This window comes from Abramis brama (assembly GCF_963993115.1).
Source record: "Abramis brama genome assembly, chromosome: 14".
Classification (NCBI taxonomy): domain Eukaryota; kingdom Metazoa; phylum Chordata; class Actinopteri; order Cypriniformes; family Leuciscidae; genus Abramis; species Abramis brama.
Window position 1 is genome coordinate 27,119,294 of NC_139976.1, and position 114,320 is coordinate 27,233,613.

The 114,320-nt window shown below is 37.9% G+C and overlaps 2 protein-coding genes across 5 annotated transcripts; one reads left to right on the forward strand and one right to left on the reverse strand.

The window, feature by feature from the left end:
- Positions 1–727: 727 nt before the first annotated feature.
- LOC311095893 (alanine aminotransferase 2-like) lies at positions 728–35,321 on the reverse strand. 2 transcript variants are annotated; one of them, XM_084134743.1, is made up of 12 exons: positions 35,192–35,321; positions 32,050–32,229; positions 15,324–15,413; positions 15,127–15,235; positions 10,315–10,448; positions 7,973–8,216; positions 7,269–7,348; positions 7,044–7,180; positions 6,360–6,534; positions 6,119–6,274; positions 5,067–5,179; positions 728–1,580 (listed from the first exon to the last, which is right to left on the reverse strand). In XM_084134743.1, exons 2-12 carry the CDS (start codon positions 32,185–32,187, stop codon positions 1,490–1,492), a joined length of 1,467 nt encoding a protein of 488 aa, XP_083990869.1. In that variant the 5' UTR covers positions 32,188–32,229; positions 35,192–35,321; the 3' UTR covers positions 728–1,489. The 2 variants fall into 2 exon arrangements, with proteins under 2 accessions (XP_083990869.1, XP_083990870.1); XM_084134744.1 differs by lacking the exons at positions 15,127–15,235; positions 15,324–15,413 and adding an exon at positions 29,598–29,631 and having other exon boundaries at positions 994–1,580.
- Positions 35,322–46,001: 10,680 nt separating this feature from the next.
- aclyb (ATP citrate lyase b) lies at positions 46,002–112,799 on the forward strand. 3 transcript variants are annotated; one of them, XM_084135946.1, is made up of 29 exons: positions 46,002–46,104; positions 50,677–50,853; positions 50,933–51,055; positions 59,920–59,982; positions 65,057–65,247; positions 66,203–66,282; positions 75,632–75,762; positions 75,857–75,975; positions 76,972–77,108; positions 79,172–79,233; positions 79,330–79,447; positions 82,992–83,146; positions 85,888–85,981; positions 87,777–87,833; positions 88,817–88,958; positions 89,113–89,281; positions 93,868–93,972; positions 94,481–94,677; positions 95,556–95,637; positions 97,311–97,421; positions 97,730–97,857; positions 104,115–104,208; positions 104,853–105,007; positions 105,134–105,284; positions 105,589–105,732; positions 108,278–108,391; positions 108,488–108,570; positions 111,099–111,175; positions 111,998–112,799. In XM_084135946.1, the coding sequence occupies exons 2-29, from the start codon at positions 50,695–50,697 to the stop codon at positions 112,090–112,092; spliced, it is 3,336 nt and encodes a 1,111-aa protein (XP_083992072.1). In that variant the 5' UTR covers positions 46,002–46,104; positions 50,677–50,694; the 3' UTR covers positions 112,093–112,799. The 3 variants fall into 3 exon arrangements, with proteins under 3 accessions (XP_083992072.1, XP_083992073.1, XP_083992074.1); XM_084135948.1 differs by having other exon boundaries at positions 46,011–46,104; positions 50,933–51,071; XM_084135947.1 differs by lacking the exon at positions 87,777–87,833.
- The last annotated feature ends 1,521 nt before the right edge of the window (positions 112,800–114,320 follow it).

The following is a 114,320-nucleotide window of genomic DNA, read 5'->3' on the forward strand; positions in this document are numbered from 1 at the left end:
TTGGCCAAATGGTCTATAAATAAACCCCACTAAACTTTTTGTTCTAAGAGTGTGGCAGAACTGCTGGCAATGACAATGCGTGATGTGATTGTACCACTGTTCACAAGCTCAATAATGTTATTTGAAAAGTATTTAATGAATTCCTCATATTTAATAAATTTTTATCATATATATACAGTGCAATGCATAAGTGAATACACCCATGCTAAAGTTGACTAAAAAGAGGAATAAAAAATCGTATTTTGGAAATTGAACTTAATGCCTTAATTTAATAAATTAGGAAAAATCCAACCTTTAAGGACACCAATTTTCTTTGTGAATGAATAATGTATCGTAAATAAATAAATGTTCTTCCTTAAAATACATGGTGCATAAGTGAGTACACCCCTATGTTAAATTCCCATAGAGGCAGGCAGATTTTTATTTTTAAGTATTTTTTTTAATTTTTTTTTAGGATACTATGCATCCTGATAAAGTTCCCTTGGCCTTTGGAATTAAAATAGCCCCACATCATCACATAGCCTTCACCATACCTAGAGATTGGCATGATTTTATTTCAGTTAGCCTAAAAGCTAGTTTGATTTGCATTGAGAGATGATCTTATGGAAAGTACCCCATGCCAATCTCTAGGTATGGTGAAGGATATGTGATGATGTGGGGCTATTTTAATTCCAAAGGCCAAGGGAACTTTATCAGGATGCATAGTATCCTAAATTTTTTTTTTTTTAAATACTTAAAAATAAAAATCTGCCTGCCTCTATGGGAATTTAACATAGGGGTGTACTCACTTATGCACCATGTATTTTAAGGAAGAACATTTATTTATTTACGATACATTATTCATTCACAAAGAAAATTGGTGTCCTTAAAGGTTGGATTTTTCCTAATTTTTTTAATTAAGGCATTAAGTTCAATTTCCAAAATATGATTTTTTATTCCTCTTTTTAGTCAACTTTAGCATGGGTGTATTCACTTATGCATTGCACTGTATATATCATATGCAGGCATATGCAGTTATTAACCAACTGCACAATCATATTTTGTAAAAAAAAATGATGTTAACAGGCTGTCTTTTACAAGTTCACAATGTTTTGGTTTTTTTGGGCACAGCAAGAATGAACTACAGTATACAGTAAACAAACAAACAGACATTAAATAAACAAATAGAACCAATCTTAATAGAAATTAATAATTATGTGTTAAAATATTACTAGTAAAATAGCATTAATATTTTAATTGCTCACCACAAATGTAAGTTAGTTTTTTGTCCCCCAAAAACATTTGACATTGCTATTTATAGAAGAGCCGGGGTGGATACAATACTGTCCTCTCAGCATGGCTCATGTTCACCTCACATTTTTCATCCTGTTAGATAGGACTTAATTTGCATTGCAGGTATTTACCCATAAAACACATCTCAAAAGTGCAGTAGCTTTATGTGTGAAATTGAGGATTTGGTTAAGTCTGTCAGAAAATGAGATGGCAAGGGTTAAGAGTATTGGTCCGTGAAATGCTGGTGAAACTCCTTAATCTTGGCCAACACTATCTTCAGTTTCTCTTTTGAAGGAAGGATGGTCATTCTGTAGGAGAAGAATGCAAAAAGCAGGTACAGTTAATCAACAAATGGATTAAAAGACTGAGGATGCCAGGAAAAAAACGGATGCTGCTTAATTACGTAAAATATTTTTGCCACATTAAACAGAAAAAAATTTAGCGCATGTGTTAACGTCATAAATGCGTTTCAAGTTATGCAGAGTTAGACAGACTTGTCACCAATTCACCTTTTCAGTTCCTCCGGGACCAAAACAACGAGCTTATGCTGAATTCACACCATAACTACTGTAATTTTGAAGAGATGGAAATCCCTGACGTTCATGACTCGAATATATGCATTACAGGTCAGTGCTCTATAAGTTGTTTATGTGCATTATGATTGTAATGTTATGTGCTTTGAGACGAAGTAGTTTAACACCATCTCTTGTGGCGCTTTTATTTGCTTCCTTCTGTACGCGTTCATGGGCTTTGGAGGAGGCATGGCTTTGGGAGCTGGCTGAAGGGAGGGTGGGATCTTATGCTTTCAAAGCTAGCTTGCTATTGCTAGCCTCTCTGAAAATTGCCTAACATACCTTTAAGCAACAGTTTGGTACAACAAGGCCAGCTCAGGGCATAACTATTGTCTTTAGCTCAGGGGCATAATTATTTCCCCCTCCCTTCACATTAATCAACATGCCTTGTTCTCAGTCACATGGTTCCGAATTTTCCCGCTCTTGCAGAGTATAATTTAGACATCATTTCTGTAATGGGAAAACTTTAGACAGACTTTATTAACTTGAACTTATCATTCACACACGTAGGCCCACATACTGTAAAGCATATTGTAATGCCTTAATGGGTGGTTGACCTGCAGACTTAAACAACAGCTGGTCCAGAATGCAGCATCTAGTGTTATCTACATCAATTACAGTCTCAAAATTCTGGCCAGTTGATAACACCTAGAATGTCAAAATCGTCTGTATATCCAGACCAGGTGGTGGACCTGCACCCTGAGATGACCACAACACAGCCCTGAATGAGGATGCCATGGCAACTAGACAGACAAATGAGGATAGGAGCAGGCTTCACTCAATTTTAATAATACACTTTTCAGAGTGCTGGCCTAAAAATATAATACATAAAAATAGGACAGAGGCCGCACTATGCATAAACGTTTTTTATTCGTTGCACAAACGCGTTTCGGCGTGTGCCTTCTTCAGTGTGCACACTGAAGAAGGCACACGCCGAAACTAGACAGACAAGCCTTAGAGACAGATCACCAGCGAAGACCTCATTGACTAGACCACTCTGGGCAAAGATCCTCAGCAAAGACAACGAGAAACAGTCAAGTCCCCTGCACAGAACCTATGGTGTGATGTATCCCGACACTATACGGACACTGCCTACGGGACATGCCTAAAGAGGAACGGTACAGGGTATTATGAGCAAACTCAAACCCAGATAAGTCGAGAGCTCCAAGTGAATTGGTTGTCAGTGACCAGATACCTCAGTGGCAGTGTGGCAGCTTGGACTTTACTGAAAAATTAGAGGAGGTCCGTGTATTCTGGGGTGGCTCGGGAGGGCGAGGTGGGGACTTGGTAGTGACAGGTTCCATCCTGGGAATGGCCATGATCTCCGTGAACGGGGCTTTGAGCATTAAGATGGAGTTGTTCTTAGGGTTGTCTTGCAAGAGTTCTTGGAAAGTCTTAATTAGCTCAGAGGGACAGCAGAAAGCAGTATTCGAGATCTGGCAGTTGGTTCCCCACTCTCTGACACTCTCTGTCCCTTTTCGGGACCCGTCAATATGTGGGTTGTGAGCAGTCAACCATGGGAAACCAAGGATTATAGAAAATTTATTAAGAAAAACTGTATCCATTCCTAGTGGTCCCCCACCTGTAGCTGAAGAGGCGGGTGATCAGACCTGACCCCAGCGGGCTGCCGTCGACTTCTGTAATGTACGTAAGGGGGTTTGGGAGAATCAGAGGGGGAATAGCGAGACTCTGAGCCATCTTAAAGTCCATGAAACTCCCGGAGGCCCCTGAGTCAACAAAGGCACATATTTGATGGTGTCGCTGGCCCTGGGCCCAAGGTCACAGAGCAGGGGATAGTTCCTAGTCTCACCCCGGCCTTCCTACTCTGGATCACCAGGGGGAGGAGACAGTTTAACAGGACTTACTTGAGGACTGGTAGCCTCAAGTAAGCTGGTCTCCCACTGTCACTCCAGCTGGCATTCTCTGAGACGATGGTCGACCCGGATGGCCACGTCAATGAGGGACTCAAGATCAGGAGCAGGGTCTCGGAATGCTAAATTGTCCTTGAGCTCAGGGGACAAAACATGGTGAAAGGTCGCTCTTAGGGCTCATTCATCCCATCCACCCTTGGTCGTGAGAGTATGAAACTTCATTGTCAACTCAGGAGCGCTCCGGGTCCCTTGAGAGAGATTCAGCAGGCGGTGATCCACGTTTCCCCAACTGGCTGGATTTTTAAAAATTCGTTCATATTTCCAATGAAATGTTGACTGTTCGTGGTGATAATAATGGTAATAATGGGTAATAATGTAGGCCACCTTACTGCTCTCAGTGGGAAAAATGCTGGGTTGAATTGGAAGGCCAGAGTGAACTGGGTAATAAATCCCCATAAAGATGTCTGGTTAGGCCAGTGTGCACATGACCATGGACAGGAGTCGTCCCATATTCGATTTCAATTTAAGTCATTCAACTGAGCTCTCAGAGTTAATTATATTTATTAAGAGTCATCAAGTCATCTCCCACCACATGTGTAATCCACGTTTTTAGAGTTGAGCTACAAGTTATCGCGCTAAATCGTGTCTGCCTGCTGATCACTGATTGGCTGCGTGATCGTCGGCGACGTCAACACCAACGCCAGCTGACTCTGCATGGGCGTGTGTTTAATGTCATGATGACTGATTTTATGGACTACATGCACACTTTAGTTTGGTTTATTAACCAATCAGACTTTAAAATGCAGATGTTTGAAAACCGTCAAACTGACCCCAAACCAGCCCAAATTTTGTCCACCCGCCCAAACCCTTTTTTACCCGCACAATCTGGCAACACTGGTCTCCACCTGTTTCTTGTTTAGCTCCTTGCTTTATTACATATGCCTCCGTCTCATCTGTTCTTCGTCTGTTCCTGGTCTTGTGTTTTACTGAGCTGTAGCATTTGCAGTTTCGTGTGGATTGCATTCTTCCTGGATTATCCTGGATTACCTCCTTGCAGAAGAACCAACCTCAAAGATTGATCGTGAAGCCATTCAACTTCCTTCCACTTCCCTGACCTGAACTATTGAAGTCAGTTTCAAGTGGCAATGTTTGTGTTGTGCTTGAGTGTTGTTTGTGTTGTGTATAGCTTTGTCTTTATTTGTGTTTGACATGTGCTCCGCTTGCCTTCCCTATATATTGTTCCCTATGTATGGCCTTTCATTTCAGATGTTAATTCACTGTTAAATATAACCAAACACAAACAAATCAATGGTTGAATTTATTAATCTGGATTGTTTAAAGGGAGAGTAACCTGAAATGGTAGGTGCCATCTCGCTGTCCAAAGCCGCTGCCAGGAACCAAACAGATGCCTGTTTCTTCCAGAAGCTTCATACAGTAGAACATATCTGGAGATTGTCCCTTCTCCTAAATTTGAGGGGATGGAGGATTTCAGTTAGCGTTTTATGATAAAGTTTAATTCAACCAGATAAAAAAATAATAATAATGATTTAACAAAGAAAATATTGTTTTCATTTACTTTAACTCATTGTCATCTATCTTTCTAAGTCTTTAAGATGTTAAGTCTTAATGCAAACATCTCAAATTCTCAATATATATCAATATATTTCTCACTTTCAGAACCTGATTCTAACATTATACTGACATGAGAATATTGTTCTATTTGAGTAGAATCCTTGGCATGTATCATACTGATAAAGCCTAAAAAATGGATTTGTGCAGTGTTACAGGCAGCAAAAAGTGTGTAGACCATTTCTCTCACACACACATTGGTATTTATAAATAATAAACATCCACACAATCCTAACTATGTACATTAGTGGCCAAAAGTCATGTCCGGCCTAGGAAATTATTCAAATATGATTAAAAAGGTGTTAAAGATTTAGTAAGCATATTGCATAGTTGTGCTTGGAGTCAATACCCAGCGAAGCTTCTTTGCCATCTGACGGTGCGGTGTGAATTGGCCTTTAGGGATAGTGTTGGGTTAATGAGTCATGGTATCTTAAAACTGGAATATGCCCCATGAATCCCAAACAAGTCACTACAAAGGTTAGTTACGGTGCAGTCACATTAGCACTTTAGCAAAAAAGGTCCATTGTCAATGGTGTAGAGATGTATGAAGCACAGCTCACACAATCACTTTCAAACCAGGCAGCTGTTTGTTAGTCAACATGGCAAATTCACATTGCCAACAGACTCAATGCAAAATCTGCAGGGGGAAATCTTTTGAAATGATTGGATTTTTCCCATGAAAATTTGCAGAACAGCAGTAAATGTAACCACACCTTTAGAGATGTCCATAAAAAGAACAGATATTAGATTTAACTGAGTACAGGCCGATTCTACCTTGGCCTCCAGGATAGCTTTTGGTGGGAGGTGGATACGTGGGAAAGTGTACATTGCACCCTGCACTGGGTTACATTTTATTCCTGGGACTTGATTCAAGATCTCTTGCGTCATGTTGGCTTTCTCTGCCAGTGTGGCCAACGTTTCTGCGCGTTCCTGAAGACAATGGAGAAAAGGTTTGATTACTTTCTTCTTAACTGGTACAGATCAACAAGGAAACAATCAACGGGACATTATATACCTTGATGAATGTGTCATATGAGGGTTCATCTGGTTGAGGTGGATTGACCACCACATCTAAAAGGGCCTGACCAGGCACCGGAGGACACAGCCGCACAGACACCAGCTTAGTGAGCTGAACTTTCACCTCCGGGTCTAGATTTACCACCTCCATATAACCACCACGAAAACCACACCTTCAAGAAGCAAAACAGACAGGTTTAGAGCTTAACTATTTACTTGACCTATTTTAGGGCACTACTATTTGGTCAAACCAAATAGACAATACACAACATACACAATATACTTTAAAAAAATAAAAATTCTGGTGGGGAAAGAGTTAAATGTGATTAAAAGTCTAAATTAATCTGTTCAACATATTAAGCGATCAAGTCTCTTTAAGCATCTTGAACCTTTTGAAGTGTCACATTTTGATGTTATGGCTTTAGCTTTCAATGGAAAGACAGAAATCTCAGGTTTCAAAATATCTTCATTTGCGTATCAAAGATAAACTAAAGTCTAATAGATTTGGAACGACATGAGGGTGAGTAAATAATGACAGAATTTTTATTTTTAGGTGAGCTTAACCTTTAAGAACAAATAGTTATTAGGAGGAGTCAGATTCATTAAATTCTATAATATTATCAACAGAATACTTCCAAAAAACCTGCAGATAATTTGCACTTCTCTTGTTTTGAACACTCACTCTCCCATGTAGCACTTTGACGTTGAGTGAAATGAAGCTAGTTCCACTTTCTCAGAGTATTCTGGACCCATTTCAAACAGCACTTTCTTAAAGGAGTGAAACTTACACCCGTCTGCATAAACATTGTCCTGATAGACCTGGATAAAGCAGGGCATATTGAAAACATTATCATTGTGTGTTTTATATATTTAAAAACCCTATGTATAGGCCTATCATACAAATCACCTCGTCAGACATGAGGAAAAGGTTTTCTGTCGCAGCAAATCGGATCACATCTTCAATGCACTGCCGACTTTGCACTTGACCTGTCGAGTAAAGGTAGGCAGCGTTGCCAGATTATTTTCATGTTTTCCAGTCCAATGATTGTTCATAGCTTTCACCACTGCAACAACAATTTTTAAGCAAATAAGCACATACACTTTTATTTACCCACTCTTCTTATTTACATACTCAGCCAGGGTGCTTCTCATATCTTAAATCGTGCGTCATTTCCTTTCCTTGCTTCAAAAAATGCAAGGGAGGGATGCAAGGAATAGAAACAAGGAATCAAAGGTGTGTTTGTTATTTAGAATTTTTCTGAATTTGCCTCCAATTTCAGGCATTTGTGTTTCGACAAAAAGAGACTATTTCCTCACTTCTCATCTCTGCATGGCCCATTTAGACAACTGATACATCCTTCATCGTGGTGATCTGTTTCCGGGTCGTCGACTCGAACATGAAGGAGTGAGGAAAGAGGATGGACAATTTGAAGGGAATGAGAAGCACCCACAGTAATAAAGGAATATACAGTTGTGGCCAAAAGTGATGTCCGGATGGGATATTTGTTTTTAATGATCCTATAAGATGAGGTAAAATATATATATCAAGTAACTTATATTGCAAACCCAAACTGGCCACCACAATAAAAGCAGACAGATTTGTCATAACACCTGTGGGGTTTCCAGGATTGATAATGCACAGTGCTCGAGGGCTGCAGTGCTTCTTTGCTTCCTGCAGGGCGCGCCGTAACTCATTGATGTCCAAACTCCAGCAGTTGTCTTCTTCCAAATAGTAACTGATTTGCACAGCACCCAATTCAGCCAGAGCAGCGGAGTACAGTGGGTACTGAGGGATTGATATCATCACTCCCGTACGAGACATTCCTTCCCCTGACACTAGTAACTTAAGCATAGTCTGGCACAGACAAACACAGGCATTTAAATTTCTCATTAATTCTCTAATGCAACAATCAAAAATATGGATGATAAGAAAAGTGAATAAATATGAATAAAACTTTGCATAGATTTCAGCATAAAGTTGCCTACTTTTTTTTAAAGGTAGCTTATGCACAAACAAAGTTTTCATAAAGTTATTTGTACACCAGAATTTATGCAATTTATGCACTGTTCATGGACATGCGTATACACATTAGCCTTATGCCCCACACTGTCTGGTGGTTACACTACGAAATAGCCATACATACAGAGCTGACAATGCCTTTTTTTATATCCATGGCATAATTTGCATATAACTACCATATGTACAGTGAGGAAAATAAGTATTTGAACACCCTGCTATTTTGCAAGTTCTCCCACTTAGAAATCATGGAGGGGTCTGAAATTGTCATCGTAGGTGCATGTCCACTGTGAGAGACATAATCTAAAAAAAAAATCCAGAAATCACAATGTATGATTTTTTAACTATTTATTTGTATGATACAGCTGCAAATAAGTATTTGAACACCTGTCTATCAGCTAGAATTCTGACCCTCAAAGACCTGTTAGTCTGCCTTTAAAATGTCCACCTCCACTCCATTTATTATCCTAAATTAGATGCACCTGTTTGAGGTCGTTAGCTGCATAAAGACACCTGTCCACCCCATACAATCAGTAAGAATCCAACTACTAACATGGCCAAGACCAAAGAGCTGTCCAAAGACACTAGAGACAAAACTGTACACCTCCACAAGGCTGGAAAGGGCTACGGGGAAATTGCCAAGCAGCTTGGTGAAAAAAGGTCCACTGTTGGAGCAATCATTAGAAAATGGAAGAAGTTAAAGATGACTGTCAATCTCCCTCGGACTGGGGCTCCATGCAAGATCTCACCTCGTGGGGTCTCAATGATCCTAAGAAAGGTGAGAAATCAGCCCAGAACTACACGGGAGGAGCTGGTCAATGACCTGAAAAGAGCTGGGACCACCGTTTCCAAGGTTACTGTTGGTAATACACTAAGACGTCATGGTTTGAAATCATGCATGGCACGGAAGGTTCCCCTGGTTAAACCAGCACATGTCAAGGCCCGTCTTAAGTTTGCCAATGACCATTTGGATGATCCAGAGGAGTCATGGGAGAAAGTCATGTGGTCAGATAACTTGGTCATAGAACTTTTTGGTCATAATTCCACTAAACGTGTTTGGAGGAAGAAGAATGATGAGTACCATCCCAAGAACACCATCCCTACTGTGAAGCATGGGGGTGGTAGCATCATGCTTTGGGGGTGTTTTTCTGCACATGGGACAGGGCGACTGCACTGTATTAAGGAGAGGATGACCGGGGAGCTCTCCCTCCAAAGACCCTAACCCATGTATTGCGAGATTTTGGGGAACAACCTCCTTCCCTCAGTTAGAGCATTGAAGATGGGTCGAGGCTGGGTCTTCCAACATGACAATGACCCGAAGCACACAGCCAGGATAACCAAGGAGTGGCTCTGTAAGAAGCATATCAAGGTTTTGGCGTGGCCTAGCCAGTCTCCAGACCTAAACCCAATAGAGAATCTTTGGAGGGAGCTCAAACTCCGTGTTTCTCAGCGACAGCCCAGAAACCTGACTGATCTAGAGAAGATCTGTGTGGAGGAGTGGGCCAAAATCCCTCCTGCAGTGTGTGCAAACCTGGTGAAAAACTACAGGAAACGTTTGACCTCTGTAATTGCAAACAAAGGCTACTGTACCAAATATTAACATTGATTTTCTCAGGTGTTCAAATACTTATTTGCAGCTGTATCATACAAATAAATAGTTAAAAAATCATACATTGTGATTTCTGGAATTTTTTTTTTAGATTATGTCTCTCACAGTGGACATGCACCTACGATGACAATTTCAGACCCCTCCATGATTTCTAAGTGGGAGAACTTGCAAAACAGCAGGGTGTTCAAATACTTATTTTCCTCACTGTATATTGCCATGCAGATATTTAAACAAGATATATTGTCTGTGTCTATTTTTAAATGAATGTTACATTTAGCTTTGTTTTGTCTTCACATTTCTTGTTGTCTGTTTGTAGTATCTGCTTACCACGATCGCATCACTGGCTCCTATTGAGAGGTAAATGTTGTCAGGGTCACATGGGATTCCTCCATCTCGCCGTTCAATATAGCGAGCGACGTCCTGCCGAATTATTTCAATTCCCTGACTAGTACTGTAAGCCCCTGAAAGATCCAAAAAGCCAAATTACAAACACTTGATCAATTGCATAACACACAGTGTTTATTAAAAGTATTCTCTTAGTAACCTAATAGTTACTGCGTTTATTTAACAAAACGTGTTACAGTATTTATTGACCTTTGTTAAAGTTAGTTAAAATAAATGCAGCTGTTCATTGTTAGTTCATGTTAGCTCGGGTCCATTAAAAAAATATTAACAACTTTTGATTTTTTAATTATGCATCAGTAAATGTTGAAATGAACATGACCTAACATTTATATATACTTCAGAAGTATTTTTCATTGTTAGTTTATGTTAACAAGTGTAATAAATGCCACCTTATTGTAAAGTGTTACCGTTCTATTAAAGTATTCATGACCTGTGTTTCAACCATAACAAAGTATTGTGGATGTGCCATGGAACAGTGACAGTCTCAAATGCAATGCAACAATTTGTAATGTCTCAAAATCTTTTTTTTAAGCATGTTAATCTCTAGAAAGGTGCTCTTCTGCTTTTCAATACTGTACTTTGGAGTAGTTCACACAGTTACAGTAACTGATGTTCAAATTCCTCAGTATAGATAGACTGCTTAGATACTTGCACTGCAAAAAAAAAACTTCCTTTCTTTTAGGCACCATCAAATTCTTGTAAAATTATTATTTTTTGAGTCAAATAAGCAAATGCAAATATTGCATTTTTGTGGGTACATTTAAAATATTGCTGCCTTTACATGAAGATGAATATGATGGGATTATTTAATTGTACCAAAATCTGTATTTTGTCATCATGCACACACATAATATGATATTAAAGTTAACAGGCTAAAATGTTGGACTTCCCAGCATTGTTTATGAATCACACTTTGCCAGTTTAAGTCAAGACTGAAGATTCATCTCTTTAACCAAGCATGCTCATTCATCACCAAAACAGTTAGGTCGAATGGAACCAAAAACATAACATAAATCTTTATTATTTTATGAATCAGGCCAGAAGTTTCACTCAACACTACTTGTTACTTTCCATCTACATGCACCTTAGCAGACAATGAAGAATGGACCTTTGAAGGACTTATTCAATCAGTTTGATTAATATCTGTCTGTTGTACATGATTCCTACCAAATATACTGTATCTTACCAAGCTAATATACAACATACTGTATGTATACTATATATTATATCCTGTATACTAACCTTGCGAACTGTCCATGTTTTCTGTCCTTGTTCTACTATCCTGTTCTCACTAGCCATAAGAGCCTGGCTTCTCCAAAAGGTTCTTTCTCATTTATGGCGTTTATTTGTTCCTTACCAGTCATTATTGATCAAATGCTTGGTAAACAATGCTGGTGTCATGATGGTCTCAGACACTGAGATGAACACTGCTGAAGACACACCTCTTCCTCAAGCACTTGACTAACCATAAACAAAAGCACTTACTAGGGGTGTAATGATACATCGTTATATCGAGATATCATGATAAAAAATGTGACGATATGTATCGTTGACACAAACGATGTGATTCGCGATACATAGATTTAGTTTTATCTGAAGCTCAGCTTATTGTATTTATAAGGTATAATTCACCCAAAAATGGAAATTCTTTCATCATGTACTCACCCTCATATTGTTTCAAACCTATAAGATTTTCGTTCATCTACCAGAAAGTTTTTATGAAACCTGAGAGATTTATGTCCCTCCATTTAAAGTCCATTCCTCACAAATTTAAAAGATCCCAAAAATGTCATAAAGGCTTTGTAAAATAATCAATAGAGTGGTCTAATCCAAATCCATGCCTTCTGACGAGACATGATGACTTTATATGATAAACAACAGATTTACAATGCACATATACTGAAGTAAACATTCAAATACTTGTGTTTCCCATTGCTTTTTTTTAAGTAATTAAACTCACAGCGTCATGGTTAGTAAAGACACAGCACAGATGCAGGTAATTCACACATGCACATACATCTCTCTCCCTTTTTTAACTTTTGAGTTTTTTGATTATTGCTAAAGTACTCTGTAGACCCTTCACAACAAACACAAATATTCACCACAAATGTCCTGCACCAGAAACAGTTTGAATAATGTAGCTGCAAGCAGCAATTACCGGGGCCAAGCAGAATAAGACGACAAGACATGCCAACATTGCTGAAAGTGTCAGACCAACTGCAACAATCAGCAATTAAAGACATTTAAAGAGGATTTTAGGCGAAATGGCTGAAAAATCATAGAAACAGTAATTAAAAAATATGATTTAATGGATTATCACTTTTGACCAATAGGTGGCGAGGTCACAAAACTGATGTGATGTGGTCAGAGTGAAGTGACAATGAGACAAACAAAGTTTGGTGTCAATATGTCAAGGCATTGCAGAGATAAAGCCTGAATAGTCCTTTTGGCATCATGCCTCAACTTTGCTGCTGCGGTATACGAATACGGTTTCGCCAATCAACACGAAATCCATAACTTTTAGTCGGCACGGTCTGGAGATGATACGATTCGATTTTGGTGAAAATCGGACAAACGGTCTAGGAGGAGTTCGAAAAAGTAGGTTTTGAATGAAAATCAAGATGGCGGACAGGAAGTTTGGCCAAATAAGGTAAACTTGGTATCTATGTTCTCAGCTTGACCCAAGGAATCTATTAAGACCAGTTGCATTACAATAGGCCAATTTATTCAAAAGTTATTAGCAGTTTTGTAAATTTTGTTTTTACTTTTGAACACTAGGTGGCGCTGTCTTGAAATATTTTGGGTACCTTCAGGGGATGGTGCTGATGGCACATTCTGAGTTTCGTAATATTACACCAATGCATTTGTGTAGTATAGCATTTTATTTCACAAAACTGTATTGAAGTCAATGAGAATTTCATGTTTTGTTCTATTATAGCGCCACCAAGAGGCTGAGTCGCACCATTTTTTTTATGTGTCCTTAGAGTGAGCCCATACATATGTGTGTCGATTTTGGTGAAAATATCTCAATTCGCTTCGAAGTTATAGACATTTATATGAAAAAACACGTAAAAAATGACTGACACATGACTTTGATTGGAATTTACTACCCCTAAACATCAATATTTTCGCATTTGGGCATTGGTGTTTAACTATCGACCTATGTTTCCAAACTTCTGACGGTGGTTTCGTCTCGATCGGACAAACGGTTTCAAAGATATAGCCAAATGTTTTTTAAGAGCTAAATCACAACGCTACACAAACCATAAGGCGAAACCTAACATGTTTGGTATCGTTGGACTCGGCAACGATTCAGGAGTCTAAAGAGATGAGTCTTGTGAAAATAAGTTGACGACACCCAAAGTTATAAACATTTGGAAACATTTGGGGAAAAAAATTCACCACTAGATGGCACTGTTTCGAAACTTCTCAGGCTCCTTCAGGACATCATGCTGATGACCCATACCGAGTTTCGTAACGATACGTTCATGCATTCCTAAAATACAGCATTTTAGCACATAATTCAAAATGGCCGACAACCACAATGGCTGATCTGGTAAATTTTGTCGACTCGGCATGTTGCCCTGAATCTAACGAGACCAATTTTATGATTTTTGGACAAAGTGTTCAGAAGTTATTAGCAAAAATAGCCATTTTTCATATCTCCGGACCAGTAGGTGGCGCTGTGCCGAAACGCAGCATGTAGCCTCAGGTCATGCTTGCGTCTGTTTTCGCAAGCGCTACGTAAAATTTGTTTGCGCGGTATTCGAGAACGGTTTGACGATTCAACTAGAATTCCATAACTTTTTGTCGGCATGGTCTGGAGATGATCCGGTTAAATTTTCGTGAAAATCGGAGCAACGGCCTAGGAGGAGTTCGAAAAAGTAGGTTTTTCGGATAATTCAAAATGGCGGAAAAATTTTCATGCAATCGAATCGACTTGAGTCAAGGAATCAGAGGAAAAAAGAATTTTGTTTCTAGCCCTTGTGGTTCAAAAGTTATTAGCATAAACATGAGTGAAACTTTGGACAGTTGGTGGCGCTAGAGGGATTGAGTTGAAGACTCCACATTTGCTATGGTGACAGGTCAGACTGTCCTCTATCAGTGTGCCAAATTGCACAACTTTCCCGCAAGCGGTTCTATGGGCTGCCATAGAAGCCCAGTCGGAAAAATGAATAATAATAATAATAAGAACGGGAACAGATACAATAGGTGCCTCCGCACCTTCGGTGCTTGGCCCCTAATAAGCAATGGATTCCTATGGAGCTTCACATATAATCATATATACAGAATATGCATATTTGTAGTGCTGTCTGAGGGGAGGGCTCCGAGCTCGGAATTTGGCTCGAACCCAGAGTACCCTGCCTACCATCACACCATCCCTGGCCGGGATAAAAATAATTAAGAGTTTGGGTGGAGGAGGGATGCTGGAAAACTGTTGTGGAATAGAAATAAGTCGGCTATATATAAACATGCATCCTCTTGTGCTGACTGGGTAGATTATCTGAACGTACTCCTCTTGAACTTATGAAACATCATCATGTGTAAGCACTATGGTGAAGAGGAATAAAAGGAAGAACATTTAGCAATAACCTGTCCATGTAATGTCAGTCAAAAAGGAAAATCAGAGGCTTAGCAAGATACTATGTTTTGGCAATAGGTAAATAGTTTGTTAAATTTGGTTTCATGTTTATTTAAAGTATGTAATATCTAATTGAAAGGATTTTCCAGTACCGAGACTTCCTCCACCACAAGCTTGGAGAATGCGGCGTGCTCTACTTTTGGCATCTTCTGGAAATTTGCTGTCTTCAAGAAGATCTGGATAAGAGCACAATGCCAAGACCTGACAAATAAATGGAGCATACGTACAGTATGTACAAAAACTACTGCTCAGAATACAGCATGACAAGCACAATATCTCGTAAACACACCTGTCTGAAGAAGGTGATGGGTTTCTGGCCCATAGCGTGGCAGTCACCGATGTTGGCTTTAATGACCTCTGTGAATGGCTTATTTACACCCTACATTGATGGAGTAGTTAATGGGAAAGGTAGGAAAACAAAGAGAATGAAAGAAAGAGAGACAGGAAAAAGTACAGAAGATTTACAACTGTGGGTTTCTTAGAGAATTTGCATCCAATTCTTTGCGTTCTCTTAAAAACAAAGCTATGTGGTATACATTGCACATGTTATTGTATTATATATATATAGTTGTAAAAAATGTGTTGTTTCAGAATGCCCAAAGTAAAGATACAGTGTCAATTTAATAACTTAGAAACACAACGTAAACTAAATTTCTGGATGTCTACGTGATGTCCACAGAATAATATAGGTTTTGTAGGTAATTGGAGAAGATTTTGGGGCAGACTTGACCTTTTAAAAATAGAAGGTCTCCATCCTGAGGTGATGCATCACTTTTTTCTAGAAATCTGGTACATAGTCTTGGTATTAATACTTCACTAACTGGGGTCCAGGTCAGGAAGCATTATAGTGTAAATGATACATTAGTGCAAATGTAACATTAGTGTAAATTATTATTTTTTTTAGACATTTGTTCAGGCTTCTGTATACAGGCCACCAGGGCACCACACAGACTTCAGATCAAAGAATAAAATAATTTTCTAGTTAGTACTGAACTACTCTTCTTCTTCATAACCTCTGCAATTCAGTCTGGCAAGCTGGATGTCAGCTTCTGGGCCAAATCCTGACTGATGGCAATCCATTCTTTCCTTATTTGTGCTCAGATTTTGAGGATTGACCACAGGTACTATATTGGATTAAGATCTGGGGAGTTGCCTGAGTCACAGATCCAAAATTTCAATATAATGATCTCAGATATAAAGTCCACTCCCTTGGATGAAAAGCAACCTCACAATGGATGGTCTCAGGATGCTTCACTGTTGGCACGACACAGGACTCATGATAGCGTTCACCTTTTCTTCTCAATCAATTTACCAGATCTCCCAAACAGCTGGAAGGGGACTTCATCAGAGACAATAACTTCTCTGCTGCCCTTCTTGACACCAGGCCGTCTTTGCCTCACTATGCATGCAGATGCTACCAATGTTGAGCAAAATCTGCACTGGTAGTTCTGTACTGGACAATCTGGGTCATACCGAAGCCCTCTTCACTGCAGTTGAACCTCTCTCCTTGAAGTTCTTGATGATCCGGTAAATGGTTCTTTCAGGTCCAATATTCTGAACAACACTTTCCTTGCATGTTAGGGCATTTTGATGCGAAGCGATAATGGCCGCACATCTATTGCTGACACAAACACAATGATTGGAAGCACTTCTTCCCTCATTTTATAGCAATCAATATGCTCTTTTAATCTGATTAGAATAATAGAGTGATTTCACCAGTCTAGTACTTGTTCACACTAATCCATGTGCTGGTGATATGATTAGTGAAATGATGTATTTTGTTCCAGAGCCAAAAACAGTGAAATTTGTTTTTTTGTGTGTTCATTTTCTTTTTCTTTTTTTCTGGCCAATTAAGCTTTTTGCAATTATTTAAAATGCATCTGATGAGTCTGCACAATAATCTAGAAACAACGTGAATCAACACCACAACAACTAAAGCAGCGAACTTCGCAAAACACAGCATACTCAATTTAACCAAGGCTCCAAAATCTTCCTGAATTGTCTCTACTCCTCAACATATAAGATAACTTAGAAGAACTCGATGTTGTAACAGAAACTATGGAGAGCTCTCTCTTTTCTAGCACTTTAAACACAGTAGCTAAATTAACAAGAAAAAAATCAACAGTTTCAGACATTTCCCAGCAGCACAGCATTAATGACTTGATGAATTGCTTTACTTACAAAACTGACACTATCAGAGAGATAATTATGCAACAATCTGCTATCACATCAGACAGTGCACTATAGACCCCCTGAGAAACAATTCAATAGAAGAAGAATTGCCTAAACTTCTAAAATCATCTAAATAAACAACCAGTGTTGGCAGTAACACGTTACAAAAGTAATGCATTACAGTAACATCCCAGCTAACACACGACGTAATAGTTACGTAATGTATTCGTACTTTTTGGTCACGTCATGACTTTACTAATTGACAACGTAACTACAACGTCGCATGCTCGTAATTTAATTATCATCATATTACCAACCCACAACGTCGTCAGTACGTCCTCCTAAGGTTATAAGATAACCAACAACGTTCCAGATATACTTTTTGCTGTAACGCAGTAGTGTAAGGCATTACTAATCAATTTTCAGTAATATTTTACTCAGTACATGTTCAGTAACGCTTGCGTTACAGCACACTTTTAGCCCAAAATGTAATTGTTCAAAAAAAAAAAAAAAACAGAGAAAAAAAACAGCAAGACAAAAAAAAAAAAAAAAACAGCAAGTTATTATCTGTTCGTGGTCAGTAAATAGCCGCGTGTGGTGTCCAAATTTGTAAATAAAGACTAAATGACAGCTTCTGATATATTTGTATAGCGATTTATTTCATTCATCTCCCTCTTGCTGGTGTACCTTTGTATTGTGGACATAGTCCAGTGAAGGCGTGTTTAGGGCGGGTTTTACAGGAGTGCCACGAGGCATGAATTCGGCCTCTGTGCCTGCGCTGGCCAGTGGAAAAGTGGCTAATAGGTGAAGATGGCAGAAGAAGACTTAGGCTATGTTTTTAGTCTATATGTGTCACGGTTGGTAGATCCACTGTCTCATTCTAGTCTTGTGTGTTTGTGTTTGTGTGTGTGTGTTAATTGTCGTTACACTGATTGTTTTATGTGGGCGTTACCGCTGATTATCAGTGATCAGTGGCAGCTGTATGTCATCTCACCAGCCCTCCTGCTGTCTGTGTTCCGGATCTGACCCTGGGCTTGGATTTATCTTCATCTGCTCATCTTCATTCTTTGTGATACTTCTACTTGTTTTTGTGGTGTTTTGAGTGAACTTTCAGTTCAGTAAACCTTTTTGCACTTGCAATTGCTTCCATCCTTTTTATCATTACAGAACGATCTGACCAACTATGGAAGCAGCCAGCTCAACCTCGCTGACATATTTCATCAACCACAGCGTTTCCTGGATGGATCAGCAGCAGGAGAGCATTACCAACACTGGACGCGCAATTCAAGCGCTCGTGACGCAGGTGTCCGAGCTCACCCAGCAGATCCAACAACTAAGCATTTCCACTGCGCCGCCCACACCGTCTGTTCCCCTCGCCGTACCAGAGACGAGTCATCGACCGGAACCACGCCTACCTGTTCCAGAGAGTTATGCCGGTGAGCCAAACTTCTGTAGAGCATTCCTTACCAGATGTTCGATGCATTTCTCGCTGCAGCCCAGAATATTCGAGATGGAGGAGTCCAAAGTGGCCTTCGTTCTCACGCTACTTTCGGGACGTGCAGCCTTGTGGGGAACGACGGTGTGGGAGAACAAGGACCAATGCTGCGCCTCGTTCCACGCACTAGCCGCCGAAATGAGGAGGGTCTTTGATCGGGCTGTAGCCGGCAAGGAGGCTGCGAGAAGACTCGCGGATCTCAAACAGGGTGACTGTTCGGTTGCTGACTACTCGATTGAGTTCCGCACGCTGGCGGCAGAGTGCAAGTGGAACGATGAGGCGCAGTGGGATATGTTCCTGCATGGGTTGGCTGACCGTGTTCAAAAGGAAATATACATGCTGGACCTACCTCCTAGACTCAACGGACTCATTGACTTGGCTCTACGGGTTGATGCCCGCATCAGTCGGATGGAGCAACACGCTCGACCCACGCGCACTCCCGGAAGAGTTGGGGTTCGAGGCAGCAGTGAGGAGAACACGGTCGGTCGCGTCGTCGATCATGAGCCCATGCAGGTGGGGAGAACTCGGCTTTCCCGTGAGGAGAGAGAAAGGCGAAGGTCCCATGGACTCTGCCTCTACTGCGGGAACTCTGGACATTTTCTACGCTCTTGTCCGGTAAAAGAGCAAGCCCGATAGTAAAGTTGAGGCTACTATCGGGTGGGATCTCCGCCGGGAAGTCCTCACCATCCACTCTCCTTCCGGTAAGACTGAGATGGGACAACAGCACATACACCTGTCAAGCACTTCTGGATTCTGGAGCGGAGGGTAATTTCATGGACTTACATCTCGCACACGAATTACACCTTCCCATCACGTCTCTCTCTCACCAGATCTCCGTCTGTGCTCTAAATGGTCAAGAACTCCCTAACATCTCACTCACTACTGGTCCCATAACCCTCGTCACCCCCGGAAACCACACTGAGACCATCCCTTTCCTCCTTATGGACTCCCCTGTCGCACCCATTGTGTTGGGCCACCCATGGCTGGTTAAGCACAATCCTCGGGTGGATTGGGGCTCTAACTCCATTTCCATGTGGAGCGAGTCCTGCCACGAGTCCTGTCTTGTTTCTGCTTGTCCATCTGTGTCTGTTTCTGTGTTTCAGGAGAAGGCAGCGGATCTGTCAAACGTGCCCACGGAGTATCTGGACCTGAAGGAAGTGTTCAGTAAGTCTCGCGCTGCTTCTCTCCAGGGGTTCTTTTTTGTTGGTAAGAAGGATGGTTCTCTGCGACCTTGTATTGATTACCGAGAGCTGAACAACATCACGGTAAAGAATACTTATCCTTTGCCGTTGATGTCTTCAGCCTTCGAGAGGTTGCAGGGAGCATCCATTTTTCACAAAATTGGATTTACGTAACGTCTATCATTTGGTTCGCATTAGGAAGGGGGATGAATGGAAAACCGCGTTCAACACCCCCAGGGGGCATTTTGAATATTTGGTTATGCCATTCGGTCTTTCCAACTCCCCAGCGGTTTTCCAGGCACTCGTCAATGACGTGTTGAGAGACATGGTAGATCAGTTCATATATGTTTACCTGGATGACATATTGATTTTTTCTTCGTCTCTCCAGGAACATGTTCAACACGTCAGATGAGTGCTTCAACAGTTGCTAGAGAATGGGCTTTTTGTCAAGGCGGAGAAATGCGTTTTTCATGCACAGTCTGTTTCTATCCTAGGATACATCGTCTCTTCTGAGGGAATGCGTATGGATCCTGACAAGGTTAAGGCTGTGATAGATTGGCCAAGTCCGGATTCCCGTAAGGCCCTACAGCGGTTTCTGGGGTTTTTATCGGCGTTTCATTCGCAACTTCAGCCAACTAGCCGCGCCTTTGACCGCCTTGACCTCCCCCAGAACGACGTTCAGGTGGTCCGGTACAGCCGAGGCTGTATTTACCAACCTTAAGAGCCGCTTCGTTTCGGCTCCCATCTTAGTCGCCCCTGATCCCACACGTCAGTTCGTGGTGGAGGTCGACGCGTCAGAGGTGGGGGTAGGTGCAGTTCCTTCCCAACGCGCTTCCTCAGACGACAAGATGCATCCTTGCGCGTTTTTCTCCCATCGTTTAGCACCTGCTGAACGTAACTATGACATTGGTAACAGAGAGTTGTTGGCTGTCAAGTTAGCATTGGAGGAGTTGCGTCATTGGTTAGAAGGGTCGGGGGTACCTTTTATCGTTTGGACCGATCATAAGAACCTTGAATATATTAGATCTGCTAAAAGACTCAACTCCAGGCATGCTCGGTGGGCACTTTTTTTCGGACGTTTTGATTTTTCTCCTCGTACCGCCCGGGTTCCAAGAACATCAAACCCGATTCCTTATCTCGTATTTTTGATCCATCTGAACGCCCGGTTACTCCCGAGTGCATTTTACCCGAGAAAGTAGCTATCTCCACACTCATATGGGAGGTCGAATCGAAGGTCAAGACGGCCTTAGAAGGGGTAACGCCTCCGCCCGGTTGCCCACGGAATCGATTGTTTGTTCCGGAGGGGTTACGGTCCGACATTGTTCGATGGGGTCATTGCTCCAATGTGGCTTGTCATCCAGGAGTAAATCGCACTAGCTGTTTAGTAAAGCAACGATTCTGGTGGCCATTAATGGCTTGCGATATTCACGATTTTGTTTTGGCTTGCTCGGTTTGTGCCAGTGGTAAGACGTCTAACCGACCTCCTGATGGGTTACTCCGACCGCTGTCTGTCCCTTCGAGACCTTGGTCCCACATTGCGCTAGATTTTGTCACCGCCCTCCCGCCCTCTAATGGCATGACGGTTGTTTTAACTGTAGTGGACCGGTTCTCGAAGGCGGCACATTTCATTCCCTTGCCCAAATTACCCTCAGCCAAGGAAACAGCGGTTACTGTAATTGATCACGTCTTTCGGTTACATGGCCTCCCGATGGACGTGGTTTCTGACAGGGGTTCCCAATTTGTGTCCAAATTCTGGCAAGAGTTTTGTAGGTTATTGGGAGCTACGGTCAGATTGTCTTCGGGTTATCATCCCCAGAGCAATGGTCAGTCTGAGCGAGTCAACCAAGATTTGGAGAGAATGTTGCGATGTTTGGTATCCAAGAATCCTTCATCCTGGAGCCAACAACTTTCTATGGTTGAGTACGCTCATAACTTGTTACCAGTGTCATCGTTTGAATGTAGTTTAGGATACCAGCCACCAATTTTTCCGAGTCTGGAATCCGAGGTCGTGGTCCCCTCTGCTCACGCCTTCGTCCAGAGGTGCCACCGCACATGGACCAGAGCCCGTGAGACTCTACTCCAGGTGGGGGCGCGCACTAAAGCTAAGGCCGATCGCCACCGGTCAAGGCCTCCCGTATACATCGTGGGTCAAAAAGTGTTGCTTTCTACCAAGAACATTCCGCTCCGTTCCGTTTCCAACAAGTTAGCTCCCAAATTTATTGGCCCGTTCCCTGTCACCAAGATTATTAGTCCGGTGACAGTCCGACTCAAACTTCCTCCGGCGTACAGGAGAATTCATCCCGCCTTTCATGTGTCAAAGATCAAACCCGTGTTTTACTCTCGCATTAATCCGCCGACCCCGGTTCCCCCCCCCACCGTGACTCGTAGATGGGGAACCTACATATTCGGTAAATCGTATTCTGGACTCGAGACGGAGGGGACGCGGATTCCAGTATTTGGTGGACTGGGAAGGTTACGGTCCGGAGGAGAGAAGTTGGGTACCTGCTAGAGACATCCTGGATCACTCCCTTATCGATGATTACAATCGACAGGTAGGTTCGTCGGGGAACGCCAGGAGGCGTTCCTAGGGGGGAGGGTACTGTCACGGTTGGTAGATCCACTGTCTCATTCTAGTCTTGTGTGTTTGTGTGTGTGTGTTAATTGTCGTTACACTGATTGTTTTATGTGGGCTTTACCGCTGATTATCAGTGATCAGTGGCAGCTGTATGTCATCTCACCAGCCTATTTAATGCCCTGTCTTTCGTCTCATGTTTGTCAGATCGTTGTTGAAGCTTCCCGTGTTCGTGCCTGTTCCCGTCAGATTCCCGTCTGTTCCGGATCTGACCCTGGGCTTGGATTTATCTTCATCTGCTCATCTTCATTCTTCGTGATTCTTCTACTTGTTTTTGTGGTGTTTTGAGTGAACTTTCAGTTCAATAAACCTTTTTGCACTTGCAATTGCTTCCGTCCTGTTTATCATTACAATATGTTAATTTGTATGGACTAAAATGACCGAGGCTGAGGGTTGGTCCTCCAATTGCACTTTATACTTCCTGAGAAAGCATAAGCTATGCTCATTAGAGGTCGACCGATAGTGGATTTTACCGATAACGATAGCTAGGTTGGGCCACACTTGCCGATAACCGATTAATCAACCGATAGTTTTAAAAATTGATACTGGATAAAAACAAACATAACACTCCAAGTAAAACAGTGCTGAACTTTATTATAAAAATAATAAAACTGTGTTGAACCATGAAAACATGCTAAATGAAATAAATATATAATATGAATAAATATTGAAGTCAATAAAAGACATTCATTCAAACTGAAACAAAAAGTAATACTCTAAATAACAAATAAAACCAGTTACATTCAAAATGTAACTGTTAAACTGTTCTTTTTCAAGCCAACTTAATGAATAAAAAAGTAACAAAATTTGATCGGTATAATATTTGAGCAATACAATTGCACCTTGATCATTCATGTTAGTTTGATAGTGCATTAACTATGGTTAACAAATAAAAACCTTAATTTAAAAATGTATTAGTACATGTTAATTAACAAATAATGAACAATCCTTATACAGAAGTTATTAACCTTAGTTAATGTTACATATGGAATTTTATTGTAAGTGTTATTTCATATAAATCCAAACAGTCATGCTTAAATATCTACAACGCCAGAGCATTGAAATGACATAAATATTAAATGTATAGTCTCACACTTTTGCTTCTATTTTATAAACACTTGATGCTTATCTAATCAAAATAACAAAACATGTATTAAAGTGATGATGAAAAAATAACCGAAATCGAATGCTTTTCTGATTTGTTTATATGTTTCTGTCAGCTGTATGAACATATCAGTTTGCTATCTTACGTCTCTAGCTTTAAATATGCAACTTCTCTGCATATTAAATGCATAAAAGTGACCAGCTGGATATAAACTAATGCAAATAGAGGTAACAATTGTGACATTAAACATTCGGGTCGGACTTACGTTTATTTTTGTCAGTGTTTTAACCACTTGAGGTACTACTAATGTTAGCGTCCTCTCAGCCTTGAAGGCAAACAAACATACTGTTGTGCTGTTCTTTCTCTACTAATGCAGCATTTAGTCAACAAATTAATCACTTTATAATGATATGACAAAATGTACTGTATACATAGGCTACCTTTTAGCTGTCGGTAAACGCGCATCTGATGTCAGCGCTCTCCACGCAGCGTGTGCTCTCAGTGCAGCATGCAGAATCACGTGTCGAAATAAACAACACGAGGCATCAGCGATAGTTTTTATTACACCTCTAGAGGCCGCTCTTGTACTGCATGATGCCAGCAGACCCTTCTCAGCTCTCTCTTACGCCGGTTTCACGCCGGTTTCACACTGCACGCGTTGGCAGAGCGTAAGCAGCACAGGAGCAGTGCGTATGGTGAGCAGGAGCAGGACACGCGCGTTTTGCTTTCACACTGGAACCGTTTGTCACGCGCGGCTGAACCGAGGCGTGTGTACAGACAGAGTACTCTATAATGGATAAGTTGGCATTGCTTTATTTCGTTTTCAAATACATTTAAGAGAAATGACTTGTCAAGAAGCTTATTTTATTAATCATTTCATTTATATAACTTTTGGTTCATCTTTGTTTTTATTGTTCTGGCAACAAGTTTGTTTTTGGACATTTGTTTTCTTTTTAAATTGCTGTTGGTCATTTGATAGACTGTTTAAAACACAATAGATATCATCAATGCGCTTTTTGGGTAACTGCGGTGTATTTTGGCCATGATCAAAGCATTGTCACTTGGCGCCGAAACGATCGCGGCACTGCTGCTCCTGCTCTGCTCCTGCTACGCGCTACCGCGCCGCCTCTGCGTGCGGTGTGAATGCACTCATTGAATAACATGGACGCCGAAAAAAATACGCGCTGCTCACGCGCCGCTGACGCTTGCGGTGTGAAACCGGCGTCACACCGCAAGCGTCAGCGGCGCGTGAGCAGCGCGTATTTTTTTCCATTTTTTCGCCGAGTCTATTTTTGCTGCGCCGCTTACGCTGAATTAAAGTGACAATGCTTTGATCATGGCCAAAATACACCGCAGTTTTACCCAAAAAGCGCATTGATATCTATTGTGTTTTAAACAGTCACTCAAATGACCAACAGCAATTTAAAAAGAAAACAAATGTCCAAAAACAAACTTGTTGCCCGAACAATAAAAACAAAGACGAACCAAAAGTTATATAAATGAAATGATTAATAAAATAAGCTTCTTGACAAGTCTTTTCTCTTAAATGTATTTGAAAACGAAATAAAGCAATGCCAACTTACCCTGATTATAGAGTAGCCTACTCTGTCTATACACACGCTGCGGTTCAGCCGCTGCTGCTAATGCGTGCAGTGTGAAACCGGCGTTACTGTGTAATGAATGACAGCGCGCGCTTCTCAGCCGCTCCAGCAACGGACGCAACCAGGAAAAACTATCGGTATGTATTTTTGCCGATAACGATAGTTCCACCAATCAACTATCGGTGCCGATTAATCGGCAAAACCGATGAATCGGTCGACCTCTAATGCTCATCATGTGCACTTTGTGCATGACAGTTTTGTGTTGTGAACCTCTTGAATTCAAAGAGAATAAAATGATGGCAACAATAAGAAAAGAACAAATGTGCATCTTATCATGGCATTAGAGTTTACATACAGTTCTGTTGTGTCTAATATGAATAGACCCAAGCTATTCTCAGATATTGCCAGATAATCACTTTACCTCTACCATTATTTTAACAGACTTGGATCGTTTGTGATTCTGTCTGTCATCCTATCTTGCATTGTCTTGAGCCTTCACTTTGCCAATTATATGCTATATTGTTAGTAGCTATATTGTTACTACATCATATCGCCTTCTACTGGATGTAAAATGCTCTGTAGTACATTTTGTCATTTTAGAATGTTAAGTTCTACTTCTGTAGTTATTTTGGTGAAAGTAACTCAAAAGTACAGGGGTAATGTAATGCATTACAATTCTGAGACAGTAATATTGTAAGGTAAAGAATTACTTTTAAATAACAGTAACAAGTAATCTATAACGTATTACAGTTATGCATGTTAGACCCAATACCTACCAAGCAAATGAAAGAGATGCTTCTGGAAGTCGTAGATCAGATTTTTAATATCATTAATTTATAATTATCATAAGGATATGTCCCAAAATCTTTCAAGCTGGTTGTCATTAAAACCATAACTTAATCCTAGAGAATTAGTCAACAACAGACCAATATCGAATCTCCCTTTTATGTCAAAAATATGATGCCAAATATATAAAAATATTATGTCAATATTCTGAATGATATAAATCCACAATCTGACTTGTGATGCAGCATAACATCATAATCACACCATGTTCGTTCATTTGGCCAGAGGAGGAATGGTCCCCCGACTGAGCCTGGTTTCTCCCAAGGTTTTTGTCACCTGATGTAGTTTAGATTCCTTGACACTGTCACCTTTGGCTCGCTTTGTTAGGGACACTTAATATTCAGCAATATTGTTGACTTGACTGCACTGACACTATTGGATGAAAGGTAAACAAACTAAATAGTGTTAAATGATGACACTGTTTTCTGCAGAGCTGCTTTATAGCTGTATTAAACTCATTTCATAATTGATTAACTTTATAAAGTTCTTGAACCAAACTGGCACAATCTGACATATTGACTATCGTAACGGACAAAACTATTGTGTAGTCTGAACCAGGCAAAAAGCGATACAAAACAACACATTGTTCCAAGAACAGTAAACAAAGCAGCATATAATGATATTCCATTGTTTTTGTTTTGGTTCTTGTTCTAAACTTTGCAAGCAATGACATATCTGCTACTTTTCTTCTTCTATCATTCCGAGCGAATGACCTCTAAATGACACGACTCAGTGCTACCTTCTGTCATATTGTAGAGTAAAGAAAAGCAATTGTACTGCGCATGTGTCAAACTCGTCCATCCGCGCTCATTCAAGCTGTGCAGACATGCCTGTGCACGAGACGGAGCAGAATGCGGGAAATGTATACCCTAGCCCAGGGTTTCTCAAACTCGGTCCTGGAGGGCCACTGTCCTGCACAGTTTAGCTCCAACTCTGATCAAACACACCTAGCTGTGAGTTTCTAGTGATCCTGAAGACATTGATTAGCTTGCTCAGGTGTGTTTGATCAGGGTTGGAGCTAAACTGTGCAGGACAGTGGCCCTCCAGGACCGAATTTGAGAAACCCTGCCCTAGCCTTTACGCTGTCTCGTTCTAATTTAATAGACTGCTGGCAAACTGGGCTTTCAATACAACATTTTAATATCTGTGCTACCTGACTTGAGAACACTGTTGTCTTCCCTTTTTCCAAATAGGTAGGAAAACTTTGACACCCATAATGCACTGGGCAGTGGTGTAGTCTTTAAAAAAATTACTATTACCCAGTCGTACCCCCCAAATACTTTAACCATAAAATGTGATGTGTATCAAGGCATTATGATTGTTCCATATCTTTCATAAAATATATTAGTAAAATATTAACTTAATATTAAGCACAGATAAGTTATTTAAAACAAATATATATAATATGTAAGAAGCAGGAGGAGTCATGCATAGAACATGTGCTTGCAGCAGATAAGAGATTGTCATTTGTGAGAAACTGTCTGACAGCAGACAGCCAACAAACAAAGATAAACTACCATTTGCTTTCTAGAACACTGCAGGGATATTACACAAATGTCTAGCTTTCTAAGCAATGTAATATATAACGTAAACATAAAAACATATAGTATGCTGCCATAAGCAATGAGATCAAATATATAACGTAAACATAAAAACATATAGTAGGTATGCTGCCATTACCATTTTAAATCGTCATGAACTTAATTTTCCATAACCCATTGCCTGGACTCATTATGTTGTTATTAGGTTCAGTTGTGTGTCATTAGCTTGTTAAGCCCTGACTATATAAGCACAGTGTTTTCAATCTTTCTTTATGATGTCTTCTGCCTGTTTCCTGGATTTCCCTGTTTGACTGTGTTTTCTGCCTGGTTGTTTATTTGGATTATCTGCCCTGTGTTTTGACCATTTGCCTGTTTTTGGATTAGGATTCTAGACTACCCTATAAAGCTGCATGTGGATCCTCAACCGTGTCAGAGCAGTTTGTGACACTTCTAGTGTCATTTTTAATACTTGTATGCAGGGCTTAAAATTAACACTTGCAAATTGCCAAATTTGAGAAAAAATCGACGTGGGCGAGTATATTAACTGGTATCACTCGCCAGTTGGCCGGTAACATTTTTATTAATTCTAACAATGCATGAACTTGAACAAACGTAAACGAGGCTCAGGACATTTTACGGGCAAGCTCTGCATCTTCACAAAAGTTTAAGCCTCGGCAATTTAAATATTACTTCTGGTATTTTTTTCAAAATAATAAAACGTAGTCAATAAAATCCTTAATTTCTGTATTTTTCATGTTATAAATTAAAATTTGATCTTGAAGCCCTTGGTATAACCTATCATTTACAGCAATAAACACAAATTACTTATTTTTGTAATTTTTATGGCTATGACTATTTTGACTCTCTTAATCTCATAATTAGATTATGCGACTTTAGCCGGATAGGTTAGGTTTCTCAGGCGGGGTCACATATTCTTCTTGTTATTTCCCTATAGCGGCTAATAAATCAGAAGTCTCGCACATTCACAGGAAACACCTTACTTCCACGTTGAAAAATAAGGTGGATTGCTAACCAATCACAAGAGACTGGGCCATCTGGCCAATCAGAGCAGAGTAGGCTCTCGGAAAGGAGGGTTTAAGAGCAGGGGTTTTCAACCAATGCGCCCCCCTACGTTTATCTAATTTCACTCACAAACCCCACCCCCCAACCAATGCGAACATCATTGAAATATTACTTGATGCATTCGAACATCATTGCAATATTACTTAATATGCTGCATAGTATGCAAAACTGTGTCAAAACCGGACGCAACCATTGACGAGTCGCACCGCAACAGCTTGAGGATGTCTACACTGGACGCAAAGTATATATTACAAATATTTGGAGTATGTCAGAAACAGAACAAGGCATCAGTTTATTGTGTGTTGCATCACAACACTTGTGTGTAGTGACAAATTGGGTCCCGTCCCAAAAATTAATGATGTTCAGTTATTCACTTGATAGGCTATTAATATTATTATTTATTACTTAAAGGGGTCATATGCCATTTTCACAAGATGTAAAATAAGTCTCCGATGTCCCCAGAGTGTGTATGTTAAGTTCTAGCTCAAAATACCCCACAGATAATTTTTTATAGCATGTTAAAATTGTCACTTTTTGTGGGTGAGAAAAAATTCACAGTTTTTGTGTGTGTCCCTTAAATGCAAATGAGCTGCTACTCCTGGCATAGAGGGTGGAGCTTCAAGAGTGTGTGTATTAGCAGCTCCGATTACAATTTCGAAAACTTTTAGCCTTTTATATTCAAACCGGAGTTGGACAAAGATGGAGAGACTCAAGAAGAAGTGACAACATGTAGAATGCAATAGGATATTTCTGAATGGTTAGTTGATTAATTTATGTAGCTGATTAGTCATTGATTAGCATATTCTGTCATGATAATCTATAAATCACGTTCCCGGAGTCAGGTTTTATGTAAATTTTAGGGTTAGTGATGTCACTAACCCGTGAAGAAGCTCATTGTAGTACCTACCAGCCATTTGTTGTAGTCCTTTAAAAAGTGATTTCTGTAAAATAAAAGATCTCCCTTTGCTTTGAACATTGAACGTCATAACTTTGCAGATGTTGTTTATGCTCAAACAGCAACATACACAACTAAAGTTAAATAGTGACCACCCCTTTAACAGTTAATCAAGTGTAAGAAATTGCGTTCAATTGGTTTTATTATGCACTAATGTGTTTTCGTACGCATTAGTAAGCTGTGTATTTTAAATTAATAGCATTCATATAGATAATCTTTAACTGACTGTTTGGGGAGACCCGATTTAGAGAAGGAACCGATTTGTCATAACACCGGTGTAGACAGGGTATTAGTTAATGTTTCACTTTAACTAATAGGTATTAGAAACATAAAAAGTAACAGTTTTATTTAGTGACTACAAATCTTATTTCTCAATAGTCATTAGTAAGAAATGTATTTATTTATTTCATATGATCATTCAGGCTGCATTTTATTCTTTCAGGATGTTCTCGGATTCAGACATGCTTAGGCTACTGTTAACACTAATCCAAAATTGGTTTAAAGGCACACTGTGAAACTTTTCAACCTTCATAATATATTTCCAAGACCCTTGTGATGGTACATCGACTTACAATAGGTTGAATGACACGTCTGCCATAGCCTGACGGGGTCTGTATCGCTTTTACTGGCACTATGTAACTTTGGGGTTCGGGTAGTAACCCAAGCACAAAAAGAACTACAAAATTCGACTGCTTTACGGCATACGTCACTTCCCCCACCACTTCGTCAAATTTGGACGTGAGAGGCCAACCAGCGTTTGTTTTCGGCTTTCGTGCGTATGTTTTTGTCATGGGGCTGTTTACACCTGGCCACTTCATGCGTTTTCTCAGATGGGATAGCTATCTGATCGTGAAAAGACAAGGTGTAAATGCCCTCCGAAACGCATTCAAGACGGATTTGAATCCGATCGCTCAAACCACTTCAGGAGGAGGTCTGTGCCGCATTCCAGACGAAACTGGACAAGTGTAAATGCATCTGGTTGTTGAAACCACATGTAAATTGTACTCCTCTCAAAAATGCTAAAAATAAAAACGTGTGAGAGCGTGTTATAGGCTATATGTTATAGACAGATATGACGACGCTACTGGAACACACATCACCGCAGATGAGCAACTGAGCATAGTCATCAAGAGAACGTGCAAACTATCGCAAATCAAAGTGAAAGTAAGTCGCAGACGCTTAACACACAATCATCATCATTAAAAGTAAAGAAATGAAGTGATCTTACCAGGGCTGTTACTGCTCTCTCTTATTGCGGTCTTTGATTTTGAAATTTTAGCTGATGATCAATAAAATGCTGTTCATATCTGTTGCTTTCGGTGACGTGCACTCCATTAAATCTGCATACAGCGCGGGAATTGAAGATCGGATTTAAATCCGTTTCGCAAAAACACATTTATGTGACCAGGTGTAAATGGAATTGTTTTGATAAATCAGATAGCTATCCGATCTGAGAAAACGCATGAAGTGGCCAGTAAATAAATCTCTTATTTGTAAACTTGTTTGCATTCTATGTTGTATGTTGTTGCGCTTGCTTGTAGTATGTTTTTTTATATGCTGTTCATTCATTTATTGCTGATAATTAGACCAGTCCAATAATTTCCACATATGTCTAGCTAGCTTTCGATTATCAGAGCTGTTAACAGACTTGCTAAAAAAAACACTCGTTTCTCTTACGTGTTTTTTGCGTTATGTTTTATAGCTTGCCTCACGAACTAGTTTGCCAGCTGAACTCAGGTGTTGTGAGGTGTATTTATCACGTAGTCCTGAGGGATATCAGACGACGCTGTTGACGTTGATTCTTGCGATTATCATGAGAACAGTTTTTAATATCTCACATAATTATCAGGACATAAATAAGCCTAACGTAGAGGTTGTAAATAGTGTAAACGAGTACAATTTGCAAACTATTATGATAAATTGCAACAATCATGTCTTCGGAGTCTATCTGTGCCTATTCCATGCCCGATGCAGGTACCGGCATACAGGGTGGGAGGTGGGGGGTGGAGGGGTATTTACGACAGTGCAAGTATTCCATAGCGACTCTAGGGGTCGCTGTTTGACAAAAACACAATTCCTTCACAGTGTGCCTTTAAATAATCTAACTATTATTTTTGTTATGATAACTAAACCTGCAACAATGAGGTCAGCTACTGAGTGAATCGCTTGTAGCCTATATGCCATCATGGCATTTTCATACCATTTGAAAAATAAACAGTATATGGTGTGTATATGCTGTATTTAGACGGCGCGTCCACTTTTAAAAGCGACTTTAAAATATACAATTTAGATCTGATTGCATTGCATGGCTGTTTGTGACCGTAAGAAGAGAACATAGGCTACTCTTTGTTTGAACATCCTATAAAATTTCATTAATTTTATGAGTAGATGAACTGACACTCACCATCTTGAGTTCTCTTTCGATCTGAACTGCTCTCTGTACAATGGGACCCCGAACAGCGTATTCCACGCGTTTAATGTTCGGGTTCATCGTGTCCATCGTCAGCACCCTCTCACGGTGCTCACAGCCGTTTTCAGCCATAGTATCTCCGTGTATTCCGCTTCAGATACTTTCTGGTGTGACCTGCAGATAACAGAACATACGTGCAATACTCAAATAAGACGGCAAGAAATCAAGGACGTCATGCACAATGATAAAAAATAAAAATAAAGTTTTGACCACGAGACATATGTTTCTGAGACTTACACAGAAAATGTAACATTTTTAAATATTTAAACCACTTCTATTATTAATTGCTTTCAGGATGTGAAGATTTTTTCAACCAGTATAACAAAAAGTGTTTTTGAAAAACATTGCCTAGCTTTAAAGGTGTTGTATGTAATTTTTTGGACTGTACTAAAGCATAAAATGGGCTACCATAATATGTTTGCAGATATTTAGGAAAAATGCTCACATAGGCTACTTGTTTTTGGGTCAGATATAGCAAATTATACCTGACTAAAAAGCCTCACCATTCATTGTGGAGAAGTGGCTGAGTGAGTGTTTAGTGTAGCTTTGACAAAACTGTTTGACAAACTGTTGCTCTACTGTTTTAGCTACAGGAACACAAACAAACTAGGGTGAATTCAGGTTATTTGGGACAGTTTTTGCTATTGAGATGACTGGTAAAAGTGGTCCAATTAACCTGAATTCACTTTCAGATTTACTAAAATGACTAAAAAGAGTTAAAATCACAGCCATTTTGTTTTAACTGTTTTGTGTAAAAATCAGCCAGATCATCATACTCTCACAAAACAGGTAAGTGGTTCAGAACTGGTTGTGGACAGCCAGATCAATCCTAAATGCAAATACTAAAATCCAGCTAACTATATTGTTAATGGTTAGGACAGCACAATAAATATGCTAATCCACTCCTGTAGAGAATAACTGGTAGAAGCTAGCCAAATTAGCAGATGTCAGCATGGCCAGGTTGAACATGAACATGATTTGAAAACACATTGTGTTTTGTGCTGTGAATTATAGGACAAGATTAATATTATTTTATTTTTTACATTTACAGTTCGTTGCATGATTTTCTCTGTGAAATATTTTCACAGTTTCACATTTCACAGTTCACGAGTGCATATTTTCAAAACTCTTCACATTGTTACCACAAAACCTAGCTAGACAAGAATTAAAAAATAAAAATGTTGTGTGATATTCGCAATAATATAGGTAATGTGTGGGGATTGTGTCATGACAAGAGGAGGAGCTGGGTAGCGAATATTTTGTTATGATAGCGGTTGCAGGCAGAAGATGTTAATACATTTTAACAAGTTCACTTACAAGTTCCTGCAAGTGATGGACTTTTCTTGTAAGAAAATAAGACAAATTGGCTATTCCAGAATTTATAGCACTACAATTTGAAAGCACTACCATCAGAAAATGCTAATAAACTGATAAATCTAAGTCAGAAAGGTTGACAAGTATAAACAAATAAAGGCTTTAAAAGTGGACTTGTGAGTATGTGTTATACTGTTCAGCATTATAAAATCTAATGTCCTCAAAACCTTCAATAGGCCACTGCAATAGACTCACAGCCATTTGTTAGCAACAGCCTTTTTTCAATACACGTAAAATTGAAACGTGTTTCAATGGTGTTCAAATGTTTCAATTGCAATGGTGTTTCTCATTAGATTCTGTTATACAGTAAAATCTTTGTTGCTACAACCTTTAACTGTTGAGGTTGTGTTCTCTTAGAGTATGCTTTCATTATTGGAAGAATTCTCTGCCATTCAATCCATGACACGCTAGAAACATGCAAGAATTAAATTCTCTTTTCCAAGCCATTTCTGCATAATAACTTTTAAAACAGTTGGAGTAAAAATGACTTTAATGGATGTATATGAAGTCAGTTCCCCTCAAGTTGACACAGGAACCACATCATCACATGAACTATTTGGATGTTCCACTAACGTCTAGCAAACAATAATGTTACAATATACGTATACATTGTATCAAAATGTTAATTATTTTAACAAAATAAGAGGGATCATACAAAATGCATGTTTTTTTTTGTTTATTAAATAAGATATTTTACATAAAAGATGTTAATATATAGTCAACAACACAAAATAAAAGTTGAATTTATAACAATTGATTCTTAATATTGTGTGCCGTTTCCTGGATGATCCACGGCTGTTTTTTTGTTTGTTTTTTTTGATGGTTGTACATGATTCACTTGTTTGTCTTGTTTGTTCCAACGTTCTTCAGAAAAATCCTCCAGGTCTTGCGAATTCTTTGGTTTTCCAGCATCTTTTGAATATTTGAACCCTTTCCAGCAGTGACTATATGATTTTGAGATCATTTCACACCGAGGACAATTGAGGGACTCATTCGCAACTATTACAAAAGGTTCAAACATAAACTGATGCTCCAGAAGGAAACACAATGCATTAAGAGGATATAGATGAGTACATTTTTCTTCAAGATAATATTTAGTACTGCCCTTCTGGAGATGTAGAAGATACTGGCTTGTTTCCCAGCAGACAAAATAAGTACATTTTACCCTAATCTTCAAATTCAAAAAGTTTTCACCCCCTTGATTTCCAGCCTAAGAAACTGTACATCTTCAACTTTTTTTCAAATATGATATATGATATAATTCAAATATGTGTTTGGAGTCAATTGTTTTATTTGTGATAACGCAGTGAATCATGCCAATTATGTGTATATAATTTTTGGCCAGGCTGTCAAACAAGAGAGAAACCAACGAAATATTAATAACTGATTATGTTGGAGTCAATGTAGGCTTTTAAGACATTTGTTTTTTCATAGTAAAATAAAACGTTTCTGTAGTTTGCCTTTTTTGCCAAATAATTTTGTCAGATAAATACCTTAACCAAGTTTAGTGTTCTGTTCTTCCCTCACATTTAAAATATTTAATATATATAATTGGTTGGTTTAAGTGAACTTGTATAGGGTCATTAAAAATAAATATATCCCCCACATCACTTTTGGCTACTTCTGTATAATGACATTAGCCTTGAAAACTGAGGTGCAAACAATTCATGGTTGAAGCACATATAAAAAAATTGCACAGTACCTTATTTGATACCCTTTGCTCCTTAATCTCTGTCTTCCAGTTATTTAATCCACTCTTGTTCCCTCTCTTCTTGTGTAAAGTTTGAATGACAGCTCCACAATGTGAAGACCTTGCGTTCATATATGACATCAGATCTTTTTTTCTGCCCACCCCTCTCATTCCATTCTATTCAAGGAAAGTTTCCAAGACATTTCCAAGTGGACATTGGCCTCTTTGGATTGTACCTTCTCATGGGTTAGTGACATTCGATCTTTGTAGACATGTGGTGTTTACCCAGATGACATTTGGTTGAAAGAACGTGCTGCACTCTGACAAAATGTACAAATGCTGCAGACCATCAGCATAAACATATACTGTCCCATACACCATTACATAGTCTTTTTCAACAGCTGTTGCTCAAACATGAGCCATTAAAACACAGGGACCACTTTCTAAAGATAACACACAGCAACCAACATTTGCTTCATGACATCTGATGGTCATGTGTTGGACATGGAAGAAGAGAGTGTTAAGTCAAGGATTTGTTTACTTTGTTTATTAACCCTCTGGTACTGTTCGGTCATTTAAAAAAAATACTTTTTGAATTTTTCGATTTATTATTATTATTATTTTTACTTCATCAGAATGGTAAGAATCTTGGTGGTTTTTGTAGCACTTGCCATATAAACAAAACAATGGATGTGATTCAAAAAGGTCCTAAAAATTAGAAGCATAACACTTGTATTTCGATCATGGTCAAAAATGATCGATATATGAAATTAATTGGAAAAAATATGAAAATACAGAGCATTTATTGGGTACAATCTATTTCACAAACAACAAGGAAGAGGCTAAACTCTAAAACATCAATCGTGCAAAATAGACACATACTTATAGGTTTGCCAAAATAAGGTACGTTCTTGTAGTCTGGCTATCACCAGACCAAGCTCAATCTTTTAGATGGCATAGAATGGCATTGAGCGATTTTTGCAGGTTGTGTAAAAAAAAACCCATGAAAGTGAGTGGTACTTACACTCACTGGAGCAATTTGTTTACTAAACTAAAGAAGCCATTGAGCATCGTTGAGAGGTTAAAAGGAATTGGATTAGATTAAACCCGCCAATAGCGTGCCAGGTGGATAAGCCAGTTTGTGATTGGTCCCCGCAAATTTGTAATGGAAGCAGGATAGAAAAATGTACAGGTTTCCAGCCTGAGCTGCCGGCAGATCGGGCTGGGTTTACCCAGTCTAACGTTCTTGGTTCTTTAAGGAAAATAAGGGACAGTATAAGGAACACTTTGTACTGTAGTGTCTCATTCAGTGTCTGCATTTTAGTGTGTATAAAATGTTTTTGTTGTTGTTGTCTGAAATAAATGCTAAAATGAACGTTTTACTTAACATATGCACAATTTGATTTAAAAAAAGATTTATATATACCTACAGACACACACACACACACAAATATAATGTCTATTTCTGTGGGATGCTAAGCCGTCCGCCATATTGGAACAGTCAAATCTGGTCCATGACCACTCGAGAGCAAGTTGACTGTGCATCTGGAACCCAGTTATTCACAAGCATGAATATCTGCATCTGCAATAGACATTAGCAGATGATTTTCACAGCATTTAGTTTATAATTCTGTATATTGATATTGCATATTGAGTTACACATAAAAAACACAAACCAGCACATTCTTACCTCTGTAAGGTTATCCCACTTCGTTTGGAATTTATAGCTCGGACAGGCTGCACAATTCTGTGATGTATTGAGTTGTTAATGAGTTATGAACAGTGTCATGTTAACCTACTTATAATATAGGCTACTTATAATTTATATATATTATTAAATATGATAAAACACACCATGGAACGCAATAACAGCAACATGCAATAACATGATATGAACATTTTACATGTACAATAAAATTGTATTCCATTATTGAGATATAATCAAAATAAAAGATGAACAATCCAATATTCTTTTACAGCCTTCCATTAAACATTAACTGCACAAAGGCTCAGTTAAAACCTCTCTTCAAAATAAGTACACTTTTAAAAGTTTTTTTTTTTTTTTTTTGCAACTACCATTTTGACACTTCAAAAAGTTAATAGAGATTGAGTGGTTTAGTCCAAATTTTCTGAAGAGACGCGATCACTTTATGTGAACAGATTGAATTTAGGCTTTTATTCACATAAACATTAATCAGCGCACACATCAGTTATGATAAGCATGCATTCTCATGTGTTACTCAGCATGTTTGAGCTTCCGTAAGAATCAATGAGGTTCATTCTTCTGTGTTACTCAGCAAGTTTGAGTTTCCACAAGAACCATTTAGGTTCAGTCTCGTGTTACGCAGCACGTTTGAGATTCTGCAAGAACCAAGAAGGTTCATTCTTGTGCGTTAGCACGTTTGAGCTTCCGCAAGAACCAGTGAGGTTAATATTGTTCTTGCGCGTCTAGCATGTTCGGTTGAGCTTCTGTTTATGTTCGCTGATCAATGTTTATATGTGAATAAAAGACTAAATTAAATCTGCTAATCATATAAAGCAATCGAGTCTCTTCAGAAAACTTAATTTGTGTTCCGAAGATGAACAAAACTCTTATGTTTGGAACGACATGACAGTAATTAATGACAAAATTTTCATTTTTGGTTTAACTAACTTTTTCTCTATTCTCTAAAAGTAAAATATGACTTTCCTTTTTGATCACGTCTTCCTAAGACGTTGACGTTTTATCTGTACAGAGTCACCACGTGGCTACAAGGACGTGATAAATAATTCTGTATTATAAATTTTTAAGGCCAGACAAGTAGTTTGTTGAGGGTTGATTTGTTAAGAAGGACTACACGCCTGCACGGCGTGTAAAAGCGTACCATCCCCGGGGGCCGCCATTGGCTAACAACCTGCTGTTAGCATTCCATTGACTCCTATTCATTTTGGCGTCACTTTGACAGCGAATAACTTTACATCTGAGGCGTTTAAAGACTCTATTTGTCCATTGTTTATTTCTAAAGAAACACGACAATGTATAAAAGGCTCCATTACCTTGTATCTTACGTTATGGAAGCATAGAAGCAGTTTTTGTAAAAATAGGCTAACGATTGCGTCATAACCATGCGACTCTCTGGAAATTACCGTATAGACAGGAGGAGAAGCTCGAAGTCAATCGGGGGGACGTGGAGGCATAAAGTTCGATAAAGTCAAGGGAGAAGCCCATAGAGAGTCATAAAGTTGCTCCTGCTCCTTGCTCATGGACAGCTCCTACTCACGCTCTCCGTCTCTGCAAGATTCGGAAGGGAATGATTCAGATTTCTCTTAGCACAGCTACTAGAAGACTTACAACTGTCAGACATCTACGTCATCAAGCTCAGTTTGAGTCTGCGCAGTACGCTCAGCCATCAGGAAGTGAGTGCTTCTAATTTGCTTCACTTTTCTCCGATGAATATGGGGTCGCTGTGTCCATTTCTTATACTGTCTATGGTGTTTGCGTAGAGGTTGCGTAGGTTTGCGCAGAGATAACTAATAATCGTTTGCACCTTGGAACCTATTTCCGGGAGTGCATTCTCGAGCCACCAGGCACTGTTTTGTGCGGATGGGCGGCCGGAGCGCGTTGAGGTTTTTCTGTTAGAACGGTGTCGTGTTAGCGGCCCCAAAGTTAATAACTAATGATCTTCGCAACGAAAGTGAATCAATCAATCAAAACTAACTTTAGCTGGACAATAACTTTATCCTAGAGCTGCTGTAAAGACAAAACAATCTCTGTTACTGTAATTTCATATTATCTCTGTAAAGCTGCTTTGAAACAGTTCATATTGTTAAAAGTGCTAGGCTGAAGGTGACTTGACTTGACTTGACTTCCCTCAGGTAGATTGGATGTTTTCTTGCGTGGCTGGATGTTGGGCCCATGAACAGTAGCCTAGTTCAAAATGCGGGCAGTGAAAGAGAAATGCCACTAGTGCAAGTCCTGCTGAGAAATGTCTAACTGCAGAGTCATACTTCACAGCAGTTTCAAGACAGCAGCACTGGCTGGAAGACAGTCTCAGACCAGAAGTTAGGGCAGAGCAGAGCACTACAACTATTGGCTCCACCCTAGAAAATGCCTAAACCCTACCCCACAACTATTCCTAACCTTAATTGAGGCTATAATCTCTACTCTAATTACCTAATTATTGCTGTCCTGAATCTGCTGTGACGTATAGTGTTGTGGCTCTGCAATAGAGTGCTGCAGTGATGATATATTTTTGTAGGCCAACCCAGAAGTTAGCATCACCCTGTTACAGAAAAAGAAAAAATCTAACTTAGTAGACTCACTAACTCAGTTTTTGCTGGGATAGAAGGAGTCGTCTCACTGTTACTGAGATGACTGCAATTCAGTCAGCCCTATATGCTGATGATGGAGTTTATTAAGCATATTAATTACAAAATTCAGCAAGCTAAAATCCTGAAAATTGGTCTTATGAATGGGGTTTTAAAATATCACAAACAAAATCATGTTATATGATATTTACTAAAAAGAAAACAATGCTAATTTAGATATTCTACTAACTTTGCAACTACATGTCAGCTACCAGTCATTATAGTATTAGAAGACTTTCTGCTTAATATCTGCTAACACTTTATTTTGATGCTCCCCAATTTTACTGACTGTATGTAACTTTGCCATGTAGTTGCTAAATAATGAGAGTTAGTTGACATGTTGAAAACTTAGGCCTTCTTATAGTTAGCAGAATGTCTGGACTATTGAAAATAAGCTAAATCAAGTTCTGAAATGAGATTGTCAGTGCTAATGAAAATATAGAAAGAATTTAAATATTTGGGATTAAAGTTGAAAGAAAAATATACATGTGTAACCCCTAGGGGGCGCTCCAACGCACAATTTGGATATTTAGAATAGAGACCCCAAAAACCCACGCTCCCCTTTTAGATAATTAGGCAGGTTACGTCCAATGAAGGAACAGAAAAGGGACTGATGTACTCAATTTTTAATTTATTAAACACTCACAAATATAAGGATTGGCAATCAGGGCAGACAAATATTCCCCCCAGGTAACAGTAAACAATTTTACAATAAATAGGTCACAGTGAATAAAAACCGCATAGTAAATGAGTTACAGGGGATAAAATCTAACAATATCAAAACTACAGTGCATAAAGTCGAATAAATAGGTACTGTTCACCAAACACTGCAGAAACACTTCAAACCAATTCGGCCTTGCAAACATACACTAACACAGCATTTCACACTTCACTAGTGAACATTTCATCACAAAATAGACGCTGTTCCTAAAGGAGACATTGCTTGATGCCCATAGGCCGAATGTTGGAAGTTGTAACTGCCAAACAAAAAGTAAACAAGAAAATAAAACAAACACAACATTTAGATGAACAGGCTACCACAAGCAGGGCTCCATCTTAAGCCCTACTAGGTCCGGGTTATCCAGAAGGTAGCCGCTCCCAAGGCACACACACACACACACACACACACACAAAGAGACACAAAATACAACAGAATGATTACGCTCAGGAAAAACAGTGGCTAGTGACCGACGTAGGCAATCCTCGTTTTTCTTTGAATCAACGCCGTATGCCCCGTAGCAATACAATTAAGTGGTGTGGATGACTAATAACTGTGCGCACTCTCATCAGTGTTGTTTATTGCTGCAACTCTTATAGGATCACTACTCCCTATTATAAAAGCAAGTTTCTGTAAGCTCGTCACTGCTGGTACCATTGACTGGACACCATAAGCGCAGACACCAGACCGAGGTTGCTGCAAGACCTATGCAAGATCACTACTCGCTATTATGAAAGCAAGTTTCTGAAGGCTCGTCACTGCCGGTACCATTTACTGGACACCGTAACCGCAGGCGCTGGTACCATTTACTGGACACCATAAGCGCAGACGCCCAACCGAGGTTCTCCCCCTCGCACAGCCGATACACCAAGAGACTCACTCTTCCCTCACGCCGCACCATTTTTCTATGGAGGCAGATTAGTCTCAAATATAAATCACGCAAAAAACATGATTCACAAATGCATAGACAATTTCACATGCATGAAACCTAATTCACGTACACACAAAAAAAAATCCACGTGCGTGAAAAAAAAAAAAAAATTCACAAAAAGCAATTCACATGCACAAAATAAAATTATATACTCATAAAATACATTTCACAAATGCAAAACACAATTCGTAGATATACAACTGTGCACAAAAACCTTTGAATGTTTAAAATGTACGAGTGTATCCTTGCATTTGAATGTGCAAATCGTCATTCATGTACGAATCGCCTTAGATATGTGTGTGTGTGTTTTTGAGACTTTCCTGGCAGCATAACACTCATAACACAGAGCAGTCGTACTCTTTAGCCAATCAGATTTAAGCTTATCAATCGACCAATCAGTATCACGTGAGGGCGGGCCTACCTATATGTTATGTCATCAGCTTTCGACCAGTTCATGACTGAGCAGAGGTAAGTGCAGTTAATCGTTCATTTCTGTATTTAGAAGTTAGAGATCAGTTGAAGCAATAGTTTATTAACTGCTGTTTAGTCCACATGTGAATATAAACATTTATTTTTAGTATTGATGGATTTTCATGTCCTGTCCACCACACATTCAACTGATGATAATGTATGTAATGACGTGCATATATAGGAGACATGTTTTGATCTGCATATATTATGTAGTTTTATTGTTTCAGATTTCCAAGACAGATGATGTATGAAGTTGCAGACAACCAGTACTGTGATCTTACCATTTCTACTGTAATTCTTTGAAAACAGTCATGTTGCAAGCCATCCATTTTGACAGTTGTTTCAACAAGTGGTTGAAAGTGATGCATTGTTACTGTATTAATTTGTCTCCTGCGGACTATATGTACATGCTTTAGGAATAAAGCCTTGCTATGCATGCATTATTAAATGTTCTTGTAAGAATTAAAAGATTCAGACATAGTTCAATTTGATGTACACGTTTTATTAATTTGAAAGTTTCCGAATCCTTTGGGAATAAAATATATAAAATGACTTGATCATGATTAATGTTCCTGTTACATATGAAGATCATGAACTGACAGTCTAAACTGTGAAGCACAATATTCAGTACAGAGAAATATACGTCTCTTCAGGAGTTGTGAGATCCAGTCAGAGTGTACTTTGCTTTTAAAGTATATAAATATAAGTGCAATACATCAAGTGAAAAGTTAAAAAATGAATTGTGTTCAGTCCGGTCATCAGTAGACCTCTCTGTTAGGACATATAAGATTTTGTCCTGATATTTAAAGTACTAAAACCCTATAGTACAAGAGGTGCAGACAGAGGATGTGGGAAATTAAGTGATGGTATTTGAATAGAGTTTACTGAGTAATCTTAGTCGCATAATCTTAATTGCCTCTCTATGATAAGTACCTTTGTCTTATCAGCATAAAATCAGATTTGCCTATTTTACTAGGCAAAGTAAAATTAATGCTTCACAATATTGTCCTGTGAGACCTTAAGATGACAATAAAAAACCTTATTTAAAAACCTTGACATTACAATACAGCATAAGGAAATGCATGTTGAATATATTGGTAACACTCTACAATAAGGTACAATAACTAAGTTAACATTAGTTCATGTATTAAATAACCATGAGCAATACATTTGTTGCTGTGTTTGTTAATCTTTGTTAACGTTAGTTAAAAATACAGCTGTTCATTGTTAGTTTACAGTGCATTTACTAATGTTAACAAGATTTTAATGAAGTATTAGTAAATGTTAACATTAACAAAAAATAATAAAGGCTGTTCACGTGCAGTTCATTATTAGTTCATGTTAACTAATGAAACGTTTTAATAAAGTGTTACCAATTAAGACATAAATACAAAAAAAAAAAGTATAAAAGAGAATAAAGAAATAACATGAATTAAGATGTTCGTGACTGCTATCCAGATGTCACACCAAAGGTGAGTAATCCTGAAAAATGCAGGGAAACAAGTGTTAATAATAATTTAACATCATACACAAATGGCAAAAAACACTGGCTGCTCATTAAAATAGGTCTATTCACTATTTAAAGAACAATCTCGATGGGTATTGACCACAGATGATTGTTTTGCAATCATTAGCGTGATTGTAGCTGTGAGAGCTGTCTGTACCTTCAGCTAAAATACAACAAAACAAGCATCATTCTTCTTCATTTTTGACACGATATGGGACATCTGATTACAACAACACTTGCTTACATCAGTTAATAGTTCATAAACTATTGCTTCAACTGATCTCAAACTTCTTTAACTTCAGTTAACACAGAAATTAACGATTAACTGCACTTACCTCTGCTCAACCATGAACTGGTCGAAAGCTGATGACGTAACATATTGGTAGGCCCGCCCTCACGTGATACTGATTGGTCGATTGATAAGCTTAAATCTGATTGGCTAAAGAGTACGACTGCTCTGTGTTATGAGTGTTATGCTGTCAGGAAAGTCTCAAAAACACACACACACACATATCTAAGGCGATTTGTACATGAATGACGATTTGCACATTCAAATGCAAGGATACACTCGTACATTTTAAACATTCAAAGGTTTTTGTGCACAGTTGTATATCTACGAATTGTGTTTTGCATTTGTGAAATGTATTTTATGATTATATAATTTTATATTGCGCATGTGAATTGCTTTTTGTGAATATATTTTTTTTTTCACGCACGTGGATTTTTTTTGTGTGTACGTGAATTAGGTTTCATGCATGTGAAATTGTCTACGCATTTGTGAATCATGTTTTTTGCGTGAATTATATTTGAGACTAATCTGCTTCCATATTTTTCTGTTCCTCTCAACACCTTTAAAGGGATGCGTCGCTTAATTACGCCACCTGATCCAAATAATCAGCCGGCCTTAAAGATACATTCCCAACTCAACCACTTGACCCGCTACACATGGAAAACAAATTGTAAAAATTTACTAAAAAAGTGATTGGCTTGATCACACTCTCTCCTCTCCAGCTGGTGTGTGGTGAGCGCACTGGCGCCGTTGTAGGCCTACTGTGGCTGCCGTCACATCTTTCAAGTGGATGCTGCACACTGCTGGTGGTTGAGGAGAGAAACCTGACATTGTAAAGCGCTTTGGGTGTAGTACATATGAAATACACTACAAATACATAATTAATTAATTAATTAATTCAACTAGAGATGACTTTTATAGAAATTTACTTAAAGGTGCCATAGAATGTGAAATTGAATTTATCTTGGCATAGTTAAATAACAAGAGTTCAGTACATGGACATGACATACAGTGAGTCTCAAACACCATAGTTTTCTCTTTCTTATTTAAATCTCGTTTTTTGAAAAACACCCCTGAAAAACGGGCGAATCTCCACATAACACCAACTGTGACGAAACCGATGGGATCATTAATATGTACGCCTCTAAAAATTTGCATATGCCAGCCCATGCTCAGTGCCAGGCGAAACTGCACAGCCGAATCATCAGAAGTTCTGCAGGTGAAGAAACAAGCAGGAGGAGGATCATAGGGAAAATGGCAGATCTATCTATAATCTATCTATCTATAATCGGATACCGCTACAGTTTAATTCGAAGTTGTTTAGTTGCTCTGCCCATTTCACCACGGACTGTTACAACAATATCAAGCAGCCAGGCTTCTCTCGGCGTCTCAAACGGACGAAGGGGGCAATTTCAACTAACGTTATATTCCCGCAAGCGGCAAGTAGGGTTTTTATTAACGATAATTTACATTGTGTTATCTAGATCCAGCGCGATATTGTTTTTTCCTCGAGAGACATCATGGCTTGCAAACGAGCGAACGAAGCATGGCAGTTGCTCAGTGTTTGGTTGTACAAATGAACACAAAAATATTTTTTTGCTCCTTCATCCGAGCCTCTGGAGAACCAGTGGGTTATGTGAATTTCTGATGTGTAATTGTTCAAATTCAGACAGATAATCTTTCTTTCAAAGTCGTTCAACACTGTTTATGCATCAGTATATCGCGTTGCAGTGATACGATCTTCATTCACGCGATCAACAGGCTGTCATCTGCTCAGTGCTCATCACTGAAACCTTTTATGTGATGGGAATAGATCTAAATACTTAAAAAAAAAACTTCTCATGATTCGTTAATCCCGATAGCTGTAATAGTAAAAACATATAAAAGCTGTAATAGTAAAAGTTTTCCAGATAGCTCTACATGTAATGCCAGATATTTCATATGCAAGCATGTCAGCCAATCACAGCAGTGGGCAACAACACTGAAGTCTCACAGCAGACACGCCCCTTCAAACAGAGTGTTCAAATCAATGGATGAAATCAGGCTAGGAAATATGCCTTTTATTTCTAAATTATAACAAATTTTGATCTAAAAAACATACTAACATTATAAGGGCACCCCAGGAAACATTATACAATAATAAAATAATCCATTCTATGGCACCTTTAAGTTCTAAATTTAGACAAACTAGGCTAAATGATCAATTCTTTGAATTATCTAATGAAATGAAATAACTCACAAATTAGCAAAAACAGCATTAGAACAGCATTAGCATCAGAAACGTATTGACAAAACGATTCCCCTAAGGAGAGATGAAGGTAGAAATCATTCATTAAAAACAACATAGAAAAACACTGGCAAAAGACTTGGGATAGCCTACATATAAAGGTAGAGAATACCACAATAACATATTCTAAAATCAATTAAAGTTAGAACACTTAGAAGAACACTTTTACATGAAACTGGTCTTAGGATAGCCTAAGTATCAAGTAGCCATGATTTGACACGCCCCAATGTAGGTGGCAGTATGCATCTTTTACGATAGTCCGTAACCCGCCAGGAAACTACAGAAGAAGAAGAACACATCACCATCAAGCAGCAGGACTGTAATCGCGTTTGACAGTTGCGAACTTCAAGAGCGTCAGACTTTGTGTTTTGCCCGGTAAGATTTGGCTTTATTTGGCCGGGCTTATATGTTGTTCTTGGAAGCGCGACAAACTCTATAGTCGACGCGTGTCTACAGTGTAGACCGCGTCATTGAATATAATGGGAGTGTTTGTCCCGTGGCTCGCAGTTAGGTTTCCTAATTTTTAATGTGTGACGGGCCATTCTGTGTCCATTAGGAGAAGTGTATATATATATATATATATATATATATATATATATATATATATATATATATATATATATATATATGAATGAAGAGTTCAGATGCAAAAGCCTCTAAGTGCCATCTGAAATTTGCTTCTAGAATGATTTTAGTATATTTAAGTTCAGTAATTTCAGTTAAATGACAATGCAAATTACCTATTAATTGTCATTTAAGTGAAATTACTTAAATATACAAGCTTTATAAAAATGATCATTCTAGAAGCAAATTTCAGATGGCACTTAGAGGCTTTTGCATCTGAACTCTTCATATATAAAACTTTTATTCCAGAATACAGCTGAAATTGTCAGTGTTTTGCCTTAATTCTGACCCATGATCACCACAAACAAGCACCAAACCTATGGCAGGGCTGAGAATATAAAAGATAAGATTCAGGAAGTAGCCTACCCTAAACAGGTTTATTTTGGGCTTTAGCCTACATAATGTGTTTATCAAACATTTCCCAATAAGTGCATACAGTATACATACAGTGTAAAGGCTATATTTTTAAATGCTATATTACAGATATCACTCTTAAATTATTTAGCACTCGCGTACCTTGGTACTGTTGCCTACCATGTTCATGTGTTATGGTATTCACTACCTCAAAGCAGGGCCTTGAGGGGCAATACTTTATATTCTTAATGTTGCTCTGTTCAGAATGGAAAATACTTGTATTTTATGGAATATCAGTTAAAATAAAAAAAATTTCAACAATTATAGGCTACATTTAAATGTAAGAATTTCACATAAAAGATGATGCATACATTTATAAAGATTGGTAAAAGATGTCCTTGAAAAATCAGTTTAAGGTGGCAAGTATCGCCCCGTAATGGAAAATTTAATCAGAATTAATCAGAATGTGGTTCTAAATTTTTCACTGTGCTCCCAATTTTTTAAATCAGGAGCACAAGTGCTTCTAAAGATGTAGAGCCTTGCTCCAAAGATAAAAAATACCTGTGAACCCACTCTGTAACTGTGTGATTACTTAATTTATAACCTACAGTTTTAATTAGTTGTGAACCGATATATCACCAAGGCCGATATTATCTGACAACATTTTGTATTTTATAATTATTGGCATTGGCAGATGAGCTTTTCTGTTTGACCTATTAGCAGAAGCGGGACTTTTATTTTTACTGTGTTGGAGAACCCAGCGCCTGAGTGCAGATGCACAGCATCATCTTTTCTCCATCTTCATTAGTTTACTTTCTTTGTGTAACAGTTCTGTCTAATAATTGAAAGTAAAATGCTGTAATACTTTTCCATATTATCGGCATTTAGCAAATACACATTTTTAATAAGTCTTTGAATTTTTAATGATAAACTGATAACATGTACTCTGTGTGTGATGGTCTGTCCATGCGAAGGATTCTTTTATTAAATATTATATAAAATAAATAAAAATGTAATTGCTGAAATGATGCATGTGTTATTTATCATCTTTAATATTAAATATTGCAATATCATATAGGCCTAGGGCTGTCACGATATGATATCGCGATTATCGCATCCAAAATAAAAGTTTGTATTTTCATAATAAATGTGTGTGTACTGTGTATAATTATTTTGTATATTTAAATACACATACGTGCATGTATATATTTTAAAAAAAAAAAATTTATTTAGATATACAATATTTATATTTATATAATATAAATTATATATAAATCTATAAACAGTATATACATGCAAATATTTCTTAAATATATGCAAGCATGTGTGTGTATTTATATATAAAAAATAATTATACACAGTACACACACACACATTTATTATGTAAATACAAACTTTTATTTTGGACGCGATAATCGCGATATCATATCGTGACAGCCCTATAGGCCTATATCAGCTTTGTACTGTATCTGCCATGGGCCAGACGTCCACACTGCTAGATATTGGCATCAGTTGACCACTAATTTTATTTATAAAAGTAATATTTAAAATAATTTAACATTTATACTTACATTTACACTAAAAGCCCTGATATACTCACGGGGGGGTTGTGGGGTAAAAAGAAGTTTATGTAGATATTTCCAAAATAATCCCAGCCTTATGATTGAAAATAAAATAAAAAGCCCATCACTACTAAATAAGTCCTTTAGAGTATGTATTCCACTTCTATACCATTGTCCCCAAAACAGATGTTTTGTCTCCTCTAGAGTAGCACCGTTAATATTATTATAAAAATTTTGGCCAAATTGTGCAGCCCTACAAACAAGTACAGCAAACCTGAAATGTTTTTTTTTTTTTTTTAAATGTATTAGGCTATTACATTTTAACTCGCAATCTGAACGTTTATCAGAAAAAAACAATTAAATTGTTTTCCCCCCAAATTGTGCAGCCCCATGTATTGTATCACAAATCATATTGTATTGTGGCATTTCATGGGGACTTGACATCATGTCTTTAAGCCACAATGTCTCTTCAGTTTCAAAGAGATTATATCACTTTTTCAAGCCTGAATGTGATTGCTGGCTAAGTAGCTTTATTTATTTATTTACTTATTTTTTTAGATTTTATTTTTGCCATTTTTGGCATTTTATTTTAGATCAGTGGTTCTCAACTGGTTTGGCCATGGGACCCACATTTTCCCATGGTCATTAGGTCACGACCCAGATTTTTAGAAATTTGAACCAAGCTAATTTAGTCTCTCAAAAATGGTTGACACTTGACACACACAAGTACCGTCCCACTTAACGTACACATAAAGAATATTACTAACATTGATGAAAAAAACTGTATAAAGTAAGACTATTACATAGCAGTCCCAAACTAGTTTTTAATACAATAACGTTTTTTATTGTTAACACAAAATGAAAATAAAGTGGTATTTTGGGTTGAGGTTACGGAAACTACCTTTATCATGGTAAATACACAATACTAACATGAACTATTAATTAAAAACATAGATACTGTTCCTGATGAATAGAATGAACATCATAACTGCATGCAGGTCCTTCCCAGCTAACACATGAACCAGTTATGTAATTTATTGGTACTTTTTGGTAATTCCATGACTTACTAACTGTCAACATAAGTATGATGCTGTATGCCCGTAATTTCATTAGCTTTTAATATATAGTGAAGTGATATACAGCTTGCGCCAGCATTTTTTTTTTCTGAGGTGAGAGACTTTTTATTTTATAACAAGTTACAAAAATAACATTAGAATAATGATCCTGATATATTGTATAGCCTGGCAACATCTCATCTGGCAGCAGATACTGAATCAGGACAACATGTTTTTCTCAGGCACTCTACATCACTCTACATAAATTGCGTCTGACAGAAGAGTCAACAGTTTCACATTTTCAAAATAAAAGTCTTGCATCAGTAAAACATTTGATAATTTTTGTAGCGAGTTCAATTGAGAAACACTGATTTAGATAGTATAGCTAGGAGTGGGATAGAGAGTGAGGCAGGATTGGGAAAAGAATTGGGTCGGCCAAAGTGCAACTGCGCAACACGTTAGAACACTGCCCACGAGGCCTTCAGCTCCGACACTGTTTTAGCATCGATATTGCATTGTGTGCATCCATGATAGTCACATTGCAGGATGTGCAATGTCAAGTATAGTGATCGTAGTTGATCGGTTCCGGTTCGGAACATGTGATTCGCGGATTAATTGCAAAGTTTAATCATCATAGAGCGAAAGTTTATCATTTGCACGCAAAAGTTAAAGTCAGAATGCCCGTCTCGGAGAGTATCCTTGTAAACACAGCCGGTTATGTGTTGTAAACAAGAAAATGGATGCATATCATGATTATATTGGGTCCGCGCATTCGTCTTAAAGTGACAGCAGCCCATTAAAACCGCAGCTGTTTGTGTCACCACTGTTAATCAAATAACAAAAGAGAAAGAGAAAATCACTTTTGTAGTTTTAACAAAGATTAATTGTATTAATTATATTTAATTTATACAGTGAAGACTATGCAGTGTTATTTTTTCATTTGATTATTCAATATCTGTACCTGAGTACAGTTAGATTTACCTGAAAAACATAAAGCATGCTTATTTAATTTGTATCTTTGTTCTGTTGTATTTATATATACTTATAATTTGTTTATGGTCTAGATAATAAATAATAAAGATGCACTTTTTGTAAAAAAATTATTTTCTCTCCAAGCTAGTTGACTCCGAGTCAAGTATTCTGATACAGAGATAAATGAGTGTGTCTGAGTGCTTAAGATGCATTAGACAGATTGCATACTCAACAGTATTGTGGACTTCACAAAAATGTTTAGTTAACAAAACCACATCAAATGTGCCATTTTTGGCAGTGCAATCCTAATTAAAAGGAGTGGATTTGCAGTTTAAGCTTGAGTTTGTAAAAACCCTGATTATTTTTCTGTCTTTCTGTAGTCAGTGTTCTCGGCTGTGATGTCTGCTAAGGCCATTTCTGAGCAGACGGGAAAAGAGTTCCTGTATAAATACATCTGCACCACGGCAGCTGTGCAAAATCGTTTCCGCTGCGCCACCTTCACTGCAGACACCGTCTGGGACCGCCTTGCACAAGACCACCCATGGCTGCTAACAGAAGTGAGTATATGTCTTGGTTTTCGGTTCCATAATATTGTATCATTTTCAGTGTAATATATTTGTATGTCCCTCTGTGCAGAGGCTGGTTGTGAAACCAGATCAGCTGATCAAACGCAGGGGGAAGCTGGGATTGGTGGCAGTTGACCTGAACCTCGAGGGTGTCCAGGAATGGCTGAAATCACATATGATGACAGAAATCACAGTAGGCCTTTTAAAATGTTTGTATTTGTATCCAACTGGAGGAACTGCTTTTCACTCAAATTTATTATTGTTGTAATTTCACTATACCTATTACTAGGGCTGTGTGTCACCAAGAATCTGGTGATACGATACGTATCACAATACAGGGGTTACTATGTGACATACAGTGGTGGTCAAAATTGATGGCACCCCTGATAAATATGATAAAAAATGGCTGTAAAAAATAAATCTGCATTGTTTATCCTTTTGATCTTTCATTCAAAAAATTCACAAAAATCTAACCTTTCATTGAAGTAAAAGAATTGAAATTGGGGGGTAAATCACATTATGAAATAAATGTCTCCAAAACACGCTGGCCACAATTGTTGGCACCCCTAGAATTTTTTATGAGAAAAATATCTCTGAAGTATATTCCCATTAATATTTACCTTTATTTAGCACACCAGGGTGACTAGGAACATGAAATTGTCCAGCTATGACTTCTTGTTTCAAGTCTAGTTTAAATATGAGGAAACACAAAGGCCAGATTCCCTTGCTCATCCATCACAATGAGTAAAACCAAAGAATATAGTTCTGATGTGCAGCAAAAGATTGTTGAGCTTCACAAATAGAAAGTGGCTGTAAGAAAATAGCTAAAGAATTGAAAATCCCCATTTTGACCATCAGGGCAATAATTAAGAAGTTATAATCAACTAAAGATGTTACAAATCTGCCAGGAAGAGGACGTGTGTCTATATTGTCTTAATGGATGGCGAGGAGGAAAGTTTGAGTGGCCAAAGACTCTCCAAGGATCACAGATGGAGAATTGCAGAGATTAGTTGAGTCTTGGGGTCAGAAAGCCTATAAAAAAATTATCAAACAACCCCTACATCCCCACATGTTGTTTGGGAGGGTTTCAAGAAAAATCTTCCTTGCTCCTCCAAAAACAAACTCCAGCATATTCAGTGGTCAGACACGACTGGATCTTCTAAAGGGACCGGATTCTGTGGTCAGATGAAATGAAAAAAAGGGCTTTTTGGCAACAAACCCAGCAGATGTGTTTGGTGCAAACAGGGATGAAGAGTACCCCATGCCTACGGTTAAATATACTGCTGGATCTTATATGTTGTGGGCCTATTTATTTGCTGGAGGTCCTGGACATCTTGTTCAGATACATGGTATTATGGATTCTAGCAAATACAAACAGATAAAAAAATCAAAACCTGACAGCCTCTGCTATAAATCTTATAATGGGCCGTGGTTGGATCTTCCATCAGGACAACGGTCCAAAACAAACATCAAAATCAACACAAAAATGGGTAACTGAGCACAAAATGAAGCATCTGCCATGACCGTCCCAGTTCCCTGACCAGATGAGTGGAGTGAACTGAAGAGAAGAAGCACCAACATGAACTTGTGAATTTGAAGGATCTGGAGAGATTCTGTATGGAGGAATGGTCTCTGATCTCTTGTCAGGTGTTCTCCAAACTCATCAGGCATTATAGGAGAAGACTCAGATCTGTTATCTTGGCAAAAGGAGGTTGCAAAAAGTATTTAATAACAGGGTGCCAACAATTATGGCCAGCGTGTTTTGGAGAAAAACATTTATTTTATAATGTGATTTACCCCCCACTTTCAATTCTTTTACTTCAATGAAAGGTTAGATTTTTGTGATTTTTTTGAAAGAAAGATCAAAAGGATAACCAATGCAGATTTATTTTTTACAGCCATTTTTTATCATATTTATCAGGGGTGCCATCAATTTTGACCACCACTGTATTGAGATTTATTGCAATTGCAAGAAAGGCGATATATTGTGATATTTCTTCTAGAAGATCTAATAAAAAAAACTGTCATAAAGAATACACCACCATTAGGGATGCTCATTTTGATTAATTTTCCCGACCGACAACCGCAGCGCGTTAATCGATTATTAACCGTTAACTGATAAGATTATAATAAAATTGACGTGTATCTGTGACCCTTTAAAAAAATACCATTTTTTTTTTTTTTTTTTTTTATCAAAAGGTTTATTTTAACGTGCAAAGTGCAAACAGCATACAGAACAGATCAACAACAGAACCTGGATTTAGTTTAAATTTTCACGTACCTGCAGCATTTCTGACAGTGAGAGAAAAACAGAATAAAATAATACAAATAAAAAACAAAATAGGCCTACACTAATTATATTTTTTAAACTTAAATAATTAACAAATTAAGATGACAAAAAGAAAACACGGAATCCGTTTGAACAAAGCTTTCAAAAACCGGCAATTTTTTCCCATTAGACTAATATTTTTCGTTAAATAAAAATAGCAGCCCTACCTCAACACCTTGTCTAATTTTTATTTTAAAAAAGCAACATATCAACGTGATGTGGGGTCAGTTTGGAGCGCAGCCTGTTGACAGTCAAACGCGAAGTGTATATTTGCATCGCGTTATTTACTCGCTCTAGATTATCGCGGGATGTTTTTCTTGTCACTCGCGAATAAAAACATCCCGCGAAAAGGAGTGTGTCATCATCATCAACAACAACACAATTTCTTTCTGCCATAATTTTTCCGTCATGTCTGAAATAAATGATATGCTGCTGCTCTGTAGGCTACTTGTTGTGGAAGTCCCAAATACGGAGGAAAGTCAAACGGCGACGTGTCTGGGTTCACAGCACCATCCAGAGGCGCACTCAACTCGGTGAATTTCACCGTCTTTTACGCGAATTCGCGCCGGGAAAAGCTCGATAATCGCCTCAATCGCGTCTTCCGCGCAAGTTGAAAAATTTCAACTCGCGCGGAAGACGCGATTGAGGCGATTATCGAGCTTTTCCCGGCGCGAATTCGCGTCTATTCGCGTCTTTGCATTGACTTTGTATGTAATCTACTCGCGCAAATAATTAAATTTGCGTTTGGTGTGAACACGCCATTAGACCCGCGGCAGAAAACACCCTCTCCGATGGGACGGATGTCCTGGGAATACAACGTCTCGCTAGATACGTGTGTGGTTGCGCGTGTCGACGCGCTCCGTGAGTTAATAAATATAAGCTATAGTATTTTATTTTTAAACCATGCAGCAAACTAAAAAAAAGAAGCTTAAAAAAAAACGTTTTAAACCATTTAACTTTCGGTTAACGGTTAAACGGTCAATATGAGCATCCCTAACCACCATATGCATAAAACCTGAGCAAAAAACTATGCATTTGCATTTAAATCACACATTTTTTGTGCAATCTATATATATCATCTATCTATCTATCTATATCTATATCTATATCTATATCTATATCTATCTATCTATCTATCTATCTATCTATCTATACACTGAGCTGAAGTAAATATCGAATAGTGTTTTTGAGAAACGATACAGCATCACCAAACATAATATCGTGATATTCACATGCATTCTGACACCCCTACTTATTACACTAAACTATATCTACAAAATACAGAATACTTTTTCTGGGTGACATTTATATATTTTTAATCCATGCCGCATTTTAAAAAGCTGCTTTGCAGGTAAAATTAAATTAATTGCTTCTTACATAAAACTTATGACATTGAAAAAAAGCCTGATGAAAAAATTTAGATCATTAAATAAAAAAAAACTAAAAACTAGGAATCATGCAACAACCTTGAACTTATAAAGGTCTTATAAAACATTTTTGATGATACAATTACGTCATGACGTCAGCAAATCGTTGCATTGCTGATTATGGTTTCAAGCATTGTTTTTTCTAAGATGCTTACTTTCACATCCAGATAGCCCCCCATTACAGACCGTTTTTGAGAATTGCGTTCGAGGGGGTGGCTTACCAGTATACTGTCACGCAGCTCCCTCAGGTCATCGAGACGGATCAGGGAGGACAGGCGCACAGTCCTTCTGGTGGCTCCTTTTTGGAGGAACCAGTCATGGCTCCCAGAGTTGATGCCGCTGCTCTCAGCAGCCCCGTAACCAAGAAGGTGAACAGGAAGGACCTCCATTCCTAGGTGAAGGGAACGATCTGGCACCCCCAACCCGAGTTGTGGGCACTTCATGTCTGGCCCCTCAGCGGGAGCCTATGAAACTCCCTGCGAGAGTCTTAAACACTGTTTCTGAGGCTAGAGCCCTGTCCACTAGACGCCTCTATTCCCTTAAATGGTCTGTCTTTTCCAACTGGTGCGCAGTCCGGAGTGAAGACCTGACGTCCTGTGAGGTTTCACTGGTACTGCCTTTCCTTCAGGAGCTGCTGGACAAGGGGCACACCCCTTCCACGAGCAAAGTCTATGTGGCGGCCATAGCAGTATACCACACTCCTGTGGCCGGCCAGTCTGTAGGCAGGAACAACCTGGTTGTTCGTTTTTCTGAAGGGGGCAAGAAGGCTGAACCCACCTCATCCCCTCACTGTTGCAACATGGGACCTGTCTACGGTTACTGTCTACCTGTCTACTCCCTTCGAGCCTCTCCAGTTGGCCGAGCTACGGCCCCTTTTGCTAAAGACCGCCCTTCTGCTAGCCCTAGCATTGGTCAAACGAGTGGGTGACTTACAAGCGGTCTCTGTGAGGGCTTCTTGCCTGGAGTTTGGGCGTAACGACTGTAAAGTCGTCGTTAAACCAAAACACTGCTATGTAGCTAAGGTGCTCTCTACTCCATTCACAGGTCATTACTCTCTCTGCTCTTCCTGCCTCAGAGGATGAGCTAGAGTTGCACTTACTCTGCCCTGTCCGGGCCTTAAGAGTATATATCGAGCCCAGTTCAGGCAGTCAGAGCAGCTCTTTGTGTGCTTTAGAGGACGCACCAAAAGGCATCCGGTCACAGAGCAAAGACTATCCCACTGGATAGTGGACGCGATTGCCCTAGCTTATGCTTTGATGGTCCTTCAGTGCCCCATCGGAGTAAAGGCCCTCTTGGTTCAGCTTGGTTTGGCTTGGTTCAGCGGAGTGTCCATTGTTTAAATGGGCTTTGACCTCTATGCGGGCTCAACCCACGAGAACCCTTCCTTGTGGCTCCGATATAATGGTCAGAGTCTTTTAGTCTCGGGCCTCGCACTACCTTAGCCTTGTTTCCCCTTAGGGCCCTTATTCTCAAGTGTCTTAGGCCAAGGCCACAGAACGATTGTCGTTCCGCTGTCATAGCACAGTATTGAGTTCCCAATACGAGTGATCTATATCGATTGGGAAACTACTCGGTTACTAATGTAACCTCGGTTCCCTAGGATAACGGTAGCGAGTATTGCGTAGCTGGCAGTGCTGTTATGCTGCACGACTCTGCGTTTGTCGCTTCAGTTGATCTGAGATCCTACAGCGGAATTCCCGCTTCTATGGAGGGGTAGCCCCGCCCATTTCAGAGGCCTTTAGCGCCATAGGTTTGTGCAGCTCTGCTGTGCAGCTATTGATTCGTGCAATTCCGTGGCACAACCATTGGCTCGTGCAGTTTCACTGCATGATTCAATAAGGCTTCAGTAATCAAAGAAAAAGGAGTTTTCCCATTGCTTCTAGCGATGCAATACTCGTTCCCGTTATCTCAGGGTTCCGAGGTTACGTTAGTAACCAAGTACGTTTACAGTAGGGGTGTAACGGTTCTCGGTAACAAAATCTAACCATATCGTTCTCCACCCACGGTTTGGGACTCACTTGCACCGCGGTTGATCTCAAATCTGATGACGCATCTATAATATGGTTTGTTGAAAATAACAATGTGTAAAACAGTCAGTTCCTCTAATGTATGTTTCTGTCGATTGATGCACATGCTGGCTCCCCAGTAATACATTACAACAGCTATAATCAAAAAACGTGGACAGTCACTCTTTGTAAACTTTGTTCAATCCGAGTGCCGTTTGCTCGAACATGACCAGTCATTTACGCAGTCATCACCCGGGTGTTGATAACGCACAAGCGCAGGCGAGACCTAAATAGCACACGCTGCTATCTGTGTTTAAACTAAACTCATTTAAACCTGGCCAATTTAAACATTCAAGAGCAAGACACATAAGAGAACTTGTGCATGCTGTGAGAAGATGTGTGTGTGTGTGTGTGTGTGTGTGTGTGTGTGCACTCATCCAAAGAGTGCACACGTCTCAAACAGCGCGCAAATATTGAGTTCTCTTTCAAGTCTTGCGCTTGAATGGACAAATTCACACAAAAAATGTCAACATGTCCGTCTTGATGAGTATCCTAGCAGACATGCATGTTATGCCTTAAGTGAACTTATACAGTCGAGAAAGACAACGGATAAGTAACAGTATCAGTATTTGGTATCCGTGCATTATGTCTTAAAGGGACAGCAGCCTAATATTTCTGCTCTCTGTGTTTTTAACGTTAATATAACAACAAAAGACAAGGAAATCACTCACTGCTCTTGATTGAATAGCTTTTGTAACTTTAATAAGGATTGATCTTTAATTTATACAGTCAATTGTGCAATGTTATTTTACATTTGATTAATTTCTGTTCCTGAAAACTAATGTTAGACCTACCTGAAAAAACTGAAAAGCACTGTTTATTTTATTAGTATCTTTGCTATTGTATTTATTTGTGCTGTTGCTTGCAGTTAGATTACTTGTTTGTATTTTCTTTATTTTTATTTGAAAGTAGTCCTTTTTTCCCTGAACATAACACATACCGATTACCGAACCATACCGAAACTGTGAACCTAAAACTGTGATACAAACTGAACCCTGAGCAATTTGAACCGTTTCACCCCTAATTTACAGGTTTCATAAAAAGAGAATGATGTACGCAAATCAGTCGCTGTAGGGATATTTTAATGGTGGCAGACCAAGTAGCTCAACACAAGAGGCAACGCAATCCCAAAGAGATGAAATAAAACGTCATGTTTTAAAGGAGAGTGACTTGATTAAATGATGGAAATAATGGAACGGTAACAAAACTCTGAGACATTTACAATTACACACCCACCACAGGTGTAGAGTGCACTGTGCAGACTCAAAATACCTCTGTTACATTCCTCAGTTTAAATAGATTTTGTGTGGGGGGTGGGTGGGGGATGGGGTGTTTGAGTTCAAGAATGTTTTGATAACTATAAAAGAATGTTCACTTAAAAAAAAAAAAAAAAAAAAAATATATATATATATATATATATATATATATATATTTAGCTTATACATCTCAGTTTAAATGTTTCAGTTTGTTTTATATTATATTATAAAACCTGGTAAATATTTTTTCTCACAAAGGGGAATTCATGAGCAAAAAGTAAACATTTAATGTTGATGGTTTTATGCTGTCTGTCAATAATTGACCATGCAAAAACACATTATGGTTGTCCCAAACCATCTCAGTGTAACTGCTTAATTTCTTTCATATTATATTATTATATTATATTATATTTAGTGCTCTCAATCGATAAAAAAATTAACTAATTAATTGCACACTTTTCTGTAATTAATCGTGATTAATCGCACTTAACATTAAAGTTTTTGATATATTTTTATGTTGTAATACTTTCACATTTAATCTCTAAAATAATGTAGAAACAACATAAAGACAGTATATTTTAAATATTTGTTAAATGGCATCTTTTTACTATGCACTATGAATGAAGGCCAGGATCACTGATACCAATACTGATGTCTCTATTGCATGGATTTTCTTTCTCAACTTAAGCCATTAATAATAGCCATTCACATCACAGTATAATTGAAAGCTATTGATTTTAACATTTTAATTGGCTTTAAATGGTCAAATAAATGTTTTATTAAAAGTCACTGGATTATACAATAATAAAGAATAATAAAGACTTTGTTTGAACATTTTATTACCTGGATGTTTTAGACATCATGAATCTACATAGACAACTGGCTTAAAAAAAAAATGACAACATTAAATTTAAGTGAACTTAAAGGTGCAGTAGGACATCTGCGAAAATGCTAACTTTAGCCTGATAGCACTAAAAGCGTACGTCCCACCCTCCCTGCAAATCGCCGTCCAAAGCCACGCCTCCTGAAAGCATGAACATGCACAGCCCAGAAGACCGGAGACAACATTACTGCAATACATTCACCGTTGAGAAAACTTTATAGTACAGTTAGAAACAGTACTACAATACCAAACATAAACAAATTCTTAAAAACGGAATTAGATGCAGCAAGTTTTCGGTTTGTTTAGCTAGCAAAACTTGTCAGGGTGTAATAATATTTCTTGCATGCCAGGGGTTCCACGATGAGAGTCTGGTTGTTGTTGCTGTTTACCTGCTATTCTCGCTCTGTCTGCACAGCGTACGTGAAACACGCTGATGACTTATTATATCTGCGTGAACAGCCTGCACAGTGGTATGCAAACAAACATTGACAGACAGGGAACGCATGCTATAGGACCGCTCGGACCGAACGCAACGATTAAACGAACATTCTGTGGTCCTATGCCTTCCACAGAAGACATATATATTATAAAAATACATTTAGACCACAGAGTGAATGTTATCAGGATATGAGGAGACTTTCAACCTGCATAACAAAAAATGTTTCTGCAGATAATCACCTACGCCGTAGGTCCTACGGCACCTTTAAAACAATCTTCACATAAATGTCACATTTAGCTGTGTCTTTAATATATCAGGGTTCAACGAATCCTTATTAAAGCTACAAACGTTATTCAGTCAAGAGCAGTGAGTGATTTTCTCTTTGCTTCCGAAGCTCCTCCGTGAGAGATACGAGAACGGTGCAGCGTGCATGTGGCGCTCATCATCAATCATGCCACCGGCCTCGCACCATTCTCTCACGGCTCTCGGCCCTGCCCTGCTTACCACAATGATTCTAAGGGCTTGTTGCATTTCTATTTAGGTGGTATTAAATTTAGCTTCATTAAACCTGCATAAAATCAATAATCATGTAGTTTAAAGAGTACATAAATAATTTGACATTTGATCGAAAGTGTTTTTTTTTTTCCTGTTCCTCAGGTTGGGAAGGCGAAAGGGATTTTGAAGAACTTCCTCATTGAGCCGTTTGTGCCTCACTATAAGGTATTACAAATTCAGTGTAATTTTATCTTTATCAATATCTTTATAAGGTCATTCCAGATCGACTCAGTTTCTCTCATTAAAATTATTAGATTTCTTTTTTTTACATAAATGATGATGATAAAGTCAAATATTTCAGCTTATTCATCTATATTTACTACGTTTTTTTTCTAGCTAACTAACAAGCAATTAGCTGTCAGCAACATGTCAACTCTTTCCTGAGGGAAATGTGATGTCAGGTGACATGTTGCTATTAATGCATTTCTATGGTTGAAATTCTGATTGGGTGATTACATGGGAGATGATGCATTTCAGTAAGGTGTACTGTATCTTTCAGCATATCTTCTGATGTACATTCTTCATGTGCTGTAACTAGTAGTAAAGAAGACAAGATGACCGGTTCACACGCACTATGCTACCACTTGAACTGAGGGACTGCAGCAATATGGCTCACCACATTAAAGAGTGTCAAAATGACATTTATTATTTGAATTTTGAATAATGAAATTAATCATTTCAAAGTTGAGACTCAAAAATAGCATAAATCACAATATAGGCATTGGTTCAGACCAATTTTTTTATTTAAATTTTACTGCAGTGTGAAGCATAGTCGGAATGTGAAGCATAGTCGGACAAGACTGTACTAGAACTACTATCGTGGAAAGCTGAATTAAACAACCCAGGTGTTAGATCATGCCAGAATGTTAGATCGGATGGATCTCCACATCAGAAATATTGAATATATTAGATATGACCCCAGATGCCGAATCCCTGCCAGAAGACATACGTCTTCTATCAGCCTGAGAGTTTGGCTGAGAAAGCCAGGGAAGAGCAGAAGCAGGAGACGAAGTGATGATAATAAAAAGAGCAGAGTTTATTGAATAATCTTAGTTGCGTATGTTTGAATGCTCACTCAGACTTCGTCTGAATGTCTCAATGCTCTGACTTCATCTGGATGTTTCGATGCTCAATGCTCAGACTTTGTCTAAGTACAAATCCAACAAGTGTTATTATACCACAGCAAAACCAATGAAAAAACTGCTGCTTTACAACATCGTCCTGTGACCTTAAAAACCTTGAAATGTAGATATTCTCTTCTCGAACTCAAGAAGACAAACATTTCTTCAAACCACACAATCATAAGATTAAACAACAATAGCAAGCACTGCAAGAGCAAGGAAATAAATAAAAGAATATTATAAAATATAAAAACAAAATGACTGAATGAATAATAATAATAAAAAAAGATGAATAAATGATATAAATCAAATAATAATATGAATATGAATAAATTACTAAAATATAAATAAAATAACTACATAAATGACTGATTATAAATGATCATAAAATTAAATCATATAAAAAATAAGAAAATAAAACGCAAAACAGATGAGGTTGCTCTTTTAAAGTAACACACACACAGGTTGCTATTGTGAATCCTTTAATCCTTCACAAGTGAGGTAAATTATCTGATTCATTGATTATATATCAGTCACCAAAACAGATCTGACTCTTATTTTTGGTTCTGTCATATAGTTGTATACCTTAAACCTACAGCCAGCCTAACTTTGGCTGTGCATATGTGTTACAACCCAAAGAAGGAGACGGTTACATTTATAACAGATAGTTCCAGCCAGATTTATATTGCGTGACCTCCAACCTTGAGTCAGTGGCAGAAAGGTCTGATATCAACCATAGAATCAACAGAAACACTGCGACCTCTGACAAAACCTGAGGTGTCCAATCAGGGATCTTAACACTAATTAAAAACAAATGCAAATGTGCAATAGGGATGTCGCTTTAATCGCAATATTCTAATACTGCAATACTGACAGGCCAACTGCACAGAAATGCAAGTAACCGCGATTTTCATGTTTTTTCTTTTTTTCATAAGGCTATGCCCTTCTTGTTTTACACTTAATGGATGTGTATTGAATCTTTAATAAGTTAATAATGATAAAAAGAGTGAGGAATGTAATTTTTTACTTAATTAACACTTAAGTGTTCCAATGTGATTTTTACAGAGGCTCCATAGATTTGCACTAAACAAACCAAATAGACAGCGAGTGAGAGTTCGAGATCGACTGAGTCTTTATTTATATATCGCTTTATACTGTACAGATTGTTTCAAAGTAGCTTTAGGGCCCTATTTTAACGATTTAAGCGCATGGTCTAAAGTGCACTTAGGGCGTATCTGAATCCACTTTTGCTAGTTTTAACGATGGGGAAAATGATCGAAAATGGTCTAAAAGGGTTGTCCCTATTCTCTTAATGAGTAATGGGTGTGTTTTGGGCATAAAGTAAAATAAACCAACCAGAGTCTCATCTCCTATTCCATTTAAAAGCCAGTTGCACTTGCACCATGGCAGATTGCTATTTACATGACGAAATTTGTAACCTGAAAGACTGAACGAGTCTCCAGAGCGCAAACGGATCTGATCATGCGCGAGGTGAAGCGCGTAAGCAGACCATATACGGGACAAGCCGGATTCCACCATATCTTTATGTACACAATATTAATCTTTTACATTGTAATCCTTTTATTTTTTAATATTTGGCTAGTTTGTGTGCTGCTGCGTGTCCCTGTGTGTGTAATAAGCAGAGTTTACGCGTGCTGTGGACCCGCCTATAGGCGCACATTACTAATGCGCTCTTTAAATAACAAAAAAAAAATACTGCGCCATTGACTTTAGACCAGGTTTCAGTTGGTCAATGGCGCAGTCTATTTCAGTTGCCTCAAAATAGCATCGCGCCAACAATGCGCCTGAGCACACCTCGTTTTCAGACCAGTACTCCCATGGGTGCACAGATGGCCGCAAATGCATTTGCTATTTAAACAATGTGGCACCGGACGTAAAATGCAGCACCAAGCACGACGCAAGTGTGTTTTGCTAGTTTACTAGCAAAACACACTTGCGTCGCGCTTGGTGCTGCATTGCGCCGGGTGTATGATGGGGCCCTTACAGTGATAAACAGGAAAATAATGCATTTCGGATGTTGTTCAGCTGAAGTCAGTTCAGTGTTGATTCAGTTCCTTTGTAAAGATCATCAGTTATTAAATTAGTTTGTAAGGGTGGTTTTCCTACAGTGGTTCAGGCTGCAGGACTGCCGAATGACTAAAGAAACGTTATCAGCAAGATGGTAGAAAACTGTACATTTCTTGTCTATTACCAGCCACTGCTACTTATACCAACGATGGAAATAAGTACAGTTACAATAGCTAAATATGTGGGAGAGCTTTGCTATAGTGTGACAGTATTGTATTGCAATAGGTAGCTCTTCAAATTCAATACCAAATCAAAACTAGTTGGCACATTATTTGTAATTGAAAGGGTTTAATGACAATATGGTTATAGTTACAAAATGATAAAAACTTATACCATTAATTGTACCCATTATATATGTAAAATTTTATCTGAGGGATATGAGAGAGAGAAAGAGGGTAAGAAAGTGTAGAGAGAAAGAGAGCAAGAAAAGAGGAGGCAAGTTAATTTCTGTTTCCTTTAGTTCCTGTTTCCCCATTCTGTTTAGTTTAAATTTCATTGGTTACTGATTATGTCCTTGTTTGTTGCGTATTAGTTTCACGTATTAGTTACATATTAGTTTCACATATGTCTATTATATAGCATATAAGCCCTATATCTTTAAAAAAGGCAAAAAAATTATAAATTCAATGGACATCGAAAATGTACACGAAATTACCCGATGTGTACCATTATCTTGTAAACACTGAGTGTATCTAACCAAGAGGCTATGAAAGTATATTATATCAGGGTGGGCAACTCTGGCCCTCAAGGTCAAGTCAAGTCACCTTTATTTATATAGCGCTTTATACAATACAGATTGTTTTAAAGCAGCTTCACAGTGATAAACAGGAAGATGATAATTCAGTGATGCAAACAGAATTCAATTCTGCAGCTCTAAAAAGACATTAGTAAACAATCAATGTGTGAAGTTAATCAATTATGGAATGAGTTAAATTAATCTATAAAGCAGCTCTGGAGAAAACAGTGATGTCATCATCCAGCTCAGTTCAGCTCTTATCCAATAGTGTCAGTGCAGTCAAGTCAACAATATTGCCAAATATTAAGTGTCCCAACTAAGCAAGCCAAAAGGCGACAAGGGCAAGGAACCCAAACTCCATCGGTTGCCAAATGGAGAAAAAAAACCTTGGGAGAAACCAGGCTCAGTCTTCGCCAGTCCTGCTGCACTCCACTGGTCCACTGCAGAATTTAGCTCTGGAGCTAAACTCTGCAGGACAGTGGAGTTGCCCACCTCTGGTTAAGATGCTTATTTTATCAGAAACGTTGGGAATATTTATTCGCTCCCTTTATAATTAATGGTTAATTTAATTAATTGGTTGTCAAAACTGCAAGCGTGCAACTTTTGCAACTTCATTTATTATAAATACTTTTAGAGCCTGTGAAAAGAAATATTCTGACTTAACTAGCCAACAAGACTACATTATCAAACTAACAATTACTTGGCAAAAGCTATCCCTTACCAGGGATAAAATTGAATGCTATATATCCTGCAGTTGTCAGTACTGCACAATGTCTCTCTTCACTGCTGCAGTGTGAGAGTCCATTTGTTGTTTAATTTTTGGAATTTTAAATTCTTTAAATGTTGTTCGTTCGAGCCATCTATGAGCATCCAGACACCAACATTTTAATGATGACATTTGAATGATGACAGTCATGTTACTGCTACAAGTCACTGTAATTGAATTGCTTCTCTTGAACGAAATGTTCCAGAAACAAAGACGTCACATCCCCCCCCAAAAAAATAAAAAATAAAAATAGTATTATGAAATGGCCTATACATACCTCTGTGTAATAAAATAATGATGCTGTGACTTTTCTGTATGACTTTTACACCAAGTCCTATGTGAAAGTTTCTGCTTTTCAAAATAATGTATTACTCAGTAAATGTTAATGAATGGCATTTAATATTTTGGCTTTGATCATCGTTTATGTATCTTCCTTTAGAAAAAGTATTAACAAAATCATACATTTCAACCCGGGATTGATTTGATGTTTCTTTATTTATTTGAGCGTTTAATTGTTCTCTTTCACAGGAAGAGGAGTTTTATGTGTGTATATATGCAAGCCGGGAAGGGAGTCAAGTGCTGTTTCATCATGAGGGTGGGGTGGATGTTGGAGACGTGGACAAAAGAGCCCAAAAACTATCAGTGAGAATAGATGATAAGCTCACAGAGGAAATGGTTACCCAGCAGTTACTTATACATGTTACAGATGAGAAGAAAGAGTAAGTATGCTGATCAGTTTGAAATGTTCATGTTCAGTTTCTAAATATTCATGAGGGATGAATGGCTTTTATTTCACATTTGTCAGTTTTAAGGTCATCAATGCTAGTGTACTTCGAAACTTATTGCAGACACTCATTTCAAAGTCTTTTCTTCCTGGAAAACTGAAAAAATATTGATGATGCTAGAAATTCCTTTGTGCTTTGAGGTTAAGCAATGATAATACATATGCTTTTGTAGTAGCCACAAGTCACTAAGATGATGATCTTTTTATTCGCATTTATTTTCTAGCTATATAACTCATCCTTTTTTCTTTCCAAACCATGTTTGCAATGTTGTCATTCATCTAGGGCTGTAACTGATGATTTTTCTGATAATTGATTAATCTGTTGATTATATCTTTGATTAATCAAAATGGTATTTTCTGTATTTCAAACAATTTGCAAAGTGAAGGCTGGAAAACCAAACAAATATAGTGAAAGTACAAGATTAAATAAGATCAGTTTAGAATTCGATGAGCAATCTAGTCATATATAGTATTTAGTGCTGTAGATATTAAAGGGCTTAAAAAAGACATTAACTGACTATCCATGAGTCTCTGTGCTCTGTTTTTAATGATCCTATTTTAATTGCTCCTATTATTATATGACACTGTATTCTGGGACTAACATGGCATGCTTTTCTAAAAGTACATTCAAAATAACGAGAGCATAAATGTAATACTGGCATTTGCAAAGACAATGAAGATTGTATGATTTACAGGTGTTTTGTTGTAATGTTTCGTGTGCATGCTAATTAAGAGACCTTTAGAGGAGAAGACTGGTAATAATAGGATTCACATTAATCAGTAGTATTGTATGCTAACAATTATTATTATTATTATTATTTTTTGCGTAAATATATATATATATTTTTAAAATGTATTAATTTTTTTGTTTTGTTTGTTTGTTTTTGCAGAGTTCTAGCAAGCTTCATAATGGGTCTCTTCGATTTGTATGAGGATATTTACTTCACATATCTGGAGATCAATCCACTTGGTTTGTGCTTTCTTTTTGTCTCAGTTTCCTGTTATTTGAGTTAATGATTTTTAAGGCAAGCATGACTGCTAATATTTACTCGTATTTAATATGTGATGTGGGATTTTGAGTCTACTCACTGACCATGTGATGCATATTACACAATTACTTGTCACTATTTTAGTTTTTTGGCATGATCGTTTTCATAGTAACCCATCTCTTAATGGCATGTAAAGGTGACAAATATGGTCGGTCACTTTATGAGTCAGTCAGCCCCTTCCTGATGATTCTTGTCCACAGTAAAGGCCCCTATATAAATAAAACGAAATCGAAGAACAAACTGATGTGCATCATTTCACATAAAATGAGGCCAAACCGTAGCCTGGCAAGCCAGACCCACATCAAGATGTTGGGTCTGGGAACTCACCATTGGCAGGGCTCAATCCGAGGGGCGGGATAAACGGTTGTCTTTCAAATTCCCTCTGCATGCAATAGGACAGCGCTACAACCAACCAGAGCGTTTTCCCACCAGCGAAGCTAGTTGATAGATACAATTTTTGCCGTATCTGGTCGGCAAAACTACGAACACATCTTCCTTTTTTAAGAATGACTTAAGTGCTGTTCTTTGTTCTTTTCTCAAAGAAAAGCTTAACTCCAAGTCTTCCATAGTCGCGGCCAAAGCCGATTCGAAAGACCGCTGTTCGCCAGCAGCAGCCATTCTTTGTTTTCAAGTAGCAGGAAATCGTCGCAACTCTATCTATTATTTTAAGCACGCCCGCCGACTCTATACACGATGTGATTGGCCTGACTAGAGTTTGTTTTTTCCAGCTGGAAAGCCAACGGAGAGTTGCTAGACCACCCTGGCTGCAAAGTAAAATTTGCTGCCGCTAGGGTGCGTCTAGATTTCTAGGCTAGCCAAAAAGAACTTTGTTTGGAATTTGTTTTGGGAGTTCGAAACGGCTTGCCAAAGCGAACTTTCTGGAAAAGTTCGTTCCGGTTGCTAAACACCTTTGTACCACCTTTGGTCCGTGGCGATTACGTGATAGGTAGGTGTGCGCATAGGCTTCACCTTCTTTCACATAGAAATCTTTTCTGGTTAATTAGTTCTGTTGAGTCTGTGGAGGTTAGACGTACACTGTAAAAAATTTGTAACACTCCCAAATCAAAAATTTCAATTGACCGATAACATCTAAATTTTTCAACTGGCCCAAGTGAAAATCTGTAAATTTAATTTTATAATTTACAGAATTTCACTTGGGTCAATTGAAAAATTTAGATGTTATCAGTCAATTGAAATTTTTGATTTGGGAGTGTTACAAATTTTTTACAGTGTACGGAGGTAAAAACATGTACACGCTGGAGAGCTGCTTTATAGTAGAAGTAGTAGATAACTCGACACTGAAACTGTTTTTCATGTTTAATACGGCAAAGCTGCTTGATTTTAAGCAATCTATTATATAAAGTGCTAAACGTGATGTGACTAAGAGTGCAGAATTGCAGAGCCCATGCAAACATATCCACGTTGCTATGATCAGATGCTTTTCTTAAGCTTTATTAAAAAAAATGCTTGCTGTTTTCTTAATTTTGTTGTGTGTTTGTTATTGAGAGGAAAGCGTGCAGCACATATTTACATATTCATCTAAACTTTGCTCTCAGCAGAGCGGGTGGCGTTGGATGTTCGATAACAGTATATCGCTGGTCACGTATTTCAAACTTCATTTTACCCCTTAATAAAGAACTTTGCCGTGAATATATTGGGGCCTTAAGCTGTCATGCAGCAGACTTCATTCCTTTGGTCAAATGTGAGAGTACTCAGCACCATTTGAGCTATGGACAAAAGTCTGTTTTGACTTGGGCCAGTAACACCATCCAGAATGCCCTAGCACAAGGGCTGCAGAGTTTAGCTCCAGGCCTCCTGCCCTAATCAAACTCATTTAAACAAACTCAGAGATCAGGTGTGTTTGATTAGGGTGCCCTTCAAGTGGAGTTGGAAATATCATAATTAAGTGTTTCGAACACATGAATCACCAAGTGAAGTCATATTTACAAGTGGGAAACTCTAGAATTCTAAATTATATAAAAGTTGCTGAGTTGTGCGTTGGAAGGGGTGTGTTGATTGTAACGATGGGGGTCTGTGTAGTATTATAGACCAGAGATGTCCAAACCAGGGCCTGTGGGCCAAAGTAGGCCAGTGATAAGCTTTGATTAGGCCTGCCATGCCATGAGAAGAAAAATATAGGCTAGGAAATAAAACATGCCGTTAAAGTAGACTGCAGGTGTAGACTTGAAAATTAAGCTTTTTCCCCGTTGTGGTTGAATCACGGAAGCAACACCAGTCATTTTGCCAAGAGATCTCTTTTTTATTATTTTATGTCAGACAAATAAGAGAAACCAACGAGATGGTGTCTTCATGCCAGCTTCTCTGCTGCTCTGGACACAAAAACTCTATTCAGACGGGACTAGTTTAACTTGGAGAGGTAGGGTAAAGTAATAATTACCAGAGCTTCTCTATGATTTTAGTCCCATCTGAATGTGCCATCTCAGTAATCATTACGGACAATGTCAGTAAAGATTACGACGACTTTTACCTTCAGTAAAAAGGTCCGGAAAAATTACTTCAGGTAATACTAATCCCGTGCAAATAAATATGTACGTAAATATTTCATCATTTCCTGTTTAAAAGTAGTTTTCCACGGTTTTTCAAGTATGGAGATGCTTGAAAAAGCATTCAGTTGCGTTCTAGACGCTGGGACAAGTCTGTGGCAAACTCACACATACCATTCAGAGCAGAAAGAAGATCGAAAGCGCTTGTTAGAGGCACAAAACATCTTTTAGCATTAGGTAAGTGCCTATTACCAACACAATCCAATCTGAAGTTAATTAATACATCGTTCGACCGGACATAACTGTTTTATATGTATAAATATAGGTTATATGTGTTTGCGCACATGATATCAGGAAGCAACGTCATACGCACATGACGACAGGAGGGTGGCGGCGATGCACAAATCGAGTTACCCCTCCCACTTCTGCTAGTTTTACTGAGATATATTATCCTGTGCGAATTGGCCATTAATATTACAGACATCCTGCATTACTCCATCTACCCTTGTAAAGTTAATCCCATCCGAATAGGGCTAAAGGCTGGGTTTTATAGGCTACTTATAGGAAAGAATTACATTACCAGAAAAACATTTACTTATAACATATACCTCGTGCTTGCACGCAGCACAATCATCTTTTCTTATAGAGAACAGGCCTGGTGTACTACAGTCGACAATACACATCATCATTGGAAAACCTTTGCATCAGTGGAAAACAACATCATGCTATACAATCCTTCCTTATAGAGAACTTGTGACTTGTGTCATGTGCATAATTGGAAAACATATGCTACACATTCCAAAATGATCTCCTCTCAATGTCTCTGCAGGATCCTCACACACATATTATGTTCACTCTAACTCATGTACTTAAACTTCACAAATACGTCTGATTATGAATACTAATAAAGAATAATAATACTGATACATAATATTAAATAATACAATTTTAGTCTTTACCGGTATTAGATAATACTGTTTATCGCAGCAATTAATATGCACAATATTGTTACCGTGGGCACACAAAATACTGTGAATAATTCTAGATCATTTTTTTCCTTTCTCTTAACCTACAGTAACTTAATTTCCATCAACGATTCAAGATTCAGAGCGCTCTAACGCAGGGGTGCCCAATCCTGCTCCTGCCGATCGACTGTCCTGCACAGTTCATCTCCAACCCTAATCAAACACACCTGAAGCAACCAATTTAGGTCTTCAGGATCACTTGAAAATTAAAGGCAGGTGTATTTGATTAGGGTTGGAGATAAACTGTGCAGGATTGCTCTAACGCAGTGGTTCCCAACCCTGCTCCTGGAGTACCCCCAACACTGCACGTTTTCTTTGTCTCCCTAATCAAACACACCTGATTCAACTCATCAGCTCATTAACCCATGTGATAACACCCTGGAGGTGTTCTGACATGTGCTGACATTTGTGCTTATTTCTGTTACTTGTGACATTTTCATGGCTAAAGTCTGATTACACCATATTCAGCACAAACTCTGCTACAATAATATGTCAGCAGCATGTATGTAAAAGTTTGTAGTTTTGAGATAATGACATTTATGCATGGTTTGTGAAAAAACAAAAACAAAAATTGTCACTGAAATAAGGTCATGAAACCCATACTGATTATTTCTTCATAAGACTTTTGAAAATTGTATCACGTAGCCTAGAATATTTGCTCTAAAACTATGTGAAAATCATCCTGCCTACTCGTTCAGATAAAACAATATATTGATTTAAAATTTGTAATACATGTTTGTGTAAGAAAACTTTATGCGAGGAGGGCGTAAATCATCATGAATATTGATGTGTTTCACACCTGAGAAATACAAAGACCTGCTATCAGACCCTATCATTATGAGGAACCTTGCACAAAGAATGAGGAGAGATTTAAAAAAGAATGGCTTTTTGATTGTTTGGATTTATTTACAACACAACATAATCCAAAGATACACAATAAATGACAAAAAAGCACATTATTGAACACACTGATCTAAAGACAGAGACTTGAACAGTCACACACCTTTGTGCCATTCCTCAAACATAGTACATACCTGTCATTTCCAAGGTGTTTGATTTTTCACTTTACCATGTTCATGTACAGAGACTCATGTGAATGTTGAAGTCAGCAGGACTCATCAGTGGCATCTGGTCCCTGTAAAAACAAAAAAACAGCTGTGAACATTCTGATATCAAGAGAAACTATAGGGAAACTATAAGAGAAACTATATATGTATGTATGTATGTATATATGTACATATATATATATATATATATATATATATATATATATATACATACACACATACATACATACATACATATATATATATATATTATTTTACTTCAATGAAAGGTTAGATTTTTGCACATTTTTTAAATAAAATATCAAAAGGATTAAAAATGCAGATTTATTTTTTACAGCCATATTTGATCATATTTACCAAGGGGGCAAACACTTTTTCACACCACTGTATGTATATATATATATATATATATATATATATATATATATATATATATACAGTGTTGTATATATATATATACATACAGTGGTGTGAAAAAGTGTTTGCCCCCTTGGTAAATATGATCAAATATGGCTGTAAAAAATAAATCAATAAAAAGTAAAATAATTGAAAGTGGGGGGAAAATCACATTATGAAATAAATGTTTTTCTCCAAAACACTTTGGGAAAAATTGTTTGCCCCCTTTTATTAAACACTTTTTTTTACTTTTATTTTTATTAAACTGTTTTTTCCAAGATAACAGCTCTGAGTTTTCTCCTATAATGCCTGATGAGTTTGGAGAACACCTGACAAGAGATCAGAGACCATTCCTCCATACAGAATCTCTCCATCCTCTTCTCCGTTATAAGATGTCTAGAACAGGCTGTCAGGTTTAGATTTTTTATCTGTTGATATTTGATCGAATCCATGATGCCATGTATCTGAACAAGATGTCCAGGACCTCTGGCAGAAAATTAGGCCCACAGCATTACCGGCACTTCTGCATTTTACTCCAAAGCGTACCTGCACTTTTTCTTGCGTACCGCTACTTCTCGCATGTAGCCGTGTCACGCCCATTTCACATATACTCCGTTTGCAATGCGTTTGCGGTGCTTATTTTTTTCCCGCACCCATATTAACAGGTTAGAGCAGTGGTTCCCAATTCCAGTCCTCGTGACCCACTGCTCTGCACATTTTGTATGTCTCCCTTATTTAACACACCTGAACCAGATCATAAGCTCATTAGGAGAGACTCCATGAACTGAACTGAGTGTGTCAGATAAGAGAGACATACAAAATGTGCAGAGCAGTGGGTCACGAGGACTGGAATTGGGAACCACTGGGTTAGAGCTTTCACACTGCACGCGGATGCGGTCCGGCAATGCGTTCCAGGTGCGGTGCGTATACAGCAGTGCAACGATAATTTCTGCACCGAGTCTATTTTCGCTGTGCTGCACGCGCTGAATTAAAGTGACAGCGCATGGTTCGTGGTCAAAATTAACACAGAATTTGACATGAAAATATAATAATCTCACTATAAATGCATTTAATTAAATAAAATGTAGTAATCTCACCATAAATGTATTTTTGGACTTGCAGACTTGGAGTAGTTCCGTTTTCACACACACACGCATGCGCGCGCACACACACACACACACACACACGCGCGCGAATTGTTTAAATACATTTATGTTGTTAATAAATATCAATAAATTGTTGTTGTACCAGCAATATCTCCAAGTTTTGTTTTTCACTGTAGAAATCTCAAATGTCGTGATTACTTGCCAATGCAAGAGAGTACCGGCACCTTTTTTCCCCCACTTCAAGCACTGTATATATATATATATATATATATATGTATATACATATATACATATATACATATATATATATATATAAATATAAATATAAATAATTAACACCAGGTTTGTTGTGCCTTGTAGGCATATAGGCTACGTGCAGTGCTGCATAAAATAATAATAAATAATAATAATAAAAATAGCCTATAGCAGGCAGCCTATAAAAATAACACTTCAGTAACACTACACTAGAGAAAAATATATTGATTATCATATGTTACTTAAAATGTTTCCATTCGTTATGACGTTATGAAATGAGATTTTGGAGTAAGTAAAAACATGAAGCCTAATGTTTGGCGCGTTTTGCTTTTCAAACGCACAGCGCGACTGACTCAAACGCACAGCGCGTGCAGAGAACATTTACTGAAGAGATCGATCCGCTCCAAATTATGAAACATTGTTACCATATTATACATATCTACGTTTGAGCAGATATCCACAAACACAGTATTTAACAGTAAACACGGGTCTAAACATTATAATATTCACCATATTAGAGTAAACACTCATACTAGCCTTCTTTTATCATGCTGTGTTTTATTATCGAAAAACATCCTCGTGTCGTACATGTATATACATTTAGTATTGAAAGGTTGCCTACCTGTCTAGTTCACATTTCAACATGTTTCTGTCTATATATAGATACATATACATGTACGACATTAGGCTTCATGTTTTTACTCCAATCTCATTTCTTAACATACATTTTAGTCTGGCACCAGTTTAACTAGTAGCTACAATGTAAAGTTTATACAACAATAACATGCTTACTATTAGGATTGGAAATGTCTTACCTTAAAAATCTTCTCATCTTCAAATCGCGTTCTTCTAATTCTTCTGAGGTAAATCCAAGCTAAACAGCACAGCACAAACACAGTCTTCCAAACTCGATGAAAAGCAGAGTAAGTTACTGAAGTCCCTGATCCAGGTAATAGGGTGTTTACAGGTCTGCGTTCCTTTGCGTGGACTATTTGCTTGTGAATCCCTTGTGCGTGCATGGTGTGGTCACATTAGAGCTATTGAGGACACACTTGAGAAACTGTATATCTCGTTGCTTTCATACGGATTACTTAAACAGAGAATATTTGTTTTTGACATGATTTACATTATTTAAAAAAAAGACACTTCAAGCTTTCTAAAAACATATCTCTCACATATGGGTGGCAAGTATTCGCTGAGTCACAGTTAATTTTCTGTCGTGTTTCAGAATGAACTTCATGTGAACTCCGCGCATCATGTTTATTATCTTTATTTTACAAAAAGCAGAACATTTTGTTTTTATTATGAGTGTACACAAATAAAAGTATACATTTAACAGTTTTGAATGATGTATAAAACTTGCCTCTATGACAAAAATAGACAAAGTTATTTGAGTGTCTTTTGCACTGATAAGAAAAAAAGCGAGGTGATCGCACCAGTGCGACCGCCGACCCCATGGGGTTAAATACATCCTCACCCACTCTGGTATCCTAGCTCACTTGTACTCATCTCATTCCTTCCGCATTGGAGCAGCTACCACCGCAGCCCAAAAATGTCTGCCTGACTATCAAATAAAATTACTGGGTCGGTGGTCATCAGACGCCTTTCAGCCTTACATTCATTCCGACCTCAGCCTCATCAAACAGGCCCATTTAACTCTCGCTACTCTTCAAGATAGTTACAATCCACTCAAGACAGCTGCCCCACGAAACTCAATCCAACCAATGCCTGACTAACTTGATGCTGCCGCTGCAGTGCCTCGCTTAATTCGATGTTGCTGCTGCAGTGCCCCGCTTGATTTGATACAGTCAATGAATGAAACAAGATGCAGTGTTGCCATGGGCACCAGTGAATATGTCTGACTAGTACTAAATGCTGTGATTGATCAATCAGAATCCCATATTATAGAAAGCCATGTAACAAACGCCATTTAGTTGTTGATTTAATTATCATGCTTAATTTAAAGATCCCTAATTAATAATAGACTTCATGTGAGTTCTGTCACATGAAATACAAATCTACTTGGCATTATAAATCATAATTTATTTGTGGATTAATCTAAACAGTCATATAGTTTCTTAAATGTTCAAGATTCTTATCTTTGTCATTTTTCATTTTTTTTAAAGGTCAGTTGGTGTTTAAAAGTAACTACAATAGCATTAAAAACAGCAATAAAGTTTCATTGTACTATGAAACTGAAATTGTTTTATTAATTAAGCCAGTGGTTCTCAACACTGGGAGAGATCGGAAGGGGAAGCAAATTGTTTACAAGAAAAAAAAAAAAACACAAACAGGGCATTATTTGGCTACTCTTTGTATTTTAATGCTTTTCAAGTAGAATGTTCATAACTGGTCTGGACTTATTTCTATACTAGTGGTTGCACAGACTAGTCGACTTTAATGCTCTGTCATTATGCTTTAAGCTTGATGTCGACTTGTCGCTGATCATGGCCTATAGACGGTGCAACAGGATAATACATTTTTTAAGTCCACATTTACACTGTTTCTAACAGTTAAAATGACAAATAAATGCATACTCTGAGAGCACTCCATCTGTGAGCAATATAACGAACCAAAGACAAAAGAACTGATAAAAAATAAGCTGTTATGTAGGAGCAATAGCCTTTTGGGCAGCACTGTGTCATATGCCATAGCTATACACAAGGCAACCCGCTCTTGGTTGAGAACCACTGCTATAGACAGTAATTTGTTCCATCCTTTAATTACAATAAATTCATTTGTTTATACCATCCAGTGTTTTTGTTGTATTAGTCTTTACCTTCCTTAAAAGGACTAAACCTTATAAACTGGTACTGAATAAAAAAGAAAACTAAGAGAAGCTGGTACTAAAATACATGAACAGGATGGTAATGACAGAATGCCAATCATATTTCATTTTCTGTGTCCATATATGCAGTGGTCACTAAGGACGGAGTGTACGTATTGGATATGGCAGCTAAAATTGATGCTGCTGCCGACTACATCTGCAAGCCCAAGTGGGGTGATGTGGAGTTTCCTCCTCCGTTTGGCAGAGAAGCTTATCCTGAGGTAAAAGCGGAATAAGATCATGCCATTGCACACAACTGTCAGAGAGCGCGTGTTCTGTGGCTCATATTTTCTGTGTGTGTTTCTGTGTGTACAGGAAGCATACATAGCAGATCTCGATGCTAAGAGTGGCGCCAGTCTGAAACTCACCCTGCTGAATCCCAGAGGACGCATTTGGACCATGGTGGCTGGTGGCGGTGCATCAGTGGTTTACAGGTGGTGCTTCCAAAATCTTGTGCCCGGTTGCATAAAGCACCTTTAAGTGTCTAATTTAAACCCTTAAGGGTGAACCCTTAACCCTTAAGTCTAATTTTCCCTTAAAGGGATAGTTCAAACAAAAAGGAAAATTCTATCATTGTTTATTCACCCTCAAGTTGTTCCAAACCTGTATGAATGTCTTTCTTCTGCTAAACACAAAACAAGATATTTAGAAAAATGTGTGTTACTAAACAGTTGATGAAAAATACTTTGAAAGTCAGTGGGGTCCCAGCAACTGTTTGGTTACCTTCTATTGTGTTCAGCAGAAGAAAGAAATTCTTACAGGTTTGGAAAAAAGGGTGAGTAAATGATGACAGAATTTTCATTTCAGTAAAGTTGACCGAGTGGAACAGGTAGCCCGAGCTGTTGTGATGTGGGGTGGAGGCGGGGACTAATATGCATATTCATGGATCCGCTTATACTAAATGAAGCAAGGGTGTAGAGTTATATTTAAGCTATTGTATGCAGAAATTATTTTCACAGTCATTTCATTCCAGGTAAACATGATTGTGTGTTCAATTGATGTAGATACAAATTACTTCTTCAGGTTCCCGCTAATAAATAAGTTCATGTTCCTTTCCTCCTGGTTCAGTACAACATTTTTAAAAGAGGTCTGCATGTTCTTTGTGTGTTTTATAATATTTTAATATAAATATACATATTAAAACTGGACTGTATATGTGATCATTGTGGGTAACGCTTCACAATAAGGTTTATTTTTTTCAAGGTTTCATTCAATAACATACTTCTTTAGTATGTAATAATCTTTGTTTAATGTTCATTTCAACATTTAATAATACATTTTTTAAATCAAATATTGAATCTGTTAACATTACTGAATGCACAGTGAACATGAACTATTTTTATAAACTAACATTGCTTATTGTTAGTTCCTGTTATCTAATGCATTAATGTTAACAAATCAGTCCTAAATTGTTACCCTTGTTTGTTTAGTGACACCATCTGTGATCTGGGTGGAGTAGATGAGCTGGCCAACTATGGGGAATACTCTGGAGCTCCCAGTGAGCAGCAGACGTATGACTACGCCAAGACTATCCTCTCTCTAATGACCCACGAGAAAAACCCAGATGGTGAGCTTGTGTGTGTGACAGAATAGCATGCTTTTTAGGACACTAATTACTAGCATGAAAAATATTGAATAATAATAGAAAAAATAATAATAGTAAATTGTTTTATTTGTGATAATGCAATGAAACATGCCAAATAGTGTGTACATAATTTTTTGGGTAGGCTGTCGTACAAAGAATTTATGGACGCATGCCAAATCAAGAGAGAATCAACAAAATATTAATAATTCTATGCATTTTTTTGCATAGTCAAATAAAACCTGCAGCTGTAGATTACCTTTTTTGCCACATAATTTTGTCATATAAATGCCTTAAACAAGATTTTACAATGTACAATGTATTTATTGTGTTCATATTGTATTGCAAAACACTTTTGCTGCTATTGAGTTGGGATATGGGTAAGGTTAGGGACAGGTTTGGTGGGTTAAGGTGTAAAAGAAGGCTCAACAGTGTAATTATAGATTTAATTACAGAAATTAATTACAGCTGTAATTACCTGCAGGTATTTTTAAAAATATAATTACAATGTAAAACATGTATGTTAATGCAGTCGGGAGACAAGCGCCGACATTAATGCTGGCAGTGAGTGCATGGTTAATCCAGGATACAGGCGAGACTTCTGTCCTTACTCTGTGATGTTTTTGCAGTTGTCCATGCTTGTGCGACTTTCTCTTATAGCCGCTATGCTGCTGAGCTTATAGGTCTCCATTGTATGGAGTTCTTTTAGCTAGGTCAACGGCTTGGCTTGCAGCCGACCTGGACCTTCGCTATCAACACGGCGGGATTTTATAGATCCCCATAGCGCCACCTATCGGTGACGCAGTGTCGAGAGACCGACTCGAAAGGGAACGTGTCCGGTTACCTAACGTAACCTCGGTTCCCTGAGAGGAGGGAACGAGACACTGCGTACGCTGCCGTGTTACATATCTCAAGAGTCATATATCTAGATCTTACATATCTAGAGGGGGGAGCCCGCCTCTATTTCGCGCACTTGAGCGCCATTGGTGGGTGAATTCTAGCCCGTGAGATTTCATAAGGCTTCAGTTGATTCGAAGAAGGAGGGATAACCCCCATAGCGCCACCTATCGGTGACGCTGTGTCTCATTCCCTCCTCTCAGAGAACCGAGGTTACGTTAGGTAACGGACACATTTTCTCTTCTCCAAATCACTAAACTCTGTCAACACAACTCACTGCGCAGGTTATGCTTCGTATCTTCATCTAGACAGCGTGAAGAACGCAACGGCAGCGTAGGCAAACCCGACATTGTGATGTTCATCACGGTGCCGAATAATATCCGGTATGTCCATAAAAATATATTTAGAATTTGATGCGAGTAGATTAAAACAATGGCCGATAACAGGCATACTGTATGCCTATCTGAGTGTGGTATAACCATACTTATTAGTGAATAATAATCAGAATAGTGAAAATTGCATGTAAACTGGAGTGAAGAGTTCTGCTTGTGTCATGTAAACATCTTACTGCGATTTAGATCTTACTCTGATTATTAGAAATAATCGCATTATTGGTGCACATTTAAACGTAGCCATTGAATCATTATTTTCCTGTTAATCACAACTGTAAAGCTGCTTTGAAACAATCTGTATTTTATAAAGCACTATAAAAATAAAGGTGACTTGACTTGATCAATAATCTATATACAGTGCCCTCCACAAATAAAAGCCACCTTTGGTATATTTGAGCAAAACAGCCCATGGGAAAATATCTTTAGTTTTTATACTCTTGGCATTTCATTCAAAATAATCACAAAAATCTAACCTTTTATAAAAAAATTAAATAATAATAAAAAGCCTCAGCATTAAAGATCCACCACCATACTTTGTTTCCCAGAATCCTCTGATTAACCACAAAGTCTTCAAAATGGAGCCAAACATCAAGTAGCATTTGGCAAAAAAGAAACCTTAAACAGAACATCTAGGAAGTTTTCCGTTGATGCCCATTCTGTCGGACTAATGTTGTTCCTGAATTCAGGAATAGGAATTTGATGAAATTTAGAAATTCAGATTTCAAATTCAATTTGTCCCACCCCAATCTTAACTTACAGGAAAGGTGTTGATCATTGGTGGCAGTATTGCTAACTTCACTAATGTAGCAGCTACGTTTAAGGTATGAAGACTTCTCTGTCTTGGTATTCATCATTATTAGATCATGTCATGTTGCTCTTTTTTATCATGTTTCATCACATTTCATGACACTCATCAGGGCATTGTGAGGGCTATCAAAGACTACCAGGGGCCTTTAAAAGAACATGAAGTTACCATCTTTGTCCGACGTGGAGGTCCAAACTATCAGGAAGGGCTGAGAGTGATGGAGGAAGTAGGTAAGTGTTTTTTGTTTTTTTGTTTTTGGAAGAGCAGCTTATCAAGGGTGCTGTTTACTATGGAAGGCATTTTCTGCCAAATTTAAATAAATAAATTAAATGATTAAAATGAAAATTAAAACCAGATTAACTATTTCATTACAGAAAACAGTACGCAAAATATGTGACAAAATTGAGAATGAAATTAAATGATTTCATTTTCACAGCATTATCCCTGTCAAATTGAAAAATAAAATGCAATTGGTGATTTCACATTTCATTTTCACTACAGTCTCGAGGCAAGACTGCCAATATTAAAATGAAAAGCCAAACGTGAAAAAGAAACTACAAATACAGTTTTTACAATGCTCTTTAGTAACGCTCACGCAATAATAGTGACACAATTCAAATACAAATGTAAATTTTCGTTTTCATTTTAATTCCTCTTTTATTTCACAGTTTTCATTTTCGTTTTCATTTTCAAAGACAACCTGCATGCAAATTCTATGTTAATAAGTGGGTGTGGCTTATTCTAGTAACGGCGCTAAAGGCACGCCTTCTGTAAAGCGAAGTCGTCGACATCCCGTGTGCATGAGTTGAATGTGTGAAACGAAATTATTTAAATGTGATTATATTGTAATCGAGATGACGAGATATGGCGAAATCTGTTAGTGAGCTTTTGCGGGAAGCTGCCGCAGCATTAGAACATGGAAACAACCAGCCTGACCATGTTAGTTATGATGTTAGACTCAGACTAGACCATAATCGACGATGAGGTTCATTCATGTATTAGGCTGTTTTGGAAATTCAACTATTTGGGTGTACAAAGGTCTTAGTAACACAGTTTCTACAACAATTATAGCCAGACATTAATACCCACTAGCTTTAACCGAGGACCTCGGCCAATGTTTCATATTCACGTCGTGCCTAACAACGCCCTTCAGCCGTGACTTATTCAGATACAGCACTAGCCTGTATCTGTCCGCTGTTTAACTGTTACGTGTCTTTTGGTTATTTTAAGTTTGTGTACAAAAAGAATCACAATGCTGATTTTCATTTCCAGTAACAACTTCTGGATGAGATCGAGAAAGCGAGTGTACCTGCATTTACAGTAGGCTAGATATAGCATTTTCCTTCAGGTCAGTATATTCATAATAAAAAATCCGTTTGAATGTCCGGTGTGATATCTTGTACTTTTAACAGTTAATAGGGGTTGTCCGTGCCTATAGTCATGTCAGTTGGGTCTTTCTTCTCCGTGATCACAAGTTTGAGTCATTTCAAAAGTCTTCTCTACTGACTGACTGACTCACTCACTCATTAAGACAGTCTTTGTCTCCATCTAATGGAGAAATAATGTAACTTATTCTGTTGCTTTATGGTCAGGGACTTTTTTTTTTTCTCCAGCAGAAGGAATTGGCTTTTAGTGATTCATTTTACTTCATGAAAGTTGCATAGATACATATGTTTCGGGATTAATATTTGTATTGCGTGGTAACCGTTTTATAAAAGCAATAAGGTACACTAGGCTAGTGCTGTATCTGAATAAGTCACGGCTGAAGGGCGTTGTTAGGCACGACGCGAATATGAAACATTGGCCGAGGTTCTCGGTTAAAGCCAGTGGGTATTAATGTCTGGCTATAATTGTTGTAGAAATTGTGTTACTAAGACTTCTGTACACCCAAATAGTTGAATTTCCAAAACAGCCTAATACATGAATGAACCTCATCGTCGATTATGGTCTAGTAGTCTGAGTCTAACATCATAACTAGGTTATGAATTCTAGCTTTACAGAAGGCGTGTCTCAGCGCCGTTACTAGAATAAGCCACACCCACTTATTAACATAGAATTTGCATGCAGGTTGTCTTTGAAAATGAAAACGAAAATGAAAACTGTGAAATAAAAGAGGAATTAAAATGAAAAACGAAAATTTACATTTGTATTTGAATTGTGTCACTATTATTGCGTGAGCGTTACTAAAGAGCATTGTAAAAACTGTATTTGCAGTTTCTTTTTCACGTTTGGCTTTTCATTTTAATATTGGCAGTCTTGCCTCGAGACTGTAGTGAAAATGAAATGTGAAATCACCCATTGCATTTTATTTTTATTTTTCAATTTGACAGGGATAATGCTGTGAAAATGAAATCATTTAATTTCATTCTCAATTTTGTCACATTTTTTGCATACAGTTTTCTGTAATGAAATCGTTAATCTGGTTTTAATTTTAATTTTAATCATTTAATTTATTTATTTAAATTTGGCAGAAAATGCCTTCCATAGTTTACATCTGGTATTAACATTAACATTGCCTGAAACCAATTTGGATGGTACTAAAAACAGGTGTAAATGGGGTCCAAAATGAGATTTGTCTGGTGCAAACACATTTAGAGGTAGTAGAAAATGACCACCTAGCAATTAGGGATTAGGGAAATTTGTAATTAATTATTAATATTTATATCCGCTTTAAGAAATAACTGATGTAGCAGAGTTAATATTGTGATTGATTATGATCGACCCTATTTATCCAGCGTATGTTTAGTTTAATTATCTATCAACTCTAAGAAATATTCTGCGCAAACTAATCTAACCCCAACCAGAGCGGCGTTGACCACATTACTTAATTCATTACTGTTCCTCAGAAGTTCAGGTGTTTTTTCCTGCACATAAGATAATGAAAATCATCATGAAGTTATTACATTTCTTTTGCTTCTTATCTTTCATATTAGTTTCATTATAGTTGACAGGCTACTTTGAAGAACTGCATGTATGTAGCCACGGAAAGAGCTGTTCAAATCAGAAACTTTAACGATTTACTATACCATAGTCGTCTTGAGGAGCTCGGTCTATTGAGCTCTGACTGCGCCGTGTGTGAGACGCGCCAAATTAAATGGAAAAGTGGACAAAGCTTCCTTTTCAAGTGAAATTACATCTTATCAACTACCGAAATATTTTCTAATTTCAGTTATGCGTATGAATGAATTTCACTAAGGTTGATCAATGTTTTTCATTTCACTAGTGTTTGTAAGACAATTTTTTCAGTAATGCGTATTAATTAATTTCACTAAGGTAGATCAATGTTTTTCGTTTTACTGGTGTTTGTAAGAGGATTTTTTCAGTTATGCATATGAATGATTTTCATTAAGGTTGATCAATGTTTTTCGTTTCACTAGTGTTTGCAAGAGGCTTTTCAATAATTATGGCCTATACGACCCCTCATACACACACACTCAAAGCACGCGCACTGAAAGCTGTCTCTCAGACAGCATGCAATCCTGAATTCGGTTCACTTTAGTGGATTCTTGTGCTTGAATGGTCAAATACACACACAATTATGTCAAAATGCCCATCATGTGGAATTTAATTATTTTTGTCACTTTTTCAAGAGGTCAATCTGACCTTTAAATCCTCATTTGGTCAAACGTCATTTCACAATACTGTATGTAATCGCAGTTCAAATTGGAACTTGACAAAATGTCCATGTGTTCACATGTGTGTGAATAGAAGTCATTACACACCATGCACGAGTAATCTCCTATTTCTTTTCTGGTTCCCTTTTCGTTGCAACAGGAAAGACGACTGGAATTCCCATCTACGTTTTCGGCACAGAGACTCACATGACTGCTATTGTTGGCATGGCGTTGGGTCATCGGCCAATTCCCAATCAGCCTCCAGCGGCAGCGCACACTGCCAATTTCCTGTTGAACACCAGTCCTAATGCAGCTGTAAGTGTGGTTTTGTAGTTTATCCCGATGTCTGATAAAAGGGATGCAAACACATACAGCGTGGGTTTTTTTCAGCAATTAATTTACAGTTGGCAGTTTGTGGTGACATGAGCGAAACCGGCCGTAGGTGAACTTATAAATGAGCAGCAACACGATGCAGTGACTACCAAAAGGAGTGAAGACGTTGGAGCACATGTGGTTTGTCTTTTATGAGACACACGTCAGAAAATGCTCTGTGATTCACTGATAAGTGTTCGTTTCATTCATGTATGTGTGAATATTGTAATACAATAATAATTTCTGTCATTGGATTAGAATACAGTTCAAATTCATACATATTACAACTATTACAGTGAGGAAAATAAGTATTTGAACACCCTGCTATTTTGCAAGTTCTCCCACTTAGAAATCATGGAGGGGTCTGAAATTGTCATCGTAGGTGCATGTCCACTGTGAGAGACATAATCTAAAAAAAAAATCCAGAAATCACAGTGTATGATTTTTTAACTATTTATTTGTATGATACAGCTGCAAATAAGTATTTGAACACCTGAGAAAATCAATGTTAATATTTGGTACAGTAGCCTTTGTTTGCAATTACAGAGGTTAAACGTTTCCTGTAGTTTTTCACCAGGTTTGCACACACTGCAGGAGGGATTTCACACAGATCTTCTCTAGATCAGTCAGGTTTCTGGGCTGTCGCTGAGAAACACGGAGTTTGAGCTCCCTCCAAAGATTCTCTATTGGGTTTAGGTCTGGAGACTGGCTAGGCCACGCCAGAACCTTGATATGCTTCTTACAGAGCCACTCCTTGGTTATCCTGGCTGTGTGCTTCGGGTCATTGTCATGTTGGAAGACCCAGCCTCGACCCATCTTCAATGCTCTAACTGAGGGAAGGAGGTTGTTCCCCAAAATCTCGCAATACATGGCCCCGGTCATCCTCTCCTTAATACAGTGCAGTCGCCCTGTCCCCTGTGCAAAAAAAACACCCCCAAAGCATAATGCTACCACCCCCATGCTTCACAGTAGGGATGGTGTTCTTGGGATGGTACTCATCATTCTTCTTCCTCCAAACACGTTTAGTGGAATTATGACCAAAAAGTTCTATTTTGGTCTCATCTGACCACATGACTTTCTCCCATGACTCCTCTGGATCATCCAAATGGTCATGGGCAAACTTAAGACGGGCCTTGACATGTGCTGGTTTAAGCAGGGGAACCTTCCGTGCCATGCATGATTTCAAACCATGACGTCTTAGTGTATTACCAACAGTAACCTTGGAAACGGTGGTCCCAGCTCTTTTCAGGTCATTGACCAGCTCCTCCCGTGTAGTTCTGGGCTGATTTCTCACCTTTCTTAGGATCATTGAGACCCCACGAGGTGAGATCTTGCATGGAGCCCCAGTCCGAGGGAGATTGACAGTCATGTTTAGCTTCTTCCATTTTCTAATGATTGCTCCAACAGTGGACCTTTTTTCACCAAGCTGCTTGGCAATTTCCCCGTAGCCCTTTCCAGCCTTGTGGGGGTGTACAATTTTGGACAGCTCTTTGGTCTTGGCCATGTTAGTAGTTGGATTCTTACTGATTGTATGGGGTGGACAGGTGTCTTTATGCAGCTAACGACCTCAAACAGGTGCATCTAATTTAGGATAATAAATGGAGTGGAGGTGGACATTTTAAAGGCAGACTAACAGGTCTTTGAGGGTCAGAATTCTAGCTGATAGACAGGTGTTCAAATACTTATTTGCAGCTGTATCATACAAATAAATAGTTAAAAAATCATATATTATGATTTCTGGATTTTTTTTTTAGATTATGTCTCTCACAGTGGACATGCACCTACGATGACAATTTCAGACCCCTCCATGATTTCCAAGTGGGAGAACTTGCAAAATAGCAGGGTGTTCAAATACTTATTTTCCTGACTGTATATGAGTAATAACATTGCATTATGGGCAGGGCTTGAAAACAGAATCAAAATCAGTCGGTTCACTCCGAACAAAATCAATATTTTAACGTTTCTGTTCTTGCATTCCTTCTGTAAGATTACCTTTTCAAGAACGGTTGATTAGAAAAAAATCTAGTTAATACATTTTTTAAAACTTTTTTTGTTTTGTTTTGTTTGTTTTTTTGGCTATACTTTATACAAGAGCTTGAACAGAATTGTATACTAAGAACTTGTGACTAAACCTCGTAGCTCTGTGGATCCACAAACTTTGTAACCAACCAACTTTGTTGATGAAATGCAATGCACTTACTGCCTCAGAAGAATCTCCAACATTCACTGGTGAAAAACCTTGTTACTCCATTTGATCTTGATCTTGGTCAAATGTTAATAATATAATGACACATGCAAGGTCTTTGACTTTTTTATTTTGATATTCTGTTCCATTTCCATTGCTACTTACTTATGATGACTTGAGAACTGAGCGTGGACATTTCACTCAAGTTGGATGCAATTTTTATGCAATGTCACATTTGCATAGAATTCATGGTTGGTTGACTGCTAAAAAGAAAATATTAAACAGAACAATAAAATAACGTTACGGTTGAAGGTCATTACAAACAAGTGTTTCTGTTCATAACAATTAAACTTGATTTGGTTTTCGTTTATTTTCCTGTTAAAATTATGTTCGTTTACAGTTTTTGTTCCTTGAACCCTGATTATGGTAATAAATTCTAGATGGCAGTGGCCCATAAACCCTTCCAGAAGTAAGTTCTTTCTTTTGTTCTTTCTTTCAGACACCATCAAGAACCAGAAATCCTTCATTCTCTGAACACAAATTGAGCAATAGTTTCACAGATGTCATGACACCCACAGCAGGTGCTCCACCAGGTATTTGGAGCTCAGTTGTTGTTAAAACAATCAGTCACAGCAACTTTTAAAGACAACTTTAGTAGAACCTTAACAAGCTAATTTGCATTGATTCAGAATTGTGCATTAATTCTTTTAACTGTAGCTCAATTTAAAGATGCGCTAAGTAACTTTTTTTTTTTTTTTACTTTTAAGTAACTTTTTTTTTGGTTTAACTGAACTTTATACTGATGCCAATCAGTGTGGATGCAGCTTCACAGAAAATTTAAGATTTGCCAGCATCTTGTAATTTGGTATACCTCTAACTAACATGAACAAGTTTTAAATGTTTAAGAAAACATATTAGCCATATCATCTTCCAGGTCGTCTTCCAGGTTCTCCAAAAAGGTACAGTGCATGTCACAAGTGCAAAAAAACACTTGAGCTGGCCACCACAAACCAGTTATCCCTGTGGTAACTTTTCTGAAAATCAAGATCAAGCAGGAATTTAATTTAATTAGTGGTTTGTTGTCTCTGAGCTCAACTAGGTTTCTTTTACATTTTTGCACTTGCCTAAGACATAGGCCTGAGCATTTGAATTTATATTTATTTTCAAATATATATTTATCTAATGTAAATTTTTTGTTTATTAATATAAAAGTTCAGTTATTTTCTTAAATGATCAATGTTCTTTTAAAAGTTACACTGTAAAAAATTTACTATAAAATTTACAGTAACTTACTGGCAATTTTGGTTGCCAGCAAGACTGTAAATATACGGGAGTACCGTAAATCATTAACTATACTTGTACTGCAAAAAAACAGTGTACTGCTGTGTACATATACTGTAAATATAGCCTTTTTCTTTCTTTTTTACATTTGTTTTCTATAAATATGGGACTGAAATTACATTTTTCAATTAATGGCAAAATACAATAACAGTGTAACTAACATAAACAAGATTTTATTTTAATATGTACAATATCTTATTTTACTGTAAAATTTACAGCAATTATTTATCTTGCTCCCACTATTCATAGCATAAAATACAGTAATACTGTAAATTGCAAAAAAACAGTAAGTAATTGTCAAGTTTTACTGTAAAATTCACAGCAATTGTTTACAGTATACTGTGATTAGTTTAAAAGGCCAATGTAGTGCTTTAGATTTACATTTAGAAATTTTGATGCTGCCATCTTTCTTAAGTAATTTTACCCCCCTGTAATTTGGCTCCAAATCTCTGGTGAAAATTGACATTTTGACCCCCCTCTACAGAATAGTGGATTAATCAGTAAATATACAGTACATCCATGACATTTAATATTTTGGCTTTCTTCTTCATTTAGGTATTTCTTTCGCCAGAAAAAAATTATCAAAATCAGAAACTTTAGCCGGGGACATCTGGTTGAGTTGACACGGAATGACCCTTTAGAGTTTGGTGATTAATCGATTCATAGTGCCAGTTTCATTTATTTTCTGCTGAGTGTAGAAAAATTGGCAGAAAGTCTACTTGCACCTGTCCTTTTGCTACACAGTGCCATTATGCTTACACGCATGTGATTGTGTGAATGCTGGGAGATATTAAAATCAGATGCTAAAAATGAATACACAATGTTTACGAGTTCTGTGTGAAACTGATAATAACATTTTTATTTATACTGTGAAAAGTTACTTACTGCACCTTTAATTATTTTCCATTTTCTTTGTACATTCTCTTCTTCCCCCACCCACTGTTTTTGTCCTGTTAGTAATTGGTTTATTTTTATTTCACTTCCATTCCGTCTCTTTTCTCTCCTTATGCTGTCATGTTTTCTTTCTCTCTTCATCATAATAATTAGTTTCCACTCTTTGCCATTCGTGGTCTGTGATGGTCATGTTTAATGCAGCGGTTAAAGGTAAGAGCTCAGGGCTGGTTAAATGTTTAGTGTGTTTCTTATTAGTAAATTATATAAAAGCTAGTTCTGGTCCTCTGATTTTATTGTTCAAGAGCAATGTTAGCAAAGTTGTGTGATTGCTTGGAGCAAAGTGATGATTATTGACTACTTAAAACTAACTGTCTGATGCGTAAATTAGGTGGTTTTCACACTGGGCGATTTTTCCCAGCGCTCCTTGCAGTGTTGGGACTGGTTTCAAACTCACTCGATTGCCAAATTGTTCATTATCTGTACATTACCTGCACTTGTGGTGAACAGGTCTCTGGTTTGATACCGTGGTCCATTTCCTGGTCTGTATGGCAGCTTTCACCATATCAATTGTTCATGCAAACCATGCTCTGTTCGAACAAAGTTGCCAGTGTGAATCTTTGAAAGACATCTAACTCTCCATGTGGGCAGTTTTAGAACACCTCAATTTGTACAGTTTTTATTGAAATGTATGCGTGTATAACTCATGTTGTTCCAAACTTCTATGACTAACTTTCTTCTGTCAAACACACAAGACATTCTGAGGAAAGTTGGGGTCTAAACAACATTGGACTCCAATGACTTTCATTGTATGAAAAAAATACATTTTTGTTCAGCTCAAATACCACAAGCTATATATTTGAATTAACATACTGCTTGCATACCACGATACTATCATAGCACCAATATAACACAGAGCAAATCAATGGCAAAACACTACTAGACCATAGACCAGTCTTGTCTCTCTTGTTAAAATGGCTGTCTGTAATTTGATTGGCTGTCTTAAAGCAATTTCAGTGCAGGTCTATAGGGAAAATAACTAATTGCTGAATTTGTAAAAGCTGTTGCACCTCTCTTTGTGCTTGGCAGAACTGAATGGTCATTTATTTATTTACATAGTTTTGATTTGTGGAATTAAGCAGATAAATGACTTGGAGTTGAATCTAAGTGTAATGTTTGTCTCTCTACCCCTTTAGCTAAACCCACGACTCTCTTCAGCAGGCAGACCAAGGCAATTGTGTGGGGCATGCAGACGCGGGCAGTTCAGGGAATGTTGGACTTTGATTACGTGTGTTCACGTGATGAACCCTCTGTTGTCGCAATGGTCTACCCCTTCACGTAAATACATTTAAAAAACATCTTGCGCTGAGTTTTTACGATCAGACTGTCCAATGTAATATAACTTGTATCATGTCTAATACTTGCTTTATTCAGCTCATCATGGCACTGAGGATTGTCAAATGGGATTTGAGGGCATGTTTGTATGTTTCAGTGGTGACCACAAGCAGAAGTTTTACTGGGGTCATAAGGAGATCTTACTGCCGGTCTACAAGAATATGGCCGATGCTATGAAGAAACATCCAGACGTTGATGTGCTCATAAATTTTGCCTCCCTTCGTTCGGCTTTCGACAGCACCATGGAAACGTTGCAGTATCCTCAGGTAAAATCCCATGTTGACAGCCCTGGGTTTCCGTTAGCTGGTAAATACAGCTAATAAAGTTTTTTCATTACAGTCACTTCAATGCTGTGTGAGTAGCTAATGCTATGAGAACGCCTCGCAGCAGTGATAATCTCTGAAGCCTGTTCAGAATCACATCAATTTATTGCCAGATTGCTCCTTGATGCACATATAAACTAAGCCCAGCGTTGTTTTGTTCAGAGTTTCTGAATTGATTTCCTTTCAATTTGGGAGTTTGAAATTGAGTTGGCCACATCCAACTGGTTTCGATTTGTTAAGCATTAGTTCATGCATTAGATATTGGGGATATTATATTAACTAAAAAGGACTAACACTTTTAAAGCATTATTTAAAGCATTCTTGGTTGATGTTCCCTTGTCTATGTTCTAATAAATTAACAATACATTAATAACCAACATGGAATTTATAGTCAGCAGTTGAAAATTACCATTAGTTTAGATTAATAAATGTAAATATATTTTGTTCATGAACTCACGAACAGTTTGTTTTATTTTTCTTGTTCTCTGTCCATATGGCATATAAACCTCCAAACTTTCAAATGTTTTTCAAAACTTTCAAACAAGGCTTTGTCTAGTTAACATTCAATGTTTATATTGATTGCTTTTCTACATAAAAAGATTAGTTATATGATTTTTTTTAAATCTCTGTTTATTTTAATCCCACTTCCTTATATTCAAATCTAAATCACAATTCACCGTTTTGTTTGCGACCTGTGGCTTTTACAGGTAATACTTTTGGGTTAAAAAGAGGGACAGCAGCATTCACCCTCTGTTATTCATAAGGAGGTTGAATCTAGCCCGCTTGGAGGAATCTATAGCTGCTTTTCCACTGCCTGGCCAGTGTGAGCCAGGGCTAACAGCGTGCCGTGCGGGGCCAATAGCCTCGGACCTCAAGCACTGAGGCCTAAATTGAGTTCCGCTTCCACTGTCTGGTCAGTAGTCCCGCAGCGCTACCCTCACGTAAAACAACCCCACTGTTTCACCAGCTGACTGAAAACTAACAGAAGAGAATGATTTTTACTTAAAGACTTAAAGTCCCCCTGTAGTTAATCATTTTATCCCTTAAAACTCATCTTTGATCCCCAAAATTAGATATTTAAACTTTTTTCCTTGAAAAAAAATCTTCATGCCTTAAAATAGCTTGATAGTTACTCTACACCAGTGATCTCAAACTCAATTCCTGGAGGGACACAGCTCTGCACAGTTTAGCTCCAACCAGCTCCAACTCTCACCTGCAAGGAAGTTTCTAGTAATCCTGAAGACCTTGATTAGCTGGATCAGGTGTGTTTGATTAGGGTTGGAGCAAAACAGTGCAGAGCTGTGGCCCTCCAGGAATTGAGTTTGAGATCACTGCTCTACACCCTTGCCTCATTTGGTATACGCGGTTCTATGAAATATGCAAATTAGCCCTGCCTCCACTCACTTACACCAGCTCAGAGATCCACTCGTTGATGTAATTGGTAGTTTGTTACGTCAGAAACTCCAGCGATTTCAAACCGCGTTTTTGAGACTGTCTTTGGTTCACTGCAGTTTTAAGGAGAAAATGCTCAGCAATGGTGTTGACTTATGAATTTGCACATGGTTTGTCTTAAAGCATATTAAAAACACCACATAGACATATAAACAACATTAAAAACTTGATTTTCAACACTGGGGGACTTAAAGATTCCAGCATTGATATTTGACCAATGCTTTACAATAAAAATGTTACAGTAACAGTAATTTATTAATTTGTGTCAGAAGTGCACATGCTGAATCAAACTGATATTTACCATTTCATATAAAAAGAGAACACATACCTATTCGGTTGCACCTGCTTCCATTTATTTGCTATGACAGGAATGCACAAAGCAACTCCATTAAGTCTTTTAATACAAAGGCTTACACATTTAGAAAAATATTGATAAAATATCATGTTTACGTCACATTTCTGAGGATTTCTATTAAGTTTCCACAGAATTATGTAATGATTGCGATCTGAGGAGGTTTGAGCGATCTCTCCATCTCTCTATATTGTTATCCTTTCAGCCAGAGCAAGAGAGGGAGCTCATGAGAAGAAAGCAGGAGTTATTAGTTATGCGAGTTAACCTTGCGAGTGCATGACATGAGGATGCATTAGTCTGGTATCAACAAAGGCACAGGGAAGAGACAGATAAAACATGAAACCAAATAAATACACGATTATAATCATATATGATTTGTCTACATTCTTCAAGCAGTCTCTGGTATTTTCCTTAAACATATGTATTTATTAGCGCAATGATTAGCATAAGTAGCCTTCAGCATCACATATAGATATATTGCTGCCTCATACGGTGATCAGAATCGCCATCGGATTGCAAGGAAGTTATTTAAAACACTCGCTGGTGTCTGAAAGTGAGTTTTGAGCTGAATTTTTTTTAAAATGTCTTACATTTTGAAGTTAGCTGGTAGCCTGATATAATAACATGGAAAATGAGCAATGGTGTTGACTGTCTCCTGACTCCGCCTCTGTTCATTACCACTCCTCAAGCCCCTGTTGGTCCGCTTTGGACCAAGGTATACAGCGGGCCAAAAATCCATGGCTGTTGGCCCAGAGGAAGCCCAGATGAGGCCCGATCAAGCCCCGGAACTGACAGTGGAAATGCGACTGGCCCTGGTACGCATTAGTACACTCGCTTTTGGCCCGAAAGGGACTTCACATGTGGGGCTTAATGGCAGCAGCTGCAGGCATTACCCGTTTGGGTAACTTGTCTTTCTATAGCCGGACTCTGTGTTGAGGGATGCCTTTACAAAAGAAGTCAGTCCGAGGTCTTTAAGACAGCCAGGTAGACCTTATGGAACATAAAATGCCTGAAGCTTTTGGTAGTACACTTTGCCTTTGGTAGTACACTTGAGAAGCATGAAGGCAGACATGCAGATTTTTCATTGTCCTCATGAGGACGGACTTCAGTGGTGATGTGCATAAATCGCCAATTGGGGTGCACACACAGGCTGGTGCCCTCCTGTCCTTTACTTGTTCCTGTTTAGGACCTATTGCTTGTACTTGAGGCACTCACGGTCCCTCCATTCCAAAGGTTGCCGCCAGAATGTTTGCAGGACCGTGCTGCTATTGCCTCTGGCCTCTGAAAAGCACATTGGTGATATACAGGTCTTGTCGGTTTAGTCTACGTGCTTGGAGTGTGTGGACTTTCTAAGGTAGTCCTGCGGACTAGGGTGAGTTATGCCATTAACCTTGTTTGGGTCGCAGGTTGCATCTTTTTGGCCTTCTCCCTTTGGTTTAAACTAGGATGAGAGGTTACATTTATTTTGCCTGGTTAAAGAAGTACTGTATTTTCTAAAAGAAAGTCGCACTTGTCCTAAATATATATTGCACTGGGTAAAATGCATTGTTGAGAGAGAGAAAAAAAACACAAGTTGCATGCATCGGTGTATAAATCATGTAAATCTCTTAATAGACATTAGTCAGGTTATACACCATACTGAATTTAACGCAGATGAAAACGAGGCTCTGAGGGAAAGACGTGCAGTCTTTACAATGGGGCACAGCGTATAAAGCTCATAGATCACATTATTTATTTATTTTTAATTTTGTAAGCTGAACAATCAGATTGTTAAACAACCGTACAATTCATTGAACGCACTGCATTCTATCCCTCACAGCCACATTTTCATTCCTGTCAAAAAAAAATTATATTGCGCTTCACTGACCAAGGTCTATAGGCCTGTACTGTACAGCAGACAATTTAAATTGAGCTGTGCAATTTTTGATTTACTGAAATTTCGTTTGATAATAAATAGGCTGCAATGTCAATGTTGTGTGTACTTTGCATTCTTGACGTTAATTTAATTTAATAATTCACATTGGAATATAATTCACATTTAACTGTGCGTGTGTGTGTGTGTGTGTGTGTTCACTATTCACTACTCCTAATGTGGATGGGTTAAATGCTGAGGACAAATTCTGAGTATGGGTTACCATACTTGACCTTCACATGTCACTTTCATTAATAAGAGATTAGAATGCTATGCTACTCTTCTGTGTTGTCTTGCTGCCAAGTGACGGAAAATCGATTCAAAATGACACTTTACTCCAGTTACATGTTCATTAAGGCGCATGCCTGAGGGCCTGTGTCTGGAGAACACTGGTGTGCACTGCAGTGGTTTGCCCTCAAGGCAACTTACATTGTCTGAAATCACTACCTATAAATATGTAACATATTTGGATACTTTAAAAAGAAGTTACTTTTAAAAGTAACATTCCCCAACATTAATAAATAGATCTGAAACTGTCAACCTTACTTTTCTGAATGTAATTAAATGCTAGCACAAATTAGAATTAAGCTTAATGTAATTTATTAACACTTTAAGATATTAAGATATTTAAGATATTCTTTGTTTGCTAGAATGTTTGAAATCTTTCATGAGTTTACTGTGAGATTTCAAACATTCAAATGGAAAAGGTACCTTTTAACATTGAACATCATAAGAGGACATTGTGTAAAAAGCGCAGTTGAGCCTGAGTTGTTGTGAATGTTTGCACTGATTTGAGTGATCTTGTGTTATTAGATACACACTATAGCTATAATAGCTGAAGGCATTCCTGAAGCTCTGACCCGCAAACTCATCAAATCAGCCGATGAAAAGGGCGTCACTATCATTGGACCTGCAACTGTGAGTGTTTCAAAATGTGTGTTGTATAGCTATATATGTTTAATATACATGTGTGAATATTAACATTATGATAAATCTCAAAAAGCCTGTTGAAAAACATGTCTGTGTCATATTCCATCCCAAAATCAAATGAAAAGTAAGATCAAATACAAATGAGTGCTAATAATTTGCCTGAAGAAAATAATGTCTTTCATTGTGTTTTACTCCCAAACGTTCTGATTGGGGTTTGAACATGACAAAGCCTATTTAGCTATACATTCAACTAGTTGATCAGACAATACTCATATTAGTTGATTTATGAAAACTGGTAGCATTGTACATCTTTACCTGTATTGCAGTAACAGGCAGATCACCACTAATAATAATGAGAATAACAAACAAACTCAAAAGTCCATACAAACATCCATGGGCGTGTAGTAATGTTTTTTGGGGTCCTAAAATTGTCATTCATTTTCTTTCTGCAAAATATTTGTTTTTTCATGAGATTCTCTCAACCTGTGTGTTTTAGGTTGGTGGTATAAAGCCAGGCTGCTTTAAGATCGGGAACACAGGCGGAATGCTTGACAATATCCTGGCATCAAAGCTGTACAGGCCGGGCAGCGTGGCGTATGTGTCCCGCTCAGGAGGGATGTCCAATGAACTCAACAACATCATCTCACACACTACAGATGGGGTTTATGAGGGAGTTGCTATTGGAGGAGACAGGTGACGAACAGAGCATGTCCTGTCCTTGTGAATCGACCTTATGATAAATAAATGACTGACAGCCCAAATATCCAATCAGATCGCTGCTTGAGAAGTATTGTTGCTATCCGCCATTTTGTCCGTCGAGTTTACTGAACTGTCGGACACATACAAAACTCTTTGTCTAACAAATTCCTTTAACTATGGTTAAAAGGTGTTGTTATGAAATCCAGCCGTAATATCGAAATAGCAAGGATCAGACTTGTCATTCATTATGACACTGACGCTCTTTATTTTAAACCTTCATTTTAGACTTTCTGTATTATTATTTCAGTATTTTTATTTATTTTACTTATACATGGATTATTTGTTTTTATTTGAAAAACAGAAGTATGCTGAATGGAATCCTGTGTGAACAGTTCAACATATCTATGCTCAGTTATAAATAACATGACATGCAACCGAAGTACATTATTTAAAAAAAAATACACACAAAAAACCCCCGCATTATTTACTAATTTTTGCAGAATTAGTGCTTCCGTTACACATTTTTCCTGTGTGTTAATGTCAATATTTATGACTGTTCTTGACACTTGGGTGTACTTTTACTGTTTTCTCGTCTTCTACCGTTATATTTAGTGTTTCAGCATAACATCCTGATACAAAAGCTTGTGTTTTCTGATTTTTGCGCAATGATAAACTATGATGAACTGTAAAAAAGTAATTTATTCAAAAATCATCTGGTACATCAACAAACAAGCTGACTCGCGTCATTATTTTGTTTGACGGGCATACAGTAGATTAATTAAAGCAGGATTCAGAAAGTACTAATTATTACTTGATTGAGCTAATAAACGGATCAGCAACTAAGATAACTACTGTGTCGCTCTTATACTCAGATTCCCAGGCTCAACATTCATGGACCATGTGCTCAGATATCAGGACACTCCAGGCGTCAAGATGATTGTCGTTCTGGGAGAGGTAAGATCATGGGAAAGATTTGAGCGCCTCTAATCACGATTAGGTCATATATTATTATGAAATAAAACAAAAAAGGCATTTTCACATCAAATTTATATTTTACACAATTTGTATTCATTTAATGCTAAAACTCCTCAGTGGTCTTGGATGGACAGATAAGTGTGCAACATGTGGACCTAGTTCTAAGAATTAAATACCTATGATATTGAAGAGACTCTCATAACATTGGTCTGGAACAAAGATATTTATGACAGTTCCCTAAATCAGTGTTCCCCAACCCTGCTCCTGAAGGACCCCCAACACTGCACGTTTTCTTTGTCTCCCTAATCAAACACACCTGATTCAACTCATCAGCTCATTATCACATGGGTTAATGAGCTGATGAGTTGAATCAATTGTGTTTGATTAGGGAGACAAAGAAAATGTGCAGTGTTGGGGGTCTTTCAGGAGCAGAGGCCTGTACATACAGAAACACAGTCACAGAATGTTCATATTTTGTCCTTGGAGTTATATAAGCGTCTGTATTAATACACTCTCTGACAAATAACTTCTCAACTCATCCCAACATGGGATTATGAAATGGAAAAATGTCCTCTACATTTCTAAATGAGGTTTCTCTACATTAAAAGCTAATTCTGCAGTTTAAAATATGAGTTTTTGTTTTTCACCCTTCTGAAATGGCAGGATTTGAAAATGCCTCATTTGTGACGTCACAATATCAATCAACTACATGTGCCTTAACATGCGTATGTAAATCAAGGAGCTCTTAACAACTCATGTTATCAGTCAATCACAAGAATTATACTGCTGTCGAGTAATACCATCCAATGTTGTTCTGTCCCTGGATGTTGACAAACTGCACCTCCAAAAACTGTGCATACCCTTCCAAAAGATCAAACTGTTAAAAACGCATGGCTGAAGTTTATTTTTAATGACGTACCTGAGCAATTGAATTTGATTTTTTTTGTTCATTTCTTAATTTTTTCTAAATATCTTATATTGAAAGCGACGCCAATGCCAAGTATTGTGTCTTTGGAGGCAATTCTTGTGGTTGCATCGGTTCATTTTAATCTGATACTGGCTCAAATATTTATGGCCCTAATACAGCGCTGGCCATCATGAGCCTCAAAACACACATTACATGCTGTAGAGGAGGGCATGGATGTGGTGCGAAAATCAGTGTAGTGTAAGTTTACTTGCGTTTTTGAAAGCGGTAATGCTTCTTAAAAATGAGTGCAAATGAGATAAATATTTTTTGATGCAAAAAACTTTATACTTTATACTTACTAACGTTATAAGCTAACCTCTAGAAACATAAAATAAAGACCTGAAAATGCATTTCATGACCCTTTAAAAAATGACACATAAAAAACCTTGTCAATAAATGATTATCATAGACACGTCAAAATCCAACAAGGTACTCTGACCTTTTGCATCTTTTCAATAAAATATCATTTCAAATAATTCACCCCCAATCCTTTTATTTTTCATTGAGATTATTTTAATGTCTGTAAAAAGGGACAGATTTGTTAACATGTTCATGTAGAATCCACTGGTGCTCTGTTCTGTCTAAATCTTTTTTATCATAACTATTCTGTAACTTATGACAATAATATAAGAGTTGAGTAATAAGGCACTGTAATTCTAATGATATTGTGTGTACTGTCTTTTAGATCGGAGGCACCGAGGAGTATAACATCTGCCAGGGTATTGCAGACGGCAGAATCACTAAGCCAGTCGTGTGCTGGTGTATTGGAACGTGTGCCACCATGTTCTCATCCGAGGTACATCTTTTACATGGCTTTAGAGACACTTTTTGCTTATTAGCCCTGGCCCATTTGGCACCCTCAGCCCATGTGTTTCTCCACTCTTGTAATGCAAAGGAGGCGTTTGAGAGCACCCTTCTGTCTTAGTAAATGACATAAGGTCTTGTGTGCTTCATGGACATGCCAAAAATGGCAACATGAAGCGCTGCATTGGTGCAAGGCCATTGAATTTGTTGAGATATTTAATGTGTCAATACCTAAACAAGTTAGCGCAAGTTAACCAAATGAACTGTTAACATAGTATTGTGTTAAATTACATGTTTTAGGTGCAGTTTGGCCATGCGGGAGCATGTGCAAATCAAGAGTCAGAGACCGCTGTGGCCAAAAATCAAGCACTGCGGGAAGCAGGTGCATTTGTGCCCAACAGCTTTGATGAATTGGGGGATGTCATCAAGTGAGTAACAGAAGGAGGAAGCATTCAGACCCCTTCATTTGAGAAATATGTTACAGTTATGAGTTTAAATTGTTTTGCCGTCAGTAAACATTTACAGTAAAACAAAGGATTTTTTTATATAATTTACCTTATGTCATTAAATTTCAGTATTCAGGCCCTTTATTATGTACTTTGCTATAATGGCTTTGGCAATATAGGGATTTCACAGCTGTATTCTTCTTTTTTTTTATCAACTTTTTATTGTCTTTAGATATAACAAAATAACATCCATTCATACAAACAAATTGGGAAGGGGGAGCAACAGACTTATTATCAATAATTTAACATTTTGAAAAGAGACAAATTCAGTATGTTGTCAGCTGTATTCTTGATGTCAAATGTCATTTGACACAAAAATATCACTATCACTGATTTCAAAATGCATCTGTAACACTAAAGGCATTGTAAGTGCATGTGATGATTTGCTTAGTAATCAAAAGGGGTCGACAGTACCATTTAAACATTTTCGCATTGTTTCTATCTCGGTTATGCCTCTCCAGCGCCACAGCATAAGAACTCATTAATAGATGTGTTGGTAATACAAATTTGCAGTCTGAATTGAATTGAGTTGTTTTCTCACTCACGCTCAAACAAAAACAAAAAAAGTTTTTTTGAACAAATGACTCAATTGAGCTGGTTCTTTTAATGAGTAATATTTTGTTAGGGGTTAACAGTTTTAAGGACCAGATGTTTGAAAGAAGACACGGAGTCAGAATTATAAAAAATTGAAGAAAAGTTTTACCGAAGATAGTTTGCAGTTTCATCAGCAAGAAGTCAGCTTCAAGACTCACACAGGAGTTCGTAGGCCGCCCCGCTTACAGTTACAAAGATCACAGCAGTTATACCATTTCCAAGGTCTAAGCTACATCATTGCTTACAGGTTGAATGATTCTCATTGGCTAAGAAATAGATAAACATAGTAATTTTCCTCACATATACAGATAGACTGAAGCATATCTCCATAGATTATGCAGCTGACACTCCAACCCTGAAGTCAGGCACGTCGTGACCTTCCAGGTCGCAGATTTGGGTTGCTGGGTGCCAGCATGTCCCAAACAAAAACTCAGTCAATCTCCAATAATGGCAGTGGTTCCTTAACCTGTAACCAAGAAGACTAACACACACACACCGACACACAGCTTTTCCAAGGTTGGATTTGACCGTGCTCTAACTATAAACAGGAGTCTCATCTCAAAACATCAAGATAAAGCGTTCTTTCTCAAGGAGAGCTACACTTTAGTCTAAGTAAGGCTTTAACAAAGAAATGGTCCCTTAAACTATTGGCTTCAGTGACCCCTATGTGTTTTAACATGTTGAAGACCTTTCTCATACACAAAACAAGTCCCCATTTCATTTCTAGAAGCTGGGATAAATAAGCAAGCACTGTTACTGCATTCAGATATCAAATACAGACATTAAAAATAATGCATGAAAAGAACATTTCAGTAATCACACTGGTAACTTCAGTAACAAAATAAAATCTCCAGAGAAGTAATTCAACTCATGTGATATTTAGAAGGAAATATATTGATTAATACCTTGATTATAATCACTCATTACATATACAATGAAGCAGCAGTGGATTCCAATCCACCCCCTTCAGTCCCCTGTTTTAGACCAATGTGGGGTCCTAAACACCACATCTGGTCTTTCCATAAAGGCTGCTTCAAAATGTTAGGTTTCTGACCCATGCTCCACTGTCAGGTAAAATTTTTTTTATAAAACAGACAATATCTTTTCGTACTTAACATGGACTTAACATGAACATAATATCCCACATAGCACATAGTATATTATTGATCTCCAGAACCTTCTGACATAGCTGTCTTTACATGTCTTACACAGCGGTTATTCATCTTGGCTAATTTGGTATTATCATCAACTTAACTGATTACAAAACAACAATACATATTTATTCTCTGGAAGCCGGGCTAAATAAGCAAGCACTGTTGCTGTATTCCTAGCATGGGCTAGACCCGCTGTCACTACTCAGATCCTAAATAAAGACATTGTCTATAATCATAAATACCAGGATACATGCACTAGTTTTTATAAAACTATAATTTCCAATTCCTTTTATAACTAGATGTAACGCATGGCGGTACAAAATATGACCGCCGCTCAGGCCTGCACTGGCTTTCCACAAAAATAAATGACGTGGAGCAATTTGGCTGTATTGCGTGTTTATGTATATACCTAAAAAAAAGTAGTAGTATGTGCATGTCTGTCTGTGTGTGTGTGTCTGTGTGTGTGTGTGTATGTGTGTGTGTTTGTGTATGTGTGTGTCTCTGTCTGTGTGTGTCTGTGCGTGTATGTATGCGTGCGTACATGTGTGTGCGCGTGTGTGTGTGTGGCTGTGCATGTGGATTTGTATGTGTGTGTATGGGTGTGTGTCTGTGCGTGTGGATGTCAGTGTGTGTGCATGCTTGCGTTTGTTTGTATTCCTGCATGTGTGTGTGTGACAGTATCATCCTAAACCAGCAACCCTTCGCTCAACACCACCATCTACAGGCCGATGAGTGTACAGTCACTAAATGTGCACATAAATGAATTTATTTTATACCCCCCCATGGATGAAATTCTACGAAACTTTGCATACCCCCAGAGGATGTCAAGTTAATCATACACATGAAATATGGTGCAGTTCTGAACATCTCAACTGAAGATAGGGGCGATTATAGCAGAATAATATTGCATTTTAATTTTTTATGGGAGGGGCGCAAATCACAAATGAGTGATTATGGGCTAGGTTGATGTGGGCCCTTAAGAGCAACATACCATAAAAATTTCTTCATCCTCGGTGCCACGGTTCAGGTAGTTATTTAGGAAAAACTGCATTTTTTTGGGTTTGGGGGGGCCCAGCGCGGGGGGGGAGTGGCCCCCGGGGACCAAACGAAATTTTTCCGTACAAGTCTAGTGGGGCTACATGCCCACCAAATTTCATGTTCCCCGGTGTTTCGGTGTCCCTGGTATCGTTGACGAAAAATTCACGGGGGCCCCAGCGCGGGGGGGGAAGTGGCCCCCGGGGACCAAACGAAATTTGGGCTAGGTTGACAATCGATTATGGGCTAGGTTGATGTGGGCCCTTAAGACCAACATACCATAAAAATTTCTTCATCCTCGGTGCCACGGTTCAGGTAGTTATTTAGGAAAAACTGCATTTTTTTGGGTTTGGGGGGGCCCAGCGCGGGGGGGGAGTGACCCCCGGGGACCAAACGAAATTTTTCCGTACAAGTCTAGTGGGGCTACATGCCCACCAAATTTCATGTTCCCCGGTGTTTCGGTGTCCCTGGTATCGTTGACGAAAAATTCACGGGGGCCCCAGCGCGGGGGGGGGAAGTGGCCCCCGGGGACCAAACGAAATTTTTCCGTAAAAGTCTAGTAGACCAACATACCATAAAAAATTCTTCATCCTCGGTGCCACGGTTCAGGTAGTTATTTAGGAAAAACTGCATTTTTTTGGGTTTGGGGGGGCCCAGCGCGGGGGGGGAGTGGCCCCCGGGGACCAAACGAAATTTTTCCGTACAAGTCTAGTGGGGCTACATGCCCACCAAATTTCATGTTCCCCGGTGTTTCAGTGTCCCTGGTATCGTTGACGAAAAATTCACGGGGGCCCCAGCGCGGGGGGGGAAGTGGCCCCCGGGGACCAAACGAAATTTTTCCGTAAAAGTCTAGTAGACCAACATACCATAAAAAATTCTTCATCCTCGGTGCCACGGTTCAGGTAGTTATTTAGGAAAAACTGCATTTTTTGGGGTTTGGGGGGGCCCAGCGCGGGGGGGGAGTGGCCCCCGGGGACCAAACGAAATTTTTCCGTACAAGTCTAGTGGGGCTACATGCCCACCAAATTTCATGTTCCCCGGTGTTTCGGTGTCCCTGGTATCGTTGACGAAAAATTCACGGGGGCCCCAGCGCGGGGGGGGGAAGTGGCCCCCGGGGACCAAATGAAATTTTTCCGTAAAAGTCTAGTAGACCAACATACCATAAAAAATTCTTCATCCTCGGTGCCACGGTTCAGGTAGTTATTTAGGAAAAACTGCATTTTTTTGGGTTTGGGGGGGCCCAGCGCGGGGGGGGAGTGGCCCCCGGGGACCAAACGAAATTTTTCCGTACAAGTCTAGTGGGGCTACATGCCCACCAGATTTCATGTTCCCCGGTGTTTCGGTGTCCCTGGTATCGTTGACGGAAAATTCAGTAAGGTGACGAAAAAAAAAAAAAAAAAAAACTTTGACAATCCCTATATGACCGCTTTCGCTAGCTACGCTAGCGGCGGTCATAATAAACAAACATGGATGGTTAATCCATTCTTTTCACTACCCCCATTATAGACCCTTTAGGTTGAAAACACAATGGTTGTCAAACTAAAACTAAACAAACACAAAAATATAATTAAGACCCATAATAATCCATCTAAGCACTTTAAGTCTCTACTGAAATCATCCTTCAGTTTACAGTCACATAGCATGTACCATCTTAATTGTATAACATCTTATACCTTTTTTTTCTTTCAAAAATAGAAATAAAATAAAACAAATTCACATCATCATTTCAATCATTATTTTACCACTAAAATATAGAATTGTTCCCAATGTTACTTAATAAAACTTTTGTTCATCCCTTATCTTTATATCACGTTAATCCCTGTTAATCATACTCAGTGCCTTATTACTTTTTATCTGAAACTCACTTTTCACAAACCAAAATATTATGTTACTCGGATCTCAACCCTTAAGACAGCCATATAGCTGCTTTCTCCTTTAACCTTTATTACCTAAATTGTAGTTTTCTTAGACATCTAATGTCATACATCCATTTAATGGATGGAGAAATAAAACTTTTTTTAGAAGTTATATCCACTCCTCCTTTGTTCGCCCACCGGCCTTTCATAAAAATGAGGGAGCCCTCTCTGGATAATTTGGATAGTGACTTAGCCAATGTGTCACTTTGTCTCTCTGCCTTCAAGTCTATTATTTTTACGTTTACCATTATGATCCTAGTTGTCTATTTAAATTTAGACCCTCAGTTGAATTTAGACAAGGGTTTTTACCCCATAATGGATGACAATCTTCAACTTCACAATTCCAATTTACATAAATACTAATCCAGGGAGTAATTCAGATCAACATCATAAATGACAAAAGTAGTCATAATTACCAATAGCAGACAGAGCTGGAAAACCAATCCAATTAAAGCTCGTCCCATGTTCTGTATCGTCTTTTCATCAAATTGACTCAGAATTATCAGCTTCTTTAAAGTTTGTCGTTTCACTTAACCCATCTGTAATGATAAAATACTCATTCCAGAGGTTAATGACACACTATTCACAAAATCAGGAAATAATAGTACCACAAACTAACACATACAAGACATAAAGTGCAGTCACCATCACACGCACTCATACTAGACACACATATGTTAACTGCTCATTTTCAATGTTTGCTTTTTGATATTAAACTCTAAAAATGTTTACTTCACATTTTTCTTTCGGTTTTACCTCATTTTACATAGTCTCTTAACCAGTTTCAAAGCATCTCTGTTCATTATTCATTTAATTTTAGAAAAGTCAGCTGGGTTGTTTAGGTTCATTATCATTATTTTGCTTCAGCTTGCTTTAGCAGGCCGATAACAGAAAGACAGACAGAGTACCATCCCTTCATCCACTCAAGCAGTCTCTCTCACTATAAACAAATAATCTTTTCAACAGCCTCCTAAGACTGTAACATAGACAAAATGTAATAATAAATTCATTTCAATAACCTTTGACCATTCACCGTTCAATTTATTTACATTACTGGTTTGAATCAGTCTGATGAATCCTTATGAATGGTTACTGAGCCAACATCTGCTAAAAAGAGAAAAGCTTCAACAATGGCGAACAAAAATAATTAAAACAGTGTTTTTTAGTAAATATTTATCTGTTTCTTTGAAATGTTCATGACTGTTAAAAAAAAAAAAAAAAATTACCAAATTTGTAATAGGTCTATTGGAAGTTGTCAAAAGGACATTTTTTTTATATATTGTTATCCAACAAAATATTATTAGATTATTATAGTAAACATTTTTTGTTTATATTTCCAACCTCTAGTAATCAAAATGTGATTTATTGTCAGATAAATGTTTTTTTTTTTTTTTTTTTTTATAGTCCAGCAACCATAATTAATACTGTCATTAACATTTTAATGCTTTAACTAATTTGTTGTCTCTGTTTTGTTGGGAAGGTTTGTGTATGATGATCTTGTTGCAAATGGAATCATTGTTCCAGCACAGGAAGTTCCTCCTCCTACCGTCCCGATGGATTACTCCTGGGCAAGAGTAAGATCTGCATTATTGCCTTATTTCTGTACATCAAGATTTTCTTTGACTAATAAGTCATGAATTGTCACCGGTTGTAAGAACAGATTTGCTTTTGTTTGTAGTATTATGTAAAGTACCTGTCAAAAGTTTGGAAACATTAAATTTTTTTATATATATATATGTATTTAAGTCTGTTATGCTCACCAAGACTGCATATATTTAATAAAAAATGCAGTAAAAATGGTAATATTGCAAAATATTACAAATTAAAAGAACTGTTTTCTATTTGAATATATTTTAAAATGTAATTTATTTTTGTGATGGCAAAGCTACATTTTCAGCATCAATTTTTCTGGTCATATTTTGCATATTTTGCTCTGTGACAAAATAAGGGTGGACTGCCTCAAGATAATGCGCATAATTTTGGTCGAATTTTTAGAAATGCATTTTTAACAAATGTGGAGAATTTGGATGGAAACTTTGCATGTCTCTTGAATTGAACATTTCTGGCTGCTAAAATGCATAGTAAATTTGAGGATATTTAAATGTTTAGTTCATATTTAGTCAATTTTCAAGCTGGATCTGAGCTGCTCTACGTGTGTGTGTGTGTGTGTGTGTGTGTGTGTGTGTGTGTGTGTGTGTGTGTGTGTGTGTGTGTGTAGGAGTTGGGGTTGATTCGAAAACCTGCGTCGTTCATGACTAGTATCTGTGATGAAAGGGGCCAGGAGCTCATATATGCCGGTATGCCCATCACAGAGGTGTTCAAAGAGGAAATGGGTCTAGGAGGAGTGCTGGGCCTGCTGTGGTTCCAGAGGAGGTTTGTTACGTACAATTCCTTCATTATGTACATATTTATATTCATATTGAAATGCGTTGACCAGTTATTTGTCTACTTGCATAAATTTCTGGCCTAGAAACATGAGTGCGTGTGTGTTTTTGACAGATTACCACGTTACGCATGTCAGTTCATTGAGATGTGTTTGATGGTGACTGCGGATCATGGGCCGGCTGTATCTGGTGCTCATAACACCATTGTGTGTGCTCGTGCCGGTAAAGACCTGGTGTCCAGTCTGACCTCTGGACTTCTGACGATAGTAAGATCAGTCACTGTACACTCAACTACAGCTTTACTAACTAAACCGTTTTTGCTACAGTCTGGCAAGAACAAGAGTTCAGTAAACCTCATATCAAATATGAAATATGAGCAAACAGAGCATGGCCATATTTGATTTTGCTGATATTTGTTATCAATAAACATTAAGAAAACATTGAATTATTTGTTTAATAATATTATATATGATATTTAACATTGATATGATAAACATTTAAGAAATATAATAATTAAAAAAGGAATGTTGTATTTAATCTGAAACTGAATTGTTTGTTCCTGTTCTGCAGGGAGATAGATTCGGTGGCGCTCTGGACGCAGCTGCTAAACAGTTCAGTAAAGCGTTTGACAGCGGCCTGCTGCCCATGGAGTTTGTCAACAAAATGAAGAAAGATGGCATGCTTATTATGGGCATCGGACATAGAGTCAAATCAGTAAATACACACAAATACAGAGAGAAACACACTGCATGAGACCAGATTATTTATATGAAGGGATATCAGGGCAAAATCTTATACCAAAATTTGAGTATTAATTTATTATTCCATGTAATGTTTCAGTTCCCTTTTGAAGTGGAACTCAACACTGCATCTTGGATTGACACTATGGGGAACACCATCAGCATGTCCAGTGTCTGAAGCATGTGTAAACACAAGCCAATAAACCATAGGTGAAGGTTGCACTGTCCCCTGAGGTAGATCTAGCCATCTGTGCCCCTATGGTTGGGTCTTAAATTAGGGATAGCACTCCCCTTGGAATGGCTCTGGTTTGACAATGCTAATAAGTAGAGGACGTTCGCCTACAGGGTGTCACTCCTTGTTATGTGTCATCTCTTCTATTTAGTTTGCTTCTCTTTCCTAACTACCATTGGTGCTTTAAGTAGGGGCATTCATTCCCTAAGAGGAGTGGGTCATTAGACACCTTTAGCTGGCCTTATTTTTCCAATACAACTCTGTAATGGATGTGCCCTGAGTTGAAGCTCTGACTCCAGCTAAAGTAATCTGTTCAGTCAATGTATGTATGCCCACTATGCTTGTGCATATTCTCACCTAGTGAGGCAGGCATTCCCGCAGCATTGTGGAGTGGGTATTTGTTCCCCTTAGCCTCAATCCAAGACACAGTGTTGAGTTCCACTTCGAAAGGGAACGTATCAGGTTATGACTGTAACCATGGTTCCCTGAGAAGGGGAAAGAGACACTGCGTCTCGTTGCCATGCTTTTCAGTCTGCCTACACATCTCCCCTTTATACTCACGGGCGATCCGCGTGTGATGTCATGGACTGCTGTCTACCAGTGGTTTATTTCCGTGTGTTTATACATGCTTCAGACACCGGTCACGCTGATGGCGTTCCCCATAGCGTCAATCCAAGACGAAGTGTCTCATTCTGCTTCTCAGAGAAACATGGTTACAGTTGTACAGTTGAGATATTTTCTAGGGATGCAATGAAACTCTTGATTTTTAGGGCCTGATTTACTAAACAGGACAAATTAGTATGCGACCGCAATCCCATAAAAGCAGATGGGAGTTCTGCGGCTGATCTACTGACAATGTGCAATTTAAAGAACACAGACGCAGCAGCTCATTTCCATAATTACTAACACAATATACCAAGAGTGGCACAAATTAGTGTAGGGTCACAAACAAGCAAAGCCAATGATAATCAGGTACGAGTAATCTACCAACAACACAGGTGTAACAAATAAAAACTTGGCTTGGCAAATGATATGTTCAGATAATGCCTTCCTCTGGCATTTCAAATACATTGAAACAAATTATCTTCCTTCTACCACATGCTCTCTGGTGTCTGCGGTGCCTCCTCTTACCGCAACTTCTGCAGCCTTGTCAAGCACAAAATGTTTTAAGACATGCTTTTTTTGAGGCGTTAAATGATACCAGTAAATTGGCTAGCGCAACCCTTAGTAAATCACGTTGCATGGTTTATTTAAACTTTGCATCTGAAAGGGAAACTTCTACAAATGCATATGCAATCATTTCAGCCCAAAAAATATCTTTCCACAGCTTTTTAACACTAATTTTTCACTGTGTCTTTAGTAAATCCAAGTCAAAAATAGCTTTGTGTGAGCAACAGACCAAAATTCAAGTCAGAAGACAGTTGTTCAACCCGAAAAGGCATCACCAGGTATTCAGAATGCCCCGTGGGAGTGAGGAACACTGTCTTCCATTCCATTTATAGAGTTAATTTGTGAAGATGGTGACTTCCTTCAAAAAATCAAAATAGAAGAAATAAGAGCCAATGGGTGTATATTACCGTAATGTCATCTGAAGAAGAGGGTCAAATTAGGCCAGCTTGAGTAAAAAAAAAAGTCAGGGCAATACAGCTGTCCTTATATCCTAATGAAGTGGAATGAAGTTATTGAAAAAAAATCTTAACAATTTGGCATAATATTCTATTGGTATTTCTTAGAAAAAAAAAGAAAAAAACTTCAGTGATTTGAAAAACCTTTGTCTGCCAAATCAAATTCATAGGCAGCAAACAAATAAAATGAAACAAAACAGGAAATAGACATAGAAAGGACCATTGCACACTCTCATTACTGTCAAAGTCAGAAAGCCTGTTAAAATATCAGAAAATTTGACTGATGAGGGAAAGGCAAGGTTGGATCAAGATTTAAATGTGACTCAAAAACGTAAAGGGTCTGTTCAACCAAAACTGAAAATACTGTCGTCATTTATTCACCTTTATGTCGTTCCAATCCAAAAAAATAGGACTTCCATTCTTCTTTTGAACACCAAAGATGTTTGTAATATTCTCTCATAATTTTTGTCTAACCATTGAAAGTCTACGCAATCAGCATTTTCAAGCTTCAAAAATTACGTAAAGGCAGTAAAAGTTATCCAAATCAGTCGAGCGTTTTTTTGTGTAAATTTTTTTATTACTCGCAGCTCTTATTCTCATTTCCATACATGCAGCTGTTAATATGTTGTATGTGTTAATTTCTTGCCTTTTTTTTGTGACAGATCAATAACCCTGATATGAGGGTGCAGATCCTGAAAGACTTTGTGAAGCAGCATTTCCCATCAACACAGTTACTAGACTATGCCCTCGATGTAGAGAAGATCACCACCTCGAAGGTGACATTATTACTGATGCCATTTAAATGCATGTATATTTTGTGTGATCATTTCTCCTCATGATGCTGATATTAAAATCTCTTTCGCTCTCTGCAGAAACCCAACCTTATTCTAAACGTTGATGGTTTTATTGGTGTGGCTTTTGTCGACCTACTAAGAACATGTGGTGGATTCACACGGTAAGTCAAGAGTATTGTATTTAAAGGTATTATGGATTGAACTCCATTCCTTAAATCTTTCCAGTGCCAGGATTCTCACTGTCATGGAAACCACAGAAATATCAGGGAGTTTTAACATTGGGATTTCCATTAGGCAGTTGCTTAGATTTAAGAAATGCAACTTGAATCTCTGTTATGCAAGGAGAAAGCTATACATCAATTCTATGAAGAGATCCTGCTGAGTTCTCTGGGCCCGAGCTCATCTCAGATGATCCAAAAGACAGTGGAAATGTGTGCTGTGGTCAGATGAGTCCACATTTCAGCTTGTTTTAGAGAAAAACGACATTAAGCTCTCAGTCCCAAAGATCATCCAGACTTTCATCAGCAACAGGTGCAAAAGCAAACATCAGTGCAAACGGCATGGTGATTTGTATGTGTGTGTGAAGGTACCATTGACATGGAGGCGTAGAAGGTAACATTAGCCGCGTTTCCATTACAGATTTGCGCAAATGTTTTGCGCTATTATCTAAATATCGATAAAAAACTATTGCGAAATGACGGTGTTTCCATTAACCGATGTTATGCGACTAACACGTCCTTTTTTCTCGCGCGATAAGTCATTCCAAAAATCACGGCAATGGACGTTGGTTTATATAATATCACAGCCACCGCATTAGACATAATTATTATCAATCGAAGGAGACGTGGCGTGTTATCCAAGCATTAATGGCAGGAAAGACCCTTATACTGCGAACGACACATAAAGCCTAAGCAGTTTCTGGGTGTTTCGCCCTCATTTCTGCTCCGATCTTTGATTGTGGCATTTATTTGAGATTTAGAATCCAGTATTCCTAGGCTAATTATTGTTTCTTTTATTAATTTAATAAAGAACTCTGTCTCGTATTCTGTCCAAACGATCCATGTAGGCTACTTTTGTGTCACCAAAATTTTAATTTGAACTGGCTAGACCAACTGCTGCGCAAAAAAGTAAATATCGACGAATTTTCAGATTTTTTTTCAGTTTATGACTTTTTACCCCTTTATTAAACATTTAAAATATTCACAAATTAATATGGAAAACATGTCGATTTTACTGGTTTTCTAAGGCCAAATTAGAACCTGGAATTGATGTTTTTCCCGCAGTGCTGAATGAGAAGAGCCATTAATATTATTAATAAACTATTGTTTTGGCTAAATCACATCTCCATCTCCGCTGTTAAGCAGACGGATTACATAATCAGAAGGTATTAGCCTTCGATTCGAATTTGTTCGTTTTAAAGTGGACATTTCAAGCTTTAGCCTACATTTTGTTTCAGTTCTCGCGCTCCAGTTTACGGAGATCATGAAAGTGCGTCTGATTGTTTTCTTTTATTTTACAAAAGCACAACGTTTTCTTGTTATTGTGAGTTTACACAAATAAAAGTAGTTGAGAATAATGTATTATTATTTTCTGTATGACCAGAAATGATAGAGTATTTTAAGTTGTTTCCACTTTTGATAGGAAAATGCAAGTGTTCGCGCTCGCGCCTCCGTGTCATGCAGTGCGCGCTCCACACTCAGCTTCCTTTTTTGCATAAAAGCGTCTTCTAAATATAGCCTATTAAATGTTATAATAAAATAATATAAAATTATTATTATTTGTGTAGCTATACATGGACCTCAAACACACCGCGTCTTCTAAGTCAGGTGACTGTAAATGCGCAAAAACTGTTTCCATTGCAGTTTTGCGAAATATTCCTTTTTCGAATTGCCTGAAAAACCACCTCATGAGAGCGTAAAAACTTTTTTGCGATAAACGGGAGGTTTTGCGAAATTGACGTGTTTCCATTGTGCGTATTTTCAATTCGCAATTTCAATTTGCGCAATTTGAAGGGTAATGGAAACGCGGCTATTGACATGGAGGCGTATATTGGGACTATATTTTGTACAGAGACTTATAATGCCATCAAGATGACATCTTTCCTGGGAAGCAAGACAATGCCAGGCCTCATTCTGCACATGCTAAAACTGAGTGGTTTCTTAGACACTACACCATAGAATGGATATGCCTGACTGCCTTCCTGCAGTCCAGATCTGTCTCTTGTCTATCATAAAAAGGAGAATCAGACAACGATGACCTCAGACTGTAGAGCAGCTGTCTTAAATCAAACGAGATTGGGCAAAAAATTCCACTTGTAAAACTGCAACAATTAGTATCCTCAATTCCCAAACATTTAAAAAGAGTAATTAAGGTGGAAAGGAAATAGGAAAGGTGATGTGACGCATGCCTCTGTCCCAACTTTTGTGGAGTGTGTTGCAGCCATCAAAATCTAATTTTGTTTCTATTTAAGTTGGTCAGTGAAAACATTGAAAATCTTTTCTTTGTACTTTTATCAGTTAAATAAAGGTTAAAGGGTTAATTTTTACAGATTCTTGATTTTATTGCATTTTATAAAATGTCCCAACTTTTCTGGAAATGGGGTTGTATTTAACTGACATTTATTGAATTTCATTGTACATATTATGTATCTAAATTGAGTATGTTTATGAGAGCTGATTATGTGTTGCAGGGATGAGGCAGATGAGTTTGTTGAGATCGGTACTCTCAATGGAATCTTCGTTCTGGGACGCAGCATCGGTTTCATCGGTAAACCACTGAATCACACTTCACTGTTCAGACACTTACATTCCCAACTATTCTAAAATTTAAGATCTGCTGGGAAAATAAGGTGCTTTTACACCATGTTGGAATTGCCGTAATTATGAGATTCTGACTTGTAAAAAGCATTCACGTTCTCGTAGAACAAGTAATTACAACTTGTAAACATCAAATTTTCTGAGAGCTCTGACTTGTACCACCTGACCACTGCAACATCACACGGAAACACTCATGTGGTTTCAGCTGTAAAAAGAAGTAATGTAGTTATCTCATAATATTTATGTTCAATACTTTCTATAATTAACTGTTGTACATGTCTTAATAATGCAAGAATAATCTAAAAAACATAATCGAAAGACATACAGTTGAATGTAGCTAACACAGTTGATTATATGTAAACCCCACTAAATACTAAAGTTTACTGAACTCTAAGTTTGTTTAAGGCTTTTGCTAATGTTACATGATGTATTGTGGTTTTGTCTATTTATTACTTAAAATTCATAGATTAATTGCTGGCAGTCTGACGACAATAACAGCTCAGAGTAGAACATCACAGTTTGTCATCTAGTAATTACGACATGGGATGAATGCGGCAATATCCTCTATTACCCAAAATGTCTGTTAATCATTTTTATTTTGTAATGTTTTTTTTGTTGTTTTTTTTAGACACTTAAAGGCAAACATTTGTGTGAAAATTGCAGCCTGGGGGGAGTGTATATAATTTGTGTGGGTTAGGGTATGTAAAAACAAGTTACATTTTATGATGTTTTTTTTTTTTTTTCATATTTGTTTTCACTGTCAATCCCACAGGTCACTATCTGGACCAGAAACGTCTGAAACAGGGTCTCTACCGCCACCCGTGGGATGATATCTCCTACGTACTTCCCGAGCACATGTCTATGTAAACCTGGAACCAATGAGTATTTTGGATAATGTAAAGCTGTGGAAACATGTCTATTTTATTACTTTACCATAGTGGAAAAGGGAGGGGGTAAATTATTCAGTCATATCCAAAGAGATACACTAGCAAAATACTGAGAGGAGTAGGTAACTTGCGCAAAGCATGACAATTGTCAAATTAATTTATAAAACAGCTGCTTATAAAGCAAACATGTCATTGGCCATCTTACATTACTAACACTACCATGAACCTTCCTTTGCTCTGGTTAAAATGAACAAATGCCGTGTCGTGTACGTGTCTTCAGGCTGTGAGTTCTAATAGAATGAATGAAGACACCACAGCCTATTGATGCAAAGCGCCAAATTCTACTGCATACTCTCAAGTTTTACATGTTACGTTAGCGTATATATTTAAGTTTTATAGTCTCAACAGAGTTTGTAATAAGATTTAAACGCACTTTGAAATGGGATTAGAGAAATGGCACATATTTGTGTTTGTATTTGTCTAAAATATTGGGGAAGCGTGTTTATGCATGACTTCCCACTGCTCTAAAACGAAAATTAAAGTCTTTTCACACTTAACCTTGAGTAAGCAAACTGCTAAGGGCACATTTATCACTATTTGGGAAAAGTGAAACTAAATCAGCTTCTATAGTGTTGTTTTTATGTGCAAAATTATGGTATTTTTAAGAATAAAGTTCTTTATTGGTTATTCGTGTTGTATAGTTTTCATATTTTGTTGCATTCAACCATGGTGATGGGTTTATTGCGAAAACATAATGACAATTGCATGTCAGAATTTTCTAAAATATTGTGAATGAACTGATTTTAATAGAGACACTGCATCTTCACTAACAAATTGATGCCTTGCAAGGAATTGGACGAGTCGACTTGCTGCATTTACAGAGGATTTGTTAATAAATGTGGAGAAATGGACACAGATAAATAGTTTAGCACTAAAAATATTGTTAGCACTCAAAGTGTTGTTTTTAAATGGCTCATGTTGGATACATTTCAGAATTTATTTAGAAATGTTAAATAGAAAATTTTAGTTTTAAATCTAAATTTTGAAAGGGATAGCCGAACAAAATTGTTCAAATGAACAGTTTAACCCTCTGGGAGTCAGTCACACTTGTGTTGTTCGCAGTCAAAATTGACTTTTGACTTTTTTTCAGTTAATTCAGTGTAATATATTTCTGTTCAATAATATTTTTTTATTTTGAGAGAATTTTATGTTACTATTTAATATGTATGCAATAATTATGATTCAATCAAAGAAGTTGCACTCTTGATATTTTAGCGCGTCACCAAATCAGATTGTGGCTGATTTTGTTTGGCACTGTCCATACCTTATGAAATGTGATATTTGGGAAAAGTGCAAACCATTTCCCATAAGCCTTAATAATTGAACTATTACTATCAGTGATAACGTTTCTTAAAAATTATTTGTACATTTAACATCCAGGATATTTATGCCTTGTATAAATAGTTGAGGGACATTCATATTCAAATTACCATATGATTTATAAGATTTCACCAAAAACAACAAATAATCTTTGTAAGCTTAATGTAGTTCCATTTTGATACATTTAAACCATAGTTCAATAACATCTTTATAAGAATATAAGTCTCCACTATTGTTTACTAAGTCTGAGACAAAAACAATGCCCTTATTAAACCAATCAGGGAAGAAAAAGGATTTCCGGGCTGATAATATAATTTATATTGATTGTTCCATATGTTATGAGGAGAAAAATTGTGTTTAAAGATCAGCTTCCATGACACAAGAGCTTGCTTATGAAAGTCTGAAAGTTTCATAGGTATAGTCTCTTACATTTAAAATCACAAGAAAGCAAAAAATGTACATTTCCACATCTTTTACAAATCAAATTAGGAATCCAGAAAATGTTTAAAGAGTTCCCCTTTAAACATTTTTTCAACCAGTTTATTTTAAGGTAAAAAAAAGTCTAAAACATTCAAACCTCCCTTTGAGTATGGTTGAGTTAAAGATTTCCTGCTGACGTGTTCCCCTTTATTTTTCCATATAAATTTAAAATTAAGAGTCAATAGATTTACAGGTGACAGAATCAACATAAAGGGATATAGAAGGATAAACAAAGCGTGAAATTCCTGCCATATATTGTAAGGTCTCTTTGTAACCATAAGTTAAAAATCTTTTTGGCAGAATCTAATTTAGGATGGAAATTCAGAGAAATTCTCTCCTTGGCAGATT

What these genes read in the sequence shown, in the direction of transcription:
- LOC311095893 (XM_084134743.1), bottom strand. Translation starts at nt 32,187, where the DNA reads ATGGCTGAAAACGGCTGTGAGCACCGTGAGAGGGTGCTGACGATGGAC. An exon ending in CAATCCTGGAAACCCCACAG is followed by an intron (nt 7,349 to 7,972) that starts GTGTTATGACAA and finishes TTTACTCGACAG; the next exon opens with GTCAAGTGCAAAGTCGGCAG. An exon ending in TCAAAGTGCTACATGGGAGA is followed by an intron (nt 6,535 to 7,043) that starts GTGAGTGTTCAA and finishes TGCTTCTTGAAG; the next exon opens with GTGTGGTTTTCGTGGTGGTT.
- aclyb (XM_084135946.1), top strand. Translation starts at nt 50,695, where the DNA reads ATGTCTGCTAAGGCCATTTCTGAGCAGACGGGAAAAGAGTTCCTGTAT. An exon ending in GTTGCTATTGGAGGAGACAG is followed by an intron (nt 94,678 to 95,555) that starts GTGACGAACAGA and finishes TCTTATACTCAG; the next exon opens with ATTCCCAGGCTCAACATTCA. An exon ending in TGGATTACTCCTGGGCAAGA is followed by an intron (nt 104,209 to 104,852) that starts GTAAGATCTGCA and finishes GTGTGTGTGTAG; the next exon opens with GAGTTGGGGTTGATTCGAAA.